Below are 126,881 nucleotides of genomic sequence, written 5' to 3'. Positions count from 1 at the left end.
CACTTCATTTAAAGTCGACAAAAACTAAATAAAAATAAAATAAATAAAAGAACACCTTGGTACTTCTTTCCATTGTTACAAAAATCGCCAACTCTGGTTTTGTTCAAATAAACCCCAAATTCACCATGTGAAAATATGTTGCCTTTATACATACTAAAATTACTGTTTATTTACATTGAATCTGGTGGGTTTGGGCATTGCAAATGTACTGCACTTGTATAGCACTTTTCTAGTCTGTCAACCACTTAAAGCGCTTTTACACTACATGTCACATTCAGCCATTCACACATACATCCACACACTGGTGGCCAAGGCTACCATACATGGTCTTACCTGCCTCAGTTACCTTTCACACGATGATAATTTTGGGGCTGTTTCTGACAAAAAGGATGTCACCCTTGAACAAAAAGGTCTATTCCTGTTGGAATCCTTTCCATTACATTGCCAGACCTTTACAATAACAATCTGAGCCTGTCAGTGACAAAAACGAGCACTTTTAGTGGATGTGAATTGACAGTTCCCCAATTCCCCAAGTGGTTAAACTGCAGCCTGTTTCCCTGTTAGTGGCTGCACCGTACTCCCCCAACTAATTAAAAACAAAAAGGTTGTTTATTGTCCATGAGTTACTCATACACAAAAACATGGCAAAATAGGGTCCAGGTTGAAAAATACTGAAAATACTGAATTTATCCTTTTAAGACATTTGTATTTTGGAAACCAGTAAAATAACTCACACTTAACCTACAATGTAAACAGTTATTACCCTTAATATGTTTTAAGAGCTTAAGATTTTGCCAGCAATTAATTCAGGAAGACTAAGTGATGATGATGCCCATTGTGTTAGCAAAGTGCTCTTTGATGTTTGAGAAAATATGGGTCGGTTGTGTGAATTATCATACCTAGTTGGACTGTTTTTCAAGGATGCTCCTTTCTTCCATTGTGATGAATCCCCTCAAGGGTGAAAATATCTGCGCATCAAACTTTTTTCATCTGTAAAGCAAGCACAGGCTGCTATTTTGAACTATTGAATCTTCTGAAGACAAAAACTCCCATCAAATGTCTTTAATCAGCTCCCAAAAGATAGCCAAAGACCTGGTAGAATTCTCTCTTCTTCTGGGGTGTTGGGAGTGTTGAGCTCACCTCTGGATTAGAACGCTTTGTTAAGCGGTTGAGTATGCCTTCTCTCCCACTCTGAGGCTGCCAGACTGGTGCACTGAGGCGTACAGGGAAGAAAAGTTAATTAAACAACTCTTAATTTCTTCAAGTCACACTCTGCCGGCCTCACCTTGCTGCTATCTCACAACATCTTCCCCCAGCATCATCAACGCGTCTCCAAGGCATAGCTGATGTCAGTATCATTGCTTTTACGTGTCGTTTTGCCTGTAAGCGCGGTAGACGTTAAGTCCTGCCTGGCTCAGCTCTGTTCCCACAAAGCTATCAGATTCATAAAATGTTGTTCTTAGCAACTTTTTTCAAAAGCATGCTAATCCCTTGAGAAGATGTAAACTTGTTAGGTCAGCCCAGAGGGTAAAAAGTGAATGTTGGTGCTTCAGCAGATTGCAGAGCTATGTAATCGTCTTTAGAAAAATGAACCTTATCACACAAATCCATAGCTGAGTAATTGCCTTTGCTAATTCCCTCCCCCCATCTCCTGGTGTATTGTTCTCAGCGGGACCCAAAATCTGGGTCCGCCAAGGCCATCTCTTAATGTGTATGATGATGCTGAAGAGTGGAATATTAAGCACCACATTTAGCAGACCAGTTCACCCCCGCTGTGTGATTGATGGTTCCGGCGTCCATTAGGAGTCCTGAGAGGTAGGGATCTTGGTGAGATCAAATAAGTAGGGGTCTGGAAGTGCTGTTTTTTCTTTGACAGGCAGCAGATTGCTTCTATTAATTAGCACTCTGCCAGCAATCTGCTTCTGCAAACTGATTACCCTGACTAAAACAAAAGCATCATTAAGCAGGTGAATTTTTCATGACATTCAATTTTTGCTGTGTGTGTTTTCTCCTTTGGTGTGCATGCGTGCTTGTGTGTTCTGTTTATGTGTCTGTGAGGATGTGCTCCTCTGTAAGAGAGAATAAACACTTATTAAAAAAGATAATGGTCCACAGTACAACGGTACTAATGCTGCTACTTAATACAGTTTAATGCTATTATTTTCTCATAATATGAACTTCTTATCAGATAATACGACATGAACATATAGGGTGAACCTCACTTTTTCACAAGTGTGCATCAAACAATGATCACTTTAAGTTTGAAATGGGCAGTTCCCCCTCAAAATTGAACGAGATGGCACTCGGCTTGTGGTGCTTAAAATGCAAACAAAAAAAACAATACATTTGAAAAACAGCAGCATTTTTTTCTACTGAACTACACCCATTATTATTAGGTTTTTCAAATGCATTTTATTTTATTTGGGTTTTTTTGTTTTTGTTTTTTAGGTTAAGGGACCAGAAACAGGTTAAAAGAAGAAAGACTTTGTCACTACTTTGTCTTTCTCATTCCCTGTCTCATTTTAGGAGGTTGAGGCGAATAGGGGACATTGTGCAGGAAAATGCAGTAATAACCTCTTAAAGGACAAGGAACATGGCAAATTCACTAATATATGAGAGTAGTAGAATTTATACTCTCTTGTCTACATCATGTTGTTACTTATATAAAGCCAGTCAGTCAGTCATTTACTGTAACCGCTTGTCCTCGTAAGGGTCGCGGGGGGGAGGGCTGGAGCCAATCCCAGCTGTCACTTATATAAAGCATTACTTCAAATACAATTTAAAGTTTTGTCTTTAAACTCACCCTCTTATATCAAGTCACATCTTGACTTTGCCTTGGATCTCACAGCACCACATTTCCAGACAGGTGCTGGCTGTAACAGAACAGACAGTAACAAATTATTCAAGTACACTACAGAATAGAAAATAACAAACAATGCTGCAAAACAATACATACAGAGGAAATAGCAACAGGGTCAGAATCCAAAAAAACAACAAACCAAAAAGTTAAAAAAAAGTATGGATGAGAGGAGGGTAGAGTAACAGTGCTGCTACAAATGTGCTATAAATGTGACATGAATGGAGCAATCTCAATCTCACCACCATGATAAGGGTACATAGTATATATCTTTGTTAAAATGTGTCTGTTTTTTTCTTCCAAGTATAGAGGGAAATTTGAGGCATTAGGTTACTTAAGTTATAATTTGAACAATGTGGACAGATTTGCAGTGTCTGCAAGTTTACATAATACATGGCTGTGCTGTGTTCATGTACGTCCAGTGGATTAACATGTAATTACAGAACTGTATTAGGGATCACTGATCACGCAGGAGATATTTGGAAGGGATGGTGCACTTGTGGCGTTATGTAGTTACTACACTGGCTGAATTTTTATGCTCTTTCTCTTACTTTATAGTTCATAATGTGACTCTGAGATAGGATTATATAATTGCCTATCTGTGGTTTAGTTGCATTGATTCAATAAAAGACAAGACAAATACTTTAAATTGAAATATTTCCATTCACGAACCTGTTATTAAAGAAAAACAGTTACACAAACTGATGGCAAATCTCAAGTGCAATGTCTACAATTGAAGGAGGAGTGTGAGGGATTTAGGGGCATCTATTGGCAAAGATTGCATCAGCTAAAACTTCTCCCATGTGATAAGCATTAACTCTCCGTCATTGTTCATTGTTCAGGAGGTTTCTGCAGGTACTCAAATTATCTGCAGAGGTTTCCTCTCCAAAACAAACTGACCAGGGAAAAAAAGACTGGTAAAAACATAATACCATTCACTATTGTGGGTGATGCAAAAATGCTTTTTGCCTTGTCTAAAGCCAGTGTTTCATTTATCTGTTCTGTGCTACGGTAGAAACATGGTGGTGAAAGATGGCAGACTCAATGGATGAGGACAAAAACAGCTCATTCTAACAAAAACAGAATGATTCTTAGTTTCATGTAATTGTACACAAAAGTAAGCATACAGCATGTAAAGGCCTTTGAGCTAGCTGCTTCTTGTCCTTGTTAAAGTTTTGCCAAGTACTGGAGAGTAGTTACATCATACCACATCACAATATATGGAGCACTTGACTACACTCTATTCATTGCATAACAAATTATCCTTACCTGAAGCACCCAAGGGTGCAGTATGAACCAAGGTGATTTCATCATACTGTGTAAGATCTGAGACAATAGATACAAGGTGGACACACAGTTCAAGTTCTCAACTTAAGTGCTGTGAGATATGAACAACACAGAGCAACCTTTGCTTTTTAATTAGTTTACATGTACTTTTTTTTTTTTGTAAACTTGTAGGAAGCTGTCGATGCCAGTAACAGAGTTGTATATCAGTATATCATTGTCCATCTTTGACAGAGCTAAAGAAGAACGGGGGAACCACAACATAAACTGACTGTGTGTTACATGAGGTTGTTTCAGGCCCATTTTTCAATTAGCTTTTGCCAATTTCTCATTAACGTTATTGTATATTGATAGTAAACATTGTCTTTGCCATCTGAGTAGAGAAGTGTAGGGAGGACTGAGTGGCAAGATATCTTTGCCACATCTGATATTGCCACTAAAAGCCATGGCTAGTTTCAAACTGTACCCTTAACAACAATAAACAGAAAAAAACAATAATACTGCTCTAGAAATAGATATATTGTAATGCAGTAAGCAGAAGTTCGATTCCAGAACAAAATTATTTAATACAACGAGCAACAACTTTACTTTATACTCTATTAGCTATTATGTCAAGGACATATACAGTAAAAGTACCACCACCAAATCTAGACCTCCACTGTATGTGAGATTGAAATCCCAAAGTATTCCTTGTTAATAAAAAGAAATAAATGAAGCACATTTTGAGCAGACCAGGTTAAAAAGAACTCCTAACTGGAACATCGTATCACATGCAAATTTAAATATTTGTACTGTGATTAAGGACAATGCTTTTTTGCCACAGAGACAGCCCTGCTATATATTACAGTGCTGTCGTCCATTCTGTTCACCAGTCTGGGGGAAAGCAGGTGTATCGATGAGGAACGCTGCTCAGGGGAAGAAGTTGTTTTTGTGCCTGGCTCTTTTGGATCCAACAGTCCTGAGTTGCCTCCTGGAGGGGAGAGTTTGGATGATGTGCATTGGAGGTAGTTGGTAATGATGTTGGATACGAGCTCTTTGGGCCTGGAGGGCCAGATAGTTTGGAGATTAAGGAAGTTGTTGGCAATGATTGCTGGTTGCTCATTTATATGACTGGTCTGGTCTGATCCCGTGAGAGCAGTGTTTTGCATAATGGTGGACTGGATGTTGGCTGTAGGCCACACCACTGTCATTGGCCAGCTGTATGTCCTCAGCTGCTGCATGAATTATCATCTCTTCTGATGAGCCTTCCTGGTGATTGAATTAAAGTGACCCCAAAGGAAGACTGTGCTTTCTAGAGGCTTGAAACCTTTAAAATAATGTCTTTTCACAGAGTTGTGTAATGTTGTCTTTATAAATGGAAATTAATTTTATTTTAAGTGTTTGAGATTGACATATCACTTAATTCAAATTAGGGTCACCAGATAAATTAGTTCTTACATAGTGATTAGTTGTTAATATATTAAGAAACATATATTTCCCCATGTATTAGTGCATAAATAAAACACATTAATAGCTTCATTTACAAAGAATTATCAGTTAAGTTTAAATTATTGTTTGTCCACCAACATTTTTGGAGGTTATGCTACAGCTTGTGATCTCACAGTAACTTCCTCCTTACAGGGATGAGTGCTTTAATTGGTGCCAGAGATGTTTCCGAACTGATTTACTCATTACTTAAGTTATTAGTTGGGTCCTTAGGGCTGTGGAGGTGAAGGAATTTCCCTTGCAGGAATTTGGGGTGCAAGGATTTTGGGATGGGTTTTTTTTTTGCAAATTACTTTATTTATTCTGAGGTTTTGGTGTCTTATAAAATAATTTTTTGTAAGGCTATTTTTTCGCATATTTTTTACTTTTTAATGACAAAAATTACACCGTTATAAAGCAAATGAAATACTTGTTTATTGGTAAAGGTAAAACGCAGAAGGGTAATGAGGTGCAATAAGGGGTTCAGCATTTTTTCAGCTGAGACACTCTGGTTGTGTCTGGTTGCTATGATACAAAATATCTGCAAAAGTAAAAATGTCGGCACAAGACAGAGTAACCTACCTGCTCTGGATGAAGGGAGGGCTGAAGCATGTAGAGAGAGAGAATGCACCCACTGTTCTGTTGGGATTCAGTATTCATTTCTTGTCTGCTGTTGTTTTTGTTCAGCAATTTGAAGGTTGGTCTTAGTGGTATTCGCCCGTCCTCCACTGTGATTGGACAGCTGGGTTCAAAGCGACAGTGACGAGCAGAAAAAAATGGCAAACATTTAAAACTCAGCGCAGATACTCAGTGCCTCGTCACGCTGCTTGAATTTGTAGCGATGTCCCATGCAAAAATAGAAAAAACATAACATAGCAGTTGTTTACCATCCCCTACAGTTGGGTTGTCAATACTGTGGTATTGCAAGTAGGGCGATATGGAAAAAAAATCATATATCACTATATCAATATTTTTGACCGAATACCTCAATATTGGTGACGATTTTGTTGATGCTTTAAAAAAGTATTTACACAATGTTCTTTTGATATACTGTCATCAGTAATGTGGACATAATGACTAAGTAGGTAAAGGCAACTTATAGAATAGCTAGAGCAGTCTGGTAAGTTTAGAAAATGGCATGATTTTACTGTAACGCAGCCTTCAAAACCAAAGAAGACTGCACGATATTATAATATCCAAAATCTAACACCATATCTAATCTGATTTCCCAATGTCAATTTAATATCAATATTGTCCCGCCCAATTGCAATAGAGCAGTTATATGCAGTTCCAAGTTAAGACGTTTTTGAAGTTTTAATGTTGCAACCTAGTTTAGTAAATAACTTGTTTAGAACTAGCTTCGTTACTAAGTACTTGGTAAAAAAAATTTTGTGAATGGACGGTGCAATCCGAGAGACCAGGAGGTCTAGAATGAAGGTTGTTGAATGAAGGTCTTTATACATTATCCTTATGTAAGTTGTCAGAGTTACTCCAGACTCATGTTGACTGAGTCTTTCACAAATATGCTGACCCTGAAGGCAAACTTGAGGGCATCCATTAGAGAGGGGAGATTATTTATTTATTTTGAAGTAGCCAGACATATGTCTTTCAAAGGCCCTCTAGGATCAAAGTGACTGAATCCTCTGATTCAAGTTTTTTTGAGGACTGGACAACTAGAAGAGCTCAGAGGTCTAGTGAATCAAGTAATTCCTCTCTTCAGCATCATGCAAGGAAATCATTTAGGTTGATAAAAGACTGCGTAATGGCTCACTGGTGAATTCGCCGGAACAAAGATTGAACCTCTAAATATAAAAGAATTCAATAGTCTGTACCGCTACACAAAAGTCCTCTCTGTCTCTCTATCTCTTTCTGCCTTCCTCAATGAATCTGGTTCATCCTCCCAAGTCTCTCCGCTCCTACTTTGTCCACAGGCATTACGTTCATTCTGTCAGCCTCCCATGGACCGTGAATATGATGACATGGTACATACTCTGTTCTAAACCGCTGTTCTCTCCCTCTCTCTCCCCTTCCTTTTGTCCACCTTTTCTCTCTGCACCATGTGCTCCTGTAGATTAGCGTTGGCATTTGCCTCCTGAATACCCCAGCTGGGTACTGTAAGCACGAGCACACGTCCCAAGCTGAGGCCAACCTTAGGTTAACTGAATGCAGACTTCAGCCTAGCCACCAAGGAGCTCTAAGCTAGCTTGGCTTGACACGCTAGCTCTCCATATTTTTGCAAATCTAAATCTCCAAGCCCCAGGTTTTGTCTTGCTTGGCAGAGTCAGACAAAGAGTTTGGGAGGCTTTCTCTTTTCTTTTTTACTTGCTGAACATCGAGGGAAAGATGCTTTAATAGCCTGCAGCCTCTTTAGGTGTCTTTCTGCGCTCAGGTTTTGATTGTCAGCAGAGTGACACAGGCAAATTTACCATAGTTATCTAACTACACCACATGCCTTACAGCACTCAAAGCCTCCTGAGCTGTCTGTTATGCCTCTCAATTTGCACCATAAGCAGGCAAGTTGAAAAGGGATAAAATACCTGTATATGGATTTGACTGGGTCCGTTTTGGACATTGGTCACATTAGTGACTCTCTCCACTGGATCTTTCTAGAGCCATTTACTAAACATCCTTCACGCTTTGCTTATTCACAAATCATGCTGAAGAATGCATTCACCATGTTTGACCATTTAAACTATGCTATTGGTCATGGATAAAAAAGCAGTTTATTGGTAACCCATTCACACATTACCTAAATCTATATCTAGTTCCGTATACACAGCTGTAAGTCATAAGATTTTAGATTTAGAAAAAGCCATCATCTTATGTCTCTAAATTACTAACAATTATTTGTTTCTCCATATTAACCACACTGTAACTAATAGTAACTTATGTTCACCCCCTCACACAATGCTGAGCAGTGTCCAAATTAGGTATTTCTCAGATTGTGGATTCAGTATAAAAGGGGTATAGATAATCTATACCAGGGCTGGGCCGAAGGATGATGCCAATGTCGTTGATGTCTGCCCATCATTGATCACTGAGCCTAACTTAGTAAAATATTGGGGTTTAGGTTCATGATGGTGTTAATGGCATTCACTGTGTGCTTTTAACATAACTCCAATGATCTGTCAGCTGCCAGATGGGCAAAATAGCATTTTATTTAGCGACCAAGTTTGACGCTGCCACCGTAAAGATCTGTGTCCATCATTGATCAATATTTGCTCGCATTTACTGGGCTGACTTTTTTGGCTGTCAAAGCAGCTTTTTGAGTAAGTTATTAATAACTCACAGATACATTATTTGCAGTAGTTCACCTTTCACCTTCTCTTCCCCTCTCTTAAACACACTCACAGCATGGTGCTTCTAGTCTCAGACCTCAGTGCTGATATTGTGCTAATGTCATGCTTAAAGCATAAAGTTGGTGGTTCCCGGTTCAGCTTTGGGTGTTTGATTAACACCTTTCGTTGCCCCCCATAACAACAATATCACTATCCATCACAATGTTTCACTGCAGACATCCTCATATTCCAATTCATTTAACATCACCCAGCCTTAAGCTATACTGTTTAATGTAGAACTGTTAGATAAATTAGAATGAACATTTACCACCAAATTTCACACACTAAGCATTCTGTATTTTTTAATGAGAGTAGAGATTAAAAGTACGTGACATAAATTGAAAAGTTGCCATAGTTCCATGCAGTTTCACTATCAATGTTATTGTAGCTCTATGAAGAAAGGGAATCACCAGATGCCCCAAAATACAATATTATCATGATACATAAGTCATGATACAGTATTATTGAGATTTTAAGCATTTTGTGATATGTTGAGTATTGTGATGCAAAATGCCCTGATACTATGCTTTGTCAATTTTCCCCCACCACTGAGGCTTATAAATCCTTTGACCTTTACAATGTGTTGAAACAGAGTTTTACTCTCTGTTTCTTGTGTTTTACTACAAATGATGCAAACTCTTATTTTATTAAATATTCTCTCTCTTTGTCTCCTTCAGACTCTCATGGGATGGATCTGTTTGCAGTTGCAGTCCACGAGTTCGGTCACGCCATCGGTCTGGTCCACACCTCAGCCATAGAGTCCATCATGAGGCCATACTACCAAGGTCCTGTAGGAGACCCTCTAAAATACGACCTACCCTATGAAGACAAGGTCCGCGTCTGGCAGCTCTACGGTACGAGGGAACATGTAGCTATATGTGTGTTTTACGTGAAAGAAAGAGGTTGAAGGAATTAAATTATTTGCAATCCATCAGAGTTTCCAGAATAATTCTGCCTCAAGTGTTAAAAAATTGGCCATGTATTTGTTAAAGGAAGTCATTTTTTTTCCCTTTTTTTTACAGCCAGCCTTTCTTAGTATTGCAAAAATACTTTCCTGCATCCCGCCTAGTCTATGTTATCTTAGAATTGTCATCTACTGGACATATAGTTTCCCATGATTGTTTACAGCACTATATCATTACAGACGTTTATGCTACATAACATACTGGCTAAATTAGCTGTTTATTTGAGTCTCAAAGATTTTTTTGCTTCTACTCGATGTCTGAGCAGTGCTGTGAAATCTCAGTGTGTGTCTGTAAACACTGTGGAGACATACACTGCTGCTTTCACAGAATCCTCCTCCACTCAACTGACCATGACTGGGGAGCTTCTGCTATAATTATGTATGTTTCCCGCTGCTGGTGGAAACAGCCGTATGCTGGTGACAGCTCAACAGAGTGAAGATACAGAGGCCTCCACATGCAAGAAGCAGCAACTGATGCACTCTGTAGAGGAATGGTACTGATTTAATGAAAACATGAATGGATTTAATTGGACCTCATTGCGGCGCAGGGCCTTAACACACCATTCGCTATAGGAAAGTTTGAGCAAATGTCAGTGCCAGAATGATCAATATGAAGAAGAGTGAAGTATATGAGAGAACAAAGGCACAAAACCAACAAAAAGGAAGGGAGAATTACACACAGAATGTGGCATGTTGTACCATGCTGCAATATAGCCAAATAGTTATGTTGTAAAAGACGGTAGTAGAGCAAATAACCAAGAATCAAAATAATGTTATTACATGCTTTATGTTCAAGTTGACATTTGACGTCCCCCCAGGTGTCAGAGACTCGGTGTCCCACACAAACCGACCAGGCAGCCCCTCCCAGACAGCTGAGCCTCCTGTCCTGCTAGACCTCCCTGAAAACAGATCCAATCTCCTGTAAGTAGAAGATGTATGTATGTATGTAAGATGATGTATTCAGATCCAAGGATATTCATAAAAACATTGAGGGCTGAAGTCTGACATTTCTATTCCTCACCACTTTTTGAAAAAGTAGATGTTGTTCTCATCTCTTTTGAATGGCATCCTTTGTTAAAAATGTTATCTTACACTAAGAAATGTTAATGAACAAATAACTGTTTGATAAGTGTTTATTACATAATAATAAGAAAATGTACAATTCAATGTAAATATCCAAACAAAAAAGCACTGACCAAAAAAGTGGCCTTAGCTAAAAACAAAAGGTTTACCTATTCTACCGATTCCAAAATGACCCAAAAATGCAAATGTGCCAATTAGTAACTGTAACAATTCTTGTTACAGTTTTCCACTCTCTCTCACATGGCAACACATATGAAAAGTCGAGGGGATTATAAATTAATAATTACAAGTTAATGTGTCATTGACATGAATAAGTGTCCCATGAACATTTAAAGAGGTTGCTTCTTCCAACAGAGGTGGAAATCTAAGTCATGCCTACATGTATGTTACCTCAGCTGGAATACCATTGAAAACGATGTTGATTAAAAGGCTATTTATAATAATATTTATAGCTATTTCAAAGCAATACACAATACCTGAGGGCCTTACTGCATCATATTCCATCATATTTTTATACTTTAAATTGTCTCCTGCCACCTGAATTTTGTAAAAAGTAAATGGACTTGCATTTGTATAGCACATTTCCATCCGGCTGTGCTTAGATCAAATGCAGTGATCTTGCATCACCAAAGTTGCAGCTCTGTTTTGTAAAATCTTATGTTTTCCAGTCTTTACTCATTCTGTAAATCCCATTCAACATGACACTGCCTGCGCTTTAATGCCCAGAGGAGTGCAGCAGAGAGGAGTGTCAATAAAAAATAGGATGGCACAGTACAATTTTGGCACCAACAGTGTGGTTTGCTCCACAGTGGACTCAAGACGCATCTTATTAGGACAAGTGTTGCTCTTCGATATGTCTTATGGTTCAGTTGGCAAAGGACAGACTCATAAAGTTCTGCAAAAATTACATAAACAATTTTAATGTGCATGCTTACCTGTTTCAAGGTAATATAAATCCCTTAACTAGGCATGTTTACACAGCCATAAAAATTAACTATATTAAAGTTTGGGCAATAATATAAGTTCATCTAATCCATAAAAACACTATACTCTTAATAGTCCTCACACAGGTGGTATTTATTGCAGGGTAAATATATTGGATCTCATTATGTTGAGATTTCTATTGTTCTGATGGTTCCTAGTAAATCACCAAAATTAGATTGTGATTGTTTTTTAATTTTCTTACATTTTTCCCCTGTCTTTCGCTGATAAACAATGTAATGAATCCATGTGGGAATACTCAATAGTTGTTGTAAAAAAAGAGTTTTTTGGTGCTTGATATGAAGTCATAAGGTGCCAACAAAGCAAATTAGCAAAGAGGCCGAGAGTGAGCTTGGGAGCCTGCCCGTCTAATTAAGTAATTCCCTAAAGCAAGTTGGGCGGCTATCAGCCTGTAGTTCTTCAGATTATCGAGGATAATTAGGCTTAATTTCGTCCATTTATGTATTTTGAGTGTACGCACACACACGTACACAACACCAGGCACTAACCTTAAAGTAGCCCCCGAGAGATCCAAAGAAAGACTTCACAAAAATGCCTTTATTCTGAGGTGCTGCGATTCAAATTACTTTGAAAGAACACACAGATGCACACACACACTAAAGTAAACAGCGAGGCAGCACTAGGAAGCTGAACAGGCAGTGGTGGGATATTTAATCATATTTTCTCCCCACTTTCGGACTTTCACTGCCTTCATTAATCATTTCCCACCAACTCCATCAGGTCTTGATGCGTGAAAAAGCTGGATTAGGCCTGACAAGGGCACCAATGCTGACCACTAGGCAGTGGTGTAGCGTTAATAGAGCTCTGAATAGAGACCTTTGTTGATAATATAAGGCCTGGCGGGCTCCCACTCTCAGCCCCGTGGTGCTAATGGCTTCATCATTGGCAGGCCAGCCACGTCAGTGCTTTAAATCACTTAAAAACCCTGTGGATAAATGCACTGAGGGACCTCACCATGTCAGACTGATAGCATCTCCTCTATTGTTTAGCCTGGTTTCACTGATTCATGCACAGGCAGCAGTGGATGAAAAGAAATGTGTGACTTAAATTTTGATGCATAAAAATATCCTAAAAAAGGATCAACACATATTGAATTTAAAGAAAACAAGGGGTAATGGATTTTTTGACAAATAGACATCACTTTTGTTGATATGTAACAAAGAATTTCAGATCATGGGTACCTCGGAGCACAGAAACATCATTGTCTGTGGCGTTCAAAGATTTAAAGTGTCCAGTTTTACATAAGAGGTTCTTTTTTCCCCCTCTTTTCACAATCTTCTCTCCTCCTACTTTGCTCACATTTCTCTCAGGCCGGCGCGAGATGCTCCAGACAGATGCACCAGTCACTTTGATGCAGTGGCCCAGATACGAGGAGAGGCCTTCTTTTTCAAAGGTACAGAGTCACAAAGGGAAAGAGACAGACGCAAAGCTACAGAGCTGCGTGGGAAAAAATGAAAAGAAATTAGCTAAATGAGCAGAAATGGAAGCAAATTAAAAAAAGGAGAGAGAGAAAAGGAAAGGGGATGAGGATGAAAGAGCGGGGTGGATGCGGACGCCCGACTGAGCCGGTTGAGCCCTGCTGAGAGACTGCAGTCCAAAAATTACATCAGGCTTTCATGCTTGCCCTCTGGAGGAATGACCCCTAGCTCTCCCGCTGACAACAGAAACAAGAAACAGACTCACATACCTTCTTAATGTTAGCTGAGTATGCTCAACTACAACTGGCATTTTGTTTTTTCATCATTTGACAAGAGATATTACAGTTTATAGATGGTTGTTACAACAACTTTGCCATCTTAATGTTGTTTTTTCAAATGTTTGAATTGTTCATCATGTAGCTTTCGCATGCAGTTTTAATCAGCCTGTAACATATGGGATGGTGTCTGCCTGTCTCACATGTTTAACCAGGCCTAATTCTTGAGAGACATGACTCAGCCTGGTATATGTTGGTTGTTATGAGCACAGCATTATGAATTTTGAAGGAGTGGTGAACCTTCGTTTTTAGTTGGCCCTAGAGCTGTTCTAAAATGTCACCACATGCGTAAACTCGGCCAAAGATGACAATAGACAAACTGCAGCGGAAACGCAGATGGGTTTTTGAATAGATTGATAATAAATGAATTCGTATATTTTTTGAGTCACAAAATTCAAAAAGTTGAAACACCTTGTCAACCTTGAAAATGGATTTTGACATTCACAGTGTAAGGTGCTGTGTATAAAAATTTCTAAACAAACATGCCAGTGATAACCTTTATATTCCTAAGTCCTTTATATTCACTTACATATGCAAAGTTGTGTTGCAAGTCTCCCCTTAGCGAATACATGACAATTAACAAATAACCAAAGCTGCAAGCAATGACAAACGGGCCTTTGCGCATATCAGGGGTACAGACAGGACAATGGTGCATGTTTGTGAAATGATAATTAATGCATGAAATCAAAGATGGCTGACCTACTGTCAGGAGAAAAAAAATCAAAATGTTTTCATATGCTCTTGAAGATGAGAGCAATGATCCAATTAAATTCCATAAACATGAAAGGAACTCCATCCCAACCCTCCCAAGTCCAATCAATGAAGAACTTTACAATTATCACCAGTTTGATATGTTTGCCAATTTTCATGCGTTTTTAAGCATTTTAAATCATGTTAACCTAACCAAATCCCCTGTGGGTCCTGGAAACTTTTATGCCCTGGCCGTAATAATGGTCAACACCATTATCCACATAAGTAGTACTGATCCTCCAAACTGTTCCTTTCATCATAGGAAAGTACTTCTGGCGACTAACACGAGAGAAGCACCTGGTGTCTCTGCGTCCTGCTCAGATCCATCGTTTCTGGAGGGGCCTCCCACCAAACCTGGACAGTGTAGATGCTGTGTATGAGAGACCTGGTGACCACAAAATAGTCTTTTTCAAAGGTACAGTACCAAAACAACTCTACATTCCAATGTGTTATCACACCATGGAATGAGTCTTAAAATATACAAAAAGTTAGTCTGGTTTAATAGTGTCAGTGAGTATCTGCAATCATTTCCTTTTCTTCTCTGTTTCTGTCACAAGAAAAAAAAGTTTAAAAGAAGAGGTAAACTTAAGAAAAAGTTTTTTTTTTTCTCTTTATTTTGAAACTTCTGATAACTAGCAGACGCTTTAAAATGTGATTCATCCACACTATAAAGAGGAGAGATGAAAAGAGGCAGTTCATACCTTTCTTACTGGGACTTTGAAGGAAATTGCGACTTTTTTTCTCTGTGTGAGAGTGCAGAAGAGTTTTGAATCTAATTTTAAAAAACATGGGTGCAGAAACAAGGTCATGTTTCACATTTGATATAAAATGTATAACAGCTTTCCTGGCGGCGAGCGTTCTCTGTTGGCTGCATAGCAAAAAAAATGTGTTAATCTTTTTTTTATTTTATGAGTGTCCTTTACGTATCTTTCAAGTCTCTCATCTTTTCAAATGTATCATCTCAAGGCACACACTGTGCGCTGTGTGTGATGTAAAAAAACTTTAGATTGTTGTGTCCACCTTCTTCAGGTCTAAAGTACTGGATATTTAAAGACAATATTGTGGAAGAGGGCTACCCTCGTCCAATCAGTGACTTTGGCCTGCCCTTGGAAGGAGTGGATGCAGCTTTTGTTTGGCTACACAACGACAAAACCTACTTCTTCAAGGACAACCACTACTGGCGCTACGATGACCACCTGAGGCGTATGGACCTGGGCTACCCTAAAGACAGCACGCTTTGGAAGGGGCTGCCGCCACAACTGGACGACGCCATGAGGTGGTCTGATGGTGAGTAGCAATGAAAATGCTTTTCTTCTTCTATCAGTTACATAGACTGAAAACAAAATCACATCGATGATAGTTAATTATTATCCACAGTCGTGCTTGGTATGAAAAAAGCTGATCTTTTTAGCTGTGCATTGAGAAAACAGTTGTTTCCACTTTCTCAAAACCTTCCTGTAGCTCCTCTCCAGGTACTCTCAAACATGCTTGAAGATGTCGCCCTAGCATTATTTAGTTCTGCCCTCACCTTACGGATTGTGCACAAGACTCAAAGGGAGTCAGTTGTTGACTTTTAGGTCCTTTGAGTGCTTCAACCTGTCACATAGAGTAAAGCCAGTCCCTCTATAGAAAGGTGTGATTCTAACTCCTTGAGACCCCATATCAAGATCCATGATCTCATTCTTTGTCACCAACCAAAGTGTGAGACTGAAGGTGAGGGTTAAAATGAAGGTTAATTGATGTAAGCTTTGTTTGATGTTTTAAGCCATCAGTCTGCCTGGTCTCACTACCATGGCATCAGAAAAATGCAGCCCGGGCAGTGTTGTGACACTGAAGGCACCCTTTTGCATTTGTACAAGACACGTCAGGCTCTCAACCAACTCCAGTGTAAACCATCAGCATCATTATTAAACATTCAGAGGAAGAGACATAGTATAAAGAAAAAGCATGCATAGGACTGGTGGGAGGGGATGGATGGGTCCAACAAGCACAGAACTTTGACCCAGGAAACCAATGTTTGTGTCCTGTTTGAAATTAAAAGTAAACGTTAAATTATTTTATCACACCTTTTCCTAACCAAGTACTTTTGTTGCCTTAGTTAAGATAGGTCGACTCACATGACTTACCGCCAACCCCTTCTGTGTCGAGATACAACACAAACGCTTCTGCCCCAGCATTAGACTATTGTAAGTAGGAATGAGATAATGTTACACCAGTATGCCTCAGATGAGGTACTTGTCAGATCATCTAACAGTGTCTGAAACCCCTGTAATAATGGTGGAAACAACTGGCCGACTTTTGCCACACAGCTTATAGTCTGTTGGAATAAGTTCCTTTTTTTTCAACCAGGCAACAAGTTACATAAAGTGTGGTAATTATCTTAACCACTTTCATGTTTACTTTTGAAGTATAACCTAAGGTGCTTTCTCCTGTGGTGAAAGTGAAGTAGGCCAACTAAGCTAAATTTCTATGTATATAACGGCTTCCTTGAGCAGGTATCACAAAGTGCTTTACAATAAATGACAGAAGCCCAACAAAAAATCCAGATACATCAATGACAATGATATCACGACATGATAGTATACCACAAAAGCAGATGTCTCACTTTGTCTTTCTCTGCTTCCATAACATGGAGGCTTCTCTAAAGAACTTGAAATAAATGTCTGATAATAATGACGTGTTGCTACTTTTTAAATATTCCACAAGATAAATGACCAAAACCATGCCCCCAAATGTAATCTATCACCAAGACTGAAAATGTGTGACATATTTTGACCTCTTGTGTCTTTATTAAAAATTCATTATAAAGACATACTGATTGATTGCATTTAACATATAAATGATAAATCTCGACTGTCTGTTTCTTCCAGCGCTAAATGATTACATTTCTCAGAGAAAAATAGAGTTGTAACACTCCACCAGAGCATTAGACCACTGGTAGCTCTGGTAGCTGCCAGTGCCAAAGGCAAGATAGTGCAATATCCTTCTCAGGGGAAATCCTCATACAGGAATGAATTACAAGAGAAATATGAGACATCGATGGAACAATTATGCAAGTTAGCAAACATGCAGCTTCAAGTCTTGGATGAAGTTTTACGATGAGATTACAATTCTGAGCCAACTTCCTCGGAGCAGGAAACACTGCAGCGTCAGAGACACTTGAAATGTTTCTTTTTAGTGATGGATGAATGAACATTTATGGTCCCCTGAGGATGGATCCACTGACTTTGGTGATCCCTTTACTTTTCCTTTGGTGCCATCATGATGCTGATATTTTTGATTTTGAGTGAAATGTCTTGATATCTAATACATGGATTGCCTTGCAATTTGATACAAACATTCATGTCCCCCACGGGATGCACTGTAATGACTTTGGTGATGCCTTTTCATCTAGTGCCATCAAGGTCGAAGTTTCTATTTGTTCAATACTTTTGACTGCTTGCAAAATTAATAAGAAGGGGCGATCCAAATGCTTTGAAACTTCAATCATTGCCATGGTAACAAATGTCCAAATCAATTTTTGAATGCTTCATTTTTTTTTCAATGCCAAATTTGTGGAGAATATTGTGTTAGAAAAAGTGTTAGACACAAATGAGGCCAGTGTTATCAGTGCAGTAATCAGCCCCTGCTCCGAGTATTAAATTGACAGTCCGATGAGAAAAAGTATCAAGTGAGATTAATTGCAAATAGTTATCCACAGCTGCTAACTTTAGTCCTACAAAACTCTGCTGATTAGTTAATCAGTGTATAGGAATATGATGGATTATTATTAATATTCATGGCTAATTATCACTGAAGCTTCAAAGTCCCTTCACTTGAATTAGGAACAGCCCTACCGATGAGGTTGTTGCTAATTAGCAAATTTTTGCATGCTAACATGCTCAAGAATTGTAATCATTCTAAGCATTATTCCTGCTAAAGAGAAGCATGCTAGCAGAATAACTGTGAGGATGTTCAGCATGTTGACACGAGCATTTCGCATCCCACAAAGCTGTGATGGCATAGCACAGTAGTAATGCCATTGTGATTAAGTTACATAATGTTGATGTTTGAGTGGAACAAATCATTCATCACCTTAGTCTCATTTAAATGAAGAATAATCTCATTACATTTTAAAAGTGGTTTGAATTCAAATGTAATGCATTTATTAAATAGAAACACCTACTGTATGTCTCATAGATATGGCATCTATCTGGAAAAATCTATTTTAGTGTAAGATTCGTTATCATTCATACAGCACATTCGGTCATGACATGTATTTTCATCTCATTTGAGTTTATTTTATTTTGGCAGTCTCCCTGTTTGTATCCATGCACAATATTTTGTTGGCATAGCTGCAGTATGCAGATTAGAGGGCACATTTGCATTTGATTGCTTTTTCATGTGTCAAAATATTTTTTAACCTTTTATCTGTCATTTTGACGTAACACACATGGTCCTTTTTTTTATGCCTACACTCTGCAGTGAAACACGTTCAAACCTTGGAGCTCACCCAGTGTAATCACTGTGAGCAGCTCCTCTGTAGCAGCTGAGTGTCAAGGTCACAATGCCTGCTTCCACCGAAGCATCACACTCATCCGATCACACATGCATGTTAATAAGAGATGTAAAATTTGTTTGAAAAAGTAGTTTGAGAAACTTTTTTTTCTATATATTTTTCTTCTGTTTTACTGTTGTGTGTGTGTATGTGTGTGTGTGTGTGTGTGTGTGTTTGTGTGTGAATATTAGGCTCTGAATGATGCTAGGGCATTTTTAGATTCAAAAATACCCCAAACCAGCTAGTGAGTTCTGAAATTTGAGGCCACTCTCAGTGGGAGCCTGGATGTCTCTAATCCCCTCTGCAGCATGTGGATACAAGGAAGCTCTCTCCTTGTCAGGTGTTTAGTGGTCTGTGCTCTGTCTTCGGCCTCGCTCCAAGCTGTTTGATGTGTGTACGCACATGTGTGTATGCGTGCATGTGTGAGAGGAGGCCAATTGCGCAGTCCCGACTCCGCTTCACCCACAGCCATTATCACCACAGAGCCGGGAAGGGTAAACTTGGAAACCTACACGCACAAACGCACATAGACAGACCATGGGGCATGGGAACTGGAGCCACATCAAAGCCTGTTCTCTGTTTGTTTCACCAGCTCAGGATGAAAAGAGAGAGAAAAGAGATAGAGACAGACAGGAGGGGAGAAAGGAGTTATATGACAGCAAGAAGGAGAGAGGAGATACAGTGACACCTCGTTATGAAAATAGAACAGAAAGACGGGGAGGGATATGTGAAAAAGGGAATCCAGACAAGAGGAGATATGGGGACACCTGAGGATGAAGAAAGATAATAAGGACAAGAGAAGAAAAAGAAGAGATCTTAGGAAGATAGATGGCTTGACTCAGAGGACAGATAGAGAAATCATAGAGAGACAGCGAAAGGCAGTAAAGCCGTAGAGAATGGTTGCAGTGGAGTAAAAAAAAGGGGTATAAAGGGCATTAATGTAGCTGTAATGATGATAATAATCGTAGCGGCTGGCATCAGTATGGCACCCAGGAACAGTTTTGCATTTTAGTCATGGTGAAATGTAAAGGGAGAGGAAAATTAAATTTATCAGGCATGAATATTATCTTTAACCTGTGAGGAAGTTAAAGTCAGCATTCATAAGTGGTGTCACATTAGTAGAGTTATAACCTCTGTTACCATAAAGTCAGAAGGTGATCCTGTAGTGACTTAGTGCTTTAAAATCTTTGGTACTTCATAATGACAAGATCCAGAAAATATTAACACAGAAAACTAAGGGTTGATTAAAGGTTACACCACACAGATTTATTACAAAGTTGCAATAAAACTAGCAGTTGTTGTTAACATGGAGAGCTCAGCAAGTTACACCACAACATATAACTCATAAACAGCATCATAACAAAAGCATTCAGTGCTGTAATTGAAAGGCCTCTTTAGCATATAGCATGCAGAAAATACACTTTTATCATCAAAAACAAATGTTTTTTAACAGCATAGGGAACAGGAAACACCACATAAGTCTGCTATGGCTCAATAGATAGTGCTCATATTACATACAACACACCAATCCCAGCGAGGAACTAATAATAACAAAGCATTCTAAATACCATTAACAAAGATAAAATACTAAATAACATTGTAAAATGGGAAGGTACTAGTAATAAATAAATGTACTAAATGAAGGCAAAGGCAATTAAAAGATTAGTAATGACAAATTGAATAATTTGCTCTGCCACATAGCCAAAGCCCAAAAACAAGTCCTCCAGATCATATGTTCCTACCCTCTAATACAACCCACAGTAGTGTTTCCTAAATTAGCATCCCTACCAGTGGATGACAGAAGAGCCTGCACATGACCATTAATGGCGGCAGTTTTAAACACATGGTTAACATTGTAAAATAGTTGCAGTAGCACCAATAGGTGATGCGTGCTTAGTTTTGGTCAGGTTTAGAAAAAAGATCATGGTTTGGCCTAAGATTAGTATGTTTGTTATGTAATGTAACCTGATATATCTCATGTGACATTCATAATGTACATCACATGATATATGCCATATTATGTTACCTTATTATAAATCTTCAACGTTGAATTTACAGCTAGATCTAAGTCCACTGCTTGTTTGACCTGTCCATCATTCCCTCCACCCACACCAGGTGGACTTTTCGCTCCTCATATTAAATTGCCTGATTTCTTCTGGCCACTGGAGGGTACCTTAACAATAAACCTAAATATGAGTTGTAATTTCTGCTTGTTAAAACAACCTGTGTGTGTGTAGTTTGGAGGACAGTCACCTAAAGCCTGCTATTATTATTTCTCTGTCATAGAGCTCCACTGATGTCCAAATATTGTTAAAAACACTTCAATAAGCCTGACTGTTAGACATGATCCTTCATTGTCATTAACATAGACACTGTAGTGTATTTGTAAATCCCATATACTGCCTAGCTACCCCAACTAAAAATTAGCATATATTAATCCACAGATGAAATTAGTTCTCATAAATGCACTATTTACTCCTGTTGAGTAACCTTTGCTAAATTGACCAGCTCTCTTATGAAATTACTGATCCTTTCTTAGGACTGAAACTATGTATTTGAAACTCATTTCTAATGATTAACATCTTTAGTATGAATGAATGTGCTTGGGGCCGTGTTCTTATGTGATTTGTTGACAAAAAATATATATAAATACAGTAAGACCAGCCTCATGTTTCAGTAATGAATTAATAGAGAAGTCCCCTAAGACCAAACATTACCATAAAGTAAATCTAATTACTCTTCCAAGAGTGCTATGTTTTGGCTTTAGGATTTTTTGCACAATAATGAAACTCTTTTTGGACAATGATGAAATTACTTTTAGGTCCATATCTCTATTACATGATGTTGCTATATGGCAACAATAACGCCATCTCAATTTTACCAAAAGTCAGTAATATAAAATCCAAGTTTTACTGTTTAGTCACGAAAAGGGGATTTTCTACTATGATATGATGAATAATTGATCATATATATTAACTGGAAATCCTCTTTGCACTTCTTTTTTTTTTGTTATTGTTTTTTTTTTTCTTTCTCTCTCTGCACTTCTTTTTTCCTTGGACATGATCTGAGAGATCCTAAAGTTGACTAATGGTTCAATATTTAGGCAAAATTCCTTCAGGAAAGAGAAAAAAGGTAAATACTACTGGGGGTAAGTTAACTTTTAATTGTCATCATTTAAACCACTTTAGATCTGATACGTTTTTATAAAATTGTCAAATTCATTTGTTACCATATGGCAAGTACATGCGAATATGGAGGTGATCTGACTGTATTAAACTTATTAGACAGTAAGGGTCAATGACGCAGAGGGAACACTGGGTCAGCTGTCCCGGCCCTGGTTCAAGGGATAGCCCAAGAGGGGTTATTAGCTAGTTGTGGATGACATTTTAGATTTGTTCACCACTTTGGACAGCTCTAGGACTTTTAGTCTCTGAGGGAAAAGAAAGAAGAATTTTGGAAATGTGGCATTCAGCCCTATGGGCTTGGGCTTCCTATAATACTGATAGATGGATAAGGAGAGTGATTTTGTGAGTGTGTGTGTCTTCTACTCCTTTCTTTGTGAGGCAAAAACTCAGCTCTAGACATTGTGAAAAAGGACAATTTTGAGAAGTAAAGAAAACATATATAATATATCCACATTGGAAAGGGCTTCGTTGAGCTATTTTGGGACTTGTTTTATGGTTAAGGTAGGACTTAGAGAAATAAGAAAGAAGTTTTGGAGGCACAATGTGTGTGCACATTATAGAGCATACCTTATTGTTATTCCAACAGCCTGCAACCTAGCTTGAATATAAACTCATGATTATGCACAAGAAATGGACTCCAGGTTACATAAGCATTCACCCACTTGAAAAGGTGAAGGCTCTTTACAGAAAAGTCCTTGAACATTTTAGTTATTTTAATTATTGCCCATTAGGAACAACAAAAATACATCATCTTATCTCAAGAGATGATGGTTACAGGGTTCAGTACTTGGGTTTTGCTCAAAAATGAAGACCAGAGTGAATGTAACTCATTTTTTCTCAGAAGCAGAATGACCTAGAAGTAGAAACTTTTAGACTTTATTTTGAAGAGATTTTGTCTGCCATTTGGAATTCATTATCAAGGCCAAGCATGGATGAAGAATTATGAAGCAAAGACCTGTCATTCTTCCATGTAGCCACACAGGCAATACATTGCTGAATTATTCATTTAATTTAGAAAGTGATGCTCGAACATATTGTTCACAAATTCTTTAGTAAATATTCCACTCAGGTTGCAGGAAACATTCAGAAGTAAACTGAATGCTTTAATCATCCTCTGTCCTTCACTCCTATTTGCTCTCATCTCATTGCCTTACGTCCTCCAACACTTGGATGAATGCAAGGTTCACACCAGTGCGACTGAATAATATTTGGTTATTTCCTATAGTTTATGTGAGATAGGCAATTAAACACACACATAATATAAACTCCACAGTTAATTGTGAGCTGCAATGCCATTAACAAGAGAACTTCCCTCACTTCGCTCGAGCTCCCTCTCTTTTTTATCTCTCGCCTTTTATTCATTTCAATCACCAGTTGAGAAAATGAATGAGCCACAATACTATCACCTGTGCTCTCCTCTTGTTTGTCTCAGTCACCAGTTATTGAAGAAGCTGAATAGGATTGAATAGCATGTATTGTGGTGGGTTCAGTGAATAGCCTTGTACAGTTGGAGGTGGTTGCCCTCTAGTTAACACATTCAGTTTCTGAGAGTTTCGGGAAAACAGTTTGGGTTGGTTAACCAAATTAAAAATTTTTGAGGTTTTATTTTGACATTTGTAGAGAGGCCCATGTGGGTAGTAAAAGGCCTACAATGAGCCTTATATGGGATTGTCCATTAGTTCCATAATGGCCCCATGCCAGTGGCCACGTGGATTGGTGCACTATATGGATGTATTACGATACCTGCATACAGCATTGAACAGGGCCTCATTCATTCCTATTAGAGTCGCTCAGTGGCACATGAAGCCAAAATGGTTCAGCTGCCACATATAAAATTACCAGGATAACTCATGGATTATCGGCAATACGTAGAGCAAGCACAATAGAGAGCTGCAGTGGCCAAGCTCTGACAAGTGCGGCCAAGTGGCTAACTTCTGCTAATTTGAATCGTAATAAAATTATTTAATCCTGCAACTCTTATATAGTTTCAAAATGTTATAGGATAAAATCCTGCTAGTAAAACAAGTCATTTTGCAGGGGTTGTGATGCTCAAAAATGTATCCGCCAATTTACTGAGGTCTACTTTGCCATGTAAATCAGTGGGAAAAGGTCTTTTTGGTCCAAAGGGCATCATGTGAAGTGCAGAAATTGCAGTACAGCTGTTTGGCCACAACAAAAATGTTCAAATGTTCAAATTCAAAATGTGCCACATTTCCTGGGGGCTTGGTTTACCCAGGTTGGCCCTATATATGATAATGGGTCCATACCCAATTGATATCCAGGTAACCCTAACACAAGTCTTGTGGGGCCCACTTGGGTAAACCAACCCATGTAGGGATTGGTATGGGGCCATTATGAAACCTGTGGACAGTCCCATATAGGACCCATTTTTCAGCCTATTTACTACCCACGTGGGCCCCACATATGAATGTTGGCTGCATACAGTAGATTTCTATACTCAAATCAGATATTGTATTTGACAAGCTACAAAAAGAGCATGTCGCAAAAAAAATAGAGAGGCTTTGTTCCAACAAAGTGGTATTTTCATCTGAAGCGCACAGTGTTTAGTTTTTTTTTTTTTCCTTTGTTCTGCCAGTGCCTATTTGGTATTTTGGAAACTCTAATTAACTTAAGTACCCTGAAGAGAAAGGACAGGCGCTGTAGGGGGTGTGTCAGTAACCAGCACAATGCAATTATGGTGTCAGATCCCATAAGATCCCATAAAATGACATGTACATTAAAAGTAAAATTTTAATGCAACATTAGCAATAAGTCAGAATCAGTTCTGATCCTTTTGATAACCATTTCTTTATACAGCAAAACAAAATCCACCTTCTCTCCAACGAGTCTAATTTAAGGGGTGTTTATGCATGCTCCTGCTGGTGCTCAATTATCCAGTCTCTTCCAATGTTGGTGCCCAATCTTGCAGCTATCACCAGCAAAGTTATTGCCTACAACATCCAAGTATATACAGGACACTTTAAATTTGGTTCATTACTTAGTTGTATCATCACCAACCCACAATACTTCCAACAGGAACCACAGAATAAAAGCTTGTGACAACACATGGTGAGTGGTAACACTGATGTGTGCCAGCATAGCTTTTATTTTCATATGAAGAGAATGGAGCCCGCCGTCTGCACAGCAAGCACACCGAGTGCTTATGAGGTTGGTTGTTTTAGTTTTACAATTTTAGACTAGTCTTTTGTCAGTACACTAAGAGGTCTATTTGTATGTGAGTGCATTGTGCAAAGTTTTTAGCAAGGAGAGTGTCATTGAAGGGTACACAAGTAAAAACTAACAGGAACAATACCAAATTTAAAGCGATAGTTTGGATCATGTATTTATCTATTTATTGATTTGTTTGTTTTATTTATTTAGAACGCCCATAATCACAAATCAAAATTTGCTGCAGAGGTCTTTACAGCACGCGACAACCCTCGTTCCTTGGACGCTCACAGTGGATAGGGAAAAACTCCCCCCAAAAAACCTTAAACAGTTTCAGCTTCTCCAAACTGTGGGGTGTGCCAACCAACATCTGCTGTATGTAATTCACAAACTGTAGATAAGTATCTAGTACAGCCTCACTTCAGAATATCCAAACTATCCCTTTTACATAGTGTTTTCTGCAGAGTAAGAATGGACATCATGTCTTTTTAGATTCAAATGGTTTTGGGAATTAGACAACATTGTTCATACAAAATCTGAAATTATCTGATCTAAAAATCATCCATGATAGTGTTTTAGTTGATCTGGACTCTTTTCTCTAAACTCACTTGTGGTTAAGCCCTCCAGTGGGATTGCATTGCTGTTGTATTGAATGAAATTATATGATTCCCCACTGCGGATATAAGGCTGTGCACACCCTCTGATATGTATCTTCTGTAATCCCACCCTGTTTCAAATTACTCCCATGCCGTCTTGAACAGGTATACCATGGGGTATGTTAATAACAGTTTGAAAGTACTAAGCATAAACACTTTGCACCCTGGCTCACTGACTCATGAAATTAACGCCTATGATGTTTTATTTGTTTTGTGCTTGTTTTATTTGTTTTGTGTTGTACCTTGTGTGGATACTAAAGCATATAGTCCTATATTGTATTCTGTTCTAATATCAACCCTCTGTCCTCTCTCTTTTTCTCTCTCTCTCATTGAAGGCTCGTCCTATTTCTTCAAGGGAAAGGAGTACTGGCGAGTACCGAGCAGCGACATGGAGGTTGAGGCAGGATACCCTCGCCTCATCGCCACAGACTGGCTACTGTGCACTGAGATGCAGTCAGACTCTCCGGATGCAGAGCTCAAAAGCACAGAGACGAGAGTTAACGTGCATCATCACCCAGACCACGCAGAGAATGGATACGAGGTGTGCTCCTGCACCTCTGACACTGCCTCGCCTTTAGGCGCCCGGCCCTCCCCATCTCCCCTGTGGTTGCTGCCACCTCTCTGGACGCTCTCGCTCTCCCTCCGCTCTGAACTGCTATGATGCCAAAGCAAGGGACAAAGTTCCTGAGCTGATTGGTGAAGGGCCAGTGGACACTCCTTGGAAGCAAAAACTGGAATTTTCTCCTTATTATATCATTTGGTATCCCTTTTGCGCTAATTTTGCTGTTATTTATTTTACGTTATTTGGTGGGCACAGCCAGCTAGAGTAGTTGTCCTATAAGGCATCATGCCACACATGCTTTATAAAAGGTTTTTTATTTGTTTGTTTGTTTTTTTTCACTAAATGGTCAAACTGCCTCATCTCTACAAGTAAAAAGGTTATAGGTTAATTAGATGTATTCTATGACTGTGATTATTTGTCTTCATGTGCAACAGGTTTACAACTGCAATGACTCACATACAGTCAAGTTAAAGGGATCCTGATATAAGCAGGTGCAAAGGTAAACAGTGTGCCAGCACACACACTGTTCCCGGTTTGATTTTATTACAGCAGATGCATTATTATAGGGTCACATATTTTCATACTTATCTCGAGGGGTATCTAGCCATGTAGATGGTTGAACTTTAATGTAATAGTTTCTGCCTCTGCCCAAATATAGTGGAGGTAAGTGGAACTTTTTTTTGTGCTGTTCAACACAGTGGGAAATTAGATTTGTAATGTCTCTTTGCAAAACATTGTTGGTGTTACTCTGGATAATCCTCAGAACTCATCTGGATGATTTAGTAGTAGTTCCAACAGAAACTCATTCCAAGAAGAGATTTTGGTATTGTACATTTCTGCAAATCACAAATTACATTACATTTGTGCTTTATTGTATATTAAGTTAAAACTAGGCTTAGGCGGTATCAAGGTATTTTGGTATACTTTGGTATTTAGAAATCCTGAAGGTAGGATTTTCACTACCATCAAAAACACAGATGCCCATCTTCCTATTAAACTGATACAGAGATGCTATATTGACGATGTACCTAATATAGCGCACAGTCCACAGCATCAGAGTTCAGTCTCTTCTGACCTCTTCAGGACTGTTAAAAGTCGGCTATCAACAGCAGAGCGATATTTTCATATAAAACTGGGTAAATTAAAGGTTATTTTTACTAAGTCAGAGTTGGTAGTTGTTTGAACAATTGTTTGAACTAATTAGACAACTAACAAGCCTGAGGTGGTTTTTGTGAGTTTTGTTTTGTTATTTGGAGTTTAAATGAAGTTTGTCACTATCATCCTCATATAACGTATACTGTGGTGGAATGTCAGGAAGGTATTAAGGTATGAAAATAGGTACTGCCAAAACATGGTTGAAGCTTTATGTTTCAACAATGCTGTAGCGAATGTGTGTTTAGGTTTAGTCACCAAAAAACATTTGATTACAATTGGGAATAGATTGTTTTGGCTTAAAATACCTGGTTTTGGAGCCACAATCCTTACTGGAAAAGTAGTGATTTCTTGGTAAGAAGCAACCACATTTGTTGGCTAAAAACACTTGAAAAACAACAAAGGTCTCACAACTGTTTTTATTGTATGTTGGTCTTGAACAATAGTTCGCAGTGTCTTGCAGACGTGGCAAGCCATCCACCATCCCCTCCACCTCCAGATGACAAAGTCAGCTCATATACTATACTTAGGAAATGTTGATATGATACATTGGAAACACACAAATGTAATGTATTCATGATTTGCAGAATTGTACAAATTTCTCCTGATGACCGGGCTGAATAAAAACAGTTTACAGGAAAGTCTTCAGATTATCCAGAGTAACACAGACATTTAAATTTGAAGTTATAAAACTAATTTTTCAATGCTGTGTGCACCACTAACACTTCCCATTCACCAAACATTCAGTTTTCCAACTTCTTACTGTGAGAGTCGTAAGGATGGATGGATGAGTAGGTGGATGGACTCTCAGCACCAGTTTCCTCAGCTGTTCTCTGAAGTGAGGAACTGGTGCTCATGTACGTATTCCCTGTGGTTTCCTCATTTCCACCTCCGGTTCAAAAGCATTCCCTGCTCTTGCTTTAGTTGTATCTTTTGTATCAAATTCAGATGAAATAATGTTCCAGTTTATTTTGCTTTGCTTTGTTCAGGTCATAGAGTTTATAGAGTCTTTTCTGGACCGTTGGATAATTTCTTTTATCGCCCCTAGCTCCTTTGAAGAATCACAACTTGGCGCCTGGATTTTCTTGCTGTTAAGATATATTTACCTATAGACTGATATATTTGAGTTGAAAGGTTCTGCAGTTATTGCATAGCCGAGTGGACTGTGTACATTTTAAGCTGTGTTTTCTAATGTAAAATATTTTTGTAGAAAAATTAAAAAAAAATATCTGAATGACTTTATTAGTTAGCTGTGGTCACATGAATTTTTAAGGAGACAGATTATTTTGAGTACTCAGTGTTGCGGCTGTGTGGGCGTGAGTGTGTAATTATTTAGTGTCATTGAAAAGGAGCCCGGCCTTGAAAGCAGATGAAGGTAACATGACAGCTTGCAGACACCAACTGGGAGCCGCTCTCCATTTCTCTGATGTTCTTAAGCATGTTTCCTCTTGTAATGGTCACTACTGTTCGTCAAGAATGCAAACTGCATCATGTCAATCACACCACACACTCGCTCTGTGTGGCTTTATGAACAGATTTGCTGGCAGAGAAGTATACAGTATACCCATGTTTCTTAAGGAAAGAAAATCAGGGAAGTAATGTCACCTAGTCCAAAAATATGCACTTGCTCAGATACTGCTAATTTACAGATCAAAGTTAACAGGGTGTCAGACCTGTCGAGTGTTGGTTGGCACACACACACACACACACACAAGTAAACACACACAAACACACACTGGTGTAGGTTTGTTTTCTGAGGTTGTGATGGGTAATAGATAAAATGAGGCAGTGCTGATCAAAATAATCCAAGATTCTTTGACTGTATCGCCCATTTCTCATCTAAAGTGTCTTCAGAAGTTATTGTAGGGCACTGTTTAGCTGTAATACAGAAGTCTGTAAGCAGGAAGTGGGCACCTTCCTGCTTACAGGAAGAAAAAAAACAGAAAAAAAGACAGTGCTTATCAAAAATGTCCTCAAATGTCTTCAGAACATATTTTAATGCATTGTTAAGATGTAATACAAACGTTTGTGAACTTGAATTGCCAGCCATACTGTTTCCTGTATTTTGAAAACAGAGGCTGGAAAACTGAGATGAAACAGTAAAGCTAGGGAGTGCCAATCAAATATTAGATTATGTCACTGCATTGCCTATTTATCACCTCAGTATTTTCAGAAACATGTTTTAGCTCACTGTTTAACTGTAAGGAGGGATTGTTTGTTACTGGCCAGCTGCCATATTGTTTTTGTCCCAAAGCCAACTAACAATGTTCTGGTATGCTGCAGTGCATTCTGGTAGTTGTATATTTTCTACCTCTTGAGCAAACATGAATGCCACAGCCCTTTTTTTCCTGTGATTTCTCTGGTAATGTAAGACCAATTTCAAAACTACTTGCATCTTTCTACTTCATAGACATCCCAGTTTTGTGAATAGACCAACAGTCATTTACTTCTTTTAAAAAACATTTAGTGACCCCATGACCCCCCTTATCCATAGTGGAACTTGCAAACAAACAATGAACTCACCTTTGTTAAAGATCACATATAAATCATGCACAGGCACAATTACAATAAGCGCATGTCTGTGCAGGTATTTGTGTGGATGTTTGTTCATTTATTCTACCTAAAGGCTGCAGATGAACCCCAGTAAAATAATGCAGACCCAAACACTTCTTTCTGTTTTGAGGTAAAATAAAGTTTAAAAGTTTAAAAAGTCACTCAATTGCCATTTCTGCCGACAGCAGCAGTTTACCTTCCCCCCTCTTGACACGCTCGACTGGTATTATTAATTAACTGGTTTGGCTCAGCAGCCACCGGGAGAGCACCTGCACCCGCAGGCTAATGCAGCATGGATGGGTCACTTTTTCTAGCTGTATGTCCTGTTTGGCAAGACACCATTACCAGAACAATTATGTGTGTTTTAATTTATTAATATCAAAATGTTATTGAAAACAGAAAGTTATCATTTTAAAAGTTTCTCTGAATATGCTAAAATAGTTTCATCATCCATGGAGCGTCTTCTAAAGCTGGCACATGGCACTCTCACTGCTTAAGTCTCCAGATGGGCCAGCCAGAACCAATCAATCACTCTGTAACTAAAATATTCACAAGCGGAGGAGCTGCTTGCAAAGCTGAGAAGCTGCAGTGGGATAGTTAACAGGAAGAGAGCGTACAGTAAGAGGAGAAACAACTGGACAATAAGTGACAGATTAATAGACAGATACAGGGGGTGAGACACAGACAAGCAGGCAAAATAAAAAATAGAAGAACTGGCAGCCAGAGAACAAAACCCCCAGCAAACACAGAAAAAGACAAACAGATGTAGAGATAGAAAAAATGAAATGTCATCTCCAGAGAGACAGTGGGAAAGATAAAGAAGCAATTTAGCAGTAAGTACATAATCCACAGAGGAGATAGGAAGCAGTTTCCTCACAGTAGCTGTTCATACAGTCTGTTAAAGGCCAATTCTGTTTATCACAACTCTGGCCTTTTTTTTAATAGTTGCGACCAAAATGTATATCAGTTATGATACACTCACCTGCATCACATTAAAGTCAAACAAGATGATCAGAGTGGTTATAAACAAACTTTATGGCCAGATTATATTTGAGGATGAAATCTGAAACATCTAAATACTGCAATATTCTCTCACTGCGCACAAGACCTGTGTGCATGGATAGCATTGGAAATTTGAAATTTTAAAGTTGAAGCAGCATGTTGGTCTGAAAACTGTGATGGATGTGTACAAAAGACATTATGAGCAGCCTAATGCTTTTACCATTTGTCTTGTTTTCTCCTTCAAATCCAAAATTGATCATCTTACTGCAACATTTCTTGCCATGTCTGACTACTTTTTGCTGCCACATTCACAGATATCATCAAACAACAGAGGTGGGACCAAGTCATTGGTTAGCAAGACACAAATAAGTCTCATTTTTTTACTCTGAAGTCTAAAGTCAAGTGCCAAGTAAAGCCAGGCAAGTCTTGAGTCAAGTCTCCCATCCTAAACATTAAGCTTTAAGTCCTAAACAAGTCATAATAAGCTATTCAACAAATGCAATGCCGATATTAAATTTACAAATATTATTAATGCTTTTTAAAATTTGCATTTATTTGTTAAATGAAGTTTGCTTAGCTGTTGGGGTAATATTAGCTAAGCATAAGCTAGATGACTGTTAATATTAGCCTTGACTTACTGTTCTTTTGTGCAACTTCAAATGTCAAAAAAAGTTGGAAGTTGTTGCATCTTTGTCTGTAATTTTCGACCTGCGCATTTTATATACTGTATTTCATTTTTTGTTGAGCATTGCATAGTCTTGCAAGTGAGCAAAATTTGCTTTGGTATCAGTTTTCCAACTGGCGCTCAGTAACACAATGTTAGTTCTTTACAGTTCTCTCTTACAACTTGACTAAATCTTGTCAGAGTGGTTCAAAGTGGCTCTGGAGAAGTATCAACATTTTGAGAATTGATAGTGTTAACGATAGTTGATTCAAGAAATAAGGGAAATTAATTGATTGGTGGTTTTAATTTTTGAAAAACATACTTTCTCAATCTTTAGGCTTTGGGGAAGGCATCAAGTGTTATGTCAAAATGCTCAAGTTCAGGCAAAGTCACAAGTCATTAGTGTGGAAGCCCAAGTCAAGTTGAGAATCTTTTTTGATTTTGTTAAGTCGATTCTAAACTCATGACTCGAGTCTAAATCATGTGACTTAAGTTCACACCTCTTCCCAACAAGATGAGTATTACCTATATGAATCATTTTTAAAATATTCAAATTAAAACCTAAGATGCAATGAAAAGTTCAGCTTTCAAATATTACTTTCTAAATAAAACTTTGCAGAGTGCCATGTCAAACCCAAAGGTCCCTGTTCAGATAGATGCCAGTTGTCAGACCTATGACAAGATGCTGCTACCAGAAAAGGACAAAGCAAAATTGACTCTGTATGCGTGTTTGTGTGTGTGTGTGTGTGTGTGTGTGTGTGTGTGTGTGTGTGTGTGCGCGCGTGCGTGCGTGCGTGCGTGCGTGCGTGAGTGAGTGAGTGAGTGAGTTTTTGCCTCAGACAGGTGAGGTTAATGCTCTGCAGTGATATGAATTCTGAACCATGCTCTCTATCAGACACACTCACACTCTCTTTGTACTGCTGGTAGCTTGGCTAACCTCACACAGACACATGAATATGATTATTTGTGTGTGTGTGTGTGTGTGTGTGTGTGTGTTTGTGTGTGTGTGTGTCTAAGCTTTTGGCTTTCAGGATAGCCCCCCATAGACTGGGAGGTGGTGGTCATGGGGAAGAGGAGCAGCTGTTGTTGTGGCTGTCCATTTTGCATTTTGCCTGTCCTCACGTACACATCAAAGAGCCTGGAGCAGGACCCCTGAAGCTGGCACAGGTGCAGAATACACAACATGGACCTCTAAACACCTGACAAGGAACAGTGTTGGAGCTGTGGGAGATGCCGACGAGATGCCAGAGGAGCTGTTTTTTGACCACAATGAAAATCCACAACTATATGAACCGGCAGCAGCCCAATTGTAGGAAATACAGTAAGTTGTAAAGCATGATAAAACCTCTTTTAACTTCATGTGGATATGGCACAAATCAGCACAAATCATATCAATGCACATGGAATACTCATGAGCTATGAATCCCACTATCTACATCCTCTGCAGGCATGACTGAATTCAGTCAGATATGAGTGGGTTCAGTCATGGTACAAGTATGTAAATTTATTTAAATATGTAACCAGCCATGGATCATTTTCTTTATCCAGAAATGACACCTTAAGGCCTTTGCAGCCATTATCAATGGCGAGGCAGAGCCAATCAATCAGTCTGAGGTGCGCTGCAGTGAAGCTGAAATATTCACTGCTGGAGCAAAACTTAGACTGTGTAGGAGGATATTTTGAGGCGATGTTGTAGGATGTAAACTGTGAGATGCACCACCTGTTGCTCAACACTGCTTTCTTAACATGTCTGAATTCTTTGCAACTATAGACTTCATGACTTATGCAGGTAATGTAAAATAAAAAAAGAAATTTCTGTTGCTCAGAGCCAGAGGATCCTGGGTTTGTATCGGCCCTTTTTATGTGGGTGTTTTTGTGTGGTTTTCCTTCAGGTGCTGCATGGTCCTCCCTCAGTCCAAACATATTTGGGTTTTTGTGATAAGGTGAGCTACAGACCATTTACCCATAACAAGCAACCATCATCATGAGTTATGGTTAGCTTTTATAGAAGTTATAAGCTCATACTGACAAAGAAGGCATGTAAAGGCAATTTACGTTAATCCTTAAAAGGCTAGCATAGCACCGATGCTACACTAGACATGTTCTACAAAAAGATTTAAAAACTTTACTTTTCATTTATGATAGAAACAAGCTTAAAATTGTGTCTGAACCGTGAGGTTCTCAGCTGTCCGGGGAAATTTGAATGGTGACTTCATGACAAAAAGAGCCAATTCATTGTGCTTAGGAGTGAGAAGAAGTGAAGGGTTCATTGGCCATCCCACTTTATGACCCAGGACCACGACATTTTAAGTTATGAATTGTTTTTTTTCTCTCTTTTTTTTTTTTTTTTGCTTTTAGCCATGATGATGAGAGCACCTCATCTGCCCCACTACCCTCCATATCCCCCCACTGCATCATCTGGCCCCCAAAGCACCAAAATTTATCACTGTCACCTTGTCTATGAAAACAAAAGTGCCCCAGACTGAGCCAATAAGTGGCTATAACTCACTGAGGAAAAGGTGTATTTGCACTAAACTTCACATGGAGCTTCAAAACCTCAAAATTCAAAGTGACAAACTAAATTCCCTGGTTAACTATGACATTATTCAACAACTTTTTTTTCAGTGGGTGTTTTCTTTTTCATGTCAAATATTGATTGACCACACAAAGGTAATGCATGATGGTGACTTAACACTTGCTGATTCTGAGCTTAATTTTTCAGTCAGTGTCTGCAATTATGTGTTTCTTTCTATGTAGAAGCAGGATGAGGATTTCTGAGGCAACTTGGCCTACTTGGCCTACTTTCAAGGTGCATGGAGAAGGTATGTAAATCAAAGGTGCAGAAACTCCAGCAACACTTGTAGTATTTAGAACAATCTTATTGTTAGGGATTAGGGTTTGGTTTAAATTAATTCTTAAAATAATTGAAAATATGAGGAAAACTCAACCCTACTGTACTATATAATGAATGTATGCACATACAGTATTTGTTGGGCTCTGATGCCCTCTGTTGGTGATATAATGTAACATTTTGACACACAGAGATGTCAGATGGATAGATGATCTTTGTAAACGTAAAGAGTCTAAGAGGTCATATCAAGCATGGTTCTAAGCTAATCTTAAAAATTTAAAAGGAGGTTATGCAGTGTGTACTGTAATGTTTTTATCATCACTGCTCAACACTGAAAACATACATTGTAAGCATCGCCTGATTAAGAAGTGATGCCTAGACCATCTACATGAAAAGGCTTAGTATCAGCATATAGTAGCAGTATTCAGCTTTTTGTTGTTGTCCAACATGTTCTCTGACCAATATCAGAGTCATATTCAAAATGTAATGATTATGTCATAGATCCACATATACATTACTCAGGTGCAAGTGGTTTAAAGTTCTTTCAGTGTTTCACTAAAAGCAGTCCTTCAGATTTCCCCTGAGTCAACTGATGCAATGTCGGTAGCATGCGTATCTGCAGGGGTCCTGGCTCTGATCTTCTCAGGCGTCTTGTTAAATATGTCTGTGGGCTTCTTCTTAAACTGCCATTTCTCAGTAGGTTTTTTCTTTTTTTTGTACTCTCTCAAGTGCTTCGACCTCATCTTTCATCCCTTTCTCCTCTGCCTTCACTTTCTCATGTCCTTCTCTTTGTCTCGCCTTTTTCTCTCTTCTTTCTCTAATTTTTCAGTTTAATTGATTCATTAGCTTCTCCCTTTCCTCTCTTTTCATCAATTCCTTTTCAATTTCCTTTAATCTGTCACACTTTTCATGCTAAAGTGGAAGAGTCATTCCCTCTACATGGAAATCTTTCAGTTTTAAGGTGTCCTTGATTAGACCTTTACAGCATTTACAGTGTATTTATTTTTCTCAATGTTAAATCTACCATGTATAAGAGTAGATTTTATCACATTTTGAATGCACAAGACACAGTGGAAGAGGTTCAACAGCTGACAAAATAGTTCAACTGACAAACACCATCACAAGAGATTTCCTGATATCAAGCTGAATATTGTATGTTTGTCTGTCAACTTAGCCTCAAGTCAAACTCTGTAAATGCAAACATCATATTTTACAACAAGAATGACAATTAATAGTGTAATCTGAAGAAGGAGTACTTTGCGTTATTATATTAGGTACAAAAAGGCTCATTTCCCCAACTGCATGTGTCAGGGTGCTCAGCAGACTGGGGAATTATGGTCTGCAGAAAGGGCTGCTTCTCCTACAGGCATTTTCAAAATCCCCCTGCAGTTAGTTAGGATATGTTTGTATTGTTCAAGATTGAGTATATATTGTATGAAAAGTTGTTTTTCATAGTAAATATATATATAAATATCCATCAGGAATGTATTGCATTTACTTGTGCTATCATAAGATCCTCTCTTGTCTTGTTCTTGTGCTGCTAAATGCTACTTTTCCCTTCTAATATTTTATTTTTATCTTTTCAGGGAACTTTTAATGGATGACTGTTGAGGCTGAGGGTTGAAGTGCTGCATTATGCGGATGCATTCATCAGTTTTGTACAAGACAAGACAACAACACACAGAAAATATATCTACAGACAACAATTGTGAGTAAATGGGTCATTAATTCAGAGAAATTTCAGTTTTTAAGGAGAGATCCAGTGGGGGGCAGTATTGGCAAATAAGTGCTTACGTGAAACTTCATTGTGGTTTCTTAACATTTTTTTTTCTTATCAGTATAGCTGTGGGACAATGATGAACATTAATATACCATAGATGTTTGTTAATATCATAAAGGTAGTATATCTTAGCCTTGATACTGTATCTCTCTCGGGAGTCCTTACATTAGTGGGGAACTAATGTTACAATTCAGCTTCACAGTTTTCTTGATCATTGACTCGTCATCAGTTTTACTTGTTAGGTCGGCACTGCAGCGCTGTTTGAAAGATGCAGCTGGAGAAAGTTGTTTTTAGAAGCTACGGAAGTGTTATAGATTGACCCTCCCCACACAAACACACACCTCCCTTACCCTGGATTTGAAATAACTGGTTCAGGGAGTACCTCCAATTATTCATCCCACCCCCTCAGCCACTCACCATCCCATGGCATCCGCAGTGGTGAGCAAATCACAGAACCACGTCTCTAAGTTGCAACCATGGGGGTCATGCACTGCATCCTCCAGCTGCAGCTTAGACTAACCTTTTAGAAACTGTTGCAACCACATCATTTCCTGTGCCATGAGTTATTTTTACTGCAGCAGAAGTGATGCATCACAGACAGAAGATGCATAACAAAAGTAATACAGGAGAAGTGCTTCTGACATCCAACACATATCTGTGATCATGTAATCTGCAGTTTACTATTGGATTTATGGCAAATCATCGGATAAAACAGTGAAATTAATGATCTAAAATCTAATGCAAAACACTGACTGTACTTCATTTGCATTCCCATTACAGCACTGCCCAATCATGCTGAAAAAACCATTAGCAGAAGCAGATGTTAGTGATATCTTTCTCTACACGAACTTGACTTTGTAGCATAGTTGCAGAGGTGACACATGCCGCAGGCAGGAACAGACTAAATTCCATCTTCAAGCCTCAAGTTGATTTAAGCAGAAGAGAAATGTTTCAACACGCCTGCAGTCAGAGCGGAGAGGCTGCTCTTTCTAAATGTGTTGTAAAATCAGGAGAGGTGGATCAGGTAGATAATATGTTAATACTTTACAGTATGTACATTCTCAGAAGCAAAATTCCCAATATACCCTCAGAACGTTTGATCCAAAAGTTTAAAGTAAGCACAGCTTAGTTTATACACATAGAAAACAGTCAGTAAAACAAACTTAAAACCTATCTAAAGAATGAGATCATTATTGCAAATCATTCATCTCTTTTGTTTGTTCTGCTGGTCATTCTGCTGGCTGAAAGGACTTTTCAGATCCAGTTTGTTTGAGTGTCCCTTGACAGAGAGTGCACTGCAGAGCAGCAAAGGGCAAAATCAAGTCATAGCTGGTCTGGAGAGCTCCTTGACTTCTTAAAGGGTGATGAAGCAGTAAAGTCAAACAAATCTTACTGTCTGACCTCAGAATAGACATATTTTGAAGCATGCTCGTGGGAAACCTGTTTTATTTTAGTTTAGTTAAAGGTCCAGCATATAGGATTTAAGGTGTTTTATTGTCAGAAGGGAATATAATATCCATAACAACACTTTCATTCGTTTATAATCACCAAAAACTAAGAATCATTGCATTTTTGTAACCTTAGAATGAGCCATTTATATCTATATATGGAGCAGGTCCTCCCCCACTTAGCCTGCCATGTTGTGTCTATAGTAGCAAAGAATGGATGAACCAAACACTGGCTCTCGATAGGGCTATTTGTGTTTCCACACTGGCCACTGTAGTTGACCCACAACTTGGCAGACAGGAGAAGTTTCAGTTGGTTGCAATGTTGCAATCTTACTGCTAGATGCCACTAAATCCTACACATTAGACCTTTAATTTTTGTCCCATCACTGTTTATATGATTTAATTAACTCTTCGGGGTTGTTTTTTTGTTCAGATATAATAAATTATCATAGGATGAAGTGAGTAAACAAGCATGTACTTCAGATACTCTTATTTATCTTAAGGGGGAACTAAACCCATTTTCAGAATTCTTACATGCTATTCCTATGGTCTGAACAGTCCAAAAATATGAGTAAAATTGAACAGCTCCCTCCCAAATCCAAAAACTAGAGTGCTAAAACTCGTATTTGTGAGATCATCAAGTATAAAGTCTGGAGCTGCTACATAGACAATGAATGGTGAAAGATTTTCTAGATACTGAGAGCATCCGAGGGAATGTTTTGAGTGTATGGGTACATTTTCTGTTACAGAACCAAGAATACTGCAATAGAATGAAACTCATTTGGGTATAAAAAGAAAACAAACAGTCTTTAGCTCAAAATCATCCTCAAATTAATTTTCTAAGGACAAGGTCAAGACTTAATACTTGATGACATCACATGACTTATTTCTCTGGTTTCTGGCTTTAAGAGATAGTAATTCATATTCACAAATACTTAAACTTTCCAGAGCCATGGAAATGATATATTGAATTCTTAATAAAGGTGGCGTCCCCCTTTAAGAAACAAAGAGTTTTAACCACTCATCTAGTTTTTGTTCCTTTTTTCCTTAAGTAGCTTTAAGGTTGCAAAATTCCACTCTGTCTTTCAGTGCCATATATATTCTGTATCAGTTTGTTCCAACTATTCAAGAAGCTGTTTCATGTTGAGAATTATGGTAATATTCAAATCTTTAAGATTCCAGTTTTTATCAGGGTGACCCATTTCACCAAATGGAAACATTCAGAATCTTCTGGTCATCATTTCAAACACACTCCCCTGAAAAAAATCAGCCTGACATGTTTGGTATCTTTTGGGGATCTTCAGGATTTGAAGAAGGTTTCAGAGATTACATAATTTTCCTGAATGAAATGTATGTAGGACTGAACTGATTTAACTTTTAAAATGGTCTTCTAACTACTCTCCCCTTCCTCCCATCAGTCTTTCATGTGAACGGGCTGCTAAGTGCTGGCTCCATCAGAGAGCCCGCTTACCTCCCAGGGTACAGGAGGTAGTAGGTAGGTTGGTGGAGGGGCTGCAGGGGGGGCGGGCCAAATGGCCTCATAGGATAAGTAGCATTGTCAAGGCTACACCCCAACTCCAATCACCTCTGTAATCCCTCGATTTGTTCTCAATACACAACCAGAGCTGCCAGGAAAGGGCCTGTTGTCTGCTCTTTCATCCCCCCAGGGGACTTTGAAATTCTGCTCACTGTCCTTCAACTTGGACTGAAGAGGAATAAATCTTTAATGCATTTCAGGCTGAGTTCATACACAGTGTGTGCGTGAGCACTGCTGGATTCGTCATGATCGGGTCTCGGGCAGATTATTATGTTTTTTGAAAAGTATGTACAAAAACCATTGTTGTTGTTTTTAGTCCCTAAAAGTCTGTTCAAAGATCTCTATGAACAACAACAAGGCCAAACTGAGTAAGTCAAACTAATCAAGAAAGGATACACTAAGGTATTACATATGTTTATGTTACTGTTTAGTTGATTATGGTTCAAGTCTCTTTAAAAATAGTTTTGGTATAAAACTAAAAATCACTTTTCTGGCAAAAGTTGTCTCTCTTTGATGAAGACATACCTATATATAAAGAGTGGCATTCACTCCAACATACCAGTCATATAATGTCTCATTTGTCATTACAGAAAAGGGCACAAACAACAATTACACATTCCCATAGCATAGCAAATGAACAGCATCAGGTTATATTCTCACCTGGCCCCTAAATCTGCTCCAGCCACACCCCCCTTGGCTGTTGAGACCCCACCCTCTCTGTGATGACCAATCAAGTTCAAGTCTCAGACTTGTCAAGGATAGAGACCCCTGACTACAGTGTTAGAACATCTGAAAGCAGCACTTAGTCTCAAGACTGCTGCACTGGTGATCGTAACAGTAGGGCACAGTAATATGCATCACATCTCTGGTAAGTTTTGGATCTAACTAATGTGCAATGCACGCATGTGCAATGTGACACCCTACTGTTGTTTTTTTTTGTTTTGTTTTGTATTGTTTTGTTTGGGTTTTTTTTTTTCATTTTGGGATGTAAGTAAATGGTCACAAAGTAAGATGCATTGCATTTCTTCATACATATTTGACTTATTTGAAGAGAAATTGAGTTGAACTTGTACAAAACTATCCTGTCCTGCAAATTGATGTCTCAACATCTGCATGCTTTGTCCAGCTGCAATAAACCAGTCATGTTGTGTATATGTCTGATGTTAGAGCTCCTTTCTCCTGTATTTTCTCCACAGACTCCAAATCAAATCTGAGCATGCCCCGGTTCCCTCCAGCAGCTGACTCATACCAGCAGGGCTGCATCAGGATGACCCTGGAGAATGCTGATCTCTGGAAGTCCTTTCACAGCATCGGAACAGAGATGATTATAACAAAGCATGGAAGGTAACAAAACTGGCCACAAAATGAAGACTCTCTGCTTTTGGAAAATACAGAATTGTTTTGAACCATTAATCTCATGGAACACAACCAACAAGATATTGCCTATGCTAAGGTTGCTGAGCAGGATCTGCAACATTATGTTTCAAGGATCACAGGATATCATCATTTTCAGAAACATCTGAAACCATTCAGTACCACATGTTATGATTTTTTGTATTTGTTTCAGGAGAATGTTTCCACACTGCAGCATCAGTCTATATGGCCTCCAACCTTTTGCCAATTACATCGTCATGATGGATATGGTTCCTGTAGACAGCTTCAAATACAAGGTAAATGCATATGCAACACATACACTGTAGGCATTGTTTTTGGCTACATTTAGGGTTTAAAACCAACAGACTGCAGTATGTAAAACATAGCAGTCTGCAGCCAGACTCTGGTCTGCCCACACTGGGCCGTTCACTGCTGAATATCAAAGCCTTTCATTGCTTCCTGTTTGTGCACTCTCTGTTGGAGGCCCAATCAATTAGCATCCCTCCCTATTCACAATTGGTGAATGAGGAGCAGTCAGCCATCCATACATTCAACGGCTCCTTACATCCACTGCTGTGGCCCATTTGGTCACAGATATTGCTTTTAGCACACACTTGGTGTAGAGTACTGTAGAGCACTTTTTTGCCTTTTGGTTGCTGGTGAACTTTTGCTTTCAAAATAGTTAAACTGACCCAAAATCTCTCTGTACATTGTAATGCAAAACCTTGCAATAAATTCTGCCCCCTAAGACGTTTTATGCACCACAGCTTTCTTGTCTAGCATCCGTCATTATGAGTTGGGAGAAAAAAAAAGATATTTTATGCTTCATGAAGACTTCTAATTAATCAGACATGTCCTCAGGTCTCACACTTGGTAACCTGCCTCCCTCCCTCCCCCATTTCTCTGTAGTGGAAAAAGGAGCAGTGGGAGGTCGCTGGGAAGGCTGAGCCCCAGCCCCCGTGTCGGACATACATGCACCCAGACTCCCCTGCTCCAGGAAGTCACTGGATGAAGCAGTCGTTGTCCTTTCTCAAGATGAAGCTCACCAACAACACCTTGGACCAGCACGGCCATGTAAGAAACCACCATACACACAGAGTCAAAAGGATTATGCGATACTATGTTTTATTTACTCAGTGTGTCACTCTGCTCTTCAGATCATCCTACACTCTATGCATCGCTACTACCCCAGGTTTCATGTCACCCAAGCAGACAGTCCTTACACTGTCCGCTGGGGCCCATTTCAAACCTTTTCCTTCCCAGAGACGACCTTCACTGCAGTGACCGCTTACCAAAATCCAAAGGTATGAACTCGAACAACATTACAAAACTTTAACTGAAAATAAATTTGATAGTACATCTGTTTGGTTTAAAACAAAACACCCTGCACCAATCATTTCCTGTTTTTAAGATCACCAAACTGAAGATTGACCACAACCCCTTCGCTAAGGGATTCAGGGAGGGAGGCACCCATTCCCACAGCAAAAGGTAAAAAAAACAATAATATGAAATGACTTTTTTTTGTAATAGTCTTCTCGAAATAAATGAAAGACAGACATTAATAATTAAACAATGTAGCTAAAACATCTTCTATGTTGAGCTTTTTGTTATGGTTTAAGGCCAATATAACATTAATATTGAAAACTTAAATCAGAGCACGCAGATAAATGCAATACAAATGTTTAAAGGGACAGTTCACAACAAAACCAAAATATATTTTCCTCTTACCTATAGTGCTACTTATAAGTCTTATTTGTCTTTGTGTGAGTTGCAGAGAGATATCAGCCATAGAGATGTCTGTTTCCTCTTAAATATAATGGAACTAGATGGCTCTTGGCTTGTTGTGCTCAATGAGCCAAAACATACAAATAAAAAATAAATTTAAAAAAAACAAACTCAACAGCGATGTTCCAGAAATCATGATGATGTTACTCAAGATAAAAGTCACATTTTTAATTAGTGGGGTAAACGTTCCCTTTAAATGCTTATTTATTTTTCTTTAGGTGTCGCTCAGACAGAAGCCCTCCTTCAAAAAGAGCCACACTGGAGAAGAAATCTGTTTGCACAAGTCCTACAGGTAAGATTTTATAATAATTGGGTTCAACTTTTCACTCTTGCAGCTTGTTTGAAATCATACTATAACAACAACTAAAATCCTGGTGATGTGAGATGGTATTCTTTGAAATTAATGCCCTATTAAACATTGTATTTCCCTCTCAGGCCTGCAGAGGATGCCCTCCACCTCTCAGTCAGCAGAGGAGGGGAGGGATCAGGCTTCCACACAGCAGCTACTGAAAGGGGGTGACCTTTCAGCCTGGGCTGTGGAGCAAGACCCATCTGAGAGTCTTCATGCTGAGCCCCTGGAGCTGCAGGAGTATGACTACAGCTGTGAGGAACAGATGGTGCCTGCATCCATGCCATACCAGCCCTACAGGTATGATTTGAGATGCCCAGGCTGAGATCAAAACCAGTGACCCTTGGAAGAACAGAAAAATAAAATTTAACTGCCATGTTACTCTTTCATGTCTCCAGATCGCTAGAGTACACCAGATATTCGCTGCCTTCCAATGAAGTAGATGTAACACACACCGTTGTCCACCCTCCACCTCATCCACTTACTACAGCTGAACACAACCCACAACAACATGGCTTCTACCATCATCCTCACCACCACAGCCACACAGCAGACTGGAGCCAATACCCACTCTTCTCCTACTCCTGCTGGTGAACTTTGACTCTTTGCTATAGTGACATCATTAATGGAGGCTAAAACCACTAAAGCCTTTACGGAATGGTGTTATTCTAAGTGGACCAGCAGGCCACTCCAGTTTGTGTTAAAAGTATATAATTGTGTATAAAATCCCATATATTTCTGAGAGCTCAAACATGCAGGGTCACTTTAATTTTTGTCGGATTCACTGGACAGAAATAATTTTCATCTGAAATGGACACATGACCTCTCTGTCTTTTTATATTCCTGAACACATGCAAGTTCAGTCTGAGCCTGTGCGGTTCTCTTGTGTTAAAATAGACACAATATGTGTTTTGACAGGCAGTATATTCAGTGTATTGTGCTATTTATATTCATCTGGGAAATAACAGTGAAATTTAATCTGCAGGTGTTATGAAAAGATATCCTTCCATACTGGAATAGACATATAATAAGACTGTTATGGTACCACATTGAGTTATCAAATTATTTTTTTTTTTTGAAAAGCCACAAAAGGTTTTTCTCCTATGTTGATTTTGTACTCAGCTAACACTGACAACTGGAACTGCTTAAAAGACAATATTGTACAAAAGTGACTAATGTAATGCATAAAAAGACATACTTTAACTTGGCACCAAATTGTGTGAAAAATACATAATTTTTTATTCATATCAAATGTAATGTTGTGTTAGACTTGATATCTAATAAATTGTATTGGTCTTTAGAAGCTGAGAAAAGTTTTGTCACAATAAATGGAGCTGAACAACAATGGGTAGTCCTGTGTGACATTCAGGGACGCTTTTAGGTATTGGGATTAGAATTGAGGATGCATAGCTAATCTGATTCTTAATGGGTTGGGCTCTGCTAAATACAATTGATCCAAATCTACAAACAAGCCACATTAGCAGCTCTGTGAGGCTGTATTGAGACACAGCAGTGCTTTGGGCAAAATGCATTAAAGTGCGTATATGCTCACAGTGACAATACTGTCATGCTTTTGTTATGTGGTATGTTTACTGTGTTCACTATTTTGGTTTTGCACATGCAAACGTTTGCTAATTAGCATTTAACACAAGGTACGGTAGAGGCATAGGGGATTTCAGTAGGTCAAGAACCAAAGCATTGAATACATGTAAAAATTTGACCTAACAATAGGGCTCTGATCTCCAGCCTTACTAGAATTCATCCTGAGAGGAACATGAATGTCTGTGCCAAATGTAATGGCAATCCTTGTTAAGATATTTGACGCAAAACCAACCTCATGGTGGCATTATAAAAAAGTCAATAGAGTGGGGTATATTTTCTGCAAACCAAAAGATGCCCATGCATCTCCCATAAGATGCTGAAATATTCCACTAAGTTTCTTATGGAGCTAGAGGAAAAACTTGAGGGATCACAGGTTCATCCTCTAGGGACCATGCAAAATTCCATGTTCATACATCCATATAAAAAAATGTCCTAGAAAAGCTATACTACAAATAGCTGAGTTCTGCTATTAAATGTCACTAGAACACCATTTATTTCTTCAACAGATGTATCGGATTCTTTCTCGCACAAACACTGCACAAGTGAAAAACATATTTAGGGTCAAGAAAGTGCACACGAACAGTGGAGTCAATGAGAGACTGTTCAAGAGCAGCCCGTCTGACCTGATAAAATAATGACAGACAGCTAGTGTGGAATTACCATCATAGTCTTGGCATGGTCTCCCCAGCAGAAGGCAGGAACGTCTGTGCTGTAAATGTTTTACGAGACAGAGAAAGAGAGAGCGAGAGAGAGAAAAGCCATATCTGGGACATTTATACAGCTTCAGGGAGCAGACACTGCAAAGGAATTTTCTAGAGCACATCACTTACTCTTTTAATATTCCTGTATAAAGAGAGACAAAACAGTGATTGGTACCAAACCTGGAAACATATGGTTTCATTCCCTGTGTCTCTAAAAGGATGGATGAGCATTAGTGCTGTGAAGAAGTTTTAATATGTGACATTCCGATTACAGGATAGCTGATTTAACCTCCAGGTCTTCCTGAGGTAGGCTCGGTCATCTGGGTCACCGGCGTAGTCTATCCCAGATTCCTCTCACCTCACTATAAAATGAATGAGAGAACACAGATGGGGTCAGTTAGTATGCACAAGATGCAATTCAAGGGCAAACAGTCATTTAGTCAAGAGTCAACTAATGTTGTCTTATTTGAAGGGGTTTTCTGCTAGCAGAGTACATGTTGTGACTGATGGTGATGTTTTGCAGTCACAAAGACAAAATAAATTCATCATAAACTATCCAGTCTATTGTATAGTATTTTAATTATCTTGAAGAAGGAAGGATTAAGGATTAAACAGCACAACCTTTGGTCAGTAGTCTCAATGGGATGTGAGGATTCTTAAAATAACATTTCTATAGATGTGAAGCTCTGACAATGGGTTGTCTGACTGATCTGCACTGAGAACTGTCATGATGGTTTTGATTTATTGATGTAGTTTGAGGGTAACAGATTCGCTCAGTGTATTTACATACAGCAGCAAAATTATATAATGCTGATACACATTAGATAGCATGTAAATGAAGGCTGAACCATGAGCAGAAATCACAGATCGCCTATATAATATTTGAAAAGTTTACATTGTCCATCAATACAGTAACTGGAGACTGTAAACAGACTGATAAACGGATATAGTAAGATCTGAATGAATAGGAATCCAATCTAAAAATATGTTAGTGCTTCTGTGACTTCCTGTACAGACTGAAGGCTACTGGAAAAGTCAAAAATATGTCCGTCTTGATCGCATCTTTTCGTCACCGCCTCCCGCTGCGGCCGCCTGCCCTGTCCACGCGAGGCGCAGTTCAGCTCGAACGAAAGCGTTGAGTGCAAGCATCGCGAGAGTCGGGAACTGGAGGCGAGATTCAACATGGCGGCGCCCAGTTACTGTGAGAACACAACAAATACGTGAAATTAAAAGTTCAAAATAAGAAATTAAAAAGGCATTCTGATTCAGACTGCATCCCCCATCCACCCGCCACCACCAACCCGGAACAGCACATCAGCACAGTAGAGGATATAACCGAACGCAAAGCTTTTATCGGCCGCTATTACAACCCATTAGCATGGACCCGGACTCAGCTAACCCAAACAAACGACAAAAGACTCTTCAGCGGACACCGACGATCTACAAACCACTGAAATCTAGGTAATTATACTAGCAAGCATTAATAAGAAGCTGGACTTGCTAGTGTCACTTCACGATGAAATCAAAGACATCCAGAATAGCCCAGACGTCTCTCCCCAAAACATCGTTTCACTACAAAAATCAAATCAGGACTTAAAAACCTCCGTAAAAACACTCAACGAACAAAACCACGCCGTTACAAAAGAAAAACATATGAAAGATTATGCTGGATTTACGATCGTCATCATCAGTTCATTAACCCCCCCTTAACTAAAAAACAAAAAGAAACAAGTGAGAATTTTGTTTGTTTTCTGTATAATACAAATGTTATTATGCAATTATCCGCTTGAAATGAAAAATCAAATAAACAAGGAAACAAAAATAACAAATCAAATACGTTGCGCTTTACTTGTATTTATTCATTTTCTTGCTTCTTATGGTTTCTTTCTTTTGCGGCTCCACACATCGCGCATGCGCCACCAGAAGCGCTCACAGTTCAGGACACGACGGTGGAGCAGATTTCGAAAATATTTCAGATACTGTGGTCATCAGAGCCGAGGTCACCAACTGGACGTATGGCTGGGTGTAAAGTCCGACTTCGAGCTCAGAATTACGACCAACTTAAAGTTTTGACCAGTTAGACTGGAGGCTTGTATGCGTGCGTCTGGCTGTAACTTTTACGCACAGTTTGGAGCATGGCGCGAGAGGGAAATTGAACCAACTAACGAAAGCAGCACAAGTAAACACATACAAATCTGTCAAAAAGTGATTGCAGCCGCTATCTTGAAACTGAAAAGTTGTTTCTGCCTCAAAATAATTTGAATTAATTCATAGAGATATATTTGACAGATTATAGCTCACTTAGTCCCTTTTTACTCGTGTAAATACCTTTAAAGGGTCAATGCAATTTCTTACTTGGCAAAAAGTTTGTTTTTGTCACCTTATTTATTCAAATTTGTAATTTCAAGCAGATAATGAGAACAGAAAGGCACCCCCCAATATTTAGTTTATACGGAAACAGGTTGCCAGGCGGAATTGAATAATTTAATGAACGGTTGATACATGGACCCAAACCCGTTCCATGTGTAACAACCTCTTCTTCTCTTTCATTCCCGAGCAAACCCCCGACAACCTGGAATATCTCATCCAAAATTTCATGTCAACACAACCGAAAATACCACCCAACTCACTCAAAAACGTCACCGTCAAACGTCAACTCTACAGAGTTCACCGCCTCGGAAAACCATCTGCCAAAGGACCCATTATCGCCAAAGTCGAACACTTAAAGCAAAATGAATAGGTCGAAAGAAGGAAAGAAACTTAAAGGCACAACCGATACCGCTGTGAGATAAATGAATGCCGCAAAATACTGTTTCCTATATTAAAAGAATACAGACAAACGCGCATCACTGATCGTCGGCAAACTGTACATAGATGGACAATCACGCTGCAGGTGCGTTAACAATGTCTGTCTCTGTCCTTTTTCATTTCTTTTTATGTTGTTATTGTTGTTATTTTTTGCGTCTTCACCATTCACCTTTGTATCTTATTTTTTATGTATGTTGTTGGTTACCGTACATGCGCAGACATTTTAATGCCCCTCTCCACACACACACACACACACACACACACACACACACACACTCAACTTTGTAACATGGAATGTATGTGGCTTTTGCACACGGACTAAAAGAATCAAAATCATCAGTCACCTTACAAAATTAAAGGCTGATATATGTTTTATAAGAGAAACACACCTACTACCAACTCAGAGCTGCAATATTTTAGATTTAAACAATTGGTCTTCCATAATTTCTTCTCTTTATTAGACAACTCAAGAAATATAATAGCTGGAGACTTCAGTACCATCATCAACCCCACCTGGCAACTCAAGAAACTGGTATTCAACTGAAATATTAAAACAATACATGAATGACTTTGACTTGGTGATAGGTGGAGAACACTCCTGTTTACTTTAGCTCTTGGCATCAAAAGGGCATCACTTAAATAGTCTGTCAAAACTGTAAATCTAAACAACCTTGTAACATTACACAATGGATTAACTCACTGACAGAATACATTTCAATTGAAAGAATGTCAGCATACCAAAAAAACCCCCAATATATCAGTCTTTATGAAACCTGGAATTAATTTATTTCGTATCTTAACCTCAGTCACAATTAAAACTAAGCCACATGCATGTCCACAATTCCCATTCATAACTGACACCCATTACATTCCTACCATTATACATACACCATGATGATGATGATGATTATTATTATTTGTAGTGGTAGTAGTAGTAGTATATTATTATTATTATTATTATTATTATTATTATTATTATTATTATTATTATTAATTTTTGTTGTTGTTTTCTTATGACATCTACAACTGAGATACACTGTTACTGAGACCATGGCAATTAACTGTTCATTTTCATGGTATTCAAACTCTTCGTAATATTATTGTTGCAGTTTTGATAAAGGTGATAGAAATAATTATTGTTATTATTATTATTATTATTATTATTATTATTATTATTATTATTATTATTATTATTATTTTATTATTGTAAGGGTTGTGGTGGTTGTGTTGTCGATCTATGTACGGCATGTATGTCCCCCACACTCTCTCTCTACCCCTACCCCCCCCCCCCCCCCTCTCTCTCACACACACACACACACACACACACATTTGCATGTTTTGTTGTTTTTTTGTATGTTTTTTTTGTCTTGGTTTTACCGTATTTCTGATACCCATCAGTGAAAATAGGTGCTGTATCCATTTTTGTTTCATACAGTGTTTTCTTCACTATCTGTATGTGTCATTGTTTGTCTCTTGACTGTTTCTATGTCAAAAAATCACAATATAGACTTATATTGAAAAAAAAACAGTTGAAAACGACATCAAATGACAAGTTGAAAAAACTATTATATACTGTTATAGCTTTTCAAGCACATCATAGTATACTAAGTCAAAAGAAATGCAGATATTTAGCATGTCGATGAAATGGCTCAAAATCAGTGTAGTAGATCAAAAAAGTCAAATTTCAACATAACCCCTGCCCTTAAAAAAACCCCCCAACATATTTTATGTCGAAAAACATCACAGTATAGCATGTCAAAAAAAATTGCTTAAACAACATATTATAGCTGGGAGAGACACGTCTAAGTATACTATGTTGAAATGAATGCCAAAATCTTCCAGGGAGGGGAGAGGGCAGCTGATAATCTTCTGGGCTGCAGTGACAACTCTATGGAGCGCTCTCCTGTCTGCAGCTGGAGAACCTAACACAGATGCAGTAGGCCATAATGCTCTCTATGGAGCAACAACAGAAGGACAGGAGCAGTTTTTGTGTAAGTTAGTCATTCAAGAGAACTCTCAGGAAGTGCAGTCTCTGATGTGCCTTCTTGATGATAGCAGTGGTATTGACCTTCCAGCTGAATTCATCTTCTATGTGAAAGCCCAGAAACTAGAGCTCTGAGACCCTCTCCAAACAGTCCCCGCCGACAAGCTTGTTTTTGAAAGTACTATATTATGTCATTTTTTTTCAACAAGCTATATTATAATATTTTTGGCCTTTTCTATGACATAGTATACTATGATGTTTCTCCACAAACTATATGTGTTGTTTTATGACATGCTGAATTATGATAATATTGATCGCTTTTTCGACTTGACTTACTTCAACAACTTTTGACATGTCCAAAAAATTGCTGACAACCACATATAAGAGTTTATGGAGATGTGCCATAGCATACAAAGTTGAAAAATGGGGCCCAAAAACGGCCCAAAAGTCATAATACAGCACGTTCAAAAATTGGCCAAAAAACCCCACATACTATAGTATTGGTAAAAATCTCAAATTTTGACATTTCCAAAAATGGCTAAAAACCACTTAATATGGCTCATAGAGATGCACATATGCATAGCATGTTGAAAAAAGGGTCCAAAAACGCCAAAAAAGTCATAACATAGCACATTGAAAAAATGGCCAAAAAACGCATAGTATAGCCTTGGTAAAAATCTCAAATTTTGACATTTCCAAAAAATGGCTAAAAAAAACCACTTATTATAGCTCATAGATCCATGCCAATGCATAGCCTGTTGAAAAAAAGGTCCAAAAACGCCAAAAAAAAAGTCATAATATATCACGTTGAAAAAATGGCTAAAAAAAACGCATAGTATAGCCTTGGTAAAAATCTCAGATTTTGACATTTTCGAAAAAAATGACTAAAAAAACCTACTTATTATAGCTCATAGAGACATGCCAATGCATAGCATGTTGAAAAAAGGGTCCAAAAACCCCTAAAAAGTCATAAAATAGCACGTTGAAAAAATGGCTAAAAAATAACGCATAGTATAGCCTTGGTAAAAAATCTCTAATTTTGACATTTCCAAAAAATGGCTAAAAACCACTTAGTATAGCTCAAAGATTCACGCCAATGCATAGCATGTTGAAAAAAAAAGGGTCCAAAAACGCCAAAAAAAGTCATAATATAGCACGTTGAAAAAATGGCAAAAAAAAAACGCATAGTATAGCCCTGGTGAAAATCTCAAATTTTGACATTTCCAAAAAATGGTTAAAAACCATTCTTATAGTATAACTCATAGATCCATGCCAATGCAGCCTGTTGAAAAAACGGTCCAAAAACGCCTAAAAAACACATAATATAGCACATTTTAAAAATGGCCGAAAAAACACATAGTATATAGCCTTGGTAAAAAATCTCACATTTTGACATTTCCAAAAAATGGCTAAAAACCACTTATTATAGCTCATGGAGACGCGCATATGCATAGCATGTTGAAAAAAGGGTCCAAAACCCCCCAAAAAGTCATAAAATAGCACATTGAAAAAATGGCCGAAAAACGCATAGTATAGCCTTGGTAAAAATCTCTAATTTGACATTTCCAAAAAAATGGCTAAAAACCACTTCTTATAGCTCATAGAAACATGCCAATGCATAGCATGTTGAAAAAAGAGTCCAAAAAACACCTAAAAAGTCATAATATAGCACATTGAAAAAATGGCTAAAAAAACGCATAGTATAGCCTTGGTGGTAAAAAATCTCTAATTTTGACATTTCCAAAAAATGGCTAAAAAACCACTTATTATAGCTCATAGAAACACGCCAATGCAAAGCATGTTGAAAAAAGTGTCCGAAAACGCCTAAAAAGTCATAATATATCACGTTGAAAAAATGGCTAAAAAAACGCATAGTATAGCCTTGGTAAAAATCTCAAATTTTGACATTTTCAAAAAATGGCTAAAAACACACTTCTTATAGCTCAAAGATCCATGCCAATGCATAGCATGTTGAAAAAAGGGTCCAAAAACGCCAAAAAGTCATAATATAGCACGTTGAAAAAATGGCCAAAAAACGCATAGTATAGCCTTGGTAAAAATCTGAAATTTTGACATTTCCAAAAAATGGCTAGAAACCACTCATTATAGCTCATAGATCCATGCCAATGCATAGCATGTTGAAAAAAGGGTCCAAAAACCCCTAAAAAGTCATAATATAGCACGTTGAAAAAATGGCTAAAAAAAAACGCATAGTATAGCCTTGGTAAAAATCTCAAATTTTTGACATTTTCAAAAAATGGCTAAAAACTACTTATTATAGCTCATAGAGAACATGCCAATGCATAGCATGTTGAAAAAAGGGTCCAAAAACCCCTAAAAAGTCATAAAATAGCACGTTGAAAAAATAGCTAAAAGAACGCATAGTATAGCCTTGGTGAAAAAATCTCAAATTTTGACATTTCCAAAAAATGGCTAAAAACCACTTATTATATCTCATAGATCCATGCCAATGCATAGCCTGTTGAAAAAAAGGGTCCGAAAAACCCCTAAAAAGTCATAATATATCACGTTGAAAAAATGGCTAAAAAAAACGCATAGTATAGCCTTGGTAAAAATCTCAAATTTTGACATTTCCAAAAAATGTCTAAAAACCACTTATTATAGCTCATAGAGACGTGCATATGCATAGCATGTTGAAAAAAAAAGGGTCCAAAAAACCCCTAAAAGTCATAATATAGCACGTTGAAAAAATGGCCAAAAAATGCATAGTATAGCCTTGGTAAAAATCTCAAATTTTGACATTTCCAAAAAATGGTTAAAAACCACTTATTATAGCTCATAGATCCATGCCAATGCATAGCATGTTGAAAAAAGGGTCCGAAAAACCCTAAAAAGTCATAAAATAGCACGTTGAAAAAATGGCCAAAAAACGCATAGTATAGCCTTGGTAAAAATCTCAAATTTTGACATTTTCAAAAAATGGCTAAAAAAACTACTTATTATAGCTCATAGAGACATGCCAATGCATAGCATGTTGAAAAAAGGTCCAAAAACCCCTAAAAAGTCATAAAATAGCACGTTGAAAAAATGGCCAAAAAACGCATAGTATAGCCTTGGTAAAAATCTCAAATTTTGACATTTCAAAAAATGGCTAAAAAACACTTATTATAGCTCATAGAGACACGCCAATGCATAGCATGTTGAAAAAAGAGTCCAAAAACCCCTAAAAAAGTCATAAAATAGCACGTTGAAAAAATGGCCTAAAAGAACGCATAGTATAGCCTTGGTAAAAAATCTCAAATTTTGACATTTTCAAAAAATGGCTAAAAACCACTTATTATAGCTCATAGAAACACGCCAATGCAAAGCATGTTGAAAAAAGTGTCCAAAAACGCCAAAAAAGTCATAATATAGCACGTTGAAAAAATGGCCAAAAAAAAAAACATAGTATAGCCTTGGTAAAAATCTCAAATTTTGACATTTCCAAAAAATGTCTAAAACCCACTTATTATAGCTCATAGAGACGTGCATATGCATAGCATGTTGAAAAAAGGGTCCCAAAAACCCCTAAAAAAGTCATAAAATAGCACGTTGAAAAAATAGCTAAAAAACGCATAGTATAGCCTTGGTAAAAATCCCAAATTTTGACATTTCCAAAAAATGGCTAAAAACCACTTATTATAGCTCATAGAGACACGCCAATGCATAGCATGTTGAAAAAAAGGTCCAAAAACCCCTAAAAAGTCATAAAATAGCACGTTGAAAAAATAGCTAAAAGAACGCATAGTATAGCCTTGGTAAAAAATCTCAAATTTTAACATTTCCAAAAAATGGCTAAAAACCACTTATTATAGCTCATAGAAACACGCCAATGCATGGCATCTTGAAAAAAGAGTCCAAAAACCCCCCAAAAGTCATAATATAGCACATTGAAAAAATGGCCAAAAAACGCATAGTATAGCCTTGGTAAAAAATCTCAAATTTTGACATTTCCAAAAAATGTCTAAAAACCACTTATTATAGCTCATAGAGACGTGCATATGCATAGCATGTTGAAAAAAGGGTCCAAAAAACCCTAAAAAGTCATAATATAGCACGTTGAAAAAATGGCCAAAAAAAAACGCATAGTATAGCCTTGGTGAAAAATCTCAAATTTTGACATTTTCCAAAAAATGGTTAAAAACCACTTATTATAGCTCATAGATCCATGCCAATGCATAGCATGTTGAAAAAAGGGTCCGAAAACCCCTAAAAAGTCATAAAATAGCACGTTGAAAAAATGGCCCAAAAAAAACGCATAGTATAGCCTTGGTAAAAATCTCAAATTTTGACATTTTCAAAAAATGGCTAAAAACTGCTTATTATAGCTCATAGAGACATGCCAATGCATAGCATGTTGAAAAAAGGGTCCAAAAACCCCTAAAAAGTCATAAAATAGCACGTTGAAAAAATGGCCAAAAAACGCATAGTATAGCCTTGGTAAAAATCTCAAATTTTGACATTTTCAAAAAATGGCTAAAAACCACTTATTATAGCTCATAGAGACGCCAATGCATAGCATGTTGAAAAAAGGTCCAAAAACCCCTAAAAAGTCATAATATAGCACGTTGAAAAAATGGCTAAAAAAAACGCATAGTATAGCCTTGGTAAAAATCTCAAATTTTGACATTTCCAAAAAATTGGCTAAAAACCACTTATTATAGCTCATAGAAACACGCCAATGCATAGCATGTTGAAAAAAAGTGTCCAAAAACGCCAAAAAAGTCATAATATATCACGTTGAAAAAATGGCTAAAAAAACGCATAGTATAGCCTTGGTAAAAATCTCAAATTTTGACATTTCCAAAAAATGGCTAAAAACCACTTATTATAGCTCATAGAGACGTGCCAATGCATAGCATGTTGAAAAAAGGGTCCAAAAAAACCTCTAAAAAGTCATAAAATAGCACGTTGAAAAAATGGCTAAAAAAACGCATAGTATAGCCTTGGTAAAAATCCCAAATTTTGACATTTCCAAAAAATGGCTAAAAACCACTTATTATAGCTCATAGAGACACGCCAATGCATAGCATGTTGAAAAAAAGGTCCAAAACCCCTAAAAAGTCATAAAATAGCACGTTGAAAAAATAGCTAAAAGAACGCATAGTATAGCCTTGGTAAAAATCTCAAATTTTGGACATTTCAAAAAAATGGCTAAAAACCACTTATTATAGCTCATAGAAACACGCCAATGCATGGCATCTTGAAAAAAAGAGTCCAAAACCCCCCAAAAAGTCATAATATAGCACATTGAAAAAATGGCCAAAAAAACGCATAGTATAGCCTTGGTAAAAATCTCAAATTTTGACATTTCCAAAAAAATGGCTAAAAACCACTTATTATAGCTCATAGATCCATACCAATGCATAGCATGTTGAAAAAAGGGTCCAAAACGCCAAAAAAGTCATAATATATCACGTTGAAAAAATGGCTAAAAAAACGCATAGTATAGCCTTGGTAAAAATCTCAAATTTTGACATTTCCAAAAAATGGCTAAAAACTACTTATTATAGCTCATAGAGACATGCCAATGCATAGCATGTTGAAAAAAGGGTCCGAAAAACGCCAAAAAAGTCATAATATATCACGTTGAAAAAATGGCTAAAAAAACGCATAGTATAGCCTTGGTAAAAAATCGCAAATTTTGACATTTTCAAAAAATGGCTAAAAACCACTTATTATAGCTCATAGAGACATGCCAATGCATAGCATGTTGAAAAAAGGGTCCAAAAACCCCTAAAAAGTCATAAAATAGCACGTTGAAAAAATGGCTAAAAGAACGCATAGTATAGCCTTGGTAAAAATCTCAAATTTTGCCATTTCCAAAAAATGGCTAAAAACCACTTATTATAGCTCATAGAAACACGCCAATGCATAGCATGTTGAAAAAAAGAGTCCAAAAACCCCTAAAAAGTCATAATATAGCACGTTGAAAAAATGGCTAAAAAAACGCATAGTATAGCCTTGGTAAAAATCGCAAATTTTGACATTTCCAAAAAATGGCTAAAAACCACTTATTATAGCTCATAGATCCATGCCAATGCATAGCATGTTGAAAAAAGGGTCCGAAAAACCCCAAAAAAGTCATAATATATCACGTTGAAAAAATGGCTAAAAAAACGCATAGTATAGCCTTGGTAAAAATCTGCAAATTTTGACATTTCCAAAAAATGGCTAAAAACCACTTATTATAGCTCATAGAGACGCGCATATGCATAGCATGTTGAAAAAAAGGGTCCAAAAACCCCTAAAAAGTCATAAAATAGCACGTTGAAAAAATGGCCAAAAAACGCATAGTATAGCCTTGGTAAAAATCTCAAATTTTGACATTTCCAAAAAATGGCTAAAAACCACTTATTATATAGCTCATAGATCCATGCCAATGCATAGCATGTTGAAAAAAGGGTCCCGAAAACCCCTAAAAAGTCATAATATATCACGTTGAAAAAATGGCTAAAAAAAAACGCATAGTATAATATACCTTGTAAAAATCTCAAATTTTGACATTTCCAAAAAATGTCTAAAACCCACTTATTATAGCTCATAGAGACGCCATATGCATAGCATGTTGAAAAAAGGGTCCAAAACCCCTAAAAAGTCATAATATAGCACGTTCAAAAAATGGCCAAAAAACGCATAGTATAGCCTTGGTAAAAATCTCAAATTTTGACATTTCCCAAAAATGGTTAAAAACCACTTAGTATAGCTCATAGATCCATGCCAATGCATAGCATGTTGAAAAAAGGGTCCAAAAACCCCTAAAAAGTCATAAAATAGCACGTTGAAAAAATGGCCAAAAAACGCATAGTATATAGCCTTGGTAAAAATCTCAAATTTTGACATTTCCAAAAAATGGCTAAAAACCACTTATTATAGCTCATAGAAACACGCCAATGCAAGCATGTTGAAAAAAAGAGTCCAAAAACCCCTAAAAAGTCATAATATAGCACGTTGAAAAAATGGCCAAAAAACGCATAGTATAGCCTTGGTAAAAATCTCAAATTTTGACATTTCCAAAAAATGGCTAAAAAACACTTATTATAGCTCATAGACATGCCAATGCATAGCATGTTGAAAAAAAAAAGGTCCAAAAAACCCTAAAAAGTCATAAAATAGCACGTTGAAAAAATGGCTAAAAAAACGCATAGTATAGCCTTGGTAAAATCCAAATTTTGACATTTTCCAAAAAATGGCTAAAAACCACTTATTATAGCTCATAGAGAACACGCCAATGCATAGCATGTTGAAAAAAGAGTCCAAAACCCCCCAAAAAAAGTCATAATATAGCACGTTGAAAAAATGGCCAAAAAAACGCATAGTATAGCCTTGGTAAAAAATCTCAAATTTTGACATTTCCAAAAAATGGCTAAAAACCACTTATTATAGCTCATAGATCCATGCCAATGCAAAGCATGTTGAAAAAAGGTCCGAAAAACGCCAAAAAAGTCATAATATATCACGTTGAAAAAAATGGCCAAAAAAAACGCATAGTATAGCCTTGGTAAAAATCTGAAATTTTGAACATTTCCAAAAAATGTCTAAAAACCACTACTTATTATAGCTCATAGAGACGCGCATATGCATAGCATGTTGAAAAAAGGGTCCAAAACCCCTAAAAAAGTCATAATATAGCACGTTGAAAAAATGGCTAAAAAAACGCATAGTATAGCCTTGGTAAAAATCTCAAATTTTGACATTTCCAAAAAATGGCTAAAAACCACTTATTATAGCTCATAGAGACATGCCAATGCATAGCATGTTGAAAAAAGTGTCCGAAAACGCCAAAAAAAGTCATAATATAGCACGTTGAAAAAATGGCTAAAAAAACGCATAGTATAGCCTTGGTAAAAATCTGAAATTTTGCCATTTCCAAAAAATGGCTAAAAAACCACTTATTATAGCTCATAGAAACACGCCAATGCAAAGCATGTTGAAAAAAGAGTCCAAAAACGCCTAAAAAGTCATAATATAGCACGTTGAAAAAATGGCCAAAAAACGCATAGTATAGCCTTGGTAAAAATCATGAAATTTTGACATTTCCAAAAAAATGGCTAAAAACCACTTATTATAGCTCATAGAGACCATGCCAATGCATAGCATGTTGAAAAAAGGGTCCAAAAAACCCTAAAAAGTCATAAAATAGCACGTTGAAAAAATGGCTAAAAAACGCATAGTATAGCCTTGGTAAAAATCTCAAATTTTGACATTTCCAAAAAATGGCTAAAAACCACTTTATTATAGCTCTCATAGAAACACGCCAATGCATAGCATGTTGAAAAAAAGAGTCCAAAAACCCCTAAAAAGTCATAATATATCACGTTGAAAAAATGGCTAAAAAACGCAACCGCATAGTATAGCCTTGGTAAAAATCTGAAATTTTGACATTTCCAAAAAATGGCTAAAAACCACTTATTATAGCTCATAGAAACATGCCAATGCATAGCATGTTGAAAAAAGGGTCCAAAAACGCCAAAAAAGTCATAATATATCACGTTGAAAAAAAATGGCTAAAAAAACGCATAGTATAGCCTTGGTAAAAATCGCAAATTTTTGACATTTCCAAAAAATGGCTAAAAACCACTTATTATAGCTCATAGAGACATGCAATGCATAGCATGTTGAAAAAAGGTCCAAAAACCCCTAAAAAGTCATAATATAGCACGTTGAAAAAATGGCCAAAAAACGCATAGTATAGCCTTGGTAAAAATCTGAAATTTTGACATTTCAAAAAATGGCTAAAAACCACTTATTATAGCTCATAAGATCCATGCCAATGCATAGCATGTTGTAAAAAGGGTCCAAAAACCCAAAAAAGTCATAATATATAGCAATGTTGAAAAAATGGCTAAAAAAAACGCATAGTATAGCCTTGGTAAAAATCGCAAATTTTGACATTTCCAAAAAATGGCTAAAAACCACTTATTATAGCTCATAGAGACATGCCAATGCATAGCATGTTGAAAAAAGGGTCCAAAAACCCCTAAAAAGTCATAAAATAGCACGTTGAAAAAATGGCTAAAAGAACGCATAGTATAGCCTTGGTAAAAAATCTCAAATTTTGCCATTTCCAAAAAATGGCTAAAAAACCACTTATTATAGCTCATAGAAACACGCCAATGCAAAGCATGTTGAAAAAAGAGTCCAAAAACCCTAAAAAGTCATAATATAGCACGTTGAAAAAATGGCTAAAAAAAAAAACGCATAGTATAGCCTTGGTAAAAATCTCAAATTTTGACATTTCCAAAAAATGGCTAAAAACTACTTATTATAGCTCATAGAAACACGCCAATGCATAGCATGTTGAAAAAAGAGTCCAAAACCCCTAAAAAGTCATAATATAGCACGTTGAAAAAATGGCCAAAAAACGCATAGTATAGCCTTGGTAAAAATCTCAAATTTTGACATTTCCAAAAAATGGCTAAAAACCACTTATTATAGCTCAAAGATCCATGCCAATGCATAGCATGTTGAAAAAAGGGTCCAAAAACCCCCCTAAAAAAGTCATAATATATCACGTTGAAAAAATGGCTAAAAAAACGCATAGTATAGCCTTGGTAAAAATCGCAAATTTTGACATTTTCAAAAAATGGCTAAAAAACTACTTATTATAGCTCATAGAGACATGCCAATGCATAGCATGTTGAAAAAAGAGTCCAAAAACTCCTAAAAAGTCATAAAATAGCACGTTGAAAAAATGGCTAAAAGAACGCATAGTATAGCCTTGGTAAAAATCGCAAATTTTGACATTTTCAAAAAATGGCTAAAAAACTACTTATTATAGCTCATAGAGACGCGCATATGCATAGCATGTTGAAAAAAGGGTCCAAAAACCCCTAAAAAGTCATAATATAGCACGTTGAAAAAATGGCCAAAAAACGCATAGTATAGCCTTGGTAAAAATCTGAAATTTTGACATTTCCAAAAAAAATCTAAAAACCACTTATTATAGCTCATAGAGATCCATGCCAATGCATAGCATGTTGAAAAAAGGGTCCGAAAACGCCTAAAAAGTCATAATATATCACGTTGAAAAAAATGGCTAAAAAACGCATAGTATAGCCTTGGTAAAAATCGCAAATTTTGACATTTCCAAAAAATGGCTAAAAAACCACTTATTATAGCTCATAGAGACATGCCAATGCATAGCATGTTGAAAAAAAGGGTCCAAAAACCCCTAAAAAGTCATAAAATAGCACGTTGAAAAAATGGCTAAAAGAACGCATAGTATAGCCTTGGTAAAAATCTGAAATTTTGACATTTCCAAAAAATGGCTAAAAACCACTTATTATAGCTCATAGAAACACGCCCAATGCAAAGCATGTTGAAAAAAGAGTCCAAAAACGCCTAAAAAGTCATAATATAGCACGTTGAAAAAATGGCTAAAAAAACGCATAGTATAGCCTGGTAAAAATCGCAAATTTTGACATTTCCAAAAAATGGCTAAAAACCACTTATTATAGCTCATAGAGACCATGCCAATGCATAGCATGTTGAAAAAAGTGTCCAAAAAACCCCCTAAAAAGTCATAAAAAAGCACGTTGAAAAAAATGGCTAAAAAAAACGCATAGTATAGCCTTGGTAAAAATCGCAAATTTTGACATTTTCAAAAAATGGCTAAAAAACCACTTATTATAGCTCATAGAAACACGCCAATGCAAAGCATGTTGAAAAAAGAGTCCAAAAACGCCAAAAAAGTCATAAAATAGCACATTGAAAAAATGGCCAAAAAAAACGCATAGTATAGCCTTGGTAAAAATCTCAAATTTTGACATTTCCAAAAAATGCTAAAAACCACTTATTATAGCTCATAGACATGCCAATGCATAGCATGTTGAAAAAAGGGTCCAAAAACCCCTAAAAAGTCATAAAATATAGCACGTTGAAAAAATGGCCCAAAAAACGCATAGTATAGCCTTGGTAAAAATCTCAAATTTTGACATTTCCAAAAAATGGCTAAAACCACTTATTATAGCTCATAGAAACACGCCAATGCAAAGCATGTTGAAAAAAGGGTCCAAAACCCCCTAAAAAGTCATAATATAGCACGTTGAAAAAAATGGCTAAAAAAAACGCATAGTATAGCCTTGGTAAAAATCTCAAATTTTGACATTTTCAAAAAATGTCTAAAAACTACTTATTATAGCTCATAGAAAACACGCAATGCAAGCATGTTGAAAAAAGAGTCCAAACACGCCAAAAAAGTCATAATATAGCACGTTGAAAAAATGGCCAAAAAACGCATAGTATAGCCTTGGTAAAAATCTCAAATTTTGACATTTCCAAAAAATGGCTAAAAACCACTTATTATAGCTCATAGAGATCCATGCCAATGCATAGCATGTTGAAAAAAGGGTCCAAAAACCCCTAAAAAGTCATAATATAGCACGTTGAAAAAATGGCTAAAAAAACGCATAGTATAGCCTTGGTAAAAATCGCAAATTTTGACATTTCCAAAAAATGGCTAAAAACCACTTATTATAGCTCATAGAGACATGCCAATGCATAGCATGTTGAAAAAAGAGTCCAAAAACTCCTAAAAAGTCATAAAATAGCACGTTGAAAAAAATGGCTAAAAGAACGCATAGTATAGCCTTGGTGAAAATCGCAAATTTTGCATTTCCAAAAAATGGCTAAAAAACCACTTATTATAGCTCATAGAAGACGCGCATATGCATAGCATGTTGAAAAAAGGGTCCAAAAAACCCCTAAAAAGTCATAATATAGCACGTTGAAAAAATGGCCAAAAAAACGCATAGTATAGCCTTGGTAAAAATCTGAAATTTTGACATTTCCAAAAAATGTCTAAAAACCACTTATTATAGCTCATAGAGATCCATGCCAATGCATAGCATGTTGTAAAAAGGGTCCGAAAACGCCAAAAAAGTCATAATATATCACGTTGAAAAAATGGCTAAAAAAACGCATAGTATAGCCTTGGTAAAAATCGCAAATTTTGACATTTTCAAAAAATGGCTAAAAACTACTTATTATAGCTCATAGAGACATGCCAATGCATAGCATGTTGAAAAAAGGTCCAAAAACCCCTAAAAAGTCATAAAATATAGCACGTTGAAAAAATGGCTAAAAGAACGCATAGTATAGCCTTGGTAAAAATCTGAAATTTTGACATTTCCAAAAAATGGCTAAAAACCACTTGTTATAGCTCATAGAAACACGCCAATGCAAGCATGTTGAAAAAAGAGTCCAAAAACCCCTAAAAAGTCATAATATAGCACGTTGAAAAAATGGCTAAAAAACGCATAGTATAGCCTTGGTAAAAATCGCAAATTTTGACATTTCCAAAAAAATGGCTAAAAAAAACCACTTATTAGCTCATAGAGACATGCCAATGCATAGCATCTTGAAAAAAGTGTCCGAAAACGCCCTAAAAAAAAAGTCATAATAAATAGCACGTTGAAAAAATGGCTAAAAAAACGCATAGTATAGCCTTGGTAAAATCGCAAATTTTGACATTTCAAAAAATGGCTAAAAACTACTTATTATAGCTCATAGAAACACGCCAATGCAAAGCATGTTGAAAAAAGAGTCCAAAAAAAAAAGCCAAAAAAGTCATAATATAGCACATTGAAAAAATGGCCCAAAAAACGCATAGTATAGCCTTGGTAAAAAATCTCAAATTTTGACATTTCCAAAAAAATGGCTAAAAACCACTTATTATAGCTCATAGATCCAATGCCAATGCATAGCATGTTGAAAAAAAGTGTCTGAAAACGCCAAAAAAAGTCATAATATATCACGTTGAAAAAATGGCTAAAAAAACGCATAGTATAGCCTTGGTAAAAATCTCAAATTTTGAGATTTCCAAAAAATGGCTAAAAACCACTTATTATAGCTCATAGAGACATGCCAATGCATAGCATGTTGAAAAAAGAGTCCAAAAACCCCTAAAAAGTCATAAAATAGCACGTTGAAAAAATGGCCAAAAAACGCATAGTATAGCCTTGGTAAAAATCTCAAATTTTGACATTTCCAAAAAATGGCTAAAAACCACTTATTATAGCTCATAGATCCATGCCAATATGCATAGCATGTTGAAAAAAAGGGTCCAAAAACCCTAAAAAGTCATAATATAGCACGTTGAAAAAATGGCCAAAAAAAACGCATAGTATAGCCTTGGTAAAAAATCTGAAATTTTGACATTTCCAAAAAATGTCTAAAAACCACTTATTATAGCTCATAGAGACATGCCAATATGCATAGCATGTTGTAAAAAGCATGTTGAAAAAAGAGTCCAAAAACGCCTAAAAAGTCATAATATATCACGTTGAAAAAAATGGCTAAACAAACGCATAGCCTTGCTAAAAATCTGAAATTTTGACATTTCCAAAAAATGGCTAAAAACCACTTATTATAGCTCATAGAGACGCACATATGCATAGCATGTTGAAAAAAATGTCTAAAAACCCCTAAAAAGTCATAATATAGCATGTTGAATAAATGGCCAAAAAACGCATAGTATAGCCTTGGTGAAAATCTCAAATTTTGACATTTCCAAAAAATGGCTAAAACCACCTTAATATGGCTCATAGAGACGCGTATATGCATAGCATTTCGAAAAAAAGGGTCCAAAACCCCCTAAAAAGTCATAAAACAGCACGTTGAAAAAATGGCAAAAAAACGCATACTATAGCCTTGGTAAAAATCTCAAATTTTGACATTTCCAAAAAATGGCTAAAAACCACTTATTATGGCTAATAGATTCATGCCAATGCATAGCATGTTGAAAAAAGGGTCCAAAAACCCCTAAAAAGTCATAATATAGCACGTTGAAAAAATGGCCAAAAAACGCATAGTATAGCCTTGGTGAAAATCTCAAATTTTGACATTTCCAAAAAATGGCTAAAAACCACTTATTATAGCTCATAGATCCATGCCAATGCATAGCATCTTGAAAAAAGGCTCCAAAAACGCCTAAAAAGTCATAATATAGCACGTTGAAAAAATGGCCAAAAAACGCATAGTATAGCCTTGGCAAAAATCTCAAATTTTGACATTTCCAAAAAATGGCTGAAAACCACATAAAATAGCTTGCACAGACGCACCATAGCACAGAACTCTCCAAAAATTGCCCAAAACATCATAATATAGCATGTCCAAAAAAACACCAAAGTTGCAATACTATAGCATGTCAAAAATGATGTCCAAAAAAACACTTGAAAACCACATAAGACTACATAAAATAGCATGCAGAGGAACGCCATACCATAGAATGCTGCAAAAACTGCCATAAAAACCATAATATAGCATGTTCAAAAACAAGCAACAATTCAATACCAACGTGGCTCATGAGCATGTTTAACATGTACATGAATCAGCAGCAGCAGCCATACGAGCAATCAGTGATAGGAAACCACATGCAGAGGGGTGGAACCTTCCCAGCAGCACGAGAAGGAAGCTTCAACCCAAACACAACACATTTCAAGCAGGAGCAGGAAGTTTCTACTCAAACATGCTACCCCAAAAGCCAGCCAATGAGGAGAGACGGAGAGTGGAGAGAGTGATGATGCGACGGTCCTCCAGATAAAGAGAAACAACAGATCACAGTGTGTGCTTTTTGAGACTTTTTTTGCTTTTGCCTTATCTTGCTTAGACCTTGTGTTAGATGGTATATGTAACCCTCCTAAAAAGGAATGAATGAATTCTAAGAATAAAGCCTGCCTCGGGCAGTTTTAACCTTTTTCTACCATCCCTGGGTGTCCTGCTTTTCATTCTTCTGAGAATCTGGTGGTGTACATCAGTTGTAGACCTAACCATGAAATACAGTTGAATGTCTAAAGGTTTAGCTCAGTTGGTTAGAGGTCTATAAGATCATTAGTTCTTATAGTTGTGAGATTCAACTTTATCGAGCAAAGCATCAAAGACTGCTGTCCAAACAAATACCATACACTTGAATATTAAAACATGTCAGTATTCTTTAATGGACAAAGTATGTTTTTTCATAATTATTACACAGTGTCTAAACTGTATGAATCTACGGCCAAATAATATTTTATGACATAAATAAAACAAAATATTGGCTGATATGAGGGTCATATGGTGTTGAAACTGAAAATTCAGTGACGGCTGTGATGTCTGTTGACAAACTCGACTGATATATGAGTCAGGCCGATATTCCTTGATTTCGACAGACGCATCTGCCGATACTGGTTTTACCTGTTTCGGGACCACTTCACCTGATTTATCAGCCAAAACAATAAATCACTCAACTTAACGTGCCTTACTTGTTCTGCAATATCACAATCTGTGTCTAAACTATATAAATCTGCAGCCAAATTATATATTATGGCATAAATAATATAAAATATTGGCTGATATATTTGTCTTCTTTGATGATATAAGGGTCAAATGGTGTTGAAAGGGAAAATCCAGCATTGGCAGTGACGTCTGTCAAAAACTTGACAGACGTCACTGCCGATAATGGTTTTACCTGTTTCAGGACAACTTTGCCTGATTTATCAGCCAAAACGATATATCACTCAACTTTACATGCCTTATTTGTTCTGCAATATCACAATCAGTGTCTACACTATATGACTACTGTCAAATTATATATTATGGCATAAATAATATAAAATATCGGCTGATATATGTCTGCTCGGCTGGCATAAGGGTCATGTTTTGGAACAGAAAATTCAATGTTGAAAACTCGACTAAGTTCTTGGCAGGGAAAATTAAGTATTCAGTATATGAAAATTCAGGAAAAAATGGCTGAAAACAGCATATTATAGCTTTTAGAGACAGGTCATAGTATAGCATGTCGAAAAAAAGGCCGCAAACATCATAATATAGCATGTCAGAAAAAACATATTACAGCTTGTCGAGACAAGTCATAGTATCTTATATCGAAAAAAAAGCTCTCAAACATCATAGTAGAGCATGTCGGAAAAAATGACTGAAAACAACATAGCATGTGGAAAAAAAAGGGCCAAAAATGCCAAAATATAGCATGTTGTCCAACATAGCAGAAAACCTCATATTATTGTATGTTATCCAAAGTAACATAAAATGTCAAAGTATACCATCCAAAATGGTAAAATCATCATAGTAAAGTATGTCGTCCAAAATAGCATTAAAACGCCATAGTATAGTATGTCATCCAAAATTATATAAAAAAACAGTATAGTATAGTATGTCTTCAGAAATTGCATAAAAAAGGTCATACTATAGTCATACCATAGTATAGTATGTTGTCTAAAATGACATAAAAAAGCACATTTGTCATAAAATGCCATATGAAGTATATCATAATGTTATAGTATACTTTTTCTAAAAATGTCATAATATTTTATGTAAAAAAAAATGTCAGTCTAGTATCTTTAAAAAAATTAAGTAATTTTGTGTAGCTGCCCCCGTGGTTTCTTTCTTAGCCCATACTACATCTACTCACCAAGTTTCCTGAAAATCTGGCCAGTAGTTTTTCCATAACCTCTTTGACAACTGCAACACCGCAAGCACCACCTATCACAGTCTTCTCTCTTCTTCTTTTCTGGTGGTCAAAGTAATTGTAAGGGGACTGTCTTCAGCCAAAACTTAAAAGTACAATATCAACAGATAAGCATCAAATATTGCATAGATAAATAAATATCATATTAATATTTTAAGGACTTGTTGGCATATACTTATTTGTACCTGGTTTGAAAAATGCTGAATAAACAGTCACAGAACATGCCCATATGAAACATTGCCCTTGAAAAGTTTTCCATCCCCATGTCTAGGTCAGCTGACTTTCTTTTAATAGCACTTCATTAAAATTCATTAATTGCTTCCTTTCTCCTGGGCGCAGCCTGAATCAAAACTGGAACTGTCAAAAATTAGAGCAAGAGCAACTGTCCTGTGCTCTAGATACACAACCTGTGATGCCAGCCTGCTGCAAACACCTCCAACCATCTGTTAAAAAACAACATGCAAGAGGACAGAGATACAGGGCAGGGCACCTTAAAGAAGTAGACGTAAATTTTATTTACTTGTTCTGTACATAAAGGGTCAATACCAGCACAGGTGTTAACCATGGTAAATATTAACACATGTAAATGGTATAAGAAAATAAAAGGCACGATTTTCAATTCTGAAGTAAAAGAAGGGCTTTCCTAGAATATGAGAAGCACAGTAATACTGTTAATGCCATTACAAAACTCAGAAGCATGAGAAAAGCAAGTTCACCTCAAGAAAGGAAATAATCAGGGTGTATTGCTTAATTAGTAGATTTCATTAAGTTTGATGAGGAAAACCCACACTGGTTTGCTCACACACACCAGGGGGGGATTAAAATAAGAGAAACCTTTTATTTAATAAGGAAATAAATGACATTAAGCAGCATTTGGCCGGGTCGAAACGTCTAACCGGCCAAGAGGTCATGCACAGAGGCAACCAGCAGGCATTTTTCCCTTTTGTAATTGTCACCGTAGGTACTTTTTGTTTAACATCACTCATTTTTAAACAAAAATGCTTGATTTAATAGCTGACTATAAACTGACAAAAAAAGGGATACAACCAAAAGCTGCACAATATTAATCTGAGAGAATGGCTGAGCATTGAAATGGTTCATTTTTACAGCAGAAATCTAGGGGTCGGCCCTGTTTGCACAACTGTTTAACCCACAGCTCCGACTGGTCAAACAGAAATGGTTGCAGCACAGTATGAACAAAGAGGCTTTCCACTACTCTGACAAGAGTCCGTTTGCATAAAGAGAGACAAAAAAATTGGGCACAGACAAAATAATTAAGGAAAAAAGCTGGTTGAAGTCCTAAACTGACAGGAGTAACATTGCATTAAAAAGAAAGTTAGAGAGGGGATTACATGCGCCAAACGATGCATTTATCTTACTCTCTGAAAAAGGCATCGTTGGGATTCTCATTGGCTTGCTTAGGCATTTCCTCCTTCCCTGACCTATGCCACTGAAAGTTAAGTCTCTCACCTCAGCGGAAAGCCTTCCGTCCTCGTGCCCACACTGAAACAATGTGTTTTTAGCTAGCCTTTAAATCAGATGTTTGTGGGAAGTGCTGGCCAGGGTTACTGCCATTGCTACTTGACTTTTGAAAACCTGTTCGAAGCTTGGCACTCCTATGCAGAAACTTGAAATATATTTTCTAGTGCTTGAGTGCTGTTGGCACTAAAAACCTGCTAATTTCTAAGCAATGTCCTTTTAGTTGAAAATAATGTGAAAGACTGTAAAGAGAGGTACCAAGTGGACATGCGAAGTTACCCCTCTACCGTACATCTTCTCCAAGTCACAAATATATAAAAAAAACAACAAAACAAACCAAAAAAAAAAAACTATTGTTGATCATGTGGCACAAATAAGAAAAAGATTAAATCACATATGGCCGTGTCATGTCTTTTTAACAAAAGATAAATAAGTCTTGTCAGCCAGACTTGTGCCAGGTTGAAGAGTGGATGGGATCATGGGATCTACAATGTTATTCTCCACAAACCCATTTCCCCTTCACTCCAGTCACACATCAAATACACATCAAAAACCTGCCAGCCTGAATAACACCCGGCTGATTCGTGTGTGTACATGTGTGCTTGTGAGATGGCTAAGGTACAACAGTGACTTGATTGTTTGGAGAAATAACATTTGACTGGCTGGTTAGCTCCTCATCACCTCAGTGCTCTCCCAAGTCTGCAGGGATATTGCCGTTCCCTACTTCGTACAAATATCCTCACATCAACAAAACAAACACACACCAACACTTTCTAAAGTCCCCAAGACTTCAAACAACAAATATCCAGAGAAATCAAATTTTTAAAAAAATGTTGTGATGTAATGTGGCAAATATCTATTGTGAACACACACGCACATGCACTTATACATACGCACACACACTCACACTGATGCCCAGTGATCTGGAAATGAAAAGGACACTAATGCAAAAACATTGCCCAGCCTGGAACCATGTCATAGGAGAGGGGAGTGGGAGAAATGGGGTCAGGTTTTTAGTTTGGATCCGGTGTCCAAAGCTGTAAACAGTCAGAAAGCTTTGCAACGGTTGGCAATATCAGAGGGGTCCCAATCATGGTACAGCCCCCAAGCAGGCAAGCACATAACCGTGGTGACACTGGCGGAATAAAGGTGGATACAGCCAGCAGATTCAGGTACAGGTCAATACTGGCGAGAAGGTCCAGTTGAACTCTTGGGTCAGTCACTCTCATCTGGATTCTGGGGGTCTATGATTCTGACGTGGGTGAATGGGAAGAGACCCCTCCGCCCATTCACCTCTCCCTCCCACTGACCATTGATGTTCATCCGTGTGACCTTTACGATGTCTCCAACCTGTGGGGAAAAAGAGAAGTGGACTTGTTTACAGTAAATCTGAGGGAGTGTTAAAAGTCAAGGTTCCCAATCATTTTTATGGACAAAATTTCCAGACATTTCTATAACTTTTCCATGACCAATAATTATTATTTTTTCCCCTCTTGCCCCACTTCCCTGGCATTTTCAAACATCAGATTCAAACTCAGACATAATTTCAGCTAGCTTGGAACACAAGGAGAAAATAAACATATCTAGATGGTTAACAAAATGTCACATAAGCGCATCTTAGAGTCACGTTACGATGCAAGGAAAGACGATACATTTGCTGCTATTATTATGTAGAAGGTTATCTACAGAAGGTTACTGTAACTATTTCAGTAAGCACAACAAAATGCCAAGACTTTTCTAAAAAGTTATAATACGATTTTAAAATTCTTTGACTTTTCCAGGCTTTCCATGACAATGAGAACCATGAAAATTACATGCATGATATCCAAAATAGAATTTTTTTTAAATGTAGTGTGATCAAATGAAAAATACAATTATGTCACTGTTTGACTGTTTCATTATTCATTAATGTAATGCAGCCTTTAAAACCAGGAAAAGACTACACTCACGATATTACCATATCCAAAATTTAAGACAATATCTAATCTCATCGTGATATCAATATATTGCCCAGCCCTAATGAGTGCATATACTTTTTGTTTAGGTGACCATGGTGCTCACATACCTCAACCAGCCCAGGCTATCGAGGTTTATGCTCTGTAACACTCACAAATACATCCTGACAACACAGGACACTTAAACATTTTTGGGTAAATGAGAACACAATATCAAGAAAAGTTAATTCAGCATCATAGCAATCAGGCATATATCACAATTTCTACTTAAAGATAAACGCATTTCTTCTGTACATGCTGCACTTCTCCATCGCTAGGACATAATCAGTAGTTACATAATGCATCTTAGTACACTTAATCTTACACAGTGCAACTGAAGACAAAATGGCAAATGTCAAAAGGTTCATTTAAACTTTAAGCCGGTGTTTAACTGCTGCACTTCCCTATTTTATAGCTGTTAAAAGCCCAAGGAAACACAAAACACATTTTGACACATGGCTACTGCTTATTTTAAAACCTGCTCCAAACTACACTAACTGTGTGCATGTCTCCTCTTAAACAGCATCCATACAACAGAGTCCCGTTTTAAAATAAAAGCGGTTTGTCAGAGCTCCACACACTCTCACTACAATGTGGTTTAAGCAGACGACAGTGAGGCACAGAGCTGTCGCTCAGATGGGTTTGTGACACCGAGTGTGACCCCAATCTGTTAAAGCCATATGTTCTTTATCAGGATTAGAAGGGAAAAGTCTCCATCATCAAAATCATGATTGAAACGTGAATGTGAGGGCACAGTATTTGTAGCTTTAACTTCAGAATAATGCTTCAAGGACATCTAGTCCTTGGCATTATCTGTGACAATAATCCTTAATGCCATCCCACAATGACAAAGAATGCTGCTTAGTCATAAAAAGTCTTAATCTGCCTGTTTGAACAAAGCACAATGTAGTGAAATTAGATTGCCATCACTTACATTCAATATAAAATTTAAAGGTGGAAAGACAGCTTCTATCCAACTATTTACAACTCAGTAATGAAGAGGTAGACAGTACTATGCAACAAAAATAAACAAAACTGTATGTCTAAATAAAACCAGGACATATCCTGGCTCATTTGTTGGAGGCTGCCCGTCTCTGAAGTGAATAAATAATGACTCATAGCTTGTGCTTCTTGAACCCCAGGGGCCCCAAAATAACCACAGTACGAAACGGAAGCGTTTTTGCTCTAAGCCATGATCTAATTTGATCAAAAGACAGATAGAAGAGACATAATGGGATGAAATAAGGTATGCACTTTTGGTGCAAAACACTTTTTAGACAAGTATTGCCCCTGCTGTGCAATTCTCTATTATATAATTCCTTTCTGGGGACAATATGCACACAGGACTTACAATGACAAGAGCATCCTTATTTCTTAATTGAAGCTAGTTTAAAAAAATCTAATAATTTAATATAAGTTAAGCTTTTGCACCATCAATTTCTCTAAATTAATTGATTACTTTACATTCTGCTCATCTTAGTGCTGCACAATGAGTATTACTAGCAAATACAGCTAGCGTTGCTCTTGATTACTAGAATGTGGTTGCCAAAAAAACCAGTGCTGCAGCCTTCACATGGGGAATGTGTATGGAAACACAATTTCAGCAACTTTTTACTTGTGCCCAATGAAAACAAAGTGACACTTGAACTGTTAGGTCCAAACTCACCCCGGCCAGAACCCTGACAGTTTGTGGGTTGATTGGACTGAGAAGCAAAACACACCAGCATAAGAGACTGAGGGTGAAGTATTATCAGTCTGAAACTGTTGCAGTAACAAAAATTTGAGCCACCCCTCTTCATACCCAGGATTAGCAAATTATGTTCAGATACATTTTCTAATTTTCCTACCTTCATACCTTTCTGAAATTTTACCGGGGTATAGAGTATATGAAATAACATGTACAGGGTGCTAAAATTCACCCAAACCATCTTGTTTATTCTTGTTGGTAATCTAGTTAGTAAGTCCACTGTTCCAACAATCACCAGCTCCGGTTTGGTCAAAACAAATCCTTAATTCACAGAGATAGATGTAAAAAAAACAAAACAAAAACATGACGTTATTCCCCACAGTCTCTCGCTGCCTGCTGGCCACCGGCTGGTTACAGTGCTGTAACTTCCCCCTTCACCACTAGGTTTTGCGGTGTCTTTCAGCTCAGTTGCCTGTTCTACCAGTAGAGACCAGAGCCTGAGCTCTGGAGGTGCAGGCTGTGCACTACATACACTGAGTTAAATAGAAAGATGAGTGCCAGTATATAAGACAGGAGGTATTGGAAAACATACCTTCGGGATTTCTAAATACATTGGTTTACCGTTATACCGTGATATTCAACTAATAGCACTGGAACAACCATCCACATTGATCAATTTCGATTTATGTAAATATGAAACAGTATTTGTGATATTCTTTGTGAATCAAGGGCACACTGAAAAAGAAAAGGGCTTGTATAGACTTGTATTTCTGTTTTACAAGGTGACATCTTTGTCACAAGTCCCCTGAGTATGTGTTTGAGCCATTCATACAGTATGAAACTGCAGTTATTAGTTAATCTCAAGCTGTCCCTTAACAGTCTCAGTTCTGCATCTGTAGCTCCACACACACACTTCACCATATGATAACATAGAATTGCATAAATGCCAAATAAAGTCATGTTTCAGTTTCAGTTTTCACATGCTCGCCCATTTGTGCACACTCCCTTTTTCTCTATTGCCCTCTCTCTGTCTCTTTGAGGAGTTGGTTAAATGAACATTTAGTTTAATGGGAGTTTCCATCTCTGCTCAGTACAGCTGTGGACAAAAGACGAGACGGGCGCAGACCCAGGCCAGCTGACATGTCTTGTTGACCCATTCAACTCATGTCACAGTGTCTGTCTGAATGAGGTATTTGGCCTCGCCTGATGTGATTGTTGATACAAATTGTTGATTGTAAAAAAGGGGAAGAGCAGAGAAATTGGGATTTATGTTGTCAAAGGGAGCTGTCTAACCTTTGGCATGAACACCATTCACCAGGTTTACTCATGTACCAAATTTACACCCGTATTTCTGTACAAGAGTTACAGGGACAGCATGTATCATTGCACCCAGCTGAAGCGGCCTAGTTTACTTCCTACATCCACTGACACACTCTAATGTCAGTGGATAGCTACAGAGATGGGCCATGATACCTTTCATTTTCATCTCTCCCCTGGGGGCCTCACTACAGCTCAGACTGCTGTCTTGAGTGCAGCATTTTGAAGCCCCGGTATATACATGAAGTGCACATTATGCATTACATTACATGCTTCGACATGTTACCACGGTTACATTGGATTTGTACTAGCTGGAGTGCACTGCTGAGAAACGTAATCGAGCTGCGAAATGTAACAGTGCTGCTGACAGAGCTGCTGCCTGTTAGCACCTAAGCTGGCTAGCGGGAAGCTTAGGCCACTGTGACTCAGAAAACTAGTAGAAATGCTCTTGTCACCCTCATCAGTGCAAACTGGTGCACAATACTGTGATCAGTGTCACCACAGCCCCCACCCACCTTCAATTCATAGCTGCCAAAGTGTATTATTCATTTAGTTTATGATTTCAAGAAAACAGCAAGGTTACTTAAAGACAATAGATCTCCAACAGCTATCTGACACCAAAAAACAAATATGGCAGACATAAATTCACATTCAGCGAAAACCATTAACACAACTATTATCCCACCACCACTGAATCAGCATGCAGCATAATGCCAGTGCCAGAGCAACAACTTGAAGTTGACCAGACTCAATGCACACAAACAAGAAATCACCTGCAGGTAGCGACTAGAGCAGCTACTATCTGGTTATGAATCTTTCAGTGAGGCCACGCAGTAAGAGTATAGCAGTAAATGTTGGTGTACTGCAAAAGAGCCACAAGTCATTTTAGGGCACTTTCATACATATAGAACTGACAAGAGGCTGTGGTAACTGTGTAGGCAGCAGTGTTTTCCCCTCCTCCTATTACTGACGGACTCCGCTTAATTCAAGTAGTCTTTCCAAGAAATGGTGCAGTGCTAGAAATACGCCACTTCAGGTGTGAAATTGACAATTTCTACACTTTGTCCTCTTTTAAAACAGCATAATGAATTGTTGACGTGTGGTTTGGGCACTGTCCAAATTTGAGACGGCTCAAAAAATAATTAGTGACAAAGCAAAAATAATATATCAAAAGGTGTACTATGCAGGGTTGTGTGTTTCCGTTTGTAAACACCCTTGCCAGCAAAAGTGAAAGTAAAAGCCAAATATAATCTTGTTTGGCGTTTGGCCTTGCTATATTTGCAGTTTTTTTGTTATTGTTTTTTTTGGCACCGTGTTTCTTGGATGCCCTCTGCTTAAGGTCTGGCACCTGGTCGCTACCTTTTTATGAAGTAACAACCTCACCTGAGCACTGTGGGGGTACAAGCGCATACACTTCCTGAACACAAAAAATAATTGGAAGATAAGAAAATAAAGGCAGAGGGTGGATTCTCTGCAGAAAAAAAACCTTCCCACCACCACCTAGCGAGTCCTAAATGATGACTTGAGAGGAATTACCATTGTATTAGTCTATGTATTGTTTTTTTTTTTTTAGAAATAATCCTGCATAGTCTACTTTTAATAAGGCTGTCCCATTATCTCTTGTGATTGGTTAATGTGACAATGTTTATATACTAGACCTGGGAATCTTCCAGTCAAGCTTTCATCTTCTGTCAAACTCTTAACTATTGTCATCTGTCATTACTAATATGAAATATTTAAGCACTGCAAAATTCTACAGGGTCTTAACTTGAACAAAAAACAATATCCAAGTAAATATGATGATATATGTTGTGTAGGCAAGGCTTAGCTGGACCAGTGTCTTTTGTCAAATTAAATAGTTGGGCACATATTTAGCCGTGTGATAGAAATGTTGAGAAAGATGATTCAATGTGGCAATGCAGCTTTGAAAATTAACTTGATCTTTAACCTGAAAAGCTTGTTTTTTCTGACCTCCTGTGGTTAGCCTTCTCACCTTGCTGCAGTGGTGGAGTCAAAGACCCTGAAACTAGGGCTGGGTGATATGGAAAAAAGTCTAATCATGATAATTTTAATTTATTATCAGTCAATATTGATATATATCACGACATACATCAAGTCACTATTTCTGTCAAGCTTAAAGGTTCCCTTTTACTCCTAAGTGAGATATGAAGATATCATACGGTTCATTTTGGTTTAAATATCAATTTTCTATTAGATATTTAACTTTTTTTTTTTAGGTTTGTTTTTTGCCCTCATAGTTTCATTTGACCATGGTGCGTTAAAGTGTAATAAACATATGATTCATTATTATTTATTAAACTTTCCAGCATTACGTAAGAAATAAAAGCTCCATTTTAAACAAACGTCTAGAAAATTCAAGCACATTGTGCTGTTGAACTCTTGTGTAACCTCTGTGCTATTAATCATTTTACTCAGGAAAAAGAAAACCTTTTGAGTAAGCCTACTTCTTCCATGGCTGCCAACAGCTTGCCAACATTCCCAGTACACGAAAAGCTAATGTGCCCGTGGCTGTACATACAACTCGGCTGTCAAACACTCAGCTGTATTGGAGAGCCAAAGTTGTTCACTGCATTTGGTTTGCTGGTGCGCTAATCTTATTATCATTGGCTGTTCCTGTTGTCTGACAAAACATGGATAGAATGCATTCTATCGACATTCTATCGACAGCATCTCATATTTCAATCAAGGAAAAATTATTTTGTGATTGATGTCGTTATTGTTTTATCACCCAGACCTACCTGTAACACCACTGTTGTGTGGATTACAGGTTCAAAATAGAAAATATCTGACCACGGCCACTGACAAGAGGTCAGAGATAAAGCAGGTGAGAAACTTTTAAATAGAGAGGGCAGCATGGCATTAAGAGACTCTGAGTAACACCTAAACATGGAGATTTTCTGCATGATGCTGAATTAGAAAACAAAGTTACTCTTAAAAGAAAAAAATTATTTTGCTGGTTGTGTGACAAACAATAATCAGGATCTCCCACATGACCTGTATCCTGAATATGTCATGGATTTTTGTGCTTGGTAATGTTTTGTACAACTATAAGCATTGTTGACTACAACACTTAATCTCTAACAAAGCAAAATTTGAAAAAGCCAATGAGCAGGGAGGAAGGACAAGAGACTAAATATATTTTTGGACATCTTAAATCCCACTTTACAATACCTCCAAAGCGAGAGCTGTTTTGTCATAGGCGCACGGCACTCGTTTCTGGATGGCCTTCGCCATGACAGGACCGTTCTGCGTGGACGGTAGAGGGGTGATAACTGCTCCAGGTGTGCCAGGAGGCAGCGGCGATGGTGTCTGGGGCTGAGCGTAGGCGTGGACGAGGGCGTGGGAGGGCTCGGGGATGCCGTAGCTGTTGGAGTTGCGAGATCCATGGGAAGGCTGGCCGGGATGAGGTGAGGGTCGTACCAATTTCTCCACATAGGGCACAGGGATCATCCCAACACGTCCCTCTTTACTCTTGGCGCTCCACCACTGCTCCTCTGGCTTCTCCAGGATGATAAGGATCTCCCCCTTTTTGAAGGGAAGGTCCTCTGCATCGCTGCCAGTGAAGTCATATAGAGTCCGCACATACTCCAAGTTCTCATCGGGGCCACCCATGGGCTGGATGGGAGCGCTCACTGTGCTTGGGTACCTTAAGAGATTACAATGAGGCAAAAGGAAAAGACATATTACGATAAACAGAAGGTCACTGTCAAGTGGACGTTCAATAACAGCTGATGTTATGTGAAAGGGCACGTTACATTTTTGAAAGAGTGATGCCTCTCCAAAAAACAATGGCACATTCATTTTTTACTAATAATTTTGTGTTTACAAGTAGTTGGCAAAAAGGCTTAAAGGTATACTACGCAGGATTGTGAGTTACTGCATATAAACATGCTCACAAGTGACAGTACAAGCCAATCCCAGATTCACCAATTTGAATCTTTCGTGCCTTCTACACGGCCTGTTCAAGGTGGGAATAGCGCACAGACACAGAGTTTTTATGTTGTAGTTGTTTTTTGGTTATATTTTTTCAAGTAATGATTAATACATTTTCAATTTAACCCATATATGCATGCAACCCTGGTGGTTAGAAATATAGTTATATGTACACAAACATTGCTAATAGAGTACATAAGCATGCAAACCACAAATTTAACCAGCATCTTGGCTACTGATTGTTTATTTTTCCAGCCTCGTGTGCTGGACACCACACAGTCTGACTAAAAACAGTAAGCTGGGGGTGTGGTGGTTGTGCTAGTATTCCCACCAGATTCAAATTTGGCAAAGTCAATGCCTCATGGCTGTCAGCAGCATACTGAGGCCTGACAGAAAGTGGGTTGATAAAAATACACAACCTACTTAGACACAGACACAGTGTTTGGTGGTAATGCATGTCTGTGAGGCCTGGGTGTTATGGTATGTCATGATGGAGTGCATATTGATGGTGGTGAGTGGAGGGGTATTGTGTGGCTTTCCTACCTGGGGGCTGGCTCTATCAGCGTGGTCGTGTCCAGGTAGTGGATTTTGTAGAACTCCAGGAGGGCAGGCAGGTGATCAAACTCTTGGTCGCCTATCTTGAACCTCTTGCTGGGCAAAGAGTTGATGATATAGTGAGACACTTTGGAGTTTTCTGACACTGACAGCACGTAGTCGCCCGGGCAGGTCGACGAGTCTCGAACAAGAAACATGCCATGTCTCTGTCCTTGTAACCTATTCTGTGCCTCTTGTCGTGACACGGGTCCAAAATACCAGGCGGACCGATCAGATGAATCAAACCGAGCAGTTGACATTTCTGTTCAAAAATAAGTTAATACTAGCCTACAAATAAGAAGAAACGACTACAAAAAGCCTACAGAATAAGTTAAAACGTGTATGCGTGGTTGGGATTGGCCAATCACGGCAGATTGGAGGATTTAGAAGATGCAGGGCAGGGCATTCGTCGCCCCTGTGAGGTTTTTCTGACTGATTTCTGCACAAACGCTGCAGACTCCACAGTCCTCTGATTAAAAAACAACACAACAAAAACAACCTGACGTTTTCAGAGACAGGCTGCGACTGGCTTGATGCAACTTTGGAACATAATGTGGTTCCTGTGTTCAGCAGTCAATGGCCGAGTGATTGAATAGAAAAAAAACTTACGACAGACAAACATCGACGGGGAGCGAAGCAACAAATGATCAATGAAGCTTCCCTTTTTCGTTCCGCCTTCCGAGAACACACCAGGGCTTCTCTTCAAATAATTTATCTCCTCCAGTCAGTGTCAGTTTCGAGAACGGAAAAGGTGGCCTCAGTTTTTAATCTGATAAATCCTCATGTCGGCATAAAAAAGGCCGCCAGTAGCCGCGGGTCGGAAATTAAATGATTACTTTGTATCTTCGTGATCTTACGGTAAGGCACACGTCATGGAAATGCGTTTTTGAATCCCCTTTCTCGAGTCGGAGCAGACTTTTGAGGCAGCACAGCAAAAAAATGGCGGCCCGCAACACGTCTTCACACAAAAAATGATTTCACAGCAGCGGCTCGTCTCCTGCGCGTGCATCTCAAGTGCTCGGACGTTCTGCTGGAGCTCACGCGTGCATTCCTCACCGCTCACGAGGGATCCTGGCGATACGATTCTTTAATTTAATACTTTCCCTTATTTCTGCTCGTCCCCCCCCTCACCCAGGCAGAAGTGCGAGTTCGAGACCGAAAAATGGCGACGGGAGGGCAGGTCCCGCTTTCTATCTGCACGTCACTGACGCCTGGAGGGGGAGGTGGGAGGAGGAAAGGGGGTGGGCGGGTGACGAGGACACGGACTGCCCCCCCCCAGAACAAAGTGTCAATCATGTTTCCATGACACAGAACATTTTGTATGGCAAACGATTAAGCAGTGATGTCATCATCGCGGTGCAATCAAGCAGCAGTGGGAGACAAAACACATAACAGGCCTATTTATAACAACAGTCCGACCCTATATTGTTTCATCCTGCTATGCTCTGATCTTTATTTTAGACAATGTTTAAGTGCAGTTTTGTAAAAGCAGTTCATTGTATTTACTTATTGCATAACTAACAATAACAAGATACAAGTCATCTCAACATTAAATATGGGTAAATTTCAAATTGTGTTGCAGGCTACATCATCTATATCTTGTCTGTGGCTTGACCAGGGGGCTTTTTTGATTAAATTAAAGATATTTCCACCAAAATCAACGTAGAAAAGGCAGAAGAAGGAAATTAAGTGTTTTCCCCACAAATGATACACTCTTATGGACAAACTTTGGGCATCTTTTTCTCATTATCATACTTCTTTGATGTAACCTAAATTCTGATCTGCAAATTAAGTAGTATTAACTAACAGCTAGTGGATTAAAAAGTACAATATTTGCATTGAAATCCAGGGTCCAGAAGGTGTATAAAGTAACATAAAATTGAATTAATTGTAAGTGTGCCAAAATTCTACTTAAATGCAGGTAATTGTACTTAGGTTTTGTCTGCTAGATATCTCAAAATAAAGACCATTTGAGATGTCATACAGCCAAGACCACTGGGGTCCCTGTCCTCAAGTGTGTATACTTGGCAGAATAAACAGTTTAATTTCACTATTATAACTGTATGATGATAGCTGAGTGACAGAAGATTTATATATTTATAACTGATAACAGTTAAACACCCTATCATATCTGACAATTCAATCGTCTCAGATGGGTTCCCTAAGGACACAGGCTGTACTATAAAAGTAAGTAAATGTCCTAATGTGAATCTACTGTATTTGTATTTCATATTATATTGTATCTGTCGCTTACTGTGGCTTCATGAGGAGATAAAATGTTTGAGGTACAGTATATTTGCTCAGTCAACAGCTATTTCATGCCACCAGTAAAAAGTTTCACATTTCCCTTTTTTAATTTCCTGTTGTTGTTGAACTTCCCCTCCGTGCAATCTCATAATAAGTATTATCTGGCACAGAACTGTGACACATCGATTTGGAGCTCCCCAACCAACCCAACCCACAACACAATATGCTGAAAGGAAGAGAATGAATTTAAATGCAGGGGGCAGTGTCACAAAAGGAGCCTTAATAAAGAGTGATACAAACCAAAGAGCGTGTTAGAAAACAGTGACCAAGCATGACAAGCTGCCCAATGTGGCGGGTCGACTTCTGCTCACTGATGAAAGTAAAATATATAAAGACGTAGCTCTGTTCCTCTGGTTATTGAAGTTTCAGTGACCATGCCTCATGAGGCTGCAGCTGGCACAGAGCAGCTCCCATCACTGCAGCGCTGTCTGAATGTTAATAGATTCGCACCCACTGAGTCTTAATGGCTAATGCCTGCCAATTCCCACATTTCCACAAAGACGCAGTGATGCAACAAATTGGAAAGACAAAAACAAACAGGGTTTCTTCCTCCTCAGAATATAAGTAAAATGTTGATATTTAGGGACATGTATTGTTAATTTTTGTGCAATTTCACAAAACACTTTTAGTTCAACCATACTATTAGTTGTTTTAGCTACAGTCTCTGATTTCGGCCATGACAGCCATTTATTAAGATTGAGTTTTTGGAGGTCATACAAAAATAACTGCATTTTTTTATTATTTTTAATGATCCCAAACACACATTCCATGTCAACTATGAATTCAATAAAAGGTAGACAATTTCTGTGAGCTTTTGGAAATGAAGTTAAGTTATGACACACCTGCCTCTAACCTGCTATCAGACATTTGTAGGCTTTGTTGAACTGATGCTCAAGAAAAATTTCTTCAGAAACACCACCATCTAGTGGGTGCATGCAGGAGAAAATTAAAGTTTCTCATTTTTAAAAGAAACATTTTAAACTTTTTTTTTTCTCATTGTAGACTGTTGCAGAGAGGCAAAATGTCACACAAATTGACAGACAGAGCACAACTGTAGCTTGGAGCACATCTGCCTGAGCACAAATATAAACCAGGGTACTTATGCCAATTTCTGCGCCCTCCTCTGATTTTACAGAAACATCTAGGAGCAAAATCAGCGATCCTCAGGCACAGGATGGCTTTTCTAACCATTACCCCCTGGCTATCACTACTGTATTAAGAATGTGCCTTATGGGCTGGTTTATATGCTCAATTGTGATAGCTTCAAATCACCAAAAGGAAATATATGGCTGCTTAGGAACTGCAATGCAGAATGAATCTGCACACATTACCAATTCTATTGGTTGCAATATTATACCTCAGTGTTAAAGGTTGAGGTGTTTTGGCCATAAAAGCAATATAAATGTTGCTACCAAAATACAACAATGTTAATGTTAGAATGAGTTTTTTGATGAAATAAGTTTTAAACTTTTTTTTCTTTTAAAAACATAATTAAATTCTATAAATTTGGCATTACCGAAAGCACTAAATTGTACAAGGCAAAAGAGTTGAAAAACATCAATAGAAAGGTTGGCAAAACTACAGAGTAAAGCTCTGGGTGTACCTTGTGGAGGCTTAATTGTGTGAATTTGTAAAATGTGTGGAAGTTGAGCTTTGAACTGAGTTGCTGAGTGGTCATTTTAAGTGTGCTGGGTCAGCCATCCCCTTAATCTGTTGTTGTTAAGATTGATGGTAAAGTCAGAGTTACTGCATAAGATGTTGCTGACAAAGTGTAGATGTAATTCCAGACTAGAGGGGGCATTGTGTAGATGAATATAGGAGAGCTGGCAGGTTGAGATATGATTTACCGTGGAGGCTTTACGAGAAGTGAAATCAGGAACTTCAATTTCGGTCATTACCAGCTCCATCATTTTGGTGATGGCTGGTATTGTTTTCACCTTGTGATTCTGTTGGTGTCATTGCGGCATAATATGGTCTGGACGACACCTATTGTATCAGGGACTATCATAGAAGCTATTCGGAGTTTGCTATGTGTTTATATGTCTGTGTGTGTGGACAGATTTTTGTCACTGCGATGACATTGCAGGGAGGGAGGAAGGGACAGATGGGCAAATGAAAGAATGGAAGGGAAGACCAAATGGGATTTTGTGCTTAAAATCCTTAAAGTTGTGAAAATTTTACTTCATGTGTAATGTAAGCTCTATTTTTAAAGAGGTGCGCATGTTATGAAGCAATGAACTTCAGGATTTTCAAAATTCTGACAGCTTGCTTTTTTTATAAATAGCATGTACTTTTACTTTTACTTCCAGTAGGCCTACTTAAATACGTCTAATATCATAAAAGTAGTTTTGACATTTATTTAAATAAATACCAGATACTTTACTATAAACTTCTACCAATGTCATTTTTTGGTAAGATATCTGTACTTTTACTCTAGTATGGCTTTCGCATACTTTATCCACCACTGGCTTTGAGTCACAGATCTCTGTATTGCAGCTGGTTTCCAGTTATAGATAGCGACGGCAAATGGGCACGAGTATTAAGTTGTATGCTGACATTGACACATCAGAATGCTATATTATTATTTTATTATACATTTCTTTGTAAAGGATTTAGAGTTGTAGTTTGCTATGCCAGGTTCATGCCAGGAGCTGTCTGCCCCGCCTGTCTGCGTGCAGCTCTTTACCTGCCCTACTTTGTTGCACAAGTACAAGCAAAGTTTCAATTCATGTTATGAAAGCTGTCCAGGTGCTTTTAAATTTTGACATTCACACAGCTGTGAGTTTGTTAAAATTATTGGCCAAAGCTGAACGTTATCTGTGAAAAGAACAGGAGGGAGTACAAGTCTGGGAGAAAAAAAACAGGTAGCGCTCATTAATCAAGACAATTTAATAGTTTTGTATTGTTGTGCTCAGTTGTACTGTAGTGCTTGACTGGTATCACACTGGCCAGATACACCATACAACGTGAACACAAACCAATGAAAAAACTGCCTGAAAAATAAGCCTGGTAGTTTCTTTGTGTTACGAATTGCATGTATTTATAGAAGCTTAACTTAGGTTGTTTTGAGTTTTTAATACTTTGCTGTATTATATGTGTAATTAGTTTTATATAGTTACACATAATACAACAGTTCTTCCATCAGAATTACAACAAAGTGTAGCAAAAAGCTAAACTAAAATGAGCTGAAATCTGACTCAGCTTGTTGAAAACAAGCAGCCAGTGTTAAGTTAGAAATGTTGAACTTTAATACTTCAAATGTCCCAAAATGCATTATTTGGTAATTAATAAATAAATTTACCAAACAATGCAAAGCTTGATTTGAGACAGTCTTTCCTTTTCTTTTTGTGTGCAAAATGAAAAACGTTTAAGGCCAAAGACCTATTTCAATCTTTTCATGTTATAGACCTCCATGAGTACATTTTGTACCCCTTAATCATCTTTAAAAAATGATATAATAAAATAAAATAAAATAAAATATGGGACATACATACGTACAGTCCATTTTTCTAACTGAGGCTTTTCAGAACAACAGTGGCAAGCTGCAGTCCTGAGACAGATGTAGCTGACGTTGTGGGAGTTCTGATCGTGTCACTGCACCATCCTTTTGAAACGATCTTTCTGCACAGCACGGGTCCTCCTCTGTCTTTCTGCGATGGTGGAGCTGAGGCTCTGTTTGAGGGCTGGGAGGACCACCCCTGACTTAGAGGGTCCAGAACTGGGAAAGGAAACATGTAGATTCAAATAACAGGGGCCAAGATGTCTTTTTGTCACGAGTAGCATCCTAAAATGCCTCTGTGTTGGTTACAAAAGGCAGTAAATGCAGTATAATGGTGGTTTGAGCAATTTATTACATAGAGACAAAGAGAGAGAGACAGAGTGACATACGTTTTTTCTGGAAATGTTTGAAGACCAAGTTTTGGAAATTTCTTTTCTTCTGAAGATTTTCTAAGAGATCCAAAAAAAGAGAAAGCCTTATTATTACTGTGCTATTTGTTTCAGGGAATACTACTGTATAATTGAGAAGATAAAAACGATAACATTCTATTCTCTGCCACTTTACCTGGTACCATCAACAAGGTAGGCCTTTGTCAGAATGTAGTTTTCTGGGGTGATTTTCTTGCTCAGAACAATATCTCTCAGCAATGCCTTCACACGTATAATCTAAATGAGACAATGTAGATATAGAATTCTAAAGTATTCCACAAAATCTTTATTGAAATAAATAAATAAATGTGGTATCTTTCATATGCTAATGATTGAAACAAATGTATTTTGACTGTCTGTGGGAACTTACTTCCTGAGACTGTAAACTGTTCGCATTGTAGAGCTGCCGGATAATGACCTCACACTCCTGTAGTGTGGGAGTGCGCGGTGGATGGGAGGGATTGCTGTGAATTCGTAGAGGTTGTAATGAAGTGATGAGGCCCCCCTTCAACTCTGGTTCACGCTCCTGCCTGGCAGATCCCAAAATTTCGCTTCCCTGTCCAATGCTGCTCATTGAGAATATATTAATTAAAAGCAACATTAAAACTGTTAAAGCCTGGGATGTAAATGCCTGGCTGCTACACCTCAAGTTACGAGTAGAACCTCAAATTGATTCATTGGCCTTGTTTGTACAACACCATCCATCCATCCATCCATTCAACCATCCATCCATCCATCGTCTACCGCTTATCCGGGGTCGGGTCGCGGGGGCAGCAGCCTAAGCAGGGAATCTCCGCCCATCTCTTCACCCGAATCTCCAAGACATGCGGCCGCAAGTCCGACAACAAGACTACAAAGTTGATCATTGAACTGCGGCCTAGGGTGCAGTCCTAGGCCCTAGAACTTACCCTCACATATGGACACCCTTATGCTTGAACATGGTGTTTGTTATGTGGCGAGCACAGAAGTCCAATAACAAAACACCACTTGGGTTCAGATCGGGGAGGCCATTCCTCCCGATCACGCCCCTCCAGGTCTCACTGTCACTGCCAATGTGAGCGTTGAAGTCCGCCAGCAGAACGAGGGAATCCCCAGAAGGAGCACTCTCCAGCACCCCTTCTAAGGACTACAAAAAGGGTGGATACTCTGAGCTGCTGTTTGGACCATAGGCATAAACAACAGTCAGGATCCTTCCCCCCACCCGAAGGCAAAGGGAGGCTACCCTCTCGTTCACCGGGGTAAACTCCAACATACAGGCACTGAGTTGCAGGGCAATGAGTATTGCCACCCCTGCCCGGCGCCTCTCACCAGTGGCAACTCCAGAGTGGAAGAGAGTCCAACCCCTCTCGAAAAGGCTGGTTCCAGAGCCCAAGCTATGTGTCAAGGTGAGGCCAACTATATCTAGTCGATACTTCTCAACCTCGCCACCAGCTCAGGCTCCTTCCCCACCAGAGAGGTGACATTCCACGTCCCTAGAGCTAGCTTCTGCAGCCGAGGATCGGACCGCGAAGGTCCCTGCCTTTGGCTGCCACCCAACTCATATCGCACCTGACCCCTTTGGTCCCTCCTATCGATGGTAATCCCATGGGAAGGAGGTCCCATGTTGCCTCTTCGGGCTGTGCCCAGCCAGGCCCCATGGGAAAAGGCCCGGCCATCAGATGCTCGCCATCAAGCTCCATCCCTCAATCCAATCAGCAATTGTGTGGCTTAAACAGTAGTACAAATAATAATGTATACTTTGCAACCAAAAACAGATTGTGATTATAAAATTTAACATTTTCTTTAAGCATCACAAGGAAATGTAGCTGGAAATTTGAATGGTAAAAAATGTAATGTGGTTATATCTGCATCTCTCAATATGGCTGTTTCAGAAGGTGGCTGCAGGCTATCTGCACCACTTTAACATCAGTCGGGTCTTTGCATAAGCAAGCACTAAAAGCCTTAGATAAGAATTTTTTAAAACAAGTACAACTTTGTGATCTGGAAACACCTGATAAAGCATTCAATTAGTAATGTACAGCATGTTTTTTTTTTCTGGGAGTTTTCCCTTTATTGATAGGACAGCTGTAGAATGACAGGAAATGTGGGAGACAGACAGTAAAGGGCCACAGGCTGGAAACGAACCCGGGCCACTGCAAAAGCCTCAGAACATGGGGCGCACACTCTAGCAGGTGAGCTAGAGGCCGCCCCAGCATCTTTTCTAAAAGGTATGGTATGGGCCCTTCCATATGCCCCTTTTGTTAAAGTAAGAAGACACCCATACCCAGCGGTGTAGTGGTTATTGATGAGATGGGTGTACTACAAGGTAGATGGGTAGGTTACAGACAAGGAAGTGTGTATACTCTCCTATATATTCCAATGGCTTTTTGGCTGCGAGATGGATATACTGTACACAACAAGAAGAAGAGCTGGGTATACCCCACATATCTTTGTATACCCTCCACTGCACCACTGGCCACACCAATATAATAAGAGGAGCCACAAGACTGGACTGCAAACTAAACTGAAAGAATTAAACACACAGCGTCCATCAACTTTTGATTTGACACTTTTTAAAACGTCAGCGTTAAACCACACGGTCCACATCACTTTGTGAACCTGTCTTTCACTTCTTCACAAATGTCCAAGCTTATTTGACAGCTGTGTGAAACCAACAATGAATGCAACTATCGGTTTTGTCATGGGCTTATATAAAGAGAAATAAAATTAGTAAAATAAAATAATCTTAAAATCTGATTGCATTATTGAAGCAAATATCCAGGTAAGAACCAGATGAAGCTGGATGGAAACTCACCTTAGTGCTTGGTCCTGTGAGGGTCGCGTGTCCTGCAGCGGCTCCTCCAGGTAGAGTCCTGTACGGGCTTCACTTCCCTGAGTCGGTGGTCGAATGCCTCTTCGACTGCGTGTCATTCCTAGAAGGAAGAGGACCCAAGATGAAGATCGTTAGAAATTGTTAAATTCTCTTTCCGAAATGTTATTTGGCTGACTGAGTTTTACTGATTGGGCTAGCATGATATACTAAAGAATAAAACATAACCTTTCTTTTTAGGGAATGCTTTTGAACTAAGGTTGGGCAATACACTCTAAACAGTATATTGATATCACAATATGAAACGACATATGCTGTGTTAAAAGACTTTATCCATAGAGTATACTTATCAAAAATAGGGGTCGACCGATATTGGTTTTTCAGGGCCAATACTGATTCCGATTATTAGTAGTCAATGAGACCAGTAACCCATATTTGGAACTGATTGGCATTTACAATAAAAATGAAAATCTTTCTGTCAATATTCAAAATTTGGAATATAAAAAAACCTCCAACATAAAGCTTTGTTTAAATGCCTTTGGCAAATGTTTAATCAAAACTGAGACTTTCAACATCATATGCAGCAAGTTCCCAGTAACTTTTTTATAAAGTCAAGTGAAAGTTTAAATAAAAAATGACTATATAAAATAGCTCCCTGGGGTTTTACAAAATAAAAGTCCCTCCCATGCTGACACTTTCTTTACACTTTTTAATTAATCAATATCAGCAAACATTAGAATAAAACGCTGATTAAGATAATTGGCAAAATGCCAGATATCGTCCCCAATAATCAGCCAGGCTGATCATCTGTCCAACCCTAATTAAAAGTATCCCAAGCAATTAAGCAGACCGCAAGCAAAACAAAAACAGTAAATGACATCTTACCTTTTGTGCTTGACTTGGGAGGCTCCATTATCATCTTATACTGCAACTCTGCAACAACCATATTAGGAGAATTTTAGTGTGTGACATACTGTAGGGAGGCAGATAAGAGGCACAGTCTTGTAACACAGTCCCGACGAACAGCCCATGTTTCCATGGGGGCCTGACTGCTGTGACGGCACAAAGACAGATGACTGGGGAGTCTCCTGGTGGGTGGTGAGATGCAGTGACACTGGATCTGTGTCCACCTCCCACTGAGAGCCCATCAAAACCCTGGAGTTGCTATGCGACAACGGTACCTAGATTGAATGTCGTTCCTTTCAACACACCTTATCAGGAGGAGGCAGCAAGGTCTTTGTCATTTACTTTAGTTCATTACGTACAGAGTGAGGACACAACGACAGGTTACTGAGTTCAACCTTCTGTTAACAGAAGAGTGATATGGATGATATGGATTCTTACAATGAATTGGTTACTCTTCTGGGCCATGTGTCCATAAATTAGCTGATCCTTGATGTACATGGAAATTTCCTCTTGGGAAATAAAATTATAATAAATTGTTTTATCAGTCTCTTTGATTTATTTTCTCCCCTTGCTTCACTTCTGTAAAGCATGTTGTTGCTAGTTTTGAACTTATGTCTTATATTATCATGGTAGACTATACCATGCATTTGTAGCTAAAAAAAGCAGCATAAACTTACTGGTTTCTGATTCAGTTGTCAACAAATATATAGCATTTATGATTATCCCAAATTAGGGACTGTTTGTTATCTATGAGAGGGGAGGGAGTGGTGAAAGGAGGGGGAGTCATGTCAAATATTTTTTTAAGCACTGGGGAGGGACTTGTTTTTTTCTTTTTAATTTTGGCTTCGTGGAGGGGCATACAACTTTAAATGGCTGTTTTTTGTTGTTATTGTTTTACTGCCAATTTTAAGCCAAAATTACATAATTGATCAAAACAGAAAACAGAAATTCTCATTGAATATTTATTTTTCTGATGGTCCTTGCACAGATTATATGGGACAATCATTTCCATCAGCAAAAACAACCAAATCTAAGTCATAGTGATATTTAATCAAAATCCATTTATTCAACATGCCTCATTTAAATCTATGATCAAAATAAACCATTTGCACAAAATAAACAACATGCATGACATGAGTAAAACAAGGCTTCTTTAACACCAGGACTTCAGCTTCAACTTTTAGGTCCGTACATGACTTTTTTTAAATGTATTCATTGCATCACTCGCTGTTCAACATCCCTGTCTTTAATAGGCTGTACCTGAGGCTGAGTTTTAAAGCTATCCAGTGGACCAACCATGTCATGCTAGCTTCTCAGGAAGCGTACTAAATAACCCTTCTAAGTTCAGTTTGTATTTTGATAAAACTCAAGATATCTGAATAAAAATAGGTTCTATGTGTACCCATGAGTCTCCCTTTTACAGACATGCCCACTTTAATCTCGTGCTATGCATTTTTTTACTGACATTTGATTCCTAATAAAAACAAGCTGATAAGAATTGCTTCACCTTATCAATACAGACTTCATAACGCTTTTGTAATGCAAAATAATGGAGTTGAAAATGTAAAAAAAAAAAAAAAAAAAAAAAACAATTAGAAGCTTGAAATAGTGATATTTCATCAAAATCCCTTTGTCTTATTTACAAAAAAAGAGAAAACAGTTTACACAAACTCACCAGCAAACATGACATGAGTGAAAAACCTATGCAATTCAAGGAGATCTTAAACGTTTGACTTTTAAACATCAAAGAGTGCGTTTTTAAAATCTAACAACTAATTCATGGTGGAGGGAAGGAAAAAGTATTTGTAGCTTCGTGGAGGCTCTAATAAATACAGAACAGTCCCTTAGTGGGTTCATACTACAACAAATTATGGTTATTTTGCTCTCACACTGGTTTCTTTACCTTTATTCTCCCGTCTGAGATACTCTATCTCTGCATGGAGCTTCTCCAGAGTTTCCTTGTGTTGCTGCTGGAGGAACTGGATATTCCTCTGCATTGAAGCGACGCGGGGGTCCGTGTCGCTGTGACAGGACTCCTCTGCCGCTGACCTCCACACTCCTCTGTCCGTCGCTGGGGCCACAGGCACCGGCTGTCCCTGGTGGTTCGCCAGTAAACGCCGTGGAGAGCAGGGCTTCCCGAGGCGCCCAACCCGGGTCCATTGTGGCAAATGCCGCACAGGGGGCAGGTTGTTGCTTGACATTGCTTTGGCTCGTTTAGCTAACGAACCATTTTAGCCTCTTTTACTAGCAATGCAGCGACGATTTGTTTCAGCGCGAGTTAACTGTTAACAAACTAGCACCGATGGTTAACTGTGTTTTCTCTTACTATTAAATTACAGTGTGGACAGATCAAACTACGCTGTTATCCCACAAAAGCCTGCTTATTACTTTGCTTAAGTCTGCTTCTTGTAAACAGTTCAAGTCTTCGGCACTCATTTGACATGCGCCCCACACAGACACAACGTTTCCCTGACAACAAACACTTCCGTATTAAGTGTTTTCCGCTCTCAAAGCTACGTAAAGTCCCGCCTCTTGCTTAAACATAGCCGTTCGATTGGTCGAGCTATTTTTTTAAAAAATTTCAGTGCCTGAAACTTATAACAAAAAGTCAAGATAATTCAGTCACAATGGGGCACTATTGCACCTCGTGAAAAGGTTGTGTTTTCCTTATTATATATTTATTCATTTTGCATTTTATACAGCTGGTACATGTAATGTACCAATTAATGTCTAAATACTTAGTAGTTGTTATAACTTACTATTGACTATCTGTAGTGTGGGGCTTTGAGCTTATATTTTGGACAATACCATCTCTTGTGATGGAGAAGATGCAATAAATTATGTCATCTTTTGTCTTGCCATGTGACAAAGCAGGTGTATTTAGTTTTCTTGTCCAATGTTTGTCTTTTTTAATATTTGACCCTCATTTCTTTCCATCTTTTGTCTTAGATTAAACAATGCGAGTGCTATATTGTACAAAGCAGACCAGCTACTAGTGCAGGTTCAGGCATAAAAGATCATAAAATGCCTCCTTAACTTGAAGTGCCATGACAGCAAAGGAAATTCGCTTTACTTTACAACAAATCACCTTTCCTTTCACTTTATTCATGTTGCAACTCTCAAACAGTAAAGGTTACATCACACACAGGGACACTGAGATAGTGTGTCAGTCATAGATATGACAACATTAAAATGTGTTTGCAACAGTGAGAGACAATATGGAAGATCAGCAGAAGGCCTGTTCTTTGGAAATGTATAGGTGGTGTGGTACTGTTCTCTCTGTGCCTGCAGCGTCATATATACAACAACAACAATAACTTAATTTACAATATTTACACGTAATACAGAAGTTGTAAAGTGAAAACACAAAATGAAAACATTCAGGTATGTTCTTCACAAACATACAAAAAGAATAATCCAAATCAATGACCAATCTGTTATGGGAGTGCAAACATTACACTTCATTTATCTTTATGTGAGACTTAAATCAGAAGCCCTGGAGCTGGTCAGGGGTCAGTACTTAAGGACAGTTCAGCACTTTCTACACCAACCACTCTAATCTTTAAGTAGTGCAACTGCTTCACAAATTACTTTTATCTTTCAACCTCTACCCCAGATAAGAATAATTTAAATGGCCAATATCAATGATAGTAGGGAACAAAAAAAAGTGACACATGCATCAGTTTTATAAAGGTCAGATGTCATCACTTTCTGCTACCAGTATCTTTTGAGACATTGCCGATACGAAATGACTGAACAGAACAGAGAAGCTGTGTATGATATTAGGAATGTACACCCAAACAATATACAAACGCAGAATGCTCTCGGCAGACTACAACCTACGAAAGTTTACGAAAAAGTTATCCCACAAAAGACAAAAGGCCACAAAGCGAATACACATCTTGTATATTTAGAGAAATCTTCACTGGGAAAAACCTTTCCTCTGTTCTGTTCTGCTGACTGCTACTGGCTGCACAAAATGTCAGCGTAAACTATCTTCAGCCCTAACCACACAATCTAAAATATGCACTAAGTTGCCATCTTAATTAACTTAAAAAAGCAGAGGAAAAAACACCTCAGTGAAAACTAAGTTACACTGGGCCTGGTTGAGGGTGACACCAGAAGAGCCCTCAATTTTCAGGGGATTTTGCTGAACTACATCCACACATTTAAATAAAAATCAAACCCATCACATCTTGTTACAGAGCAATATTATTAGTTCTGTCCCACTGCCCGTTAATACATCAAACAGCATTCACACATGCATGCATGCACACAAACTTCTCTTTAACGGCAACCAAAGTTGACCCTACCCATTAGGCCCACAATTTAGGGGCGCAAAGGTGTCCTGTTGGGGTGTGTGGCCGTGGTCAACAATACACAAATGTTTCAGGTAAAATCCATATTTTCAACAAGCATTCCAAATCAACAGTTTCAAAATCAAACACAATCGCCACCTACAGACTACTCTGAAACAGAACACAACACAATCAATGCAATCTTTTTTCAGCATAAAGCAATTTTTCTTCTTAAAGAAATCTTCCTACAGTTTCATAGCTTATACCATCTCTCTGTCAGCATTCTCACATCAAACACAACTATAATACAACTAAAACTGCAATAAAATATGGAATAGAAATCTCTAAATAAGCTAAATCTTTCTAGGTATCTACAGACACTTAAAGCATGTCTCACTCCAGATCGTTCTATACAGTACTTAAACAGTGCAAAAACATTCAGACGTTAACTCCGGGACAAATTTTAGTAACATTTGGCTAATATTGACTGTATTACTCTCCTGTCAGCTCTACATTCAAATTTGATTATACTTGCTGAATTCCAACATAACTGATTGGTAACATAAAATCAGAAGGAATATGGAACTGTGTCAAGAAATTGTCAGTGACAGCAGTACCCAAGCTTCTGTGTACCTGAAGAATACATCCCAGGCTATTGCAGCATCTTTAACGTGATTGCAATCAGGGATGTCAACAGACCAGTTTCAGTCCCTGTTGAATTGAAAGCTATATTTTGCATGTAGCAAAGGGGTAATGGGTGTTTTCCAGACCCATTTTCTTCATGTTGCTTTAATACCTGCCACCATTAAAAAGAAATTTAAAAATCACTATTACGTCATTGTTTCTGTGATGAAACTTGGTCTTTAACATTTAGCAATGTATAGAATCTGTAAATTGTCAAACCCGGGAATTTTTTTTCCCCCAAAACCAGCACAGTGAGTTTAAAAGAAAACAAAAACAAAACTAGATTTGAATGTTGGCAATAGTTTTGCAATAGTGATTGCATGCGCTTCCAGCCACCAACTGTAGCATTGCTTTTTATACTTCCCTTCAGCAAGCAAGAAACAATAAGATACCAGAGAAAATTAACCCAGGAAAGCATTTAAACACATTAAGACAAACATACATGTGATGAAAATGATAATTGGCCGTTCCCGCTCTTCAGCAGATAGTGTACTTTCCCTCTAGCTACTCATCTTAGTAAAAGCTAACATTTTATTTATAAAGTAAACCTATTGCAAATTGGTAGCAGAGATATTTGTCCACCTTTAAATGGTATCTATTTATGATTAACAGAGTAGCTAGGCTAACTGTATGTGCAGTATGTGACTACTTGGCAATAATTGCTCCTGCAGTTGTAACGCTTAGTGAGGGGAATCTTCTTCTTGGCAAAAAAATATCATTTTCAGAGCCAGGAGCAAAGTCATCTCCCACAGATGTGAGTGCAGTCATTCTTTCACGGCACAAGTGCTTCATGTCCAACACTGTTACAAGTTCAGTGTCGGGGACGCCACTCAACCTGTCCAGAACTTGAAGCCAGTAAGAAAACACAAGCCCTGAAGCTTGTGAGAAAACTGAAGCCTTGTGGTTTTCTTGTGAAAACAAAAGCATTTCTAAGTGAAAACCATGAGATGTGGGTGGAGATTTGGTTTGTTGATAATGTGCAGGGTGCAAATGACTGACATCATATCCACAAGCTGAGATGCAGTATCAGACTGTCAAACACAGAGTCCTGACTGCAAAGCTGTTAGGCGTCGTTCAATGCACTCCTTACCTACAGACAAAAAAAAAGACAGTGGGTATGTCAGCATAGCAAGCCATGTTAATACTGTGTGAGCATGTGTTTCTTCCAGGTGTTATGGGTTGGGGTTTTTTGTTTTTTTTATTTGTCAATGTGCATTAGCTTTGTAATAAACCAGCAGCCTGCCCAGGCCAATATATTCATTTTATCACTGTGCAGACCAAACCACAATATGTGTTTACAAAAACTCCTAGGTAGAAAACATACATAAAGTGAAACTCCACTGAGCAAACGCTGCCTCAATTGGTTAGTTTTTTAGCCATCTTAAAAAAACTAAAACCTCATTGGTGCAAGAACAGTAATTTTACTTTATATACCAGGCAGTTGTTGGTCTATTTTTGCCACAACTGATTAGTGTGTAAAGTAAAGCGAATAAAATACTCCAAATATTATGTTTACTACAACTAAAACTGATTATTTTAGGTGGCTAAAATATGTGTTGTTACGACTGAAAATGACAACAGAAATGAACAAGTTTACCAATTTCTCATACTCTCCATAATTCCAAAAATTGCCAGTTGTCTACTAAGGAGGTTAAAAGGAGAAGAAGTCATGGCATCATATCATTTGGGTATAACACGTGCAGTAAAATCTGATCTGCACTTACCAAAAGGCTCAATAGCACTATCATAGAACATGGCGATGGTTAATTTGTTGCACTATATATGTAGGAAGATATGGATGTGAACTGCAATTCTACTGAAAAGATCTTAAAATAAATATCACAAACAAATTATTTCTATAAGAAAATGTTTATATTGACCTACATCCATTCCAGCATAACCAAAAAGTTCTTTCAGGCTGAGCGCACCCAAGGAGTGAAGAAAAGTGCACCAAAAGAGCAACTGGAGGACGCAATTATTTTATTTCAAGCGCCATCTGCTGTAACCCCTCAAGATCACAGCTCCAGGTATATTGGTCATATGCAATACCCTATAGCTCTCATGGGGTCAAAGAGCGTGTCCCAGCCTCCTTTGAGTAGTCTTGTTGTCTACCAATATGTAAATGTTGTTGTTTTTTACTTTAAAAATATAGTATTTAATTATTTACAAAATATAATGATAAGAAAAATGTAGCTGCAGAAACATTGGTGCTAAGTGGAGACATCCCTTCTTCTTGTGAATGAGCTGACAGACACACTTACATTTGCTAACACTGAGGATGTCGTCCTGTTCAGTGAGCAGCAGAGACAGGCCCTCCATCAGCAGGAGAGCTTTGTGGTAACGCAGGACTGACGCTTCCCCCTGGTGGAACATTTCATCCAGCGCAGCAGTCTGAACCTGACATGACACCAGGATGTTCGGGTTAATGCAGGTTTGATTTAAGTCTTGATTAAAATATGAACATAAACTGGACATGCAATGCACCTTGGTTCCTTGCTTTGTATCTGTTTTTTCTAAACAAATTAGCCATTTTGCCACAAATCGCTCTAATGGTTTAAGATATTTCTGTGACCATGAAGCAATATTTATAGAGCAAAAGCTTTCAGCCTTAGTATAAAAAAAGATATCAAGAAAGAGGAGATATTTTTGCTGTACATACTCTTAATTTGGTAATAAATGCTAAGGCTAATTATTTGCTTGATGCCCACAGACAGAGTATCTGAGTGATTACGCCGTAGCCTGCAGCTGGACACTAACCCTCATCTCCTTCTCTGCTTCCCAACTGTCTAATTTCCCTCCTGGCTTACCATCTGCACTGTGTGGCTGAACAGCAGCCGCTCAGCTGTAATGGAGGTGATTTGGTCCATTAGACGGTGCTTCCTGGAGAAGAAGTGCTCCAGACGGGTGCTGAGTGAGCGACAGGATGCCACGCTGGACTTGTACAGCTCATTTAGCCTTCTCACTACTGTATACGGACAGAAATGTATTTTATTTTTGCTGCCAAGACACTCACTGTGCATACTGTGTAATATGTATAATAGTAGCTTAACAGAAAAAATGAAATGACTCTTACTTTGTTTGACTGTAGAGGATGGGTAAAGTTTGCCCTGTTTGACTCGCTCCATGGCTGTGTGTAAGGCAGTGGAAAGGAGTTCTGCAGTCTTCAGGTAGAGAACCAGCTGCTCTGCATGACTAAGGACAAAAGCACACATGCAGACACACACATAGTACTTAAAATTCAGTTTTAAACTGGCAAATGAGAAATGAAATTCAAACAATACAATGTTGGCATTTAATTATGAAAGTTAGAGAAAAGTCTGTGTGATTGACAGCAGACATAAAGGCAAACGTCTTTTATCACTCTCTATTCTTAAACTCATCTGCAGTATGTTTTCAGAAAGAGGACATGTCTGAACAAATTGAAGCCTAAACTACTTTTGAAAGTTTTACCAACCATAGGCCCAACGACTGACTTCAAACTGTCAAAAATTTGAAAAAAAGACATCGCTAGACTTTGTCCAGTTGGGGCCTAAGAAGGCACATAATCTCATCTTCTTCCTTCTCTGCAATCAAACTCTTCAACCCATCACTTCCCATCCTTATTATTTTTATGTCAGCTTGTCCAAGTTTTGATATATTTCAGTCACAAATCCTAAGCAGGCTCTATAAATCTGCAACTGCTAAAGAAAATCTGACAGATCTTTCTGCTAATTACAAAAAAGGAATTTTTCCCCTCACACACACGGCAGGAGATCCACAGTGAAATAATCTGTCCAAACTGGATAATCGTTTTTACAAAGACTCAGAGCTGTCGTTGATGCAGCCTTACCTCCACTCTCTGCTCAGCGAGCTTATCTGATCAGCTACCAGGCTCTGCTGCTGAAGGAGGCAGGGGTGAGACATGTTCCCCTGCTCCCCTAAAGCAGTGACACCACGGGCTCCAGCCACCTCCATCAGACAGCGGGCGAAATCCAATGTGAAACGCAGGCTTTGCACCGTGTCTGTATGCTCCTGCTGCGCTTCGACAGAGACAGGGAGATGGTTTGGTGATACAATTTTAAACAGAGGACACCAGAATGTGATTTCACATTCAGTTTGCATTGGTTAAAAGAACACAAGCATTAACAGGACACAGGCCATTTCATTATTCCATTTTCAGATTCTGCCTAAGGCTATTATGCCACAATGACTTGAGTTAAAGACATTTTAACCACACCGTGTTCTCTTTAACTCTCTCTAGAGGGATTAATCATCTCAAGGTTTCGTGACAATGAACCCACACAAAACAAGAAGTCATTGCTGCATGCATAAATAGAAAACACAGTATTCAGAGCTGTGTATAAAACCTGTTTCCCACCTCCATCAGCGTTTCCTCAGGCAGCTCAGGAGGCTCAAAGGTTACAGGACCGCCCATGTTGACTGTGATAGGATCAGTGAAACTGTAGCGAGGACTGGAAGGAGCCTCAAAGCCATCCAGATAGGTGCCTGTCTGAGGGTAGCGGCTTGTGTAGGAGCCTGCAGGGCTGACTGAAGTGAACGAGCCTGCAGCAGTTAGAGGAAGAGCAGGAAAAAAAAATTAATTTCTATTTAATATTCATTACATGCATATTTTTCCATCAAATGACAATGCATTGCCCTTGCATCATAGGTGTACAATAACCAGCAAAATAGACATGAACAACGATTGATGAATACTTTAAAATAATAGTGTGTGCATTCAGTTCTACCCACTACACTTTTTTCTTTTTTGGGGGGTATTCACACTTGTTGCTCACCACTGTATTAAGAGGAGCACCATTCCTGTAAATGATAAACATCTGCCAGCAGCTACATGATTTTTTCTCTTAATAAGTATTTTAAATGTAAATTGGAAAATAATGTGTTCTGAAAACCACTCATTTGGGTTATTACTCCGCAAATCTAACTGCATATCTCCACAGTTGGGTTTAATCAAAAAGAAAAAGAAAATCAGCCTCTTACACTGACATTTAATGAAGTTTCCACATCATGGAAAATGAGTGCAATCGCTTCCCAGTGCTCTTTGTTGTATGATGTGCAGAGCATAATACTAATGCTGCAGCCTGAGTGGAATTTGATTCCCATTTGCTGTAGAGAGGATGTATTTAGCTATGTACAGACGTGCATGTGCTACCTGAGTATTTCCTCTGTCTGGAGTTTTGAGGGGGGGTGCTGCCACTGGGAGGGGAGCCCACAGTGAAGACCACCTGTGCAGGGCTGATGGAGCCAGGTGCAAGGCCTCCCCCACTACCAGGGGGCACTGAAGGGCAAAAAAGAGCAATGAGTAAAGGTGGGTTGAATATATAATTTTCCATTTTTATTTACCAATAAACACCAAAATCTGGTTGACATTATGTCAATACAAACTCTCCCTGTAATTTTCAGAATTAAAAGATCTACTTTGAGTTCCACTGTAACACATTTTATTCTCGTTCAATGTATTACTGACGGCAATGTAAATAAACAAAAAACCCAAATTACACACATATGTTAAAAAATGTTTATCACCAAAAGTGCAACATTTTTACAGTTTTTTTTAGTGTTTTCTTACTTTTAGACTAGTCAACTAGTCAAAGTTAAGCTTCTGTTAAAACATCAGGGAAATCAGTCGTTAGCAACATCCCGGGTGCCTACCTGTAATGTCTATGGCTTTTTCAGGGGTCAGGTTCTCTGTGCTGCCTCGGTCGCCTGCAGGTCCACCTGGTCCAAAAGCAGCCATCAGCAGCATGTCAGACAGACGACCGGCACTCTGAGACCTGCACCAGAGAGACAGGAGACAGGAAACAGGAGACAGAGAGCAGAGAACATGAAAGGAAATTACATGAATTAGGCAGACATCCTTGTTTAAATACATATTTTAGTTTCTCTTAATAGCTATTTCCTTGCATGTATATTTAAGACCCGTTATATCTACTTCATTAGGTTACTAATCCCTGAGACTGACCTTTTCTCTCCATATATAAGAACAAATGAAAGGGGCTATCCAAACTCTATAGATCTCCAGCTTCTGCAATGTTATGTAATTTATCTATTGTAAAAAAGATTAAGGTTCATGGTATTGCACAGTCTAAGAAGGAAGGAGATTCACCTCCAACTAAAAGGTAGTTACTTTTAAACCTTGGAAACCTGAGCATATTGGTTTCATTTCTTTAAAACACATGGCAAGTAGGCAATGAGAAACTTAAGCAGTAATGAACCGGTAATTAGCAAGAAATCTGTAAAAAGTACAAGAAAATTATATGAAAATTACAAAACAACAGCAAAAACAATAATAACCTTCCAAAGCCCTTGGTATCATCACTGAATCTGTGGACGCAGTGAGCAGGTGGGGTGACCTGTGTAAGCGCTTGTTGTCCTGCGTCTCTGGCCTCTGCTGGGGCAGTCCTGCTGCAAGGGGAGCCGATGACCAAACCCTGTTGTGTCAGGAAGGTCATGAGGTTCGGAGAGCTGGGAGGTTTGGGGAATTCAAATGGAGGGATGGTCTGAGGAGACAGACATGAAAGAGAGGAGAGAGGTACCAGAGGTTTGTTTAAACTGCTTGGTAGTCTTTTCTTGTACTATGTATCTTCAGAGAGTTAAACACACACAAACACACACACATCTCTCTCTAACACACACACGCAGCTGACTCACCCTGGAGGGAGAGCCGAGGATGGTGGGGAGGGGGTTACGCTGCATAAGCTCACTGAGTCTGGGTGAAGAGTGTAGAGGGCGGACAGTCATCAGGCCTGCAGAGGGGGCCACCACCGGGTCTGAGTGCTGCTTCCTGATCTTTTGTCGGCCACCTCCACTGGCACACTCCAACAAACAGGGGGCGCTGTGGAGCCGTGTGCCCAGCCCTGTCGTCTGCGCGTGTTGCTGAGAAGTCAGCCGGGGTTCAATGTGCTGAGGAGCTGTGAGACAAAAGTTCAAAATATGTCTACTTTCAGACAGCAGGTGGCATTGCAATATAAAAGTCAGAGAACATAATAAACATAATAAACACCAAGAGACAGCAGAGATGGACAGGTCCGCCCGAATCCCCCGCTGCCCTACTGGCGTGCACGTCCAGGCAGCTAAGAGACTGTGCCAGCACCAGGAACAGATGAGAAGAGAGCAACTGGTGGTGAGTAGAGTGTTTGTGTGCGTAGGAGGTTGGTTCATTTTGTCAACGAATAACTTTAAAATCTACTGACCAGCCTGCCTCACAGAAACATTGGCAAATGAGGACCACAACAGTTTATATCTTTAGTTAAATTTTCTGGCAGAACTAACAACGAGGAGCCAATCGCCTTTCCAAGGCTTCCACACCTTCTTAAATATCAAATTCAAGTACATTTTTAAGGACATTTCGGGCCAAAATCCCACGGATTCCATTGCGCAACACTGAATAGTTTGAGATATGAATCAAGGTTGATTACTGATACAACACTGTGATTTTTTTAATAATGAGAAGTAGCAGGCTCTACTGAAGCTCAAAGACAACAACAATTAAAAAGAGAGAGAGGCTTGAATGTGTGAACATTTCTCAGTTGTGTTGTGTTACAGTGATGGCAGACTCGGTGGACTGCTTTCTCTAACAACACAGTCAAACGATATACTGTGTGAGCTGAGCAACAGAGACTTGAAGGATGTGTTTACTTAATGACTGCCTTGCTGATGTTAAAAGCTCAATGTCAAAAAATGTTCTTCAGCTGAACTCAGACAAAATTAAGATCATTGTCATTGGTTGTCATTTTCAAAAATGTAGTTTGTATTACTTTCTAAATAAAGATTGTTATTGCACAAAATGTAGAAATTCAAGCACTTTCAATGACCCATGTCTTTTATTTCCATCTTTCAAAATATTTTCCTCAAATTTATAAACTTTCAGCGATCTCAAAAAAAAAGAGCAAACACAAGCAGTACAAAGAAATATGTGATGTGCATCTGTGAAACTGGTTTACAAAGTGAAGAGCAGCCTGTGAGCTACCTTGAGGGGAGAGATGGAAAGGTCTGGCGCCTCCCAGGGAAAGCCTGCGATTGGTGGTAACTGTGCCTTGCCCGTATGGTGGCGAGGGTCCGGTCCGAGCAAATCCCACAGAGCTTCCACTGCTGCAGCGACGCACTGGTGTTGACAGCCTGGTAATGAAAAGTTAATGAGTCTCTGCAGTCAAATTTACATGTGCAACAGTGTGAATTATGTATGTGTGTTTGTCTTTGTAGACACGAACCGTGGCGAGCCATCCTGTTTGATACAATGGAGGTTCTGCTCCATGCGCTGGTAGTTGTGGATCTGGGTTGGGACTGGGATGGGCAATGACTGACCATGGTTTCCATAGCTACCACTGTAATTACTTCCCAAGAACTCACTGGGCCTGCCAGCAACAGTGAGAAGAACAGAGAGTGCCGAGGGAAACAGTTAGACAAGACATGAGAAGGTTAGTGTGTGTGTGTGTATGTGTGTGTGTGTGTGTGTGCGTGCGTGTGCGTGTGCATATGCGTGTGCGTGTGCGTGTGCGTGTGCGTGCACAGACAAGTTCAACAATTTTAACAGGAATGAGTACACCAAATGTTTCGGAGAGGAAATTCTTCTCACAACAGTTCTGCCAAATTCGTACAATGTCTGTGATGCAAAAGCAAACATTAAATGATCCGAGATTTAAGAAATTCATTTACCAGATATCAGGGAATGTACTCCATCAGCTACTTTGGCCATGGCTGCCTCTTCCTCTCCTTTAACTATTTCAATATATTACAGTGTCTGGCCCCCTGAGCTAAAAATCACTGCATGTAACACCACATCATTCATTTTTGTGCTGTTACCTGACAGGACTTGGAGACCCACTGCAGGAAGGTGAGTGTGGTGGAGTTTTGACTTGGCTACACAGACCAGCAGAAGCCAGAAGAGAGCTGATTTAGGGGAGAAGGGACAAAGGAGACACGTCATGAGGATTTTAACAAGGTGCCATTTAAAAAACAAAACACTCTTAGTGTGAAAGCTTTGTTACTTTGCTAACACCTGACACAACAGCTTTTTGGCATTTCCTTTTTCTTTCCTTATGTTAAAGTGTGATTCTTTCCCCCAAAAGGGCGTGTGGCCTTGGCGATGACACAATGGCAGTCTGGTCTATGTTTGTCATGTGATAACAGTGATATTTAAGCAGTGCAGCACTAAATTTGAAATTAGTAATGCAAGGAACATATTTTGCATAACGTTTGACATATTCTCGAAATTTAACTTAATTTAATATATTTCAGCCAAAAATATGTATTTTCAAAGTTTCCCCAAAACATTCTGTTAATTACCCGCTATTCATCAGGCTGTCCGGCAGCACTTTGCTCTCACATGTCAGCTCACCTGCTGGACAACCAGAAAAAAAAAAAGCAGAGACAGAAAAGAATGATGGAGAAACAATTTCTAGGTAGTGTAGAGCTCCAGTCTATGAAAAATAAATAAATGATGAGAAGTTATCCTACAGAGCTGGAGGCTTCTGACTATGCACAGCTACATTTGACACTGGGGTACAAAAAAAAAATCCTTACTGGTGAAGTGAGCAGGCACCATGACAAAGTCATCTGTGTCACAGGAGGAGGAGTTCTTGCTACTGCCACCACCTACAGACGAATCCTTGAGGAGAAAACCAGCGGCCTCCTGGGTAGGGGAGGCCAGAGCTTTGGCACGCAAATGCTGAACCTCAGCAAGAGACTGCTGCAAAGACAGCGAAGCAGAAAGTAGTACATGAACTTGAAAAAGAACACAAAAAATAAATAATAAAGAGCGCACAGTGTAGGAAGGGCAACGCGGTGCTGACTTGGTTGACTGAACATAAAAACACAGCCTCATTACTCAGGTGCAGACAGAGAAACAAAGAGGAAATAATACAGGAATAATAAACACGAACCGGTGGTGAGGCGAGGTGAGAGGTGGAGGAGCTGCTACAAGAGCTGGCTGATGCAGAGCTTGGGAAGCAGGTCATGGACACAGTAGGAGTTGCTGTAACAAAATGCAGCATAGTCGTTAGAAAACTCAAGAATACACACAATGCGGTTTGGTGAGAAACACGGAATGTAAACAGAAACTTGGTGTGTTTACAAGAAAAGCCCAGAGGGCACATTTCATGACATAACTTTTGCTATGTTCACATCACTATGGCTACATTCACATTTACAGAGCTTCATGTGCAATCCTGATTTTTTTCGGCACCTCATGTAAAACGCTGTCACAGCATGAAGGCAAGCTGTCTCTGTCTGAGAGTGGATGGCAATTGGGCTCTGTTGGCTTGTGAGTGGGCAGCCTACCACAGCAGCGATAACGACGACAGCAGCTGCTGTGGTTTCAACTAGGGGAAGACAGATTGTCCCTCTGACTGATCATTGGGGCAGATATTTGGTATTTTGCCAATTATCTGTATCTGCATTTTGTTTTAATGATCGTCGATAAAATCAATTAATTAAAAGTGCAGAGAAAGTACCAGCATGGGAGGAACTTTTACACTGTAAAAACCTCAGGGAGCTATTTTTATTATTTTTTGACGTTATTGTTGATGTTAAACGTTTCAGCTTTGATTAAATTATTTGCGAAAGGCATTTAAACAAAATTTTGTGTTGGAGTTTGTTCCAAATGCTTAATAATTACAGAAAGATTTTTATTTTTAGTGGATATACCATAGATAGATCCAGTCCTATGATGGAATAAAAGCACCATTTGGATGAAAAATTCAGTCTTGACATTTCAATCTTGCATTATTTTGAGGGCTGCATTTTATTTTGAAATAGTTAAGCTAAGTTGTTAAGTTTTGTACTTACTGCTTAGGAGAAAATGTGGTATAGTTTCAGAAAATGTGCAATGTTTTACACTCAAGGTGCGAGACATTATAGGTGCAAGATATTCTTGCACTTGTGTATTACTGACAATTATCCATCCTAGCTTTATTAAGAGGTGTTGTTTATTTGTACTTACTCTTTTTCATGGATGAGCTCGCCTCCAGGAATGGATGACAAAAAAACTCATCTACCAACAACACAAGAAGAAATATAATTAAAGGGAGGCAGTGAACCAAAGCAACATTTCTTAAATCAAGAGACTAAGCAAAAGTAAAAATACATTATATAGTCTTTTTTCTTCATTAACAAAGCATTTCTTCATCAAACAGAAACAGGACATTTACAGCAATTCTTATTACATCCGCTGGCTGTGTAATGTGACAACATAAGATTTATAAAAAAAGCCACATCATCAAGTTATGAGTGTAGGTCTGCATCAACACCATATTGTCAGCGGTTTCATTAATTTTATGGTGCTTGATGCGCACTGACCAAAGTCCATGCGGTCTTTGTGGTTGCGCTGCAGCAGACCGAGCAGCAGGTGCCTCAGATGGCTTGAAGTCTCTCTGGGGATGCTGCAAACAAATAATACCACAATCAGTGCATGTGTGTGCTGCTGTGCAGAAAATAAAACTTATTAAAGGTCAAATAATACATAGTAGAAAAATGATATTACAGAAACAGCAACACTTTTAGCTTCTCTTGGTTTACTCTTTATGTTTATACTGGAACCAAAACATGAGCTATCTATATTCCCTGGAAATAATGTCATCAGTGATAATCTTTTCAAAATATATGATGTCTTTCGCATTTAGTGTGGTTTCACTAGGCAGCTTTGAATGGAAATGTAAAACCTATCCAGACAAGTTACTGTAAAAAACTAGGTTGTTGGGAGTTAAAGTGTTATTTCTAACAATGTTGTAAATCAACTGCTGTTCAACTGTTAAAACAACCCAGCTGGCATGGTGGTAACTATGAGCATCTCTGTGGAAGCTTACTTTTGGTGACTGACCTAAATATCAGATTTTATCAGGACTAAAGCAACACAGACACATTTTAATGAAATATTATGAGGTCTTTCTGAAGATTTAAGGTCACTTTGCATTGGTTAATGTACTCTTAAGATGTATCATAGCAACTTTTGTCATTTCTTATAAACAAAATTTAATAAACAAATGCAAAAGAAAGACAAATTCACTGTGTTTTTCAGTATTTTATCATAACATCTCTTAATCGCATAAAAACTAAACATGCTGTCATCTGACTGAAAATCCTTACTTGGGGCTGAGAGTCTTGTTTTTTTCATAGAACAGCCGGAGGTCCTGGGGACTGCTAGCCTAAAGAAGGTCAGAGAGATAGTTGAAACATGTCAGTGTCTGCAGATGTAAGTGTGTGTGTAAACTGAGCTATACCACCTTTTCATGCTATAGATGCATACATTTTTTATGGCACAGTATGCTGTCGTTGCACAGATTAGAGCATTTTATTAGCATTGTCTGGCTTGAGGTTTAATTACTTGAGTAATGACACTACACCACATGTTTTAGCATGTCTGTCACTGAGGCAAGGAGTGAAGCTACTCTAATAATTTTAGAAATGCTGCTGGACCTGATTAGGTAAGGGCATTTGTTTGAAGTTATGTGTTTCATCTTTTGAAGCATCATTAATGATAGGCGAGGCAAATCGCTGGGTTTTTGGTTTCTTGCTCATCTTTCACATGATTTGTACATAAGAGAGCATCTGTTTGGTAACTTTCAGCAAAGAGACTTAAGTGCAGTTTTTGGGCACCAACAAAAACATGTAAAAGGATCATTCAGCAAGGTTTTGGATTAATGAAGTTCATTTGCTACTATTTTAAATTACTGAATGTGTTTTCCATCACTTTAATCATATTGAAATATTTGCCTCGGTTGCATTATTATGTGAAAACTGACAAGCACACTTATGTGCATATTGTTCACATACTCGAAGATAAAGACATAACCATGGGTAAATTTGATTTTTTTCGCTCCGCTGTTATTCATGGATTACCTACACACAGGCCAAAAACACACACATGCACAAACAGGACCTCTACACATGCATTAAATGGAGTGATGGTGAAACAAGGGGGCACATACAAGTGTCCTGAGCAGTTGAGGGTTCAGTGCCTTGTTCAAGGGCACCTCAGCAGTACTCAGGAGGAAAACTGACACCTCTCCAGCTACCAGTCCACACCCCTTACTGGGTCTGTTTTTGGACTTGAACCGGTGAGCTAATAGACAGAGCTACTGCCTCCCCCTCATGTAAAGGCCAATTAATAATTCAGATCTCTATTATTTTGCTTTTTTAAAAAAACTTTTCTTTCACATCTGCTTATTAAAAGTTAGTGATAACAGCAAATTCTACATTACATAATGGATGATTAATGATTTATGGTGACTTAATTAATTTGGTCTTCGGTCTGTGAGGTTTCAATACCGGCTCATCCCTGAGTGACAGTGTAGGTAACTATGTGTGAAGCAGCTCATATTGCAAAAACATGCATTGCCGTGGTGTGTTTACCTGAAAAGGAGCCTTCCCAGTCAGACACTGAAACACGATGGTTCCTATACTCCACAAGTCAGCCTTTGCATCATAGTTCTGGGACATAATAACCTCAGGAGCCTGAAGAGAAAAACAAGAGTGAGATTGCAACACATTTGGTGGAACTTTTTGTTTAAAAAAAAATGATTGAGACAATTTAGTTAGTATTACTCATCCTGCATTGTTTTAGACAATGTGCTCAGACATCACTGTAAAATTAAAGGAACTTGATCTGAGCTCTGCTGTTTCACATGATCAATGATCACAGAAGCAACTGAACCATGATCAAGTTTCACAGACACATTAAAAGCACCCTTTTTCATTTAATTCAAAAGTAAGAAACTTTCTCTGCTCACAACGGACTGTTAACCTCTGATCTCAGTGAAAGCAATAGAGTCATCACATTTGAATTTGCACATGCAAAACATTTGAGAATGCTGACAAGTATTTTCCATCTTATCTCTAAAAACCCACAGAGAGTGCTTACCATGTACATAGGGGACCCACAGAGTGTTGCCGCCATCATGTTGTTCTGAAGGTACCTGGCAAAGCCAAAGTCCGCTGTGGAGAGAAAATTTGCAGATGGTGAGACTCACAAAGTGATGAAATAAGGGAAAAAAATAGGAAAGCAATTCCCAAAGGAAAACTGCAGATGGTTGCAGAAGAAATCCATAGCACTCTCTAAAATTCATTTTGTCTGCTGCAGGTTCCCAACTGAATGGTCAACACCTATAAAAACTATAAATTATAACACTAACTAAAAAGTGCTTGGAGAGCACAGACCTACGCCAAAGCCAACTGCCTACACTCGCAATGTTACCAAAAGTGAAAAATGATAAGTGTAGCCATCCCGTGATACAGATCCACACCAATATTTAATGATTCCTGCTTGCTCCCCACGGATGCTGAATAAAACATATGCCAATCAAGAAGTACGGTTGAGTTTCCTCTAATGTAGGGCACACAGATAATTACACTAGTCCAAACAATCTGTGTACTCATTAAATAACTCATGTTATTAAATTTTAAAATATCAGCTTAACAAATTATGCCTAATATCCTTGAGCTCAGTCAACAAAACCATTTTTCAGTAATCCCTTTTGTCACTGCGGACGTGCTTGTGTGTCAGTACCTGCACCTATGAAGATACAGTGATTGTATGTGTGTGCGAAGAATCTGTTTGTTAGTGTGACTGAGCAAGTTTTCCCAGAACAGTGAGGATAATAACGTTCTGCAGTGACTGAGAGCCTCAGACTTCACTCCCACAGGGCAATCAATTCTCCTCAGAGGAACAAGAATTAATAGGCTTAAGGATTAGCAGCATTTCCAAACAGCTAAACAACACACACTCACTCTGTGTACTTGGTCATGACACTTTTCATTAGATAACTTGTTGTTAAATAAGCCAAACTCAAAACTAATGAGACACATACGTGCATCATGTATCTGTGAATAGCTTTTCTCTTTCTTGGTATTTTTAAGTGTTTTATCGGAGGAAGAGTAACAAAACTGCAGAGGGAAAATGTAAAATTCTAAATAAAACCTCATCAATTTCCTCTATCCCGTTTAGTCTACAATCAATTACCTTGGGGAAATCATTATTAGGTCCTGTTGCAATAAAACTGTCTGTAAAGAGCTTGATTACAGGGTAGGGATTTCCATGCATTGCCTCATGAGATTCAATTAGTTTTTTTTGCTCCTGTAGAGGGTTCTAGTGCCTTCCTATTAAATCCCAAAGTACAACTACAAGCAGTTTTGTTCTTTTTATTTCTAACTATCTTTGCATATTTGTGGGCCCTTTATTTATTAACAGATACTAGTGAGTTAAAACAAGCACTCCTGAATTAAAAAAAATATTCTGCCCTAAAATGAAGTGATTTTGAATAACTTCGGATTTTTGGATAGTTAATATAATAAAATAAATAATTTGAACCAGTTTGGACTCATTGATGTTTCCAGCACCTTACCAAGATAAGCTTGGTGGAGTGGTGCTTGTCCTTCATTATTGACAAAATGATTAATCAAGAAAATAATGGACTGATTAAGCAATTGAAGATAATGCTTAGTTGCAGCCTTACTGCTATCATGCCATGTGCACACCATCTAACCTACCAATCTTAATGCAGGTGTTGTTGGAGTGTGACTTGCGTCCTGGTGGGTAGGAGAGCAGGATGTTCTGGGGCTTGAGGTCCCTGTGGATTATGCCTTTGCCCTGTAGGACCCTCATGGCTCCTGCAATCTGCTGCAGGAAAACCCGGATAGTGTCCTCACTCAGCGTGCCTTTGGCTGCAGATAAACAAGGTTAATTGACTACAAGTTAACTTAAGTATACAAGGTGTACATAGTGATTTATTGATTAACTTCGGATGTAGGACACATTGTAGACAGATAAGGACTGAATGACCCTCTTCCCTTGTTTTTCTAATCTATGCAAATCATCGTTTTCCTAACAAATCTTGCAGTCACACCATGTTTCACAAAAAAGAACATCTCATTTCACCTCTAACAATATCTGTAACATGTATTCATCTTTGTCTCACATCACCCCACTGCCACCTCCTGTTTCCTGTCTCTTCCTTCCCTCCAATCACCTCCCTCATCTCACGGTGGTGCACTATGGTTCCATGTCAGAGTCCCTCCCTTGTCTTGAATTCCTTTTCTGGCTCCACCTCCCTTCCAACACATTTTTAAAGCCAGGCTCAGGCTTGACTTGGGCCAGGAAAAAAAAAGTCCATTGACCACAGTGGAAAGTGAATCCAAAAACACTTTTTTCAAAAAAAACAGGCAGGCAGAGACTTTTAATAGAACAGGTCCTCTACTTTGACTCTGGCTACTTGGCAGTCAAAGTTAGCAGCAAAAGCTATAAATAGTCTGCAAACGGCTGGAAACTGATGTCTTATTTCCCACCCTGCCCACTCTGACAGACAAAGGCCAATCTCAGATCAGTTGAGTGTACCGGTTATTGAAAGCCCTGCTGAATAGAATTGTAAACTTTACTTAAACAACATGATTGTTGCACAACGCAGTGTTAATTTAGTCAACAAAAATTTTGACCATAGGTATTCATTGATTCTGTTTTATTTCATGACTAAAACTACATAAATCAAAAATATTGACAACAAGTGTAAAGTCAAGACAAATCAGCTGGCTCTGTTCGGGTGGACAGATCACAGCAAATCATTGCTTGTTTTCCTTTTAACCAATCCTATTAGTGATTGGCTTGTCGTGCTCCACTGAATTATTGTTAAATTTAATGGAGCCGAGCTAGCTTGCGGCAAACATCTACTCCTTCTAAGATGATTCATGATTTCTTACGACACATAAACAGACACTAACTAATGTGGCTTACATTTAACATAATTAAGTCTTAATTTTAGCTCCAAAGTCCATCTAAAGTGAATAAATGTGATGTTTCTAAGATAATGCTCATCCATCAAAGCAGCCGACACATTTTTATAACTGCTGATTTATTAAATGTGCATTCTTCTGTGTGAAACATGTCACCAAATTTAGCAAAAGACATCAGTTATATCAGGAATAAAAAGTAGAAATAATACAAAAACCTCTGAGCATTAGTTTTTATACGGTATGAAATAAATAAGGAAAGTCAGTGACAGACTCTCAGCCTGGACAACTAAACACAGTCCAAGGTATAATTACTTCTCATTGGAATTTTTACAGCCAGGAAAAATATACTTCACCAAATATACCGCAGAATCATGAAAATATCTGAGAAAACTAAAACACTGATTAAAATTTGAGTTCCACTGACTGACATCTTGAATAAAACAAAACAAAAATGTGACTTTATTTATAACACAATTTTCGATAAACCACGGAAAGGTACATTTAAAATCCATGTCAATTTTAAACAGACATAGTGTTGATTAAAAACTATATTTGTAAGAGGTGCTGCGCTGTATGTATTTCTCACATACTATATATGTGAAGACAGAAGAATACAGCAAGGAAGTTTCTGTGTGGTTTTTTTACGCTACGTGTCAATGTCTGTTTTTAGCCTCAGGTCCTCTAAAGTTCCTGAAGGTTTTACTGAAGCACAGAATCTGTCTCTGTCTTCAGAGCCCCAGATAAAAGGCAGCTTCCTGCGGTCAGACAGGAAGCCTATATAAACACCGTTATGACCTGAATGGCCACCTTAGGGCGTATATTTTTACTGCAAAGTTCCCCTCTATTTGCACACTTTCAGTCTTCTTGGCAGATCTAACAGAGCTGGAATATATTTTTCGTCTTCTTCTACTCGATGTCTTAACCTGTTCAAAGATCATTACAACGGGACTCCATCATCAAAATGCCTTTATTGGTTTCTTGAAGCATTTTCAATCTAGAAATTAAAGATGATCTTCTGTTGGACATTGTGAGTGTTACGATAAATGATCTCAGCTTTTAGCTAATAGAGAGACGCATCAACAGATTGTTTTTCATAGACGAAGGACTCACTTTCTTGTCATCAGGCAACAAAGATGACATTTCACCATCAGTTCAATTGATTTCTTTCTACTGAGAAGCACCTGGAGCTTTTAGTAGATGAATTGTTGCACTTACAGTGTAAGTAGTCAGCAAGGTCGCCTCCATTGCAGTACTGGGATGAGAAAAAGAGTCAGGAAGAGAGAGGGGGGAAATGAAAGAGAGGAAAATGAAAAGGAATATTATTAGAGACACAGGTAACATAGAGGGCTGATGTGTAACTATAGTGAATGGCATCAGCTGGTCTCTGAGAGGACTGTAAAGCAAAGGAGATCAGAGGGGTGATTTTCTGAAGAGTGACATGTTTACAGATTGATCTCATTCCCAGCATTTACATGAATAAACCCAGGAAAGGGCGAAGTGTGCAATGAAAGGTGAGGCTCTGAAAGACTGCCTCATTTCCAAGTAATTTCCTTTGCTAAGACCGAGAGATAAGCATGAAACAATGGCAACTATAATGAATAGAACGAGTCGGAGAAATGTATCCGGCGTCCCTTTCAAGCTACTTTACACCTGTGCTCTGCTTCTGTAACAGTTTAACCAGCAAGTATAATTTTCATTTTTTATTGGATTGCTCATATCATACAGCCTTTAGAGTAGGGATGCATGATATTGGATTTTTTTCCAATATCTGATATGCGAAACAACTCATAAACCAATAATGATATATATCCATTTTTTTTTTATCTCCACCTAATTTTAGTGGTCATCATGTCTCCTCTGTAGTGGAATTAACATCATATTATATACTCGTATTGTGATGGAGGCAAAAAAATACAATACAATACTTACTAGCATATTTAATATTCATTTACTGTGCAAAATAAGAAAAACACTTCAACTTAGGGTTAGGGTCCTTTTTTTTTACATGTTCACGTACAAACATACAAACAAACAAACAAATAACAACAACAACAACAAAGTCGTCAGAAATAAGCATGTTGGTCAATTCCAAAATCTCATTTTCAAGCAAATATCTGCCAATACATATGACATGCCAATACTATCATGCATAATAATGCAAATGAAATGCAAAATAAATAAACTGATAAATAAATGGAATATTAAATGGGAAATTAAATAAATATGGTCATTTTGCGCATTTTCATTTATTTATTGACACACTTATTTATTTTTGATTTTGTCAGTTTCAGTCCTCCATACTACACTGGGAAATTGTATCAAACCACAGCAAAGAAAAAAAGAACTAGCAGCATTTGGATTTTGACTGGCGGCCATTTACCCCCCCTTGAAGCCTGAGGACAGAGCTAATTATAGCCCAGGCCCTGTCAGAGCTGCCTGCAAAGACTGAGACAATACAGTGCTGAGCAAACAAAGCCAAACATCACAGAGAGCTTACCTCCATTACCAGGTACACTGAGCTGGCAGTTTCCTAAAGAGAGAAGAGATAAGAGTGTGGGTAAACAAACACATGTCAGTGACAGACAATGGAAGTAACAGGTGGCACAGCGCTCATTCATCATGTCCAGACAAACCAGGCTGGTGATCGGAGAAATGTGCAACCACCTTGAGGTTTGTAGGTAAAAAATAAATAAATGATAGTAAATAAATGATAGTTTGACTTTTGAGAAAGAAAGACGCAAGTTGTAGTTTAAGGGAGAAAAAGAAAAAAAGCATTACACACACTCTAAAATCTGACAAGTTGGTCTTACTTCAAATAATCCTAGAAACTGACAGCCTGAAAAAAGGAAAGTAAATACAACTATTCATTTTAAGTTATGTTTACTTTGTATCTAATTGTCGCATTTACTGAAAATGCAGCTGTATTTACTTAAACATAAAAATGACAAGTTAAACAACCTTGTTTTTTCCAAGTGTTAGCAATGTCAGTAAACCAAGTTAGTCTGACTTGATCATTACAACGAGGATTTTTCCCAAAATGAAGTTGGAGATTTGCAAGTTCTGTTTTGTTAACGTGTTTAAGGAAATACATGATTGACTAGTTTGCAACCAGCAGATTACAGACATAAATCACAGTAAACTTGGTTTACTGAAGTTGTAAATATATATACATATATCGCCTTAGATTCTAAAGTAAAATGAACTTTTCATATTTTACAGTGCAGAAGTCTACATAAATAATGTGGTAAAATGATCTATCCAACTATCGCGCTCTCTATCTAACAATCTACTCTGCTGTATTAACACTGAGCCAAAAACAATTAGTGAATCAGAGGGCTGGCTCTGCTGTCGGCAGCATTATGAAACAATAGCTAAATCACCAGCAAGTGAGAGACAGTGATAAGCAGCCAACTGTCCGAAACTTTTAACTCCTAACCTCCCACAGCAACACCAACAAACAAACAGCTATTAATTTACTACCAACTTGGATCATTTCAGATTTTGCACATTTGTGTGATTCAAAGCTCCTGTGACTCTTCCAACATCTGTTATCGCCTTCCTTCAACTATCCTCTGTCTGTCAGACAACCTGTCTGAGGCAGGTTGTGAAAAACAAAACACAGTGCTGCCCGCCTGGCTGCTTAAAAAACCCTCTTATCACATGGCAACAGATGACTGCGCTCTTTCCCTCTGACCTCATTTCAGTATCTTGTTGAATCCACCAGTCAGAGGCCAGACTGTTTTATGTAGTTCAGCTGAGTCAGGACTTTTGAAAATGGTTGTCTTTGGCTTTATTGAAGCTGGATGGCAACAAACCAGCCAGCCAGTCAGTTTCAGTTCAGAGGGACAAGTATCTGGTTTCCACCGGCTGTCTCTAGAACAGAAGTGTGGCACCAAACTTCTGTTAGATAAAAAGTTTGCCATTGCGTTAGTAATTTATCTTCATCTCATGCTATGACTTCCTATAAAAGACAGAGAAGACTAACTCACTTTTGTCATGGCAACTATTTCCTGTTTTGCAAGGTGGAGTGTCCTCAGTGAAGACAGCACAGGCACCCTCTGTTTCTAAATGAGTCAAAATGTGTATCTAAACAAAACCTAACATTTGGACGGCACAGGCACAATCATTTAATTTGCCATTTATTTTCTTAATTAATCATTTGGATCGTTCAATGTTAAATGTATCTAATAATTTACGATAATATGACAAAATCAACCAACCCTCACATTTGTAAAGCTAAAACATCAGAATGTTTGGTATTTTTGCTTGAAAAACACTTCAATCATTAATCGATTGCTCTCTCTGGTCAATCAGTTTGCTATTTGCTCTTGCTCAAAACATTTGAAGAAATAGGAACTAAAATATTTTGGCGTTGTGACTGTCACGCATGTGTAACTCTAGGATAATCTAGAAGAATATGATTATTCAACTCTCAAACAACTTTTTTAGTCTCTTTGAGAAACGCAGAGTAAATGCATTTCTCTGGTGTCCTGTGTTTGGTTTGGTTTCAGATTTCTTCTGACCTAATTTGCTAGCAGGATGGTAGGATCCCCTGCTCAAAACATCTACACTGTCTGCTGTGCAACAACAAACCTGTAATCTTAGAGCCCTGCTCAGACTATCCTCGATGCACAGAGAGAGGTGCAACTGTGAGTCAGTGTAAAGATAAGAGAAATGAATATTTTTGAGTTCTGCATGAGCAGAGGCATTATAGTCATCTGCAAGCACCTTTCTTAGAGCTACTGATGTTGACCTCTTGCACAAATCCCTATTTGCCATCAGTGTAACAAAGTCACTATGCTGGGGAGCACCTTGCACTGCTCAGTTCATGAATACTTGCATCATTTGTCAGGACTGTTTTGTAATATATTTTTGCATGATGACTAAGGCCTCTGACAAAATAAAGGTATGGGTAGAGGATGAAAGGTCAACTGAAATCAATAAAACAAATCTGGGATAAAAAAGGGTTAACTAGCTCAGCAATCTATCCAAACTAAGAGCACTGTGAGAGCAGAAAATGTCAGCAATGACAGTAATGCAACAGGATGTATGTCAGCATTCGTGCAACACACATTATTGTGCAATGGTGTAGTTTTGTCAGATGTAACAAAGAGAATCATCTGGGGCCAGATGTATGAACGATGCAAAACATGAAAAATGTATGGTGACAGCGTGTGCACTTCACGCAATCTTCAGACCAGGCGTATGCATGGTTACAGCTGAGACAGCTGCAGGTGGCATGATAAGGAAGGCACTGGATAGGAGTTTAGAGATTGGCAATGTTGTGTTTAGGTTGTTTGCCAATTTCACAAGTTGTGTTAATATTTTTGCAGTAAAATGTTAATCAAAAGGCACATTTAAAAGTCATTTTAAATAATTTATGAGGAAATAATTTTTAATCATTTTTTTATATACTTTGGAGACATCATCTCCCTGTTAATGATCACGTAATTTTGTTGTTGTGGAGCATTTTGTAAATTTGCTTCAACATAAACACAGATCATCCTGATGATATTTAATAGTTATGATGGTAGGGGAGACCTCTAGCTCACTTGGTAGGGTGTGCATGCCTGTGAGACCTCTGCAGCGGCTCGGGTTCAATCCCCACATTAGGCCCTTTGCTACATGCCCACCCCTTTCTTGCCTATCTAGCTCTCCTATCAATGAAATAAAAATGAAAAATAAAAAAAAAACTCATGATGAATATGTGGTTCGGATGCTATAATACCCATAGTCAAGCATAATGACAGCTGCTCTGTCACCATTGGAGAACCTGGCCGATTGATGCCGTCAGTGCAACTTCTCTTTCTTTATCATATTTCTCATTATCAAGTCAAATGAGTGGAGCAGCACAAGTATCAACAAACAGTGTTTAACCTTGTTTTTACATTAATTTATGGCTACCTGTGGGAGTGGCAATGAGGCTCCTGCGTGTTTGCCCAGCTCCAACATGATTGAGGTTCATAAAACACAATCAGGCATACGTGCATCTTTATAAATCTGACTGAAATAACGCATATTGCTGTCTTTGTGTGTGCTAGTGTGGTCAAAGTATTTGATTTATTGATACAGATTATTTGGAAGGCTTTTGATAGTATTTTATTGAAGTACAGATACACAGGTACCAGCTGCACATTCTCTCTTGTTGTTAATGTTTTACTACAGTCAGTTTACTACATTCAGTTGGTTACTAACCAAGAAAAGAAAAGTCATTGTTGTATTGTTATAGCCTTGTTTTTTAATTTAAGCTTTAACTTCTGTAAATTTTGTGCCCTCAGTGTCAATTTCTTGCATGATATTGAAAATCATATTGAATAAGTATTGCATCAAAGTAAGAAATTGCACTATATTGACAACACTAGTGCGTACATGCATTTTTGGTCATGCATCTACAAATAGTTTTATGCATCTGGCCCGTGGTGAGGCAAGATGTGCATTTGTGTGGGGCACGGGGGCATGCTAACTTAATTATCTGACAGGTGTTGTCACAGTGAGCTTTAGACTGGTTACTAGGCTACAGGGAAGAACACCGCTGTGACTGTAGATTTTTATTCATCATCTTAAAATGAACAATTTAGTGTTGCAGAGATCTAAGAGGGTTAATACTGGTATTTATATCTGCATCTGTACACCTGCACAGGTTGCATGGGAGCATAACACCTAGTTTACACCTGCAGCACCAGGCTCGTGTCTGGAAAAGGTGTCAACATGCTCTGATGAGTAGAAATATTTGAGGCAAGTAAAATGTTAAGACATTACACTTCCCAGAAAGCAAAGAGACCAGAGGGAAAAGCCCATGTAACTGCAGACAGAATGTAAACACGAGAGATGACGGAGCACAAGAGAACACAAAAGCAGAAGTATTTACTGAAACTTTATGAGGATTTGCTGTACATGGAAGCTCAGAGGAAAACATGCCTGAACAAGATAAAACAAACCATTTCTTAGAACAAACACATGTTGCAAAGCATCAATTAACAAGAAGGGGAAACAAAAACTGTTCAAGCTGCACGAGACAGAAGTTGGTGATGTGAAAGAGACACATCCAACAACCCATCTTCTCCATTTCATGAGACTGAAGGAGAAACTGGGACAATAAATGGTGTGATAATGATGTATGTACACAGTGGCCTTGACACTGTGCAATCAGCCTGATCCTAACATGATCTACATGTCATGTGTGAGTGCTGAATTACATACCTGAAAGTCCAGTAATGCAACTATGTTCTCATGTTTCAGCTCCTGCAGAAATGATAGTGAAAAATCAATATTTGGATGGAGTATGCTTTTTTTTTTTTACATATTGAATTTTCAAAAGATTTTCAACTTGACTTGTGCAGCCCACTTAGGGCTTTCTGTATTGTGCAGGAAAATTTAACAACATTCATTTTCACTATGACATCTCCATGTTCAACAAGATGATCATGTTGAGATAAGAAGATCATATTTCACTTTGCACCTTTCCCACTCTCGATACTAAAATATTCAATATTGCAAAATGTTGCATTACCACACCACTAGCCATGTGATCTAATAAATACTTTATAAAATTGTACAATATATCAAGCTGACATGTTTGATAGGATAAACAAAGGTTCTGGTGAGGACAGAATGGGTAGTTTTTGCTCTGGTCATTTATGATCTCGAGCAAACAAATGTTTGTTTATACACTTAACTACCAGGGCTGTAAAATAACTTTTTTGGCCACTGTGGCAGGTGGATTCTGAAATCTATCAGCCACTCAAAAGATTACCGTTGTTTGTTTGGCTGGTGCAAATCTAGCTGCCACTTGCATCATTTTACCAGAAGTACTAATGTTTAATAATGTTTGAATACTACATGTTTGTTGCTTAAAATAAGTATATATAGTAATCTAATGACTGGACAACAATGAAAAGAATACTTTTAAGAGCTTCTGTCTTACCTTGAGTATTTTGATCTCTTTCCCCAGCAGTGTCTGGGATTTGGCAAGGTTCTTCTTGTTTATGCATTTTACTGCCACCTCCCAGTCATGTTTCTAGAAGGAAATAATAAATGCAAATCAATATGGGGTGGATAAAACAAATGTTATATGTTACACTGTGCCAACGAAAGGTATGTGTTGATTTATTGTCTGTACACTACATTACAGGTGTCAGTATGAATCAGTTCCTAGAGCAAATTAGTTTCATTTTTAACATGTCTCTGCACAGTTTATTTGTAAAAAAAAAAAATCGCAGATTCTAGCGTGTCACACTAACACTGGGTTATATGCTCCTCTTCTTCATGCTGTTAGTTAGACGGGTTTTCTAATTGAATTTGGTACTGATTACTTATCACCCGCTGAGACTGTAATCAGACAGCAGGTCTGGTTACTTTTGTAGAGCATTCAGTGGCTCCTAAAGTATTCCTGTCCCACAATGCAATGCAATTTCCTTGTTGGTGCATTATGTGCCCTTACAACGAATTTGAATGTATTGTATTATGTATGCATTGAAAAATATGTTATTAGATGCCATTATCTTCTGTTATCAAGCAACAAAGACGTTACAGGCCTACATTAGCTATATCATTTATCTCAGCAGCAGACTTGATACATTATACTACCAGTGTGTAATCAAATTACTAAAAAGCCATTATGCTTTATACTCTCATTCATGTTTTGACATGTTCATTAATGGTTAATGAAGAGTGGGTGGTGCAAACCGGGGGAGAAACTTCAAATATTTTTTAAGCACTGAGGGAGAATTATGTGTTTTTATTTGGCTAAGGGGAGGGACATTCAACTTAAATAGTTGTGCATGTATTTATTTTAAATATCTTCAAAACCCCAAAACCTGCAAGTAGATTTGAAAGGCATGTTTCATTTAGAATTTGCCAAAACCACACCATTTATCTTTGCCACAAACTGTAAAAACTGAAATTATTGTTGAATTTTCAAAAGATTTTAATTTACTAACTCACTAACAAATGTCTCAAACTCCTGTGTTATTTGCTTGTTGTATTGGCTCAAGAACTGACATTTGGTTTAAATATGAAAAATATGATTATTCATGGTGGATGGAGGATGATGCATTTCACCCGAGGCAGTCACTCAGGGAGGCTCAAGGAAAAATATTTATAACTTTGAGGATGGTCAGAATAAGCCACCCCCTGCCACTGATAAATAACACTCTCTCTCACTGATTTATTATTTGTCTCAGCAGCAGATGTGATACATTATACTACAAATGTGAAATCAAATTACTCCAAAGTCATTATGTTTTATTCTCTTTCATTCCAGATGCAGGACATGTTATAACATGTCTCAGCATGGAGCCTTGTTAGGGACTGTTCTTTAATTGTAAGAGGGCAGGGGGCGGTGCAAACCAGGGTATGCACTATTTCTTTTAGTACTGGGGAAGGAGTTTTTTTTTTTTTTTTTCATTTGCCTACTATGTAATGTTTTGTGGTTATTTTAAATAATAAAAAAAGCCAAAAACCTGTGAGTTTGAAAGGCATATTTTCTTCAAAAATCACTAAAATCACAACATTTATGACAGCCAGACACTGGTTATGGTTATTTCTGAAGGGAGGAGACTCAAAAAAAATGTTTGGGGAAACAGGAAGGCATGATAATAAAAACAAAAACAGTCGCACCCCAGCTACCCCCCTACTTTGATATGTACAGTCCCTGACGGAAACAACACTGCTCTACATTTAAATACGCCAACATTATGGACGTCAGCACCAGCCGAAAAATAAAGATGCTCAAAAAATGACTTTCCTTTCATATGGAAGAGGTTTCGTGTGCATTTAAAACAAACATTACAGCATTTTTTCCGTTAACTGGTTCTTATTTTAAGGAACATCCTGTTCGTGCACCCAGGCCTCTTAAGGCCGTACAATGAAAACAAATACACCAGATGGCATATAAAATGCGATTCACGCCCAACAACAAAAGCATTTAACTCACCTTTCTATTCGCCTTTTTTGCAATAATTATATTTTTTAAGTAACTAAATAGTAGACAAGGAAAATACTTACCTCTCGGTGTCTGCCTTTGAAGACGACAGCAAATGCGCCATGTCCTATCAGGTCCTTCCGACTGAACTCAAATTTCCCCACCGTCTCCATATCGTGCCAAAGTCTGCTGTTCTACTACAAATGACCAGGAGGCCTCAGGTCACTCTTCTTGGTAGCTCCTTTCTCCTCTGTCAAACAGGGGCAGCAGCAGCAGGGATGTTCACCCCCTCTTTCACTTGCCATGAGCTGCCTTCCTGACAACAAACTGTCCTCTCCTCTCATGTTCGCACGCACACGTCCTGGAGTTTAACTCCTAACAAAGCTGTATGGTGGTTTCCATCGTTGACAGCGCGGCCAACACGAAGTTAGCTAACTTAACAAACGAGGTATCGAGGACGAGTCTTGTTGTGTTGTTGCAGCTGTCTCTGACGTGCCACCTTAAAAAGAAGGGACTCGCTGCGTTTTGTTTATATACAGGAGATCCTCACTTCTGTCGTCTGAAGCGCACACACGGCTAAGCGAGCGCTGGTTATCAAGTTAAAACGAGCTAATAATGTCTAATAACCAGAAAAGACTGTGAATATTATTCCTAATCTCTTGCAATTCGCAGTTGACTCGCTGAAAGTCGTAGCATCGATGGTCCCGTGCAGTCTATGGTCCCAACAAAGCAGACGGCGTCAAGCTGCTGCATCAGTGCGCATGCGCAGAGAAACTACAGCTTGACGTTTGACGTCACTCACCAGGGTCCTCTGTCACAGTGCTTAAAAAATATATATATTTATATATATATATAAATAAATATATAGATATATATAATTCACATACTAAGCATTTTTTTTATCTTTTAATGTCCATCTTAAATACTACCTAGCTATGATATTACCATTTCCCACAAAGCACTCACTAAGTACACATTTTAAATCCCACCTTGCGGTTAACAGTCTAAGGAAAAGAGTACAAAAAATGTACATGTACAACAAAACAGTAGTAATAATAAATAAACATGAACCAAATTTAACAAACAAAATCAAAACAGAAAGAGAAACAAAAAAATAATAATTGGGGATTTTTATGGCATTGGTTTAAGTGTAGCAGATTTGTCAGCGAATCGTCATGCTGCAAACTCTAATTGAATTGTTTACAAAGTCTGGCTCCACTGCAGCAGAAAATAAAGTGTTTTGACATCTGTTTTGACTTGGTCAAACTAGTTTAGTTTAGACTTTAAAATGAAAAAAACACTGTCTCTTAATATTAAACATGTGGGATAATACATCATGAGACAATATAAATGCATGTGTGCCTGTATGTGTGTAATTTAACGTAGGCCAAAGAGGGGGAAAAATGAAGAAAAATGTCAAGATGAAAAATCCATAACAGTGCAGTAGCCTTATCGATAATAGTAAGTGAGACAACAAAACGGTGTCCTCAGAATTGGATGACAATTTTATAATATATTTGTGATTATATGAAAAAATGGGAATTTTTGTGCCTCTCAGACAGTGTTGACATTTTGCTTTGTAGGATTAAGAAAAAAAAAACAATGACTGTCCAGCTTACTTATAATGCAAGTCCATGGAGTTGGTTGGCAGTCTGAAAAGCATTTAATGCACTCTGATTTAAGTTAAAAAAAAATCCTTTAGTAACTCATATTTAACTGACTTAAAAATATAAAGTTTTCATCAGGGTAGTCTTTATACCTCATGGAGCCTTTTTAATCAATGCATTTTGACTTATCTTTTAGCACCTTCCTTTTTAGTCCAACACCACCAACACTAAGTGTCTTGACCTAGTGCAGCACTCCCTCTTGTCTCTGCTTTCTAGGAATACTTGAAACGAGGCAATTGAAAGAAAAAGTTTCAAGAAATGGTGTGAGGTATGTAGAATTTGTCCCTTAATTTTAATAAAATCAACCACTTCTTTTATTATAGGAGGGCATAACAGCATATTCCCTTGATTCAAGTTTTAACTGGTGATCCCACAATTTATTTTTTATTGAACTCACCACTAGGTGGAGAGATGAACTATAATCATCATCATCATAATCACCATCATAATCATCATGATTATCATCATTGTCATCACTGCGAGCTGTGGAAAAGTAGTTTCCAACATGAAGTGGAAATCAGCTTGACTTGGTCTGTATGGAAGAGTGTCAGAATACAAAAGAGGAGAGGGGAAAAGAGAGACAACAGTGATACCTAAAGAAGCTTTCATGAGAGGACAGTAACGCAACATTTAGATTATGTGTGAAATATATCCAGTTTGTGTCCAGCATTATGTAAGCTCCATAATGACCATTTAATCAACGTTTAATTCCTCTAAGTAGGCAACTTTCCAAGGACTCTTTTTAAGGCTGGATGACACTCTGGGTGAACACTGAATGATGACAGTGAAATAGGGGCCCTTAAAAGCGAGGCAGGGGAGAAGAAGACAGCTCATGTGGGAGAGACCTCCAGGCGCATATGGAGAATGGGGACTGTCAAAATAGCCAGAATAATGGAAGCACTGTAATCAGTTAAAAACAATTCAACTGCAATCATGGAAAAACTCACAAAAGAGAGACTTAATCATAAACCAGCAAAAAAAAAAAGAGGAAAAAGTGCCATTTCTGGCCTGTTAGGCACTAAATTATGTTCCAAGAACACACACACAGAAAATTGAAACAGTTGATCGCTACTCTAAATGCCCTTTTTGATTGGGATACTATTGTTTGTAATTTTTTCTGTCCATTCCAATGGAAGGAAAAAAAATATGAAAAAACACCTAATTGTAAAAATGACAATAAAAGGTCTTATTAGACTTTTTAAACAAAACAAGTTAATGTTTGTCATTAATAGTTAAGTCATATAAAGGAATAAAGTGATGTTTTAAAAAACATTGCATGTTTATTTTGTATTGTATTTGTCATCAAGACTTAAAATGTATTCAGTTTCTTGAGTATGTCCTGAAAACAGTATGTTGAAAACCTCCTAAGATGAATATTCTGTGAACATATTCAACAGAATGCATTAAGCTGGTTGTATCATTAGAAAACTAAATCACAACAGCATCCCTATTTAAACAGGATTTCCCCTATTCAGTTTCTGGTATCACTCAGATCCACTGTCCATTCACTGGGTGTTTTTTTTTTTTGTTTGTTTGTTTGTTTGTTTTTTAAAGATCCCGAGTGAAAGTTATACATATTTTATATGATATTTTGGAATGTATCAGTAACATAGCATCTCATGTTTACTTCAAACAGTGTTTAAACACAAATTATGCACTTCAACAATATGATTTATAGATTGAAATGTACCTTAAGCTCGCTCGTTGCCTCATGGTCGGCCATGCTTGTTTATATAGGGGGGACGTGACTCTGCTGCAGTCCACTTTAGATGATGTGGAACACTATGATTTAATTAAAGACATCCCATCAAGCCTGTGCATATGGGTGGAGTCAGATGACGATAATCATATAATATATATAATATCTAATAATAATCTAGACATCCTAGAAAGATAATGCCCATTGACTGATATAGAATCTGTACAGGTCAAGACATCTGCCTGTACTTTATTTACTTTATTCCTATCTCTTACTTTCCCTTTGTATTCTTCATAGACAAAATAACCTACTTTACATTTATTTCCCTATTTGGCCCAGTAGCATTAGCATTTCCTCATTCAGGATGTCAGCCATATGTTGGTTTTGAAAAATTATATCAGTATTGCAGAGACTGGATAATAATTCATAATAACCATAAATTCCATGCCTACAACATCATTGTATGTAACAGCAAAAAAAAAAAAATGCGTCCTCCAATTCTTCTACAAAGTCAGAACACTCCATCACTTTAAGTTTTTCTCAAAGAGGCTGAATCTATAGTATTTTTGCTTACATTTGGTTGAATAAGTTGATACATTTCTGACAAAAACAACTGATTTAATTATCATATCTTGTCCTTCAGAGGAAAGCTTTTCCATTGTTAGGTGAACATGATAAATGTGCTCATAATTTACGTTACAACCACAGCATAAAGACTGAACTCCAGCATGAGTTTCATAGTCACTTATAGAGGTCAACTGAAGAATGTATGGCAGCGACTATGAAGGTTTTGCTGTGCATAACATGTTCTTGTATCAAAACAGACATTTTATACATTTCGGTCTTGATGGCCTTTAAAAATTACAATTAAACATACTCATCCAAGACAGCTCATCTGTGAAGGAGGTAATAGATAAGCATTTGAAAGTATTTCTGTATTAAGCACCAGAGGAGGGCAGTAGAGAACTGTAAAACAGTGCATTTCTATTGCATAGTACTCACCATTTTTAAACACTCATGGGAGAATACCAAGGAAACTAGCAATTAAGTAATTATGTCCTTTTACTATTTATTTCATTTCAGTCTTTGGATATAGATTTTTCTCAAGCACTGAATAATCTATGACATTATTCACTCAAGAAATGTCATGTAACCAGTGACAATATCATAAAATCTAGTGTAGCTGAATATATTGTCTTGAGTTTTTTTTGTTTTGTTTTTTAAACAAAACATGTATTTCGAGAGCTTGAATCGTAGTGGAAACGCTCTCACCACATTGTCAGATATCTATTATTTGAAAGAAAATGGCCTTTTGAAATGGGATATTTTGACACACCGTGGGAGGACCAGTAAGATCACCTTGACACATCCCACTCAGCCCACTCTCACTTGAGATCTGATATCAAAATGTATCGTGGCTTAGCTGATATCAAGCGAGATGACAGCCAGTTATTGTATAATACTAGTGCAGTATTGTCCAGCAATACTGGTGCATGCTATCATGAATTAGTCATAGTGGTTTTCCAGTGCCAAGAATTCAACTGCATTCACAGAACTGTGCAGGTCTGCATAATGATGCACTGCTGACACCAGACAGCGAGGGTGATGCTGTGATGTATTCATGTAGCTATATAAAAAAATGTGAACTGCATTTTTACTCAACAGTACTCTTCAGTGTGCTACACTGTGTCAGGAAGTTTGACTAAACAGGACAGTTGGTGTATTGTGCTGTAAGCAGCCCACTAGCCACCATCACAGGTGTCCACTCTACAGGGGTTTGCTCTGGTTTTTAAATTTTTGCTTCACTCTGTGGTTCACTCAGAATGATTGATTGGTTCTTCTTGCCCCGCATTAGGTGTCTGCTGGCGACAGTTGGTGGAGAGGCCTTCAGGTAGTCACTCTTGTTAAAAAAAGAGACTCCATAGCCTGCAGTGTCCCAAAATACTTGCACACTGCATACATTTGCAATTAAAGTTGTTTGTTAACTTGAATATCACAATACACACTATATAACATAAACCACCATTTCTGTGTCCAACATGAGACATTCACACACACACACACACACACACACACACACACACACACACACACACACACACATCTGCATGTAATATTCACACACAAACACAAAGGTATCACAACTCATCACGTCCACTGAAGGGCATAATGACCTGTTTTATCAGGACACACTGTGTAATGCATTTCAGCCATGTTTAACCATACTAATGATCACTCAAGGACAGCTACACATATAAGCTTGCTCATGCATACAAAGCAATTTTATAATGTTTATTAGACTTTTTAGTTATATTTTTTATATTATATTTTTCCCATAAAAAAGCTTAACCAGAATTCTTTTACTCGTTATTCTACCTACAATTATTCATCTCAAATGCATCATATTTTGCTGTTTATCAATACGTTTCACATCTGAAATAAAATGAATACAGGGTCCACTGTTTGTGTGTGTTTGTTTGTTTGTTTTCTTGCTTTGTGGGGACATTATCACAATGAGAAATTATGGGTACTTATCTCCCTTCTGGAGAAAAATTATGGTCTCTACAAGCTGAGGTCAACACTTAAAGCTAAATTTGTTTTCTAGTTTAGAACGGGATATGGTCAGTGTTTCAGTGAGGCAAGGGGTATGGTACAGTAGGGATAAGCCTTTAACATAAAGAGCAACAGTAAGCAGAGTTCCTCACATTTTAGAAAAACAGTGAATGAATGTTAATTTTGGTAGTTTTGTGAAGATTACTTTTTCCAGCTCATCTTTTCATGCAGCTTAATTTCAGTCCGTCGGCTCAAGTTATGGGGACAAGTTATGGTATCCACAAGCTGAGGTCTGCAGTTGTTACAATTTCTTTTCTGGTTTAGAATAGGATATAGTGAGTGTTTCAGTGAGGCAAGAGTACGGTACAGTACGGATAAGCCTTTCACAAAAAGAGTGACAGTCAGCACAATTCCCCACAATTGAGAAAAAAATATGAGCAAATAAATGTGAATGGTTGCATTTTTTACTCTTGACATCTTGTCTGATTAAACTTTTTCCTTTAACATTTACCATCTACTTTTTTTTTTTTAAGCTTAAAAATATCCCCAAAAAGGGATAAAAAAAAAACACGGGTCCCTGTGTGTGTGTGTGTGTGTGTGTGTGTGTGTGTGTGTGTGTGTGTGTGTTTATCTGCAGTCTTTGTGGGGACATTATCTCAACAAATACGTTTTGGGGACTTATCTCGCCTCTGGTGAGAAAACATGGTTCCCACAAACCCAACAGTTTAGGGTTAAAATGTGTTTAAGTTTCAAACTATGGTAAATGTTTCAATAAGGCGAGGATATAATTGTGAAAAACAATGGATGAATAATTATCAAAGTGTGTATGTGTTTAGTTGCATTATTGAAAAGACCACTTTTTCATGTCTTTTCATGCAGCTTTTATTTTAAGCCAGCTGATCAAGCTTACTATTACCATCTACTATTTTTAGCCTAAATATCTCCCAAATTCATCTCTAAATCAGGTATCCTTTCTGATATGTCAAAATGCCGTCATATGAGAATGATTGTCTCCTTTCTTTTGCTGGCAAACCAGTTAAAAGATTCACATATAATGAATATGCAAGATGTTCTTTTTATACTTTTCTTTATAGCCATGTTTTTTTATTGTAAACCACTTTGAGCTGCATGCCTTGTGTATTTGAAATCACTTTCACTATGAATAACTTTACCTCCATGACCGAAGGCTAGAGGGCAGCTGCCTCCTCCAAGGATGCTTCTTTCCACTTAACTAAAATCAAGCATTGTGGCACTGTGCCCTGCTCATCTGTCCGGCCTACCATCAAGCCTTATACTACCCGCTTGGTGAAAAAAAGCAGCACAGCTGAACAGTGGCCAACTTTTTCATGTAGATGGATAGCTACAAATCTTGCCATGAAGGTCATTGCTTTTTCAAACTCATCTCCACGCTGAAATGAACTTTTAAGACTTGATCAGCATAATAGTTTTGTCTGCATACTGCATTGCAATGCTCAAGCGTCTGATCCCCACCAATAGGTCACGCCAGATAATTAAACTGAGAAGCTGAGGGAAATTCAATACACTCTATTACAACTGAGGGAGCCTGGACTCGGGGGAGACTTTGGTATTCATAGACTGGATATAAAGCTTTTCAAAGTATCAAGTAGCTCTAACTCCCACTGGAAATGCAAGTTGTTAAAGGGACAGATGAACTCATAATCAAAAATACAAATTTTCCTCTTACCAGTG

General features: G+C 38.1%; 5 protein-coding genes across 7 annotated transcripts in view; 2 read left to right on the top strand and 3 right to left on the bottom strand.

The window, feature by feature from the left end:
• LOC121960011 (matrix metalloproteinase-17-like) overlaps positions 1 to 26,937 on the top strand; it is a 54,516-nt gene extending 27,579 nt beyond the window's left edge. The window contains exons 5-10 of the mRNA XM_042509597.1: positions 9,621 to 9,797; positions 10,726 to 10,828; positions 13,303 to 13,385; positions 14,758 to 14,910; positions 15,525 to 15,782; positions 26,377 to 26,937. Of these exons, the coding sequence (XP_042365531.1) occupies positions 9,621 to 9,797; positions 10,726 to 10,828; positions 13,303 to 13,385; positions 14,758 to 14,910; positions 15,525 to 15,782; positions 26,377 to 26,702 (1,100 nt within the window). The 3' untranslated portion in view covers positions 26,703 to 26,937. The remainder of the gene's footprint in view (positions 1 to 9,620; positions 9,798 to 10,725; positions 10,829 to 13,302; positions 13,386 to 14,757; positions 14,911 to 15,524; positions 15,783 to 26,376) is intronic.
• A 13,505-nt stretch (positions 26,938 to 40,442) lies between these two features.
• On the top strand, positions 40,443 to 43,692 carry LOC121959439 (T-box-containing protein TBX6L-like). Its single transcript, XM_042508709.1, has 9 exons — positions 40,443 to 40,458; positions 40,787 to 40,934; positions 41,158 to 41,260; positions 41,874 to 42,038; positions 42,122 to 42,268; positions 42,376 to 42,452; positions 42,968 to 43,041; positions 43,185 to 43,398; positions 43,497 to 43,692. Exons 1-9 carry the CDS (start codon positions 40,443 to 40,445, stop codon positions 43,690 to 43,692), a joined length of 1,140 nt encoding a protein of 379 aa, XP_042364643.1.
• A 23,457-nt stretch (positions 43,693 to 67,149) lies between these two features.
• crkl (v-crk avian sarcoma virus CT10 oncogene homolog-like) lies at positions 67,150 to 78,847 on the bottom strand. The gene is made up of 3 exons (XM_042509336.1): positions 77,633 to 78,847; positions 76,328 to 76,802; positions 67,150 to 69,487 (listed from the first exon to the last, which is right to left on the bottom strand). Exons 1-3 carry the CDS (start codon positions 77,941 to 77,943, stop codon positions 69,353 to 69,355), a joined length of 921 nt encoding a protein of 306 aa, XP_042365270.1. The 5' UTR covers positions 77,944 to 78,847; the 3' UTR covers positions 67,150 to 69,352.
• A 3,678-nt stretch (positions 78,848 to 82,525) lies between these two features.
• On the bottom strand, positions 82,526 to 90,064 carry si:ch211-222n4.2 (uncharacterized protein LOC101885505 homolog). Of its 2 annotated transcripts, none has more exons than XM_042509635.1 (7): positions 89,536 to 90,064; positions 87,612 to 87,659; positions 86,712 to 86,829; positions 84,288 to 84,483; positions 84,054 to 84,154; positions 83,879 to 83,938; positions 82,526 to 83,708 (listed from the first exon to the last, which is right to left on the bottom strand). In XM_042509635.1, the coding sequence occupies exons 1-7, from the start codon at positions 89,831 to 89,833 to the stop codon at positions 83,582 to 83,584; spliced, it is 948 nt and encodes a 315-aa protein (XP_042365569.1). In that variant the 5' UTR covers positions 89,834 to 90,064; the 3' UTR covers positions 82,526 to 83,581. The 2 variants fall into 2 exon arrangements, with proteins under 2 accessions (XP_042365569.1, XP_042365570.1); XM_042509636.1 differs by having other exon boundaries at positions 84,288 to 84,381.
• Positions 90,065 to 90,716: 652 nt separating this feature from the next.
• On the bottom strand, positions 90,717 to 119,984 carry ulk1b (unc-51 like autophagy activating kinase 1). 2 transcript variants are annotated; one of them, XM_042508863.1, is made up of 27 exons: positions 119,336 to 119,984; positions 117,255 to 117,347; positions 116,531 to 116,572; positions 111,828 to 111,860; positions 110,546 to 110,582; positions 108,095 to 108,268; positions 106,470 to 106,543; positions 105,962 to 106,063; positions 104,696 to 104,754; positions 103,910 to 103,992; positions 103,554 to 103,604; positions 102,496 to 102,587; positions 102,137 to 102,302; positions 101,900 to 101,954; positions 101,417 to 101,503; positions 100,825 to 100,968; positions 100,584 to 100,732; positions 99,266 to 99,525; positions 98,909 to 99,114; positions 98,267 to 98,388; positions 97,767 to 97,892; positions 96,972 to 97,156; positions 96,444 to 96,628; positions 95,688 to 95,806; positions 95,422 to 95,579; positions 94,876 to 95,011; positions 90,717 to 93,704 (listed from the first exon to the last, which is right to left on the bottom strand). In XM_042508863.1, exons 1-27 carry the CDS (start codon positions 119,423 to 119,425, stop codon positions 93,649 to 93,651), a joined length of 3,084 nt encoding a protein of 1,027 aa, XP_042364797.1. In that variant the 5' UTR covers positions 119,426 to 119,984; the 3' UTR covers positions 90,717 to 93,648. The 2 variants fall into 2 exon arrangements, with proteins under 2 accessions (XP_042364797.1, XP_042364798.1); XM_042508864.1 differs by having other exon boundaries at positions 101,900 to 101,951.
• Positions 119,985 to 126,881: the final 6,897 nt, after the last annotated feature.

The sequence above is a fragment of the Plectropomus leopardus genome, chromosome 20, assembly GCF_008729295.1.
Source record: "Plectropomus leopardus isolate mb chromosome 20, YSFRI_Pleo_2.0, whole genome shotgun sequence".
Classification (NCBI taxonomy): Eukaryota; Metazoa; Chordata; class Actinopteri; order Perciformes; family Serranidae; genus Plectropomus; species Plectropomus leopardus.
The sequence above is the reverse complement of the archived record's forward strand: the minus strand, read 5'-3'. Positions and strand labels throughout refer to the sequence as shown.

Excerpts from the sequence above, each read along its gene's own strand:
- LOC121959439 (XM_042508709.1), top strand. Across the intron at positions 40,935-41,157 it reads ATTATAACAAAGCATGGAAG|GAGAATGTTTCCACACTGCA; the intron begins GTAACAAAACTG and ends TATTTGTTTCAG. Across the intron at positions 43,042-43,184 it reads TGTTTGCACAAGTCCTACAG|GCCTGCAGAGGATGCCCTCC; the intron begins GTAAGATTTTAT and ends TTTCCCTCTCAG.
- crkl (XM_042509336.1), bottom strand. The coding sequence starts at position 77,943 with ATGTCAACTGCTCGGTTTGATTCATCTGATCGGTCCGCCTGGTATTTT. Across the intron at positions 76,803-77,632 it reads CTGATAGAGCCAGCCCCCAG|GTACCCAAGCACAGTGAGCG; the intron begins GTAGGAAAGCCA and ends TAATCTCTTAAG. Across the intron at positions 69,488-76,327 it reads AAACAGCTCTCGCTTTGGAG|GTTGGAGACATCGTAAAGGT; the intron begins GTATTGTAAAGT and ends TTTTCCCCACAG.
- si:ch211-222n4.2 (XM_042509635.1), bottom strand. The coding sequence starts at position 89,833 with ATGTCAAGCAACAACCTGCCCCCTGTGCGGCATTTGCCACAATGGACC. Across the intron at positions 86,830-87,611 it reads TCCCAAGTCAAGCACAAAAG|GAATGACACGCAGTCGAAGA; the intron begins GTAAGATGTCAT and ends TCTTCCTTCTAG. Across the intron at positions 83,939-84,053 it reads TACCTTGTTGATGGTACCAG|AAAATCTTCAGAAGAAAAGA; the intron begins GTAAAGTGGCAG and ends TGGATCTCTTAG.
- ulk1b (XM_042508863.1), bottom strand. The coding sequence starts at position 119,425 with ATGGAGACGGTGGGGAAATTTGAGTTCAGTCGGAAGGACCTGATAGGA. Across the intron at positions 106,544-108,094 it reads CAACACCTGCATTAAGATTG|CGGACTTTGGCTTTGCCAGG; the intron begins GTAGGTTAGATG and ends TTCTCTCCACAG. Across the intron at positions 97,157-97,766 it reads CAGACAGAGGAAATACTCAG|GCTCGTTCACTTCAGTCAGC; the intron begins GTAGCACATGCA and ends TAACTGCTGCAG.